The following is a 144,179-nucleotide window of genomic DNA, read 5'->3' as shown; positions in this document are numbered from 1 at the left end:
ATTAATCTTTACACAGAAAATCACACCTTTATAAGTAACTTCGGAAGAAAAAAAATATGAAAATTTTGTTTAGCCAAGGTTAAAGCAGCTCCATCTGAGGTAAATAAAGTACAAAGATACATCAAATTTGTCAAAGGAGCGAGGTGGTAAATGACAATATTACCATACATTCTTTATAGAGGATTATTATTTCAACAGATGGAGTTGTGTATTTTCCGTAATTCACCATATTTTAACACGTAGTGTAATTTTTCGATAGACATTTCAATAGTGTTTGTCAGTTTGCCGTGCCACATCAAAATCCAACTATAATTATTACCTTGATGAAAAGAAAGTTAATAGTTCTCAGCCAAATTTAAAACGGTGCCATCTAAATTATTTTTTGAACATTATGTCAAAAATGATGACTTTAGTGGAACAATTAATTATCATTTAAAGTTACAGATGGAGTTCATATCAGGATTTTTTCATAAACATAGTTTAGCTTATCTTCCACTAATGTGGTGGCCTTAAAACAAATTACTTTGAGTGAGTAGTATTAAGTAGACCTTAATTATTTTTTCTGATGCAAAATATGTAAACTTAATCCTAGAAGAAATGAGGATCTATCTCTCGCAAGCGCTGCTAAGCGTGAGGAAGGTAATGTAGGATTCTGTAGCTTTAAAAACAAGCCCAGATACAAAGTGCAGATAAGAAATGGGAGCTCTCTCTATACACACGTAAAATGCTTTATGCGTCTGAAAACGTACAAATTACGCGCCGCCAGGTGACCAAGTCAGGTCTGATTTGTTCGTTCATCAGATCTTTGAAAGTGTTTCGGTGGATACTTACTGTCGTCCTGTTTACGTGTGACACAAAATATGGTATATAAACGTCCTCCGCAAGAGCGAAATTTTCCCGGTGTGCGGTAGTGACACACAGTATACAACACTTATGTTTCTTTTGATTTGCTGGCTCCACCAAGAAATGACAAATTGCGAGCGTACATTCTGAAAATCTTGGCAAAACTGCAGGTTTCAAGTACGAACACATGAAGTGGACTCTCATTTTGCCAATTCGTGAACTAATGCAAACATTTCGGTGGAGTTCCGGCTTAGGCCTCCCCCACATTAGGCGTGCGCGATCCTCGGGCGTGTGAGAAGCGCGGGCGCCGCGCGTGCATCGCGAGCGCGTTGCGAGCGCGTTGCGTGAGCGTCGCGTTTTGCTGCCCTGCGGCATTTGCAGCGCGCTCGCGGCGCGCACGTGCCGCTCTCCTTGACGTTTAACTGCTAAGGCGTTTAGCGGGCGGCAGGGATAGCAGGCGAAGGGGTAAGAACGCAACTCGAGCGCCGCGTGCTCGCCGCGAGCGCGTCGCTTGCACTCTTCACACATGCCGCAGGGCAGCAAAACGCGACGTTCACGCAGCGCGCTCGCGACGCCCGCGCTACTCACACGCCCGAGGATCGCGCACGCCTAATGTGGGGTCAACCTTACCATGAGTAAGTGAAACTATCCTACCCTATGCGCCTGCTGATGATGATGACTCATTTTATCATCCATCCAGCTATTCCCCAACTATGTTGGTGTTGGCTTCCAGTCACCGAATCTGTTTGAGTACCAATATTTTGCTTGGAGCGACTACCTATCTACAATCCAGTCAACTACACAAGACGATATCCATATTATGGTAAGACTGACAGACTTTCTGGCTTCTATTAGTCGCAGCAGCTGCAGAAAATGTACAAATGACAGCTTTGTCAGACTGAAAGCATGTAGACATAGATTATAGCTGTTTCCTGTGAAAATTACTTACGCACCATACGTAATAATTTTCCAAATTGGCTGAACAACGTCACAAACTTTACTTCTTTTGTTTAGATAAATGGTCACATCCACAACACAACCTTGATCAATGAATCTATGCGACTGCTAAGTGCTAATCCTAATTATACTGTCACGTGAAAGAATGCACCTACGGGATAAGTAGTATTTTGACGATTCTATATTGCCCACGCAGACGAAGTTGCGGGCAACAGCTAGTATTTTAATAAAATGAAACTTACTACCTTATTTCTCACGAACAAATAAAGTTACCAAATTGAAATTTATACCAAATATATCTAGGTCTATTGTCCCTTTAAGCAATGAAAAAATCAAACTTCTAAGTTAACGCGATCAAAAGATACAGCAGTTTTACCGACACCTTAGACGAATTTCCGTCACACGCTAGGGAATCAAAACCTACAAGGTACTTCCCGTGAACTCAGAATCTTGAAATTCGGCACGAAGCAACGTTATATAGTACAGATAAAGGAAAAATTACGAAAATGATAGAAGTTACATAAAATATTAAAATAATATTATTTTTGCTTACATGACATAAAATATTTTTTTAATAATTATAAACTTACTACCTACCCTTTTTCACATGAACGCGTAGAGATATTAAAGTTTTGATAAAAAGTGAAATTCATATCAAACACTTCTTAAATATAATGGCCTCTAAACTGTGAAAAATTTTAAATCATTCAAAGGTCATTGGGCACCTTAGTATGGAAACCATACCCACGGCGGATACGAACGAAATATAGCACAGTATAATGATAAAGGCTCTGATTTACTATGGCATTAGTCGCATCAATGTGAACCATGGGAATCTAGAGAAAATCAGGTGTAAACATCAAATATTTTCCTCATTTCAATGGCGAATTTAAACGACCACGTTTGACGGATTTGAGAAATCATTTCTTTGTAGTGAAAGAGTATACTCGCTGTTTATTTCCATTGTCATCAGGTCAGGATCTGATGATGGAAATCCTGAGAAATCGAGGGCAACTATCAGAAATTGTAGGCATGCGTAGGATTTAAACTTGATTCTCAGATGTATGTCTGGTGATACTATCAAACAGTGAAGGTTTTGAGCTTACCTGATGATGGAGACGTGAGAAAGTCGAGAGAACTCCTTAACGGTATGTTTTTAGTTACGTCGTGTTTATATTATTCGTATTGACGAGAACTTTTCACAAAAGTTAAAAATAAAAACTTTTTACAAAAAAAAAAAAAACAACTTCTAAAAACAACAAGAAAACTGTTTATATGCATCGGTCTAGATCTCGGTGGTTAAATAAATATAGATGCATCCTCTAAACACCGACTTCTAGACCGATGCACCTAACATCTTTTTAATTTCTTTCTTGCTTTTGTTTTCTTGTTGCTTTTTTATATGTTTGAAGTTGGATTTGTTTGTAAAATGCTACAAAATAAAGCCGACTTTATAAAACAAAGAAAGGGACAGAATACTTTTGTCAAGGCTCTAGAAACGGAAAGCCAGCAGCCCCGAATCCTACTTTCTAGAGGTCGTTGTTACAATTCGACAGCTACAAGTCGTCAGGCGGTTTCGAAAAAAACCTGAAACTGGGGCTCGTTAGGTGATTAATCCCTCAAAAATAAAAGATCCCATTCCTGCAATGGCTGCTTTAACCCAAGTTAGTAGTGAATTCTCGTCACCTAAAATAAAATAAGCTCCAACACAAGGTTACGTTATAAATTGTAAACGAGTTCCCATAACTATATCTGATCTTTGCGATCGATCCCACAATGGCAGTCAAACCTATCTATGTGGAAAGTCTTCGCCAATACGAATAAAATAAACCCAAACACGTGGTAGTTGCAACATACCGTTCAGGAGTTCCCTCGACTCTCTGTAGTCTCCATAATCAAATCAGCTCCAAACCTCCACTGTTTACCAGTACCCTCAAAAATACACTCACATGTCTGGTTATGACTCGATGCGTGCCTATTGCATATTCAAGAGTTGCCTCGATTTCTCAGGGTTTCCAGATCCTCATCAGATTCTGGTCATCCGAATTGGCATCTTCCTTCTTTATGAAAATCCTTTAACAATAAAAACTAGCATTGCAACCTGTACAATCCTCTGAAACTGCTTGTCTTTTATATTTTTCAAACGATCCTGGACATTCGTCTCCATGGAATTTTAATAAAATATTATATTCAAAGAAACGTCATACCATTCTCCACGATTTAAAACTACTTTGATTCATGTCCGCCACTTTTTACAAAGCGGGTCAGATATGCCCAATGACCTTTAAGACATAATTAGTTATTTTCAATCAAATTTCTGAACGATGACTATAAAATGTTGTATATAAATAACTTTAATAAAATAACTTTTACAAGGTACTGGCCTACTATTTTAGTTATATTATAAAATAAAAAATATTAACTATTTTGACTCACGAAATTACCATAACTAAGATTGTTCTAAACTTAACGGTTGGCGCGAAACTCACTTTTTATCTATACAGGATTTGTACGGAACCCTCGCTGCGCGAGTCCGACTCGCACTTGGCCGGTTTATTTGTCAAAATGTTGTTAAAAGTCGATACTTACCTACTAGATTTTCCCTCTACATACTCGTTATATTATTTAATGCCCCATAAATATATAACTGTTTTGTATAAAATATCTTAGTAGTTCCTCATAATTATAATGCAGTAACCACGAAGCCGATAATTTTATTTATGCTTACAAATAATAATTATCTTGTTCCACAACCAGGCATTTATTCAAGGTTAAATATCTATTGAGTTCCGAGGTCCCCCGGATATTAACTATTAATTATTTTATTTGACCGTATATGTATATATATGATAAAACAAGTATGTAATTATATTTACGAAATTATTTCTAGTTTAAGAGGCACAATATATTTGAATCTATAAATATCTATAGTAGATCCTCCAGATATTTTTTCCCAGGCCGAAGTCAACACGCTGAAGCCCTTTTGAGGCAATTGTAATGAAATGGTGACACAAATAGGTATTATTGTTATGAGATAAGTAGTTTGTAAAGGAGACCAATTATGAACGTTTAAGACGGGTTCCCCTCTTGGAAAGATAATGCCCGATTGTCTTAACCAACTTGGAGTTAGGCTTTATTGAGTCTACAGATGTTGTTATGATAAAATTTTGAACTTGTTTGCCTTTCTGTTTGTTAGTACAGCTTATTACCAATATCAAGAACTGCTAGTTTGGAAGAAGTCTTTTTAAAACACAATACTTAAGATATTCCCTCGAGCTCTGAGCGCCTGCCGGTTGGTTTGAGCCATGTTCCCGAATTGTTTAAAATATAATTAAAATATATTTTCAATTAAATTTAATTTAATTATATACATATAGATAAGAATATTTAAAACATAATTCTAATAATTCAATTGCTTTCGTGAAAAACACGAGTACCTAACGGTGAATATTTTCCAAAACCCATAGCAAATATACCTAAACTTATCAATTACAGTTAAACATACAGATTGGTAACTGAATTATCGGATTTGTGTTATGAATAGCACCCCATTCATTCCCATGGGTGTCGTAAAGTCGCTAAAGCGTAAACAAGGAGGTTGAGAATAATTTTGACTTTATTCTCGAGAGCGTATTTTAATGAAAGCCAGCTTATATTTTTGTGTTTGTATTCGTTGATTACCTTATTTCGGATATTATTGTAGTTCAAGGAAGTTGTCATTAAAAATGTTTATGCCAGCGGTTACACCCGCTTCTCGAGGGAACTACTTTCAGAACGGGTTAAAAGGCAGCCTATATGTTATTTTGACATATAAGCTATATTATTTGATTTGTGTTACGAATGCACCCCATGAATTCCCATGGGTGTCGTAAAGTCGGCTAAAGCATAAATAAGGAGGAGGTACTTGTGACTGACGCGCCCGGTCTGTTGAAACCTTGTTTGTGATTTTGACTTTATTCTCGAGAGGTTTTAATAATAGGTATTTTTTTTATTCGCGGATTTGATTGCCTTATTTTCGCTTTTATTTCTTCAAGGTGTTATTTATAGCAGTAGTTACACACGTTTCCTAAGGAAGCTACTTCCCACTTCCACGTAAAAAGTATATCATAAATATGTTATTCTGATTATAAAACATATTACCGCCAAGTCTCATCAAAACTCATTCAGTAGTTTTAACGACGGAATTTTGTTTGCATTTTTTAATTATCGCCTACAATTTACCGACATGATTTATAAAAAGAAAATGGTAACAAAATACCTTTTTTACAAATACCACGAAAACATTTAACACACCAACATTTAGAATTTTCATTTAAGTTGCAACGCGCACAGTGGTTTCTTTTAGTAACTGACAGGACAAAAATAAAATGGTATCAAGAAAAGTTGAGCTTAAAGCTTTTTATAGCGTCGCCTGTGAGCTCTGAGTTTAAACAGATTATAAAATAAACTGAAGAAGAAGGTCCAGTTTGTACAATATTTTGAAGTAATGTAACATGCCCCTAGCGTATTACAAACTATAGTGAAATCCACATGGAAAGAAGTGAAGAAAAATAACTAAACCAAAAAGTCTCATATTGTTAAAATTTGATTTATTTATATGGTTGTAATGTATTAGTTTTCTGTACATTTTTACACAATGTACAATGTTAGTGACACGCTACGGATATGACCAACAATCGGGTTGCGGATATGAAGTTTTGTTCAGAGAAAGATATTTTTAGAACACTTTGTTCTAAACTTGGTTTTTAAAATGCATTTCTTTGCTATCTTTGCTGCGTTTGTTCAACTATTATCTATTTATAATTAAGGCTTTTATTTATTATCTATTTAAAATTAATCCTTCTCCGTGTGAGAGGAGGCCAGTGCCCAGCAGTGGGACAATAAAAAGGATGTAACGTATTTAAAGCTCAAGTTCCAAGTTCGTACATGACCTACCAGTTTCAATTTAATGAGCCTTATATTTTCAACCAAGCTCTATGAGTCCTAATGAAAGATCTCAACAATAACAAATGAAGTCAGAATAAAAACTAGAGCACAAAGCAAGCTGTTGCTACCTCTTTATTCAGACCGTAAACAAAACAGCCACTTAAACGCTCACGGCTACCATTAGGCCAGAGTGCACTGACTACATAAACGTCAGTTTTTCTCTGCCAAACCCTTTGCTGAACTATCTTAGGGTCGGCTTCCAATCTAACCAAATTCAGCTTAGTACCAGGGTTTTATAAGGAGCGACTGCGTATCTGACCTCCTCAAACCCATTACCCAATACCCTAGGTAAAACTGGTTGTCAAACTTTCTGGATTCTGACTACCCGTAAGGACTGCATAAGATTATCAAATGACAATGTTAACAGTGGTTTTAAGTAAACGTACGTTTAAATATTGGGTGTACTTGGGCCTTAAAATATCAGAATTCACAATTGCACTTTTAAAAGCTAATTTACGAGCACAAAGGCAGTTGGTTCGACACCTGGCTAAGAAACTTGATAGCTCTGTTTTGTCGTACATAAGTGCGATAGCGCTTTTATTTAAATGTATCCTATAGTTGCATGTGAACAATGAACTGTGAAAAATACACGAAACGTATTTTGTGATGCATTTTAACCTTCAAAACTTTATATGGGGTACAAAATGACATAATTATTTCATCTCGTTAGATTAATAGCCCTAAAACCTCAGTTATCTCAGACGTACTTATTTCTAGAAAAACTACCGCGACTGAGTTTTTCTCAATTTTTTTAATCAAGGAAACTCATTTTATTTATTACTGACTTGTATTTGGTAGTTTACCTATCAGCACGATCTACAGTGAAACTACTTCAAGTTGGTTCTTAAAAAATTAACATTTAGGCAAATTTGACCTTACTTACCTATACCTTATATTTTTACATGATTCTTTCTGAAATAAAAACCCTAGGTACCACGATGAGAACAGTAATAGAGTAATTCCGTCAAAGTGCGAGAGCTTAAAAAGATAAATGTGATAGCTATTACCATCCCAAAAAGATGTTACCTTTTTAAATGAAATACCTACTTGTTGACATTTCTGTAGAGAGGAATATATTATATATGATATGGTTCTCTTTATATTTGTTTATCAAAGATAAATATTTGATATCTAGACTTTGAGATAATTTTTATTTAGCAACGAAATTTATATGTTCTTATTTGCTTAAATATAATATTAAAAAAATATATTTATTTGGGATTAGAGATCAAATAATACTATGTGGAAGCAAATAATTCATAGAAGTAATTTCTCAGAAAATATGACCTAATTAAGCAAAACCTTAGTTTGCTCGACCTAATTGGCTAGTATTCCAAGTTAAATGGAAGACTAAACTGTTTTAAAATTAAGTTAGTAAACTAAGCAAGTTTGCAGCACTAACATTTGGCTTGAGTTCTCAGCTGTACCTATGTAAGCTGCAAGGAACAAACTAGCTCGAACGAACGACTCATTTGTTTAAGAATAATTTGAAATAAGAAAGATTGTAAACACACAGATTTTATTTTACTTGTTTAACAACGGATTCACAAGATCGGTTTTTGTCGCGCGTAGCAAAAACGAGCGCGTACGAAAGACATTCTGAGCGGCAAAAATCCATCGCTCGATTTTCAAAAGTCATTTTTCGCACCGATAGTTGTCAATTGTTTTTGCCGTGCGTATGCGCGCTCCGCCCGTACGAACCGAGCGATGTCGCTGTTAGGATGAAGCATATTAATGCAGTCGATCATTAATTTACTTATATAATTAAACCTATTACCATTACGAGTTTAGCACAGTAAACCTTGCTTATTACAACATAGTTTCAGACACCTTGTACAGATCTCGCCAAAGCGTATAACGAACAGCATTTCGAATTAAAACGTGACTGACCACAACTCCGATGCGGTTACAATGCGGCTGTCGTCTGTTCAATTAAGCCTTTAATTAAACCTATCAGTATAAAATATGATTTCCGACACTTCCTGTGTAATAAACAACAATTTCAGCGAACCTTCAGGCTTGTTTAACAAGGCTTCTCGACAATCGATAAGCCTTGTCACTGTATGTATAGCGTTATTTATTATTTATTTAATGGTTTGATTTCATCCGCTGGTGGTAAAAAGGTCACCATCATTCTTACATTTATTTGTAGCTCTCTTGCCCATTTTCACCAACAAATACCTAAATTAAGGGATCCCCTAAGAGCATTTACGGAACACTTAATAAGAATTTCGTTTTCACCAAAGTTTAGGTATCCCTTATCCATAGTTATTTATGTCAAAATTGGGAGAGCCCTTATTCTAAGTGGCACTTAGTTTATGAGATTATTGGTGAAAATGGGCATCTGTCTCTAAGTGAATACTCATTCGAATTTCAAATCACTTTATTGTAAGAATTAAATGTGAACGGTGACAGATACGACTTAATTTTTAAAAAATGTTTAACTAGTCAAAAGATTTTAGAAAGGGGCTCCTGTATACTATGTATACCTGGAATCGTACCCACACCCTCATACTTGGGAGGTTGGTTCTTCACCCACTAGGCCACCACGACACTTACCAGTCGTGGTCAACTAATTAAAGACACTGTTGGAATCTTAAATTACCGCCGTATTTCATCTGTATTTCTTTTTTCTGATTGCTGTTGGAACTTTATTTTCTATTTTAAAATATTTAAGAGGGCATTTTGAAATATTAAAACTAATGACTATATTCATTAATCCCCCGCACTTATTTTTTTTTCGCTTTCTCCGAATCTCGGGCGGTATGATCCATAACGAGGCCTGGCCATCTAATTAAAGACACTCCATTTGCTCAGAGAAAGTAATGCAAATTATTAATATTATTGATGTTACTTTTCTATAACAACATTCCCTACACTATAACTAAGCATACTAATGAGTACTAATATTTGGTTTATTTCCTTTTACCTCAATGACAGCATGACATTCCTGAACGTGCAAGCGGTCAGTTTTGTTTTAAGCTAAGCGTCCACTTGTCGGTATCGTACGCAACGGACGTATCGCACGCAACGGATCGTAGTATTATTTATATAGAAACTCAAACAAGTGCGTCCACCTGTCCGCATCGTACGCATCGCACATCTTGTTTGAGTTTCTATATAAATAATACTACGATCCGTTGCGTGCGTTGCGTCCGTTGCGTACGATACCGACAAGTGGACGCTTAGCTTTAAGTCGCTACGGGAATTTTCTTCCATGCTTCATAAAAATCTGCGTAAAATTGATCAATGTGTCATGTATGACTTATTGCCATTGTGTTTTCTGGCCGATTACCAGTTTTTTTTTTCTATTGAATTCGCAATGGGCCAAACCAAAACCGTCATAAGTTGCTCGATCAAAGAGTCCTTTTTACTACTCTTACAGTCTTACGCTAAAGACCGGTAAATTATGTTTAGCATTTAACAACATGCTTATTTTTAAAATATTATAGTACTTGAATTCGTTAATTTTTAATTAAATATTTCTAAAGGATCACCACACTAAGTAGTGAAGAGAAGCCCCACACTATTACTTTTTCGCCTCCTACATATGTTTGAGAACTTTTTTGGTGTACTTTGGTTCCATCTCATGTTTTGGAGGCGACTAATATCGATGCATTATTTTAGAATTATTCGTATTCCTTCGTTTAATGAGAAAAAAAATACATTTTTGAACACTTATTCACTGCACCTTTCGCATTTGATAGAAATAGCGACCTACACGTATGGACACGCGGTACTTTGTTCACTATTTGCCTATAGCACCGCCTTAAAGTCTGTTTGCGGACAAGTTTTCCTTGGGGTCGGTTTTCAGTTGTTCTCAAACCTTGCCTTTTTTAGTGCCATTGATAAGGAATCTTTAATAATAAATTTATTACCATGTCCTTACTACAGATCAAGTGGTATGAATAAATCCGCATGTCAAAACTTAATTTAAAAAAAGCCTAAAACATTTGACTTACCAGAATTTTTGTTCTAGTCTTATTGATTGGACTAAAATAAAAAATTGTAATGAAAGAAACCTCAATTATTACCTAATTCGACATACTTTATAAAAAAGTATGGCAAAAATTTCTCTTTCGTTTTTTTTTCTTAACTGGGCTTTAACTGTCTTTAATTAGCTGACCAGCCAAGTATCTGCTACAAAAATAAGTGTTCATTTTCTCCTAGAGCGTTATATCTAAAGTATTAGAGCCCTGCCTCACTAAGACGCCATGGCGACGTCGCCAGCGGTGCAGGCCTGGCTACTTTTGGCATCCAAAGGTCGCCAATTCGAGTAGCCATGGCGTCTCGGCAGTCAATTGTTTTCGTCGTCGCTGAAGAAATCGCACGCTGACTGGCAACCACACTGGCGACTGAGTGAGGGAGGTGCACGTTACCGTGTACATTTGAGTGGCAACCGTGGCAACGTCGCCAAGCTGCCACAGTAGCCAGAAGCCACGTAGGGAAATGTAGCTGCTGGCCACGCTTCCAATTTGGCGACGTTGCCAAACCGTCGCCAAGTGAGTTAGGTTCCATACATTTCAATACAACTGCTTGGATACGTAGCCGGCGACGTCGCCATTGGCGTCCTAATGAGGCAGGGCTCTTAAAGAAAGTAAATATTTTTTGTCCTTAATTTGAAGAACACAATGTAGTGTTTGTTTTAATTATAATTACATTACACTTTATACCGTGCTTAAGCTCATGTCAGTACCATAACTATTTATTTCACTTCGAGTTGGGGGGTGTCTTTAATTATGTGACCACGACTATGTACCTACTAGGTAAACTAAGTATTCTATATTCTATAAATAGCATATTTTCTACTCTAAATTTAGCTCTATGTAAAATTCATATTGTATTATATTAATACTCGCGATGTAAAATTACATGAAAGTTTAAGTAATAATTCTATGAAACAGTAAGCTCCTTGTCGGTAGAATTTAATGCTAGACTATTTTCGTTCGCATGAATACCTAGTTCTAAATTAGACTTTTAAGATTAACGGCCAGTTTCTTCATCAAAAGTTAAAGTTAAAGTAATGTCTAAAGTAAAAGTTACGGTCAAATTCGTTTTTTCAAGGCTAAAGTGACAGCAAAACGAATAGAAAAATTGAATTTAACCGTTACTTTTACTTTAGACATTACTTTAGCCATAACTTTAACTTTAACTTTTGATGAAGAAACTGGCCGTAAGCCTTCCGTGAACACCACTATTCATTTTATTAATTTCGTACTATTTTTGACTCGCTTCTATGAAATACTTGATGTTTCAGACAAGATCAAAGACTATCCAATGCTATCATCGACGAGGATAAGTCTTCATTTATCAATGACTGAGCTTATTCTATATTGTGTTTACGTACTTAAAATAGCAAAGAGCTGCGACCTAGAAAAACAAATTAATATGTCTAAACATTCGATACAGTCAATACCTGTTTGGAACTTTCCTACACTACCAATTCCAAAAGTTAAATACTGAAACGAAAATCTCATCTCAGTTGTACGTGTAAATGAACTTTCGATAACCTGTCAACGCTATTCTCGGCTCACAAAGACCCTAATCGCTAACTACAACACGATACTGTAATGCCCAAACATTCAAATAAAATCGTGTCGCCGTAACGATAATACTTTTATCCCGTCAACCCCAATTCTGGAGTGTTACACACGGGACCAAGAAAATAGACCCGCGGCTCGTTGTGTTGTAGGTATAGACCGCTTACTTTCTATAAAGAAAGGCGAAATTCTGTACCGCGAAATAGAAATATTGACATTCCTGAGGAGATGTCTGCGACACTTGTTTTCACAACTGTTTTAGAAGATTTTTAGTTCAGTTTTCTAAAACGCGTACCTAAATAAAGTTGTCAATTTATTCAAACACAGAGTCCATTGTTCGTCGTTCAAATAGTTTCGATTATTTTGCACAAACTAGAAACTGGGTATAAAAATAGAAAAATAGGGCATGTAGATTGAAAGTCCTTTCAGAAAATCAAAAGAAAATTATTAGACTTCAAACAATCGTGACGTATTTCTGAATCCAACAAAGTATTTTCGACATCAATACAGTCGCCATTGAAATGAGGTCGCGATAACACAATTTCGTTTTATGAACTTCGCCAACGGCTCCTGTTTGTTTATTTATCGCTTTATTTCTCCTTCTCTACGAAATACTTGATAAGTTTTAATTATATCAGAGACGTCAAAATTATTTGTGATTGAGGAACAAACATAAGATTAATTGCATTTTGTTTTGTTCCTTTTTTGCTGTCATGATGTGTACCTATCAAATTATTACGGGCTTCTTTCGTTTACATTTCATAATTGCCTATTGAATTAGGCTAATCTTTGTTGTAGATACAAATTTAAAATGAAAATCAATAAATTACGAAGGTAATGATATCGACTTAAATCAGTTTTCAAACATCTTTCCAGGTGTTCTAGTCTCTCATGTTTTAACAACTAATGTTTGCACTGAAATTATGTGAATATTTTACCTGTACCGCGCTTCAGAATTTTACTATGCGCTGAAACGCTAAATAAGTACGGACTTTCAGTATTACCAAGTCACAATATTCTGGACTTTACGAGCTACTTAAAGCTTTCTTATAACTGAAAACTTAAGTTAAAAGGAACATGAATTAAGTTACTTTACTGGGCAACAAGTAATTTTGTAGTAGATTGTTTTAAAGTTTTCCTTTGAGGAAAATGCTGATCTTAGCATGCCACAAACTCGTAATAGGGAGGAGTGCTAGACTTAGTAGTAGACTTGCTTTATTACGAACTAGAATATAACCGTTGACAAAACTTCTTGCACCTTAAAAAGTACTTAAATTAGCGGAATCACATTTGCATTTTTGCATGTACCATGCGAGAAGCCGAAAATAGATCTCAGTGGCGTGCACTTGGAGAGGCCTATGTCCAGCAGTGGACTGCGATAGGCTGATGATGATGATGATGATGATGATGTAAACCAAAATACATAAAAATAGTATTTTAAGTATTTACCTTAGGTACCTAGCCTAGCTATCTGATATGTATATTCTATGTCATAATACCTTGGTATTTTTGTTGTAAATGGTTTAAGCATTACCAAAGAAATACAAAAGGAAGGAAAGGAAGGAAAAATAGAAAAAATATGTACAGTGTAAAAAATAACAATAGGACAACATTCGTATAATGCATGTCAGTTACAAATCTACAGAATATACCAACAAATTAGATTACAATTTTCTACTTCTACTAATACCTACTCAAAGAAAATTGTGTCCTATTGAAAAGAAATAGGATTATAACCATAAGTAGGTATTGTCTATAAGCGGCTTCTAAGTATTTTTAAAACTACCCGTGCTTCGTCTTAAGGGTGAAAGGGTACAAGGGTTAACGGGTTCCCATGAATATTTTCGCGACACCTTTAAGGGTTATATAAACAAAAGTAAGAATTTGCATAATCTTTAATGTAGGTTAAGGAAATGTATTCGTATGGTGGGTTTAAGATTGAATTATGGTGATTGTAAAACCAAGATTCTACGTTGAAAAAGGAGGTTTTAATGTTTATTTTTTCATCTTTTACTTGATAGCTTAATGCCACACGTTTGTAGCGAATTAATAATTTGTCCATCTTTTTTTAACTTTAACTATTGTGTTACGATTACATTTTATTTATAACTGGTATTTATTTTTATTTTTTGTTCATACTCTTTTTTACCAACTGTAATTATCAATACAACCGACTATTCACTCACTACCAAACAACATCATCTACATCATCAACTATCGACTCAAAAACATTTTAAAAATAAAATTCATCAAAACAATAAATAACGCAAATTAAATACCACCAAAAACGTAACAACAATTTCATTTCAACAACTTGTCACCAAAAAGCACAAAATGTCTATTGAATATTGAATCCAAATAAATTGGGAAAATCTACACAATATTATACTCGTAGAAATCTTCTGTACCCTTCCCCTTTTGACTTGTGCCTGTAATAAAATTTATTTATATTCAGGTCGCGTAACATACAAATAATATCGTATGTTTTATTTACTCGCCCGGATTCAGCTGACGAACCCTTTTTCTGTTACGAGTCACGATATCCGAATATATGTACTTCGAAGTTCGATATACTTGAGTGAAAATGTTCAGATTAAATCGGGAAACTATCGTGAAAAGTCTCAATTTCTAGGTAGTTTAACTTAATAATTTGTGAAGTGGGGGAAACTGAGAAGTTTTCACTAGTAACAATTCGCTTTTTGGAATACAGCTCTTCAGTAAAAAGGCTTCCCGAATCGGTGTACCAAAAATATATGTTAACACATAATGCATATTAACATTAGGTATTAAATCAATCTACAAACAGCAATAAATATTTAAAAATAAATAAAAATCCAAATTGTAGGTATGAACATAATATATACAAATATTATAAAGCTAGTTGAAGAGTTCGTTTCTTTGAAAGTCCGAATGTCAGAATCTACCGGTCGAATAAAAAAAATATATTGGAGTGAGACAGCCCCCTTCTTGAAAAGGCGTATAACCAACTTTGTACAAGATATTATAGTTGATAAGAAAACTTGATTAATAATAAATAAATAATGCAGCAAGGTCAAAACCACTGGCGGAAGCTAGTATTCTAATGTAACATAAGAACAGAGTAAATAAAACTAAAGCTATCACGGTATCAACTTCACCATAACACTAATCAACCAAAGTTTTCCCGTTTACGAATCTGTTTGTTTATTTACTTCCAGCTTATTACACTAACCACATAACACTCGTACCTACATATGATGATGATGATGTCCTCCTAGCCGATTATCGGCTACGGCGGCTGTTCTCATGTAAGGAGATTAGCCAACTGCGCAGGACATATTATAGTGCACAAGCATTTGCGCACACACAGGTGCACTCACTATTCCTTCACTCTCATAGCCCGATGGGACGGCAATCCGACACGACCGGAGGAGAGATCAGGCGCAGGACCGACATTTACGTGTTCTCCGATGCACGGGTGTATCAATCACCAACTTCCAGTCTCCGGGCTGCTTTGTGAAAGTCTTCTAAAACCCACAAAGCGATTTCGGCCCGACTCGGGAATCGAACCCGAGACCTCGTACTCAGCAGCCGCACTTGCGACAACTAGACCAACGAGGCAGTTAATATATAACCTACATATAGTGTAGTTACTACCGTTAGTTCACCTCATCTATGTTTATTCGTCACTAGCCGTATTCACGCGGATTCACACGAGCCCCGTGGGCCCCTACCAAGATAAAATATAGCCTATGTTACTCAGAAAGAGTGTAACTTCTAAAAGTTGAAAATTTGTTAAAAAAAATGCGGCACCTTCTATGCTGCCTACTAAAATATAAGTCTGATTGGCATCGATTCGCCAAGAAAAACAAGTGAAAAAATTCGGTTCAATAGTTTCGGAGGCTTTAGCGTATCTACAAACAAACGAAAAATGTATCCCCTTTTTTATATTAGTACAGATAAACACCACATCACATCATGTGTCGACAAACTGCCAACAAGCCAAGGGCTGTATATAAGTTACATGGAATAACTGAACCTATGAACGGAGAGTTATAGTACATTAACTGCTAGTTACTTGTGTGTAGACCATTAAAGATGTTACTGTGGTATGAATAAGTCAAGGTACTGTAACTGTTATTTGATAAGCGTAGTTTCAAAGTTTGATAGAGCGTTTTCTGTAGGGCAACCAACTTACAGTCAGTTTTAGAACTTAATTTGATAGTAATTAAAGGCTGTTGGTTTTTGCTGAGATTTTTAGATACAGATTTGTTTTGGAGTGTTAACAAATACTAAGCTATCTTTTATGAAAGCGCTCTAGTTAGAAATAATATTTCATATGTTAATGGATTCATAATAGTGTTTTAATGACACACTTTTCGATTACAATTTGATCACAATCAAAACAAAATACAATAGAGGTGAAACAAATAGATCTTAACTTTGCATTACCGACGCCATATACGACACACGGCTTTTCTAATTCATACTCTAAGGTAAAAACCATTAAAGAGGTCCATTGAATAGCTCGCGGAAATGGTTTCTTTCATTTTACGACATTAGTTGCTGGGTAAATGACCAACATATTTCGTGTTAGGCGGATTACTTACGTTACATTAATGTGGTTGAAAAAAATATTATACCTACTGTTGTTTTCAAATGTAAACAGAAGCTGCTTAAACTTGCTCTAATAGTATCTTAATTCATAGAAAGTTGTTTTGGGGACGAAGTAACTAATAACTGTACCTATGGCCAGGTTATCAAAGCATCGTACCTAGGGTTAAAATTCTTCATACATTTTTTGATAAACATTTTAATGAGACTGCGAAAACTTGTTCAAACATCATTTTAAATAGGCATCAATGTTGCTTTAAGAACATTGGAAGGCCACAATATTAGCAGTTTCAGGAAGGAAGCATTAATTTTAAGGCTTTAAGAAATTACGTACAAAAATATTGAGATTGTATTTAGCGCCCACATACACCAATTGCATAATCATGTGAGTCCTGGCAAGAAAAGTGAATTCTAATTCGACAGCTGCGGGGTATTGTATGCCCAAAATAATGTTGCGTATTAGTTAGAACTGTAGTATGTAAATAGTATCACCCTAAACTACTTGTATTGAATTGCAAACATATGCCTTAACAACGGTACCAAACTCTCGAATCAATTTACATTGCAATTAAGAATGCTCCTGTTAATGTATTCTACCACGATTTAGTATAATTGCCTAAATGTTACACTGAGAAACTATTAACTAATACTACAGCAATTAAGATACCAACGTTCCTGTAATTACTGAACGAATTCGTAATGGCTGTCTTGTGAATTAAGTTTATAATTATGTATAAAGTTATAGTTTAGGGTCAGGGGCTAGGTACCTGTGGTTATAAAACTTTTAGATAGTTAATACTTTAATAAATTCAGATCCATAATTAAAATTATCACTGATCCTATATCTCTGTCTGTTTTTCACACTTTCGCTAAGAAAGGTATAGGAAATAATAAATTGAGCCTTGGCATGGACACATGCTAGACAAAACATAATTTTAAAGACAATGGACAGTTTATTTTACCACAGTATAAAGGTTTTACCACAGTGTTAAATTGCAGAAGTTATAAGTTAGATATTTTTGTAAGTCAAAAAGTTAACATCTAAAGAAGTTAAATATAAAGAGGAAAAATAAAAAAAGTAAAAAAATCTAGTTTAGTAAAAATCCAAAGTATCAGCTTATTTCTTAATTCTTATTTTCTTTGGAGTACAATTTATCAAAAGGAAAAATACAAGCAACACCAGTGCGCTAACTCATTATCTAATGGCTTTTGTCGTACTGTCTGACGTTAGCACTATTAAAAAAAAACTTGTTACTTACAGATTGCAAAAAAAACGAGGCTAAGGAAAAGAGAATATTCGCTGTTATTTCTGACTTTTTTTAACCAACTTCCCAAAAAGGTGGAGGATCTTTTTTTAATGTATTTATGTAAAAGCCAGTGGCGAAATAAACATATCATCATCCACTAGACACCGACTTCTAGGTAGATGCACCTAAGTAATAATAATGTTTTTAGTGTTTTTGGGGGTCAGTGTTTTTTTTTTTTTTTTGTAAAAAGTTTTATTTTTATTTTAAAGAGTTTCTTTTATAGAATTGAGTCGTTTTTAGTTTATTTTTTTGTAATTTGAAAACGTTGACAGGACTGGCAATTATTTAGTCCAGATTGACAGCCAGTTACTTCATCAAAAGTTAAAGCCAAAGTAATGTCTAAAGTAAAAGTAACGGTCAAATTCAATTTTTCTATTAGCTTTGCTGTCACTTTAGCCTTGAAAAAACGTATTTGACCGTTACTTTTACTTTAGACATTACTTTAACTTTAACTTTTGATGAAGAAACTGGCCGTTAGACGTCATGATTTACAGATCATGTATTCCGATAAACAGAATTAATTATGGGTTATAATCGGCTGATTATAGTTTAGTTTGATTGGTTCCACAAATCAAGCGTATTAGATTATGTACGAAATTAGAATAATTGTAGGTATGGTGAATCAATAAAATAAATTATTAAAATTATACATTTATTAAACCTGCATTATGACATTATGACATGCAACTATACTGAAAATAAACTTAATACTAACAACCATGCCAATAAAAAAAATTGCTCAACTGACAGTTCTTCTTAAAGTGAAAGTACGTAGCATCAATCTAATTCAGCTAAATTCTTACAAAAATACTTTTACCCTCAAAATACACCTACACAGATTCCAGTTCTTCATTCCATCTTTGATGTTCTAGTGTAGGTATATTTACACCGGTACTCAAATCCCACTTGCAGCCTCTAAATTGCTATAAAAGAAGAATTCATAAAACAGTAAGGTTGATGACAAGAGCCAAATGAAAGTGGTATAAACGTATAAACAAACCTAGGGAGGCGTTATAGCGAGTTCGTGACAAGACTGCTCCGTGGCTTCTATACCATTACACGAATGACCAAAATGTTTGCACTAAAATAAAAATAGAAATGAAAATGTATGTGACATGAAATGCAGTTATGTGCCGTTGACTTTTCTTTTGTGAGTTTTTGTAAATAAACTTATCAACGTGCCTATTTTGGTACCTACATTTTGTTTTTTGATTGAAATTCTATCGTCATCCTCCTGCCTTTATCATTAGCATGTTTTCTTCTTCTATGAATATAGGACGGCCTATTTGCTGTCATCTCACAAGAAAAATTTTTGTTTGAAATTCTATACGATAAATATATTTTTGGTCAAAAATAATAATTCAGTTCTTAATGTTGTTCACATATTTACTATTAGTCGGCCTGTTTGGTCTAGATAGACTATTACTAAAAGCCTAGTGTCCAAACAAAACTTGATCTGTAACAACCAACAAACATTGAAAAATAAGCTCCTAGGTCAAACATGTTGTCAAACGCTTAAGAAGAGTAAAGAACGTGTACCTAAAATTGGACCTACAAAGATCTAATGTAGTCATTATTGTTCGTTAATTTAACAACATATTGATTCCGCATGAACTTCTCCGCACATCGTAAAACGTATTCTTCTTCTTCTTCTTTCGTGTCGATGACGTGTCTTATAGTGAGACTACAGTTTGTCAGCCCAATGCCGCCACAGCGAGAGCACGGCTGGATGCGCTGTAAAACGTGTTATATTATTAGTATAGATAAGGATAGACGCTTTACTATTATACGTCTATCTACTAGTACAAATTACCTATACATATAACTCTCACCTAGGTATTGAATTTATCTCCAGGAAAGATTTTCTATAAAAATGTGGGTGGAAGAAAACTGTAGATACGATATGCGTGGGTATCAATAGTTTTTGTAATCTATGAAGCTTCTCAGTGATATTCATTTACAATAATGAGATACAGCAAATTAGTTAGAGTAGCCTTTAGCACGTCGTCTTTGAACTCATAAAGAACTGATACCGGTCAAGTGCGAATCGTGCTTGTGTGTATTGATGTTTCGGTATAACACCTTTTTCTCTCTATCTATTTTGATACTGTACAATTACTAGCTGTTTTGGATTAAATGATGTATTTCTTGATGATTCCGTATAATTTTTCCTTGAACGAAACGCATTAATTCCTTCATGAGACGTGAAATGAAAGTATTTGGCAGAGATACCGCGGCCCTGGTACATAAAAGGCCTATGACGGAACACGACGGTTTTTAGTCAGTAAGAGTCTGACACTCCCTCACCGCTGCTAACCCACAGCGGGGTCATTTGATGATTCTTGACGTCGTTAAAAATAAAGGTGTGTTTTTTTTGTATTTTTATTCCCTTTTTCTTGTGCTTTTATGTGATTTTCATTATTTCATTCCCTAACTAACAAGTTAAATTCTTGTATGAAGAAATCACACATACATAGGTTCAAAATAATATATCAGATTGTGGAGTCGATACATAATACTATCAGCGACGTAAGCGTTTCTGCTTTTCTTGACGTACGGATCCCTAATAACACACATCACTACTCCCACACCTTAAGGTGGAAATTAATTACATTGACACGTGGAAGAGACACGAGTGGGAAATGTTATACGTCAACATAATTAAGAGGCTTCAGTGCCAATAGGAAAAGATTAAACTAAACACACGTTAGTGTAATTTTCTGTATACAAATTTATGGAATAAGATAGAGCGTGGGAGTCTTAATCTGTTCTTTTAATACTTCCAACGCTCATCCCATAAGGATTTATAAGCAACACCGTGCACCATCGCGGACCGTGGTTCCGGTAAAATAGTTTTCATAGCGGTTATACGCGTAAACAAGCGTGTCATCCGCCTAACCACACGGAGCACCTTTATTTCTTACCTCGCTGGTGCAGGGTGCCGTGGATGAATCACGTTGTTATTTCTAACTTACTAGTGCCTGTGCATAAAAAATATTGCGTAATAAATATCTCTTTTGCAACTATTTTAAACTTTGACAGAATTAATATAGCTGCATTATAATACAAAATTCCTCAAACTAAACTTGATTGTCTTTGCTCAAGAGGGCTCAAAGTTTCCGGATATTATATTCCCTACCATTAAATATTAAACGTCTTTAGTTCAAAAGCGTCTTATGGACCTCTAATGGAAAAGTCAAACTGTGTCGAGGACTTGGCGAGTACTCCCACAAAAGATCTTTGATACGGTGTATATTTCTATTAGTTTCAATAATAATTAAACCTAAACTATTCAGACATAGAACCTTTCTAAATATTTACTAATATTATAAAAGCAAAACTAAATAATGCCTGTCCGGCTTTCACGTCAAAACTTTTAAACCAATATGCATAGAGTACAAAGAGCAGAGCGTACTCTGAGGAGCTGACCTGAGGAAAGATAAAGGCAATTTTTTATCCTGATGCAAAAAGTAGATGCCTTGAAACGTGGGTAGAACAGAGTGGAATAGCTGGTCCCAAATAAATAAATATCCAAATAAATATATAAATACATGTTCATTAAAATAGTTCACAGATCACTGGTCTAGAAAGTTTGAATCAAACACGGGAATCAGAACTCAATTTTCGGTTCACCTAGAAAAGCGATCATACAATCAACTTTGTTTCACCTCACTGAGTCTAAATAGACCCAAATTATTCTAACTGAGACTGATATTGTCTAGACACTGAATTCAGGTAACACTTTCGACATAACAGTACTTTCCTTCGGTTTCACCCGTGTACCTATCTACTTTAGACATTTTGCAAACCTGGGAACTTTATAAAAGGGTGATGAAGGGCTCTTTATCAAGTCTCTAGCCTATAAGCCTCATCACCATCATCATCATCTCAGCCATAGGACGTCCACTGCTGAACAAGACCCCCCTCCCCTTTCGATCTCCACAGATACCTGTTGGAGGCGACCTGCATCCAGCGTCTACCGGCGACTTTTATAAGGTCGTCTGTCCACCTTGTTGGTGCCTATAAGCCTAAATTACATTAATAATTTTGAGTTGACTGATTCGAGTTGTTTTGCTAGGGTCCTAATGATTTTATTTCGAAAAGTTAATGAAAGTGGCCCCATCCCAAGTAGCACAAAACTGTTGCTTAAGAGCTTTAGAGCCAATCCGATTATTACTAAAGGTGCCAAGCTTAAGCGCCAGAGCGTGCTCTACAGACCTTATGCAGCAGCTTTGCAGCCAAAGGGGCACAACTTTTTGCAGTCTATAGTTCCATTAGAACTTCATAGTAGAGGCATAAAAGCGATACAGGAGCGGCAACTAATAATTAACACCATACTAAAGCTCTTATGGCGATGATTGAATGAATGACAAATTTAGCTGAATGACGAAAACTTCACTGATCGTTCATCTTGTCTCTCATTTATAAAATATATTTGTTGTTCCTGAGTCAGACATTACTGAATACAAATAAATATTAAGTGAAGGTAAGTGTTTTTGAGCTATATTTTGTATTATATGGTAAGTAGCTACAAACGCAAATCAGTTTATCGTGAATATAGTTGAAATTGTTGAAGTATTTTTAACGCGCCTCAATAATTACCTCAGAATATCGTAAAATATATAAATTATTATTATATAAATATTTTTGTATCGCATACCTACACGATATTGAAATTACATACTGGACTACATTCGTTTTTAGTAAGTTGCTTGTATATATTTAGATAAATATATATTTAGATAAATTTTACTACAAATGCGATAAAAACCTATTAATTTCTCGATTACTAATAAATAATTATCTTGTAAACATGGCGTCCATTGAAAGCAGCTTTAAGTTGCAACTTCAACCTTAAAAACTCCTCTCTGCGCGTCATAGCGCTAAGTTTCACTCTTCTGAAGGTCCAAGTAATATCTGTACCACTATTGCAGTTCAAGTCTGCACTGTGATACTGCAGATATCAAACCACACTATTAATGGCTACTTGTTTAGAGATCCGTAGAAGTCGTTGGAAACTCTATAATACGATGATATATTATTCTAACCTCCCCACTCAGAGACATTTAATGATTACTTAAGTCACTCCTTAGTGGCGGAATGTCATACAAATCCTTCACTAAGGAATGGCTTAAGTAACCATTAAATGACTCTGAGTGGGAGGTTAATTGTTTAACAATTAATTACTATGTGTTACCTTGTTTTCAGAGTACCGTTCAAAATAATTCAAACTTATAATGCACAACAAAATAAACAAGAACTTTGCATCTGTCCATCTAAATGGGAAAAACGGAGTGTTTCACTATACTTGAGAGTAAATAAATGGAGCTACTGATTTTTTTTATATTCTTGAATAAATACATATTTTCTGTTATAAGTTTTTTTTTTTTTACTTCAAAACAAACATTATTTTTCCTCTGTAACTGATTCGTTATCAGTAATTGAGAAAACAAAATCTACGGGACCCTTGCTTGTGTTTGTAAATAAAATAACAGAATGTATCCAAATGAGCAGGCAATGTCTATTAACCTCCTGCTTCTATTGTGGAGCCTTAATGTGGCTATAAGTAGAACAGAGGTTCAAATTCCTACTTAAGCCTGCACAAAAGAACAAATCACTTCTGCAATGGAACCTTTAGTGGCAGAAAAGTGGTAAATATATCTTTTATACAGTTCCGTTAAAAAGTCTACAATTAGAGTCTTTATGCAGTTCTAACGCATACATCAGCGGCAATAGAAACTTTTTAGCAACTTTAACCTTAAACATAATTGTTTGAACTCTCTTTTAAAGATGTAGGCTGCAAATGGGTTGTAGAATGATCTCTTGTAAAACCTAGAGTGACATTTGGTTCAGATTCTGCTGCCTTAAGTGATATTTACAGCTATGAGCAGCTACGGAAGCAATAGTAGAACTTAAAGTTACTTTCGGAACCCCTAAAGCACTACTGTACAGCTCATCCTCCGAGCCTTTTTCCCAAACTATGTTGGGGTCGGCTTCCAGTCTAACCGGATTCAGCTGAGTACCAGTGCTTTACAAGAAGCGACTGCCTATCTGACCTCCTCAACCCAGTTACCCGGGCAACCCAATACCCCTAGGTTAGACTGGTGTCAGACTTACTGGCTTCTGACTACCCGTAACGACTGCCAAGGATGTTCAATGACAGCCGGGACCTACAGTTTAACGTGCCATCCGAAACACAGTCATTGGTGTCTAAGATATACTTAGAAAGTACATACAAACTTAGAAAAGTTGCATTGGTACTTGCCTGACCTGGAATCGAACCCGCACCCTCATACTCGAGAGGTTGGTTCTTTGCCCACTAGGCCACCACGACTCCCACTACTGTACAGCTAACAGTTGCAAAATAGGCTGCTATTTCCACCAGTGTGCTAGTTGGGATTTGACTCTAGCATCGAATTTCAACTCAATCTATATTAAGTATTTTTTTCGTGAAGCCAAAACAAACAATGTCACTTTCGTTAATATTAGTTAACATGAAAATTCCTGAGCCATCTTTGTTTGACGACGCGTTCCGTGATTTCACACTGACCGACTTCCAACTGCCAAGATTCCAGAACTTTCCTTGTGTTTGACCGACATTTTGTTCATGAGGTCATTACACAGTGGTTGGTCAGACTTATGGGGTCGGGGACTGCTTCTTACACCGTTTATGGGGACAGTGTAACATATATCTCGGTAGACAAAGTTTTTTAGTGAAGATTGAAAAAATCTGTGATGTTTGATATTTTGTCTTAACTATAGAATTGAAATATTATGCAAACGATTAGTTGTATTTATTAGCTGTAAATGATGTTTTTGCACACAAAGTACAATGGCGGACTTAACGCCTTAGGCGTTCTTTCCAGTCTATCTTTGAATGTATTCTAGAGTCTGGTTTTAAATATTGGTTCAACTAAACTACGGTTACTGTTAAAGTATTGATCACCTCCTACTGATCTATGTAATCTATATTTATAGCCCATGTTTTCTGATCTCATGTAAAGTCAACAAAGTTTTATGGAAAAAACATCCCACTGTGTGACCGTATCTAAATTACTACGGCGTAGCGTGACGTAGCGTGGTGTAGTAAAATGTGCTACACGTGTCGGCCATGGGTTTTATATTTTTTCTATGACATGGTTTTAAATAAATGGACAAAATCTATTATAAGGGAATTAGATTCCCATGATTTTTTATAACTTAATACGTTTATCTACGTCCATTTATATAAAATGTAAGTGTTATCAATACATTTTTCATTCAATTTTATTTATACAATAATATGTAAAACCTTTATATTCAGTCTAATATTTTAAGCTCTATCTGAATTTTAGAACCTACAGATAAAAAAGGTATCACAAAAGGGTAGCTGAAATATTTATTGGATATAATTATGAATTCAGTTCTTGTTGTAATTTGCTACAAAAACATGGATAAAATTACTTTTAAAACCCCTCGTATGAAACGTCTGTAACAACATAAGTACCGTGTCACCAAAAACCAAAAGAAATATGAATACGCGTATAATGTTAACCAAAATGGCACATAAAGAGCGTAAACATACAACGCACGTTTCACCTTCAATTTTATCACAGTGTATTTTCAGAAAGGCCGCCGAGCTTCCGTAACGAAATTTTGTAACAGTTAAAATTTAAATTTACATTATTATAACAAGTTAAATTGCCTTGTTGTACGACAATGGGGGATATTACATACTATAAACACTTGGAGCATTTAACGTACCGGAACAGCCATGACCACACATCTCTACGTGAAAAAGTCTACCAATTACGCGTGGGGGCGAGGCAATGCAATAAATAGTGATAGCTAACTGATGCATTTTCAATCACATCCTTATGCACGCACACGACAAAATTTATAAACACAGACATAAACTTGACCCACACAAGGCAGACGAGTTTGAGCAACGCTCTCGTAGCATATCAGCAACGCACACATACATACTCTTCTCGGTAGCGAATTAAGCACGGTGATACCGTATCCAATTAGTTCAATGCTCTAAGAACAAACATAATGGGTATCAAGTATCAAGGCTCTGGTTTCATGTTGGGGTATCGTATTGTTCAGCAAATATTGTACCGTGTTTCATATAACGTAATTGCTCTAGACTTAACTTAATTACTACGTGTAATCAAGATTTGTGTCACAACGCCTTTGTAGCATGTAAAAATATGTGTAACAGGTAAAATTATTTTTACATGAAGAAAAATATATTTTTTTCCCATATGGCCTGTATGTTGCCTTGTAAAGATTTGATAAACCTTTTCATTCTATATCACAGAACTGACTGATTTTTGATAGGCATGGATAACTTTGAAGAAACGTAGCCTGATTGTAACAAAAGTCATTGGTAACAAAGTCATGTAATGGTTCAGTAAAGTCAGGGCGTCCTATATTTTTTTTGAAAAAACTGCCAGAATAGGTGGCACGTTACTAGGGCATTTATATACTCCCTCTGTCTAAGCTAGATATGATTATATTTAATAACTTCCCTGTCCCATGAGTCATATGTGATACATACTGATTGTTTAACTATTGCGTCTTCATCGTGGACACTGAAGTGGTTAAAGTTGGTCCACGAAAATAGTGCAATGAAAGGCGATCGAACTCGTAACTTTGACGGCCGCACCAATGCCTCAAACATTGGGCCCAACCCCTTAGACGTCACTATTAACTTATATCAACGATCACTAATTAATCCTTAATATTGTATTAAGAAACAAAAGAACCTATCTTCTTAATTATAATCGCCAAGGATGAGGAAAAGGCTGCGCAAAACCCATTTAGATAACCAACCGCTCAATATAAATATCGTCGTAAAATCTTCCTCTATTAATATTATTTTGGCAGGTGAGTGACCGTGGTCCATATTATTTTAATTTATATACTACTACCGGTGTATTGAGGGAGGCTATAATTATTGTTGTATCCGAGTGCGTAGAGAAGTTCCCTAGCGATGCAATAAATCCGTTGAAGGAAGCATGTCTTCTTATAAAAAGTCACTAAGCAAAAACTCCGGATTCAAAAAAAATAAAGTAAGACCTTTATCCTATCTACAATTATCTAAGTCTATATAATTCACTATACGTACAGGCGAAATTACAGGCAGAAATAAGTACTCCTGAAATTGTCGCTACATAGCCCAAAAATAAAAACGCAACATTTTAAAACATGGCTCATAATAAAAAGCCAGTATCTAAACCTAAATTTCATTTTTTTAACCCTAAATTTCTACGGTTAAAATACCACCGTGTTTTTTTACCCGAGTTAAGCCGTACAAGTGTTATTGTTCCACATTTTGTGGCGAGACAGTTATTTCAATAAATTTTCTGTAAAATATCCTTTAAGTTACTTGTTTTAGGAAAATAAAAGGCTTTTAGGAGTTTTTTTAGTAATGAGGGCTCTTAATATGGTGAAGGAATTGATACTAAAGACGACTTTTTATTGGGTCTAATGAAAAATTGAAAAAAATATGACAAAACATGTTTTGTCAAAAAAATATGACAAAAAATGTTTTGTCATATTTTTTTCAATTTTTATAAATATTATTTTTTGAGTATAGACAATAATTTTTTATTTGCTTATACAGCTTTTATTATGCATATATTTGATTTTAATCTTAATAGGCGAATTAACTGCCATAAGACACGGGTGAAAACGGCCTGAATCAAGCATTATTAAAAGCCCTATCTGTACACTCCCGGTAAGTAATGACCCAGACTTGAGATGCATCTAGTTTGCCTGATAAACGGTAATACGGCTCTGACATTTACTTAGAGGCTTTAAAAGATTAATTCGAGACGCGGTAGCTCGCAGGAAAAGTCAAAACATTCCTTTTATAAAAAGTAGTTGGCCTACTTTTAAATAGAAAATGTCTTAAAGGTTTCATACTCCATTCATACCATCAGACTATTCAATAAATAAATCTAAAGGAGACTGCTATGATTTTTGAATTTATTTTTGTCTGTAAAGATAAATACTAACATTACAAAATCGAGAAATACTCTCACATTCACTGTTACAGCCTTTTTATATCGTCCCACTGCTGGGCACAGGCCTCCTCTCACATGGAGAAGGACTCTCACATTATAATTGAGAATAATATTGACCCATATTATCAAGAGTACTTTTAATTAAGAAAGCTTTTCTTTATTATGTAGACACATTGTTTACGTAACCTCAATAAATTTTCAACACTAAAAACACCCGCAATTTTCGATCAGCTTTCTCATTAACCCAAATATTTCGCTACAGTAGCCCAATGTTTTCTTATTTCGAAAAAAAAATACAAAAAAGGATTCAAACGAGGGTAGAAAAAAATGGAACAAGAGTTACTACCATGTTTTCGCAGTGGCAACATCAACTTTTTTAATAACGTGCCATTATGCGAGTTTGGTATCACTTTCGATTCCATATCAGACCTCTCTGGTAGACACTTTTATAACTTTGGCCAGGATTTTTTTAGGACGAAATTACTCAGCCGATTTTAGTTTTTCTGGAGCCTATTTTTACCTACCTAAGCGGATTAGGCATTAAAATAACATTAGAAAATAGATTGAGGATAAAATTGGACCAACTTTTAAATTCTTACTGATGAATTAATAAGAACGGTTTTAGAATATTTCTAACACAAAATCAGCACATTTTTCCAGGTGTTCCTAACAAATATTAAAAACTATTTTAGGTAAGATCACGTCCACGAATATAATACTCGAAGGTTTTATATGATTAAACTATTCATTTTGGTTTACGATCAGGGTAAAGTTTCATTGTTGCTGACAATTGACTTTGTTTTTCTGTTCCTAACTGAATTAAAAGATCCTACCTTTTCCTTTAAAAGTAATACAATGTAAACTCAATTTCCTGAAAAAACAGGAGTCTAGCTTTCAGGATATTACTCAAATACGTGACCAAAAACTAAATTAAACTTGTACCAGCCGTAATAAAATGTTTTCAAAGTTCCTTAACTTTAAGGTCAAAGATGATAACATAAATACTCTCTGAGAAATACTCAAGTTATTCAAAGAACATGATAATTACTCCACACTGAGGAAATCAAGTGCTGAAGAAACCTTTCTAGTTTTTGAGCTGGTAGGGCTAGGGCCATAGATAATAATAGGTATATTTGTGTTACAATTGACTATTTCGTTGTTCTTCATATTACTATTATAGTAAGTAGTTAAGCAGCAGAGCAGAAACTGTTTTTGGGTCTCCGGGATGAATGTCCCGGTGCTCAAAAGTTAGTTTCGAATCGCGCTTCATATTAGGTTCGTCCTGTAGATATCTTACTTAATTTTATTTCAAAGTACCCGTCACCGTAATCCTCTTTTTCTATCTATAAAAAATTTCTTTGCCAAGTTTCAAATCAGCTATAGTAGAGTTTACAAACATCAATGGCTCCTCAGTAAGTTTCCTATGGCGATCGCGACCCCGTAATGGCGACACAATAGATGTCGTGACTAATACAACAACGAGACACATAAATTGTTACAGAGTCATTATTAAAATGAAATATGAAAGATAATTACTGCATCAAAGTAACGTCGAGCGGAAAAGTGTTAAGTTAATTAAAGTTTGCTCGGGTGTTGTGTGGAGTCATTAAAAATGTGTCTGTTTAGCGCCACTTGGTAGATATGAAACATTGTAAGCCGCACTTTCATATACTTGCGAGGTCATAAAGTAACATACTTATATGATAATATAAGTTAATGACAGTATAAAATGTAATAATTTGGAAATAAAACTTATTCTATTCTATTCTAAACTGTGTGGAGAGCAGACTTAGAGAGGCGGAATGCATGTGCATGGCGGTGTAGGTGGAATACTAGAGCATCACGTCTTTTGTCATCAAATAAGTATAAGTGGTACACCCGCTTAAAAAAATCTAAGCAAACATTTTTGAGAGTAATAATATAAGTTGTCGTTTCGGTGTTTCAACAGGATTATAAATAGTTATAGTTAGTCAAGTCTGCATATTATTTTGTTACCAATCTTACTTCTTTCTTAAAAGTAATACATACAAACTCTAGTATATACCTATTTCTTGTTCGATCTAAAAACAGTAGGTAACTTTAACAGTTGCTATCGTGATACAGAGCAGTTTGTTTTCTAGACAAGACCGAGTCGGCATTAGGTACTTGCGAAGCCTTGTTAAATTAGCTTTTCCGCGCAGAAACTTATTGCGTACAAAAGTTATTTGTGATTTCAGTTTTTATTAAACGATGTTTTGTTAAATTAAAGCATATAATCGGAGATGGGAAATTAAAAGCGACAAAATCTGCCAGCGGTACCACCTGCATCCCAGGAGACCCACTGGGTTTGAACTGGTCAGATAGCGTTAGACTTAGCATTATCCAATTAGACTGGAAGCCAACCACAGCATAATTGGCAAAACGATATGCAGATGATAATAGATAGGATAAGTAAATGGTGAATTTCACAACTTAATGTATAAAATATGGGTCACATCAGACTCCCATCTTTTAGTTAAAATTATATATCAAACTATATTACTAAAAATTAATACCTTAATTATAGTTCGGCCATTCAGAGAATGCGTTCCTGACACGTCGCGATTGAACTGACGACGTAACTTTGCAATGGCGTTGCAGTTACGATAAAAATATTTTTGCTGGTTGTTTACCGTTTTAACAATTGAGGAGCATTAAAACAACATTATTATATCAATAATCAATGAATGTTATTACGTCGTCAGTTCAATCGCGACGTGTCAGGAACGCATTCTCTGAATGGCCGAACTATAACTGGTCTTATTTTAAATAATTTGGAGATCAGTTCTTGTATTTCAAAACGTTACAAACTATATAAGTATCCAAAGGAATAACCAGAGTAACTGACAGTACCAATTAAAAGTTCTAACATTCTGATAAACTTTAATTAATGTGTTGTCACTTTCACTTCAGTTATTAAAGGTCACTATAGTTATCTCTTTCACTCTTATGGTACTTTGGTAAGGTAGAAAGAGATGCTAAAAGTGTAAGGGTAATAAATATGTCCGAGAGCATTAGGTTTGTTTATGTCCTATTAATATCAGTTTGGTAATTACTAGGATTTAAAAGGTATTATTTTACATAGACCACGAAATAATATCGTTGTAACTTTGTATTTAAAATATAACGTATCTGGTAGCTACCTAGACTCTAGACTGTCGATGAGCTGTCTTATATTAAAAAATAAAACATCATGGCAACTTTAAAAAATATATTTCTTTTACACGTTAGCGTGACAATCTTTTGTATATTTTTCACAAAAATTAATTACAATCCTTATGGTTTTAATACGAGCTTAAAATTGAATCCCGAAATAACCTTTATCCTAATTAAGCGTACCTTCATTATAATTTAGGAAAACAAAATGACACATGCAAATAGGATTATCCAATAAATTAACAACAGATAGGGCCGGTCACGCAGGTTTCATTGTTTATTTAGGTTAAAATAACAACAATTATTTAGATAGAAAATACATTTATATTTCATCACTCTAGTATCCACGAACGAACTATGTAGGCAAAATGTTAATATGGTTTATATTTCTTATCCCAAAAACAGCTCCAACGAATTCTGTTTTTTTTTTCACGTCATGTGGTATGGGATTTTCTAGGTGTACCTATAATGTATGTAATATAGTAGACAATTCAAGTGTGTATAATTATGGTAGTCGATAATACGTGTCTGATGGGAAGCCTTGTTAAAACGACATTACCTAAGTTAACATAGACCATTATTTTAATACACAAGAACAGATTACACTCGCAGTTATTTTTAGAAGGCCACATGTGAAAAGTGATGAAATATAAACTTTATAGACACTGAAAATGAGGAAGCATAAAGCGGTAGATACGCCGCATTTCTCTTGCCTGCACATTAATCTCAAATTTCCATACCAAGACGAATATCCCATAACATACTTTATGACCATTTTACGACAATTAAGCTCCATAACAGACTAGAATAACACTTATGTATGAGTACTTATAAACGCAAAATTGCATTTTCATCATCACCTGTCTTTTCTAGGAATTTAGGTAAACTTCTAGTGAAAGAATCCTGGTATACTGCAAACCTTTTAGTCGGGCTCATAAAACTGCCTAATAAACGAATACTTAGTACGTGAACACTACAAAGCTCAGGCTGTCATTGAACATCGTTCACAGTTGTTACAGGGAGTCAGAAGCCAATAAGTCTGACGCCAGTCTAACCAAGGGGTACTGAGTTGCCCAGGTAACTGGGTTGAGGAGGTCAGATAGGCAGTCGCTCCTTATAAACCACTGGTACTCGGCCCCAACATTGTTGGAAAAAGGCTTGTGAGATGATGGCGACAAAGATCAGGTATCCAGCCAGTATCAGACCGAGTAAACAGTTTGATTATATTCACGATTAGGTACCTTCGAAATAAATTGTCAGCAACCCATCAGACCAACCATTGGTTGACGGTTTATTCGGCAGTATTAGGGGGTTCTTACTGAATGCAGCTAAACCCCAGAGTTGTATGTGGAGCGAGCGACTGCATATCTGATCTCCTCAATTCATTTAAGTACTATGTAAGATACCCCTTGGTATATCTAGTTCAGAACTTTCTAGCTCCTGAAAACCCGTAACAGTGCTATAAGCTTATAAATCACAGCAGCACCAAAGTTGCATTTCTTAATTAAAATTTCTACAAAATTAAAACCTATGACGTCGTTAAGAATTAAGTAATAAAGTGGAGTGAAACCGTAGAGTTACGAAGACTGCCAGATGTTGCATAGTTATTATATTTTGATTAATTGTTTCCTTAACAAACGCTTTGAGTTTCATACCGCTTACTAATAGGGATGGTGTAAGTTTGGAATATGTTTCATAGCCCTCATTTGTTTATGACTATTTTTGGTTAAGTTGTTTGTTGAAATGACGAGCTTATCAGTAATCTTAAGTATAACATTAATATGATTTAATGATGTCGTTAATTTGATTTAAAAATACTTTTTTGGAATAATAATATTGATATTGGTAGTTGGACCGCTTGAGCAGGAATTTTCACAATAATATCATGTATCTACAATAAAAGCTGAGTTAATTTTTTGATAATGATGTTTATATCAAGGACAATTTAATATTTTTCTAAACCCTAAAGCAATAGACACGAAGCTTTCTCAGTACCTAACACATATGTATTTATTGACAGTGTCATACATTATCAGCAGGAACGACCTACAAACAATCCATCAACGGCCATAACTTTCATGTTATCTGAAAATTGATGGCTTCAAGTTATAGGCTTACTTTCTTTCCTTTCTTTCTTTCTTTCCTCAAAGAAACTTTTTCATTAACGAGATAAATGCTCGAGGATTACTTTTGTGGTAAACAGTTTGTTTGCAAAAGTACATCGAATCGGTTTGTTTTACACGACTTTTTGTTTGTGTAAAATGTTACGTCAGAATTTTGATGTTGCGTTCATGATAGGTTGTCGAAATAAAAACCAGGACCTATAAACAATAGTATACTGATGTAGGTACTTTTATTATATACAAAATATAGAAAACCACTCTAACTACCAACTAATAAAGCCGTTTTTGCGCCTAACTGGGCCTATTCCTATTTTAATTGGTTCAGCTATTTTAAATTGAAAACGATTATGTTCGTATGAATTTAAAATGATTTGTTGTGGTACCTAAATTAATATTAAGTTTCAATAAAAATCAAACTGTAAAATATCTATGCATTATTAAAAAAACTTAATAATAAACTAAAAATCTGTTTCCAAAAAAGTTTCTACGAACTGAATTAAAGTACCGATCATTAGTAAGTCCCCTTGTTGAAAGGTCCACAAATGTTTTTGCTGACACAAACCGTGGGACACGGGGACGACAAGTTATCATTCCTTGTAACATTATCCTTTTTTTGCTAACCAAGGGAACATTTAATTGCTACACGACCTTCAATTGTTAAAGATTGTGAGCAAATATTGAATCTATACCTATATGATATTAAATTTATGTTTATGTCTATTTCTTGAGGGAAGTACTTCCCAAAGCTGGATAAAAAGTAAGTAGCCTATGTATTATGTTATTCTCAAGTGTTAGCTACATTACTGTCCAAGTTTCATCAAAATTCGTTAAGCTGTTTGCGCGTGAAGACAAGTGACAAACACACTAACAAACTTTCGCCTTTGTAATATTAGAGTGAATGTGTTGTGACGAGTCTGATTTTCAGCTATTTGGGTAATTTAATTTAGGTGCATTTCTAAATATTTTGTTAACAGTGTATTAAAAATAACTGGGCTATTACAAAAAAAAAAATGAATTCTAACAAATTAATTCGATTGAATGTGGATATTTTTACTATTACATTTTTCAGTTTATGCGTTGGAATTTTGATTTACACATAAAAATATTTTAGAGTGCTCTATTAAAAATAACTCACGAACTATAAAATCTAAAATAACACATAAAAAATGACGTAACAGTAACAGCCCTATTCACTCAAATGACTGTCAACATAACCCTTTTCCTTCATAACAAAACACCATAAAATAAAAAAAACGATCCCCTGAACGACCACGGGAGTATAAATCTCAATACACAAACATACCCTGGAACAACAAACTGTTAAATTATCCGCTGATGGCAACATCTAATGATTTTTTAGTACCACCAAAATAAATTAAGGATCAGTGAGATCACCCATCCACTATTAAAGGGTTAACTACATTTTTTGTTGCAATGAGGGTTTTCTAAAATGGCGTCCACCAGGTGGCAGCACCGAGTCGTCAGGTCCAGGTAACTGTCAAAGTGCTTATCTTTACTATGAATAGTGAACGATTTTAGTGTTCTTTTTTATTTTATAATTAAAGCACTGCATTATTGTTTTACTATTGAGGTTGAGTAAATAAAAAAAACTAAATCATATTGTGTTAACAAATTTTTCAACAAGCTTTTCCTTAGTACCAGTGACTTTTGCACTCTCTCTCTTAGCTCAATTTTTAGTTCGGAAACCTTATTCTGACCGTAGTCCATAATAAAATCAATAACACTTCCAATATAACAGAATTTCAATAAACAATAAGTTCGGACCCTACAATTCCATACTATTTGACAGCTGTTTGGACCTGACGCATACGAACCGCCGCCTGGCGGCAGAAAAAGTATCGAAAACCCTCATTTCTAAATAAATATAGTTATCGGCACGAATCTTGAGCTCTGATCTACATCTGCGCAGAAGTGATTTATTAGCAAAGAACCAATCCCGAGTGACGGCTATGACGCGATGCACTGCGGGCCAATCACCGCTTTAGCCCACCCCCGCGCCTCACTTCATACCACAAAAGGGACCCAACAAATTACTTCTACGCAGGTGAAGGTCACAGCTCAAGATTCGTGCCGATAACTATACCTACCTAAGTTATTTTTGTTAATTTTGGCAATAATAACTGTCATTGTTTAATTTTCAGAACATGCCTGTGGCATAAAAACTCTTTCGAGTTTTATGTATATTATTATGTTCTGCTGTTATCAGAACATAAGTACTTTTATTTGTAACTTATTTATTACTGTCTACATTACACGTAATTTTAAATAGGGATTCACAAGTATTATTAGCTTTATCTTTATTGTCAAGTTAATATTAAAATGTAATGGTATTCATTAAACCCGTGTTTAAATCCCGGAAATTATATTAAAGAGGAATAAGTAACATATAAATGTTAATATATGTACAATGGCTCGGGTTCGAATAATTAATTTATCAATTCGCAAAATAATTTTGATAAAGCAACGATACGTACTAAACACTAACACAAATATTAATTCTGTGTATGTAGATAATTCTATAACAAAAAACATACACAATGGGCCACTGGGTCATGTTTTCGGATATAAGCCGAACCTTTTTGGAACCACATTGTGATCGGATTGTATGATTTCAAATAATGCTAATGCTGACACACTGTGCAGTGATTTGTGGTCGGAAACAGTTGCAGTTTATACTGGCCGTTTTTAGAACAACTGACCGTGTTTGAACTTCGAACGTGGAACGGAATTTGAATGATGGGCATTGTGACGTCACAGCGCCCTTTTTTTAGAGGTTATTAAATTGGAGCCTGCCAGATATTTTTATTAAAACATTTTAAGGTCTACGCTTGCCGGTTTTATGTATGCAATAAGTTTTGTATAAGCCAAGTGTTAACCTAGTGTATGAAGAAGGATGATTCAATTTGGCACATCAATCTCGCAAATGGCTTTCACGTTAGGTCCGTGTTCTAAGGCAATGGGCACAAGTGCCAATGTTCTTTCTCTTTAAAATTATACTTAGTTACCTACTTCTTTACTACTAGGGAGAACCAAATGTCCCTTTATATCCATTATAATGACTTCTTGTTCAAATAATTGTTAGTGGTGGTACGTTTAAAATGAATGCCATAATATATTCCTACGTTTATGAAATCGCAAATCTTAATAGTAATAAAACCAGCCAATAAAACTGTTTCACGTTGAATTTAATCCTCACACATTCAATTTGTTTTTATTTTGTTTTTGTGCGAAATTGAAACTTTTTTTCTTTATTCTTTCTATTAGTGCTGTATCAGATTTACGGCCTTGGATTGATGGGCCAATTGTTATTCTTACTTACGTCAACATTCTATCTAGATGAAAACAAACAAATAAATATGCAAACAGAATTATTAGCACAAAGTGCCTGTGGGAAGCTAAATGTTACAATAAATGTCTAGATATTTTTGTCTATAGATCCTAATTTATTTACAGGATAAAGGTCAAAGATCAAAGAAAGCAAACCAGTTTCTACCTACGCAATCAATAAATTACAATATTGAATATCAATAAGCTACACATGGGTTTTCCTTTATCCTTTTAAAATTAGAATAAAAGGTCAATACAGAGAATTAGAAAAAAAAAACAAATTCGTATTTCGAACCAATCATATCGTTTCGAATTTCAAATTGAAAAATTGATACAATTCCTGGGATGCTCAAAAAAGTTTTTAATGTAACCAATATCAAATTAAGGTCTGGTTGGAAACACTAGAAATACGGGAATTGTGTGGCAGAATGTCCTTTGTGCTCATTTCCTTTTCATATCTGGGTACTTTTGGCTGGCAGCCAAGCTGAGGGTAACGGATACCGCCAGTTATTGTGTCAACTTCGATATCTGCTTTCTTGCTTTTTCTCGTGTATGCTACTTACCCGATAAGCCATGTTTAGATGGGAATATTGGCAATGCTGCAGTTTTGATGATGTTTTTGCTTGCTAAGAAAATGTGACAGCTTTAAGTTGAAATGGTGTTTTTAAGGCTGGCATGTTTTAGAATTCGAGAACTTGTTTTGTGCTTTTGCCGAGAATTATATTTTTTATACAGCTACGTTCTTACGTGTCAATCAACATCTCGATAGTCATTGAAATATATTCAATATATCGATGTCGATAGTCTCTTGAAATACTCATGACATCTGTGTGATGGATGATAATTTATTTTTATTTTATAGAATTACTTATCTATCTAAGCATGAGTAAAAGACTATTCAATCTAACAGTAATAGTAAAAGAAAGTACATTACCTTTTTACAATACTTACTCTTGCGTATTTATTTACCTACGCCTGATCGCCGAGACAGGAATAATCGTCGATTCATATCGAATAACACCCCTAACAGCTTAGCTCTTTGTTATATCTGTCGACAAGTCCGCTCAGCACTGGATATCTTCCGCCCGATATGATAATATTTACTTTACGTCATAAGATACTGTTTCTTATTTATTCCTTAGAACATTAAGGATATCAATTTCTCTGAAATTCAACTTGGTTCGGTCGGTCCGTGGATGAGTGACCAATTTGTCATGACAAGTTCGGTTTTTGAACATCTTTGTTAGTTCTTACGAGTAGTCAGATGTGACGAGGAGTCTTACCAGGTGGTATCGGATTCCTCAGGGTTGAGGGGGTCAGACAAGCAGACGCTTTTTCATTCATGACTTTTCTTCAGAATTTTCATTGATCGCTTATGCTCAAAATCAGAAGCTCGTGTTTATAAGTATATTTTTATTTTCGTCTTGATATGTATTACCTACTTCTGTGCAAATAAATATAAAGTTTCGTAACTCCATTTAATACTTCATTCTGTTTTTAATTCTAGTAGGATTAACTAGTCTTTAGTTTAAGTGAAATATTACTGAAATAAATACTCTTTGAATTAAAATATAATTTAGCTGTCACCTTAAGTAATTCCTGGGCTCAAGATGGAGAATAGCCTTACTCAAATATAATTCAAACACAGACACTAATTGTGATGAAAATATTATACCTATTATTCAATATAATCTCGTACTAGCACTTACTGAAATTAAGAACTCCCTCGAAATGGGTATTTTCTTGTAGAAATGGATTACAACACATTGTTATGAGATGAGCAATAAATACACATTTTATGTTTAAAACATTTATTATTTTCTGATTTCAATGTTGACACAAGTACTAATCCCGGCTTTACCTCAGTAAAGCTTTAGTAACATATTCATTAGCAACATTAAATTATAAACATAAATATATATTTGGTTATGACAGGTATAGAGATAGATTATTCAATTGATGTAAATAACTAAAATATAACATTCATAAACGCAGCACTGAACCTAACTAATTAAGTATTGGTCGGAAAGTTTTTTGCAGATGACAGTAGGTAAATAGAGATTTTACAAAATTACAATTATTTTTTTTACAAATTTGATAATTCCTAACATACTTTATGCATCTTACTTATTAGAAATTGAGACGCTTAAGGCACAGCAAAATTACATCTAACTAGAATATACAACTATTATAGACACTCTTGGTAACAATCTTTATTCTATTTCGCAAATTGTGATATGTACAAAAATATTTCCATCTTTATAATCTAGCATTATTATTAGAAAATTCAAATTAAAACATTCTGAGTATACATTGTATACAATTACATCATTAAATGCATTGGTGTGTGATGAAAGTAATAAATAATACAGAAATAATAAACGAACACAGCTAAATACAACTAAACATCCCGAACATAAAGCAGATAACACAAATCGATACACTGAACAGAAATACGTCTTTTGAACTCCACTGAATTATTGGCACAATTTCACTAACTTTAGTCTCAGTGTCAATAAGTATCGGTTCCACTTCTAGAACCGATATTCCTCAAATCAGGCATGCGAGTTGTCTCTTCGCTGCCTCTCCAGCTGTTTCCTATGATTGTGGCGTTTCCTCGCTATTATTGCTATTAATATCACAACGACTGCCAGGGCCACAGCTATGCCTATCCACCAGTACGTGTTATACGACGCCTCTTTCGTAGTAACCTCCTTTTGGTCCCCAGCTGCGACAGGATTCTTTATTTCCAAAACTCCTACAGTAGACGTTTCTACACTAAACTTAGAATTCGATTCTTCACCTGTATTGATTATGTTATTTATAATGTCTTCGTGAGTTTCAATAGCCGTATCTACTTCTTTGGGTGTTTCTTGATTCTCGGCGGATGATGGGATTTCATTTTCTTCGGGCACTGGTTCAACGGCATCTACATAATCATCAGAACTACCGCTATCCGTTGATGGTTCTAGTTGGTTATCTAAGTATTCGTCCAAGAATTTGTAGTAGTCTGTTAGTCCCGTATATTCTAGGCCGTACTCCCGCTTGGCTAGCAGATCGCTGACCATTTCAGGCCAGACGGTTCCGTAGCCTTGGATCATAGCGTCTCTGTAAAGAACAATACAAATTGAACCAATCTCAACAAAGACTTAATATTTCGAGTATTTAAGATATACTTTCATAGAATAGGATATACTTACATTAACCGATCATTATTTTCAGCTATATGGTTAACCAAATCCGAATCATCCGACACGAGTTCTTCAGCAAAAGACTGATAGATCTGGTACTTTAGTACTAAGCCCATGAATTTACTGTAACAAAAAAAAAATAAGTTAAACGTGCTTTATTTTTCTCAGAAACAGTCATTCTTCTTTACTTCTACTTCAATATTTACTCACCCAATATAAGGTTTATTAAACATCATGTACGGGTCCCCAAGGAAATCACTGTCACCCGTTTCAATGTTGGAGAAGTTTTTACGAAAATCACTCCAGCTGCTTGGAATTTTCGAATAAGGTATCGCTCCAGTTAAAACTTTTATTCTCCATTCGTCAGCTGCCAGATAGAAGTTTAATCTGTAAAAGAGGAATATTTAATTAAAATATTTTAAACCTAAACACCATATTAATCAAGGAAGTATAATTTTAAAATAAGCCTTACTTTGGTAAATCCCTCAGAGCCATAATCAACTGCAAGACCAGACGATGATAATTGGGATTGTAGTTGAAAGTTTCTAACGGGAACAATCCAGCCTTACTGAGCGCATGTGGGTTCACGGAAAGTAGCGACACAAAACCAGGAATAGCTTCATACACAGCTGGAACAAATAACGCGATGAGTTGCGAACTTCTCAAAGATATTACTTCAGAACAAGTGAGGAATCTTACCAGAGTAACGGGAAGCCTCTCTTAGAATATAAGTGTTGTTGCTATGTAAATTAATGGTTTGCTTGTAGACAATCTTCATGACTGCTTCGTGAGCTTCTATAAAGTTGGCTATGCTGACGTCTTTACAAGTTATCGCTCTGACTTTGTTAGGTTTACACCAATTCACTAAGGTTGGCGGACAAGTACTATTGAACACAGATTCAGTCCAAATATCTGGGTTGGCGTCTCCTAAGTTTAGAGCTTTGATGAGTTTTGCAGCTTGTTTGAAAGCTTCTACTCCGCCTAAGTTCTGTGAAATAATAATTACATTATAGATTTATTTATTCACGTAGAAAGAATGATTCAATATCGTTTGAAATTATAAATAGACTAGCTGTTGCCCGCAACTTCGTCTGCGTGGGCAATATAGAATCGTCAAAATACTACTTATCCCGTAGGTGCATTCTTTCACGTGACAGTATAATTAGGATTAGCACTTCGCAGTCGCAAAGATTCATTGATCAAGGTTGTGTTGTGGATGTGACCATTTATCTAAACAAAAGAAGTAAAGTTTGTGACGTTGTTCAGCCAATTTGGAAAATTATTACGTATGGTGCGTAAGTAATTTTCACAGGAAACAGCTATAATCTATGTCTACATGCTTTGAGTCTGATAAAGCTGTCATTTGTACATTTTCTGCAGCTGCTGCGACTAATCAGAAGCCAGAAAGTCTGTCAGTCTTACCATAATATGGATATCGTCTTGTGTAGTTGACTGGATTGTAGATAGGTAGTCGCTCCAAGCAAAATATTGGTACTAAAACAGATTCGGTGACTGGAAGCCAACACCAACATAGTTGGGGAATAGCTGGATGGATGATAAAATGAGTCATCATCATCAGCAGGCGCATAGGGTAGGATAGTTTCACTTACTCATGGTAAGGCTGACCACACATTAGGCGTGCGCGATCCTCGGGCGTGTGAGTAGTGCGGGCGTCGCGAGCACGCTGCGTGAACGTCGCGTTTTGCTGCCCTGCGGCATTTGTGAAGAGTGCAAGCGACGCGCTCGCGGCGAGCACGCGGCGCTCGAGTTGCGTTCTTACCCCTTCGCCTGCTATCCCCGCCGCCCGCTAAACGCCTTAGCAGTTAAACGTCAAGGAGAGCGGCGCGTGCGCGCCGCGAGCGCGCTGCAAATGCCGCAGGGCAACAAAACGCGACGCTCACGCAACGCGCTCGCGACGCACGCGCGGCGCCCGCGCTACTCACACGCCCGAGGATCGCGCACGCCTAATGTGGGGGAGGCCTAAGCCAGGACTCCACCGAAATGTTTGCATTAGTTCACGAATAGGCAAAATGTACGTATCTGTGAGAGTCCACTTCATGTGTTCGTACTTGAAACCTGTAGTTTTGCCAAGATTTTCAGAATGCACGCTCGCAATTTGTCATTTCTTGGTGGAGCCAGCAAATCAAAAGAAACATAAGTGTTGTATACTGTGCGTCACTACCGCACACTGGGAAAATTTCGCTCTTGCGGAGGACGTTTATATACCATATTTTGTGTCACACGTAAACAGGACGACAGTAAGTATCCACCGAAACACTTTCAAAGATCTGATGAACGAACAAATCAGACCTGACTTGGTCACCTGGGACCAATCAGAGCTCTATGAAGCGATAATACGCTTTGGCTCCTACTGTTATTGTGGTTTCTGAAAATTTATTCACCTCATTCAACGATGAATGTAATTCTGATCAATTCTGATGGTACTATTAAGAACACTTGCTTAGCGCAGAAGCTGACGTTGGCAGGTCAACTCTTTTGACTTCTCGAATAGGATACCATTGGTTTTTGTGCAATGCACACCTGCAATGCATTCTGGATTAGGATAGGATATAGGTGGATAGGATTTGCAACAGAGAACAATTCTGTCTTTGTGATTAAATGATATCAAACGTAGTTTTATATAAAAGGTGTTTTTTTAGACTTGGCTCGGGTCTTACTGAGACTGTTCGTAATCGTGAACAGTGTATTTGCGATCAGAAGTTGAAAGTAAGCATGTCTCTGGTATGCGGCGCGTAATTTGTACGTTTTCAGACGCATAAAGCATTTTACGTGTGTATGGTATTAAATAGAGTATGAGGGCGCGGGTTCGATCCCAGGTCAGGCAAGTACCAATGCAACTTTTCTAAGTTTGTAAGTACTATCTAAGTATATCTTAGACACCAATGACTGAGTTTCGGATGGCACGTTAAACTGTAGGTCCCGGCTGTCATTGAACATCCTTGACAGTCGTTACGGGTAGTCAGAAGCCAGTAAATCTGACACCAGTCTAACTAAGGGGTATCGGGTTGCCCGGGTAACTGGGTTGAGGAGGTCAGATAGGCAGTCGCTTCTTGTAAAGCACTGGTACTCAGCTGAATCCGGTTAGACTGGAAGCCGACCCCAACATAGTTGGGAAAAGGCTCGGAGGATGATGATGGTATTAAATAGAGAGAGCTCCCATTTCTTATCTGCACTTTGTATCTGGGCTTGTTTTTAAAGCTACAGAATCCTACATTACCTTCCTCACGCTTAGCAGCGCTTGCGAGAGATAGATCCTCATTTCTTCTAGGATTAAGTTTACATATTTTGCATCAGAAAAAATAATTAAGGTCTACTTAATACTACTCACTCAAAGTACTTTGTTTTAAGGCCACCACATTAGTGGAAGATAAGCTAAACTATGTTTATGAAAAAATCCTGATATGAACTCCATCTGTAACTTTAAATGATAATTAATTGTTCCACTAAAGTCATCATTTTTGACATAATGTTCAAAAAATTATTTAGATGGCACCGTTTTAAATTTGGCCGAGAACTATTAATTTTCCTTTCATCAAGGTAATAATTATAGTTGGATTTTGATGTGGCACGGCAAACTGACAAACACTATTGAAATGTCTATCGAAAAATTACACTACGTGTTAAAATATGGTGAATTACGGAAAATACACAACTCCATCTGTTGAAATAATAATCCTCTATAAAGAATGTATGGTAATATTGTCATTTACCACCTCGTTCCTTTGACAAATTGATGATGTATTTTATTTACCACAGATGGAGCTACTTTAACCTTGGCTAAACAAAATTTTCATTTTTTTTTTTCTTCCGATGTTACTTATAAAGGTGTGATTTTCGGTGTAAAGATTAATAATAGGCCGATCAACTAATATAAGTACAATATTCAAATGTACAGTTATGACAAATAGATTGCGTGTCGTAATATTTTACATCTTGAATTCACAAAATTAATCATATCTTTTGATAGAGTGAATCGATTTCGATGAAACAAAAACTAAGTAATACCCCAAGTTACGTAGAATTTTTGTATATAAGCATTGTCTGCATTTAATTCGTAGATTTTACGTGAATCCCGAACAAACAAACAGATAAACAGACAAACAGACAAACAGACAAACAGACAAAAATGACAAAAATGATGGAAATGGGTTCTGTTAGTTATCCTTTAACATGCTGGCTATTTTTTTTGTCAATTTCTTCAATGTACAAAAATTACTTTTCTACAGATTTATTATATGTATATAGAAGAGATAGTTCCTTAGATCCATAAAGAAAAGTTTTCTACTTAGACACGACAATTTAGGACCAAAATTATAAAATAATATTAATTTTACCTTCAACTGAAGATTTGCGTGGACTTTCTGGTAAATACCAGCGTGTTTTGGCAGTAAACTTTCTATTAGATTGGACCAATCATCTCCGGTCAGCGATCCTGCAAAATAGTGTGCCATTAATGTATGAAACTTTAATCAACGTTATTTGCATTAACCCAAAGGCCTTGATTGGTTCTGCTTTATAAAAGCTGAAATTGTTTTTAAATATAAAAAAATAATTAAAGGATTTTTTGAGGCAGTATTTTAACTACATGATCTTTGACGTGTTTAAACATTACCTATCAAAGAACGCAACTTGTCTGGATTTCTATACCGTCCCAAATATTTAAATAATTTTAGTATCTGAATAATAAAAACACAGCATAAAAAGGAGTGATCTTCTCATTCAAATAATTTCTCTCGCTACAAAAAAAAATAATTTGCTTAATCATTCCTTTTATGAATTTAGTTTTATATCTTTGCTACCCCTTTTTTTCAATTAATTCCCTCCAGTCTTTAGTGGCCAGTTTATAGGCTACGAGGGAATAAAACAAATGAAATTGCCTAGGCTTAAGTTACTGTTTTCCGCAGTCAAACTATTTATACTGTTTACCGACTGCAACAACTTTCCCCGTTTTAATTTTAACTTCCACACAACTTTTACCGTGGTGCATTCAGCATACGTGTTTTGTTTAAAAAGGCTTTTTCAAACTTTGAAATTGTGAGGAAATGTGGTATGGAGACTATCATTTTTAACCAACTGCCAATAAGGGTTTTTTTTAGTGCTATATTTAGAAACGAAAAATTGACAACATCAACAACTTTGGATGACATTTTTGCACGCTCAAAAATAAAAACAAAATTATTTTGGTTAAAATTTTCAGTTCCTGGTAACTTAAGTATTGAGTGGGGTACTTACTTAGTAAATGTACTGGCAGGGGCTTGCCGACGGCGTCAGACCCCTTGAGCCTAAGTGCAATGTATTTGTGGAGTTTCGAGTAAAGAGGTTTCACATTTTCCCACAATTCCCGCGCCTTTAGTATGGCACCTTCGTACTCGCCGAGCGCATCCCAATATTCTTCTACTGAGTTGTAATCTGTGAAAAAATTATATTAGTAATTAAAATCTTTTATTGTGAATTAATCAATAAATATTCAATTTTTTTTAATGAAATATCTCTATAGTTTCCGTCTAAAATTGAGATTGTTTTTGAAACTGCAAATTATAAAATCTTTTCCGCCGACTTCCAAAATATTTTTGATACCACAAGTTTTCAATTTCAAGTTATTATCACATATTTATTCATCAGACCCAAGTACCCCTTAAGTTCAGGCTTTAAACTTTCCCGACAAATTGCCATTTTCTCCAACTTCATGGCATAACTTCGGAATTGTGCCCTTATTGACAAATCCGTAACCAGTTTCGACTGGATATTCTGAAGCTGGTTATTAAATCTAAGTTACTCAAATATTAATTATTGAACCTAGATCTATATTAATCCAATTTAATATTTATTATAATAAGCAAACGTAATTTTCTTTAAGAGTTACTGAAAGGAATTTACTTTCAACCTTTAATATCTTTGTTTATGATATTTTACAGACACTTCGAATTATAGTCCTACTTTCATATTTTCTTGAGATATTATTCAAACCTTAATACCTATCTCTAAGCACTTTCGTCTTGATAAATATATTTCAAAGTTTGTATCGAAGACGAGCCTTCTTAGAATATAATTTCAAAACTTCTTAAGATTAAGTGTAATATTTAGATTCAACGTTATTTCCATAAATTAATTACTGCTAAAGGCTCATCATGAACCTGTATTTTGTGCATTTTCAAAGCGTTCTCTTAATTTAAAAAATCAATCATCTTTTTCATTAATTTCTTCATTTATAATTTTGTTATTGCACTTTCACCTAGAAAGTGTCCTTCAGACTCAAGTCAGTCCTTCTCTGCCTAATGGCATATCACAAGTGACATTCTTTCCAGCCAGGTATCATAATAACCACATTTAAAAAAATATTCTTCCCATAGAGTTGCAAAGATGAGAAAAGCAAACAGGTTGGTAGCAACTCAACAAACTGTATTGTTCCTTTTTCAAAAGCTCTTTTATCCGGTTGAAAGCGGAATTATGGAGACACTAAATGTATCCCATGGCGTTTGTTATGGCATACGAGTTAATGCGTGTTGACTAATTTATTTCTTGTTTGTTAATATATGGTGTCGTGTTTAACACCATGGTGGGGTTTGTTTTGTTTTCTAAACAGCTTGCTTTAGAGCTACGTTTGAGTATTTTATGATTTATCAATGATATTTTTGGATATAGAATTTTTAATAGAAATTAATTAATTAATACCAGATACATAGAAACTATAATTCATTGTTTTGTAAATATATATATCTTCATATTAATCATTTTAATAATATATGTAGATCTAATTAAAGTAATATATCAATTACAAACCGTAATAGCTATCTTCTAATAAATCACTATATATCTGTTAATTGTATTATTGTCTGATATATTAATGTTATGATTTATTGGACCGTCAAATTAATTTATTGCATCGTAGGCTGCTGATAATAAAATTTTGAGAATGATTATTTTCACAGGTGAGGTCGTAGTAAGTTAAAAGTATGGAGAAGAGATTCTGTAAATGATGTATAGACGCAGTAAAACTGGTATGAATGGAGATATAAAAGTGCCTTTATATCCCTTATTGGCAAAAAGAAAACTTGACGAAAGTAAATGACATGTATATAAAAGGAAAGGAAGGTGTGCAAAGGAAGTACATTCAACTGAAACTTTCACTTCACAAACTTTTGAAAATAGAACAAGTGCGAAAAAACTTGACGTCACACTATATTTTTATTCTATTGTTGAAAACTCCGAAACAAAACACTGTTTAACTTTGTGTGGAACTTAAACCTCTCATCATGTCTTCACACAGTTTAAGAGCAAAAACTTGTCTTTGTCCCCTAGAGTACAAATAATACTAGCCTTTTTATAACAAAGGTTGCAAGAATTTGTTTCACTGTAATGAAATTACGAGCACTGTATAAACTACAGTTTAGTGTGGCTTTTGTTTAAGAAGCGCTGAGCTTTAAAAAACGTCGGAAAAGTGGCTGAGAAGCACTTTTTGTTGCATCGGTTTTTAGAATAGTTCGTGCCACTTTAAATATATTTATTTAAATGAATATTTTATTTTAGAACTGAAATTACACGAAAGATAGACAAAGAACAACGAGATACAACCTAAAAAGTGCTGAAATAATCAAATGTGATCCTGTGGCAATCGTTACGTATTACGGTTATCAGACTAACCAATCTGATGAAAGGGTATCAGGTTGCCCAGACTAGTCAATAGTCGTGACAGGCAGATAGGCTGTTGCTAGATATATACATAATTATAATCTATACTAATATTATAATTGTGAAAGTTTGTGAAAATGTATGGATTTATGTTATTCTTTCACGCAAAAAGGGCTGGTTCAATTAGTTTGAAATTTGGTATGTAGATACTTGTTTTCCCACACACCACGCCGGCAAAACCGCGGGCGGAAGCTAGTAATCTATGTATACTAATATTATAATGAGGTATACTTTGTTTGTTTGTAATGGATAAACTCAAAGACCACTGGACCGATTCAAAAAAATCTTTCACTTTGAGAAATCTACATTATCTGCGAGTAACATAGGCTATATTTTATCCGGGTACGGGCACTAGTTCCCACGGGACGTTAGTGAAACCGCGGAAAATCAGCTTGTAGCGAATACTGTTACAGCCTTTTTTTATCGTCCCACTGCTGGACACAGGCCTCCTCTCACACGGAGAAGGATTGAGTGTTATAGCGAATATTGAGAAAAAATACTTACTGTTCTGTTTTGATGCATTCCGCAACAAAGGAAGAATGTGCTCTAAGTAATCGTTGAGGTCCGGCAAGTTATGCTCCCAGGACTTTTTCATACGAAGCAGTGTTTCCTCGTCTTGCTGCCGAGCGAAGTTGTAGTGGAATTCTGTGAAAGGTAATTAAATTAAATAAAAAGGTCTTTTGTGTTTAGCTTTGGTATCATTGTGGTTGTTCTTTGATCACAAATACTTAGATATTTAAAAAATAATAGATTAATTTTACAAACTTTAAAAAGAAGTAAACGGGGTTTTGAAAAGCTCCATATTGTTGACTGATGATAAATAAATTACGGCATTCATAAAGAGTATAATTTTGCATTTTTTTTTTCCTACACCTATATTATTGCGACCAGTATCCAAAGTACTATTTTATTAAATCACAAAACGCGATGCATTTCATATCCTGCGTCCATTGACATTCAGCATTTCTAAAATATGGCAAACCATTAAAATCGCTTCGAGTTATGCTTGTCGTAAAATCTCTTATTTCCGATGCAGTGACTCGACAGCGTTTAGGTGGCTTTTGGATTGTGATCTAGCTTTAGCAAAGCAAAACGCAAGTACTGGGTAAGCTTTTGTTACTAAATGGTTTGACGTGAGTTGCTCTAATAGTTACGTATTTTATTATGCGAGAGTGAGAATATGGAAATAATGAACGTAGCTTTTTTGGTTATCTACATATTATAAAACTAAAGACCCTGCAAGTTTGTTTGTTTAAACGAGCTTATCTCAGGTACTACTAGACCAAAAAAAAACAATTTTTTTTTGTTACATAGCTCATTTGTTGAGGGATGTTCTGTGTTTCGGATGGCACGTTAAACTGTAGGTCCCGGCTGTCATTGAACATCCTTGGCAGTCGTTACGGGTAGTCAGAAGCCAGTAAGTCTGACACCAGTCTAACCTAGGGGTATTGGGTTGCCCGGGTAACTGGGTTGAGGTCAGATAGGCAGTCGCTTCTTGTAAAGCACTGGTACTCAGCTGAATCCGGTTAGACTGGAAGCCGACCCCAACATAGTTTGGGAAAAAGGCTCGGAGGAGGAGGAGCCCATTTGTTGAGGAAGGATTCGCTTGGGGTTTTTTTTATACGGGAGTGCCAAATATCCCCCACGCGATAGAATGGTTGTAACGCTGGTGAAAGGTAGTTCCCTAATGCAATTATTTTAAGACCTACTTAGCTAACTTGATTACGAACTAATTCTTTCTTTAACGTCTCACCGCAAAATCTTCACGGATTTTTTCCCTAAAAACATGATCCCTCTCGAAAGATGAGAAATTAACTTTTTACAAACATTCGTCTCTTGTGCCCTGTTATTAAAAGTTCCTTCTTACTTTATGAAATTCATAATGACTTTGAAATTTTATTTCGTAAAGACAGTGGTCGTGTTGTGTGCGTATTTGTCTTTCCACTTCCCTTCTAAGGGACTTGTAAAGCACTTAATTCGTTTTTAAATTGGGTGCCGCAGTTGTTTTACAAAATAAATTATTTTCGTGTCTCCAGTTCAAATGGCAATTGACATAATTTTGTTAAAGAATATTACACAATCTTTTTCAAAATATTTTTTTTTTATATTTTCTGTATAAGAATTGGTTCCATGACTACTTTCCTATACTTTTTAGCCGATAGCTCGACGTAAAGAACGGTATGGCGGGTCAGTCCATGAATTTTGAAATATTTTTGTTAGTTTGACTGCAACTATTTCACTATTTAAACCGAACAGACTAACAGAGACCCAAATATTATTCAGAGTTAAAACTGCCCTAAGCCAAAATGAAGGTATTAATATAGATTAGTCTTACCTTTCAGCGAACAATTGGTGGCGGCTCCACAATCATAGTTGGTTGCAAATCTAATTTTGTTCTGAGCGTTATCACCGAACGTGACCAGCTGAAAAACGAACATACAATGTAGCAGACAATCAAAATACTTTTAAAGATATATAGGAAATATTTTTGCCTAAAATGCGGTACTATCACATGACGCATACAAATATTACGGGTGCGGTCATAGTATAAGAATGAAAAAAAAAAAATATGGCCCGAATACAGTTTTACGACTAGATAATGTTTTCCCAGTGTTTGCACTACTAAGCTGTTCTCATAAATGATACGTCACATTTCTATGTTAAACTAGCCTCCTTCTTCCTCAGCAATAATACTTTACGTGCCTGCTTATTTTTGCTACATTTCCAGCATAAAAAAAAATGCACAAAATTGTTTACACTTAAGAAAAATGGAGCGCCGACATAAAAAGCTCTCGCTACGGTAAAGCCACGTCTCAAACGGGTGGTTACAATCATATTTCACCGATAAAACTCCACAACGGACGTCATAAATAATAGCAAAGATTTATATCCAATTACTTCCCACTATCTATCGTAATAAAAATAACTAAATGAATTTATTATCTCTCAGGTGTATATTGTATGTTCAGTTCTCGTTCTCGGAACCTTTATTGTTAGCCAGCTTTTGTTGGTACCGAGTCATTTTGCTGGATTTTTAGCGTACTTTTGTACTGAAAAATACTCTCGCTTGCTCGGTATGAATATGAATAGAAATAGAATACTTATAACTGTATGAAAATTGTACGAATAAATGGATATTGTTATACGGATGAATAGAATTTCATTGGGAAATTCTTCATATTAAAAACACTATACACACATTGTTATCTATTTTTATTTCCTTCGTATTATGAACACATAGTTATCTTTTTAAACTTTTACGTTGAAGAATTCAGTAATAACCACATCAAAATGTTACTTTATAGTAAAGGATTTCTGCATAGAAGTTTCCTCTATGTGAATGGTATTTCTACCTGCATTACAATATACTAATTTCCTATATTTTCGTTACAAAAAACGTTACGTTACAGCCTTTTTATCGTTCCACTGCTGGGCACAGGCCTCCTGTCACACGGAGGCGAGATTGAGCATCAATCACCACGCTTACTCAATGCGGGTTGGTGATTTCAGACGTCAAAAAAAAAACAAAGTAAAATTATAATTCATTCTAATCTTACCCTTATCCACTGCTCAGTATCAAGCAGTGTATCTCCAGGCTGCAACAGCAACTTCACCTTGCGCCTGAGTACGTTGTCATCGGCCGATAGCGCATGCGCCGTGAGCGCGCTTTTGATGTCAGTCGTTTGTTGGACAACGAACATGCCGTACGTCTTGTCGCGCTCCAGCTGAAGAAAATATATTTATGTTAAAAAAAATGGTGAAAGGTTCCATTTTAGATTCGTAGTATGGGTCTTAGTCTAGACATTTTTTTAATTTAACATTTAATCAATTCACTAAAAAGTAGGTAAAAAGTGTAGACATACTGTTGATGTTATATACGCGAAAAGTTGTACATTCATAAATCTTTAATATTTATAAGAGTTATTTCTGTTACACTTTGTGTAAGAGATATTTGTACATGAAATGCATCGCGTAAGCTGCTTTGGCTAATTACGTCATACACGTATGCAAATAATATTTAAATGTTGTTATGCCATGCCAAACACTAACTGTAGTTGAATACCGAGTTAATCAGTTAATTAAACTAGAGCAGCCATATGCATTTCTGCTATTCAATAAAGTATTTAATTTCAGCAAATTATTTATTTAATAAACCATAATTATTGCGATTACATTTGAAAATAATTATTTGTTTAATGGACGCATATTTTGGGTGACGATTTCGGCATGTCTTGTTTTACATTTACTTGCTTTAAAATCGATTTAATATTTACTGACACAGATTTATCGAATCAAAAACATCTGTACTTTTTTTAATATAATGTAATCATCAAATGAAATCGCCCGCTTTTTGGGTACAGCGTGAGAGTGTCTGACTTTTACTGACTAAAACCCACCATGTTCCTTCTGGAGCCTCATTTTAGCTGACAACATATTTTTTATAAAAAAAAAACCTGTTTCTACGTACCTTAGACGCCAATCCTTTACTATTTCCAGTGAGTTCATTCCACGCAGCATTCGCTCTCTGTTCACAATGGTCTACATAGTCTAACTCCACCAGGTCTACTAGAGAGACCAGCCATCTTCTGTCGTCAGCGCTGGAAGAAGTACCGCATTGTAGGGGACACAGGAGTGCATAGAAGTAGACGAAGAGAAGAGTTAGGAGCCGCATTGTTGATCTGTGAACAAAAATAAGATTGAATAAAAAAAAACCGACCAAGTGCGAGTCGGACTCGCGCACGAAGGGTCCCGTACCATTATTTATAAAAAAAATATTTATTTAATTCTAGTTTTCAGTATTTTTTGTTATAGCGGCAACAAAAATACATCACCTGTGAAATTTTCAGCTCTCTAACTATCACGGTTCATGAGGTACAGCAAGGTGACAGACGGACCGACGGACGGACGGACCGACGAACGGACGGACGGACGGACGGACGGACAGAGGAGCGAAAACAATAAGGTCCCGTTTTACTGTTTGGGTACGGAACCCTAAAAACGAATTCGACCTTGAGTGGGTCTAATACAAATGGGTGGCCTCTCAAGTGCCCATACGCTGTTAAGAACTGACGAGTAACTGAAAGGGGATACTTGCAAAGATTACATAAGTCATGGAATAAATGCAAATGTATTTGTTAAGTCAAACCCGTTAGGCTGTGAGCCGACATTGAAAGATTTTGCATTAAGGTGCCCCAGGAAAACCCCCTAATATTTTTTACCCATTCACCCGAACATGGGATGTTGTGAATAGATTTAACAAGGTACATTTTCACAAAAAAAAACTATTGAAATTACGTAACGTTTCCACAAAAAGTCGGATCTAAAACAAAACTTTTATAAGTACTTTTTGGAGCACACTTTATGCAAGACAACGGAAAGCACTCATAGTTCTCACCAGCCTTGACGTGAAGCTCAAAAGTTTGTTCTAATGAAATGTTGACGTGAAAGGTTTTATTCAAAAGTATACTTTAAAAACAATCTCTTAAAGCAACTATTTCTTTACTTTCTATTTTGATATCTCATATGTCTCCTTTGATAAGACCTTATTGCCAGCCCATTAGAAAGAGATTTGATGTGGGACCCACTAATCTATATTGGATTCACGCGGATTCAGTGAAATCCCTTCTCATTCAAGTAATCTTCCTTGTATTACAGTACAGACCATCAAATAAATGGTGACCCAAGTAGAAAAATAGCTAGTTTTTGTAACAAGATCTTTTTTGTGGATGTTAGTTTATAGTTGCCATAAAACATAAAGTTTAGAGGTTTACTCTACTCTTTGGTTTTAGGTTGTGTGACATAAATAAAACAACGCATTTCATGATTACTACTCACTATAGGCTGTAACATGATTGTTACTTTTGATGTCCTTTTTCAGTGGTACATAGCTTCACAGTGTCATGCATACAAAAATAATGTAAATGTTTATACAATTTTGGCAAGTCTATACAAATTACTCCATGATTCACTCCATGATTTTATTGTGACATGAAAATTTGATGTTTTATAGAATTCTACAAGTAGGTATGTGAGGATAGTTATTTCAAGTCGTACCTCGGCTCAATAGTACGAACCAATCGCGTATAACGCGGTGTCCTGCGTGAGCGACGAACGCGACGCGACGCGACGCAACACGACGCGACGTAATGCGACGCGATGCTATACGCGACAAATGTCCTACGTGATTTTGGTAATTACTTCTCAAATCATGGAGAAGTACAGTACAATTTTGCTTGAAAGTTCATATTTAAAGTACAGACAGCAACATTCTTTCAAGTTCTTTGTACTAATAAACGATTTCTATAATGTTTATGTTTTTTGTTCCACAACAATCTTTATTCACGCACTGCGGCGATCAACGCTTCTGAATAGTTCGTGGTGTCGCATCTGGTCGCCCTCAAAACAAGTGCGCGTTACGTCGCGTCTCGCCGCAGACTGTCACATAGGCCGCATGTAGGGTATGCCGTTGAGTTGAGCGCGTTCGTCGCGTTCGCAGCGTCGCGTCGCGTCGCGTTCGTCGCTCACGCAGGACACCGCGTAAGCATTTGAGCGCTTGAGCACGTTGGACTACTATTACAAAGATCGCGCGTTAGCACGAAATTTCTTCGGTGAAAACGTTCGACCTATTATGGGTAAAATTTCTACAAATACGTGAACTAAAATATCGGGATTTTACCCAGTCAAGCCTTATAAAAAAAAAAAAAAACTGGGAATTCATTTCAAGTTCCAAAAGTGGTGATAACAAGAAAATCACAGAAAACCACAAAGGCTATCAGTGATTCAAGCCATTATTACAAAACCCGAATTTCGTTTATACAACCAGCTCAGTATCAATTATCTCAGCAATAAGGGAACACCCCAAAAACGAGCATTAATGAGGGTACCACAAAATTAAAGTTTTTTTAACATTCAACCGTTAGAACTGGAGCCATTCATCCTTTATTCGTCTGAAAGGGTCACGATGATAAAAAGAAAATTAAAGACCAGGCATTCATAAAGCGATTGTTGCTTTCATTCAACTTCTTTCACAGGAGATATTAAAACTACATCAAGTGAGAGGAGGAAATGCAAAAGATTTTTTATGCAAATTACATCCTGAATTATTGCTGCAAATCCCCAAGAGAATGCGAGCTTTAGAGGTTCTGAAATTAAATCATTTGTTTCACATGAAACGAAGACAAAAAGCGATTTAACGGCTTCGCAAACAAGACGAGCTTTGTGAACTTTTACAATTTGGATTTTTAGCAAGTATGAAATTCCCGGATTTGTAACAAACGAAAATACGATGATTTAACTTTAATTTAAAGGTTTTAGCCACATCGGAAATTAATGCCTGATTTTTCGTTAATTTTAGAGCTTAAGCGATAAAAGTAATACAGACAAATTCAGTTATCTGACTTCATTCGGTTTTACGTCGTCCGCTTAGTTTAGGAAAACACCAACAGTGTCTTTTTCATTAACCCAAACGCCGCTTAACTTTCTTTGACAAACATGCCGGATATAATAACTCAATTTCGCTGGCTCGTTCCGGTTGGATACCGGTGTCAAGTTGTGTGACCTATTTGGACGAAATTTGCGTATTATACGCCACGTCAAGTTCCAACGAAAGGCAGCTCAATTGAGCGCAACCGGAGTGCGGAAACTGGTCGTCCTATCAATGCGACTGTTCATGTGCGTCACAATCCACCGTAATGAATGCAAGCATTTTTAAACTACGACTTTAAAACAAAGCCTTAAAACTCAATATCGTTTGACGAAAGTTAGATATTGTTTTTTGTTCCAGGTCTTACTTGACCGCATTTCAGATAATAGGCAGGCGGAAATAGTTACATGGTTTCAGAAAACGTGCTCAATAAGGTTTAACGTCACAGGAGCATTGGAGCAGAATAAGAAAGGACTATAACAAAAAGAAATACCGGAGACAGGACATTATTTGGTATTGTTTCAATTGTATTACAGTCTGAGAGACTGATATTGTCACGTATTTAAAGTTAGTGGCGAAAAATAAGATACTTTAAAGTTTTGAACAACCGCAATCTCTGACGATGGGACATTAGCTAGACTCCTAGAGAATACTGATATGACTTCGAAACTTTGGCTTGAAAATGCGCTAACAGCTGATGCAGATGACTTGGCATTATCTTTTAATGAAAAGTACTGTTTTGGTTTACTTAGTCGCGATGGATTAATAGAGTTAAAAGTTTTGGCATCTGTTTCGTGTGACTTGAGAGCTTTATAATGTACGTTTTGTTTTGAGTTCAGAAGGTTTCTAGCAGAACTCTTTAATAAATTATGAATTTTTAAAAAGCCTTAATAAACCAACAAATTATACCACACAGCATTTTCTGATATACTTTAAACTCCATAAATATTAGTCCACCCATGATTATTCGCTCTTATATTAAACTCTTCAACACAAATCGCAAAACCCCAAAGGAACATTATTTTTTAAGGGGCATTATTAAAATCCTCTATTCATTTAATATGAAGTATCTCCCCCTAATCCCTTGCTGCATAATTTGCATACTTCAACGAACTCCCTATTAATTTTTCAAAGGGTTCTTAGAAGACTGGTAAGATTCTTTCGTAACCGATCCTTAGTTTCAGAGTATTCCAATCACGTATGATCTTCAATTACTTTCTTCATGGTCGGTTAAACACGGCTTTGTTGTGGCTTATTAGGGAAAGAGGAAACAGTCATTAGTGTACGACTAAACTCCGTATTTAAGAGGATAAAGTTAGATATTTTTTGCGATTGAAAATCGTGCGCTCAAGTGTGAAGTGTGATTGAAAATTGGAAAATAAATTGGTTTGTTTCTAACTAGTGGCACTCAATATTTAGAGCGAATATTTTGTACCGATGCTTTTGAAGTTTTATTAAGCTGAGCGGATTTGGATTAGTTTTGTGTATTGAAATGACAGTAGTTTTTTGACAAGTTAGCGCTGTACAGATACACCTATTTCCACCGATGTATTAATATACTAGCTTCGCCCGCGTGGTGTGTTGATAAAAAGTAGCCTATGTGTTAATCCAGGGTATCACCTATCTACATACCAAATTTCAATCAAATCGGTCCAGCCGTTTTTGCGTGATTGAATAACAAACATACATCCATACATTCTCACAAACTTTCACATTTATAATATAAGTAGGATTTAGTAGTTACTTGTAGCTTGCTTTATATACATAATGTTACACTAATTTCCCTTGTCCAATTACCATTAATAACATAAAAATATTCATATAAAATTCCCTTGAGACTTTTCCACAATTACTTGGACTGAACAAATGTAAAGAGATTACAAGACTTACAATTTGCATATACTGTGTTCTCAGCTTTCCACACATTTTACAGTCCCTTAAGCTGTTGTCTGGAACACGTCTAGAAAGTACGGGTGCAGTGAACCCGCAATGAACCCTTTATAAGCTTTTTCATTACATTTAATGCATGTCTTTAGAGATATGTCCATTTTCTTTTTTTGTGTAGGTAAATGTGCATTTATTATTTTGTTGTGTTGTCAGTTTACTGTTAAATAGTAAGGATGTTGGAGTGTTTATCAAGAAAATGCATAAGTGTGATTTTTCATTATTTTACTCTTATGGTGAGGTAATTGGAAAAAAGGTGCATAAGAAGGTTTTTGAATGAATTGCAATAATTTAATAAAGCAGAAAAGCCTACGAATTTATATTTAATTACCTATGCTTACAGCACCACAAAATATTTTTTAGTCCAACGAGCCTAAAATTTAAACATCACGACACAAATTCCTACTAACAAACAAAAAGCCTTCATAATTCGTGGCTGACAAAACAGGTAGTAAATGAGAGAATCGTTTATGTAAGTACATGGATTCAGAATGGAAACCATTACAAGCATTACACACATTCCGCGCGGATGGGTTAACTAGGACATTGTTAATGCACCGCGCATGGCTTGTTAGCGGCTGCGAATTTTTGGAAAAAAAAAATTAAGTATGTAATGTGGGGTTTTGAAATTGTTCCGATAGTTTTCTTTGTGGTGTATCAAGGCGTTTATAATCTTAATTAAGTAAAAAAATCTCTTTATTATCACAGGGCTTAAAACATACAAAAAAAAAGAGTTGCGAAAAATTTATAATAAAACGCATCGTGGTGGCTTAGTGGTTAAAGCTTTTGGTATTGATGTTATACCATGTCTCTTTATAAGAACATATTTTCTTAGCGTCATCAGCTTGCATTGTTGTTGTTACATTTCTTAAATGTGAGACTTTACCTACCCTTAACTGTCTTGTTAGTCTTATCACCACTCAAAATATTGTGCAAAAAATATAGTGCAACAAACTACTTAGGCACTACTAACGTGATAAAAATAACAAGATTAATATCCTCGAGGCAGTCCACCGAAGCGGAGCAATTTAGCTTCTAAAATATTTCCATGTAAAAGTTTGCAAACTATTATGTACTACATTCTATACAAAAATAGCCCTCGGCCGGCCTTACGATTATCAGTCTTGCTCACGTAAGTATAGATTTCGTAATTAACTTACCAGTCTTTATTAATTAAGTGTGTCTGGGAATATGGATTGTGAAGTTGGTTGTCCCGTAATTGGCTAGTGGGTAAGCCTGTTGCCTGTTATATATTTTTCTATACATGTAATGTGTACAGGCTGTTGGAAACCCTAAATACACCCTAAATATAAATAAATGAACTAAAAAAGTAGAAACCCTCTGTAAGTCACATATGGTAATTTCTTAAAACTCTTTACAACTTACATAAGTTATTTTCGTAAATTTTTACAAGTGTAGCAATTCGAGATACCCTAATGCTATTGACCTTATCGTCATGTTCCTATTATGCAGGTACAAGGACATATTGGATAATTCAATTGGGCAATCACAGACACCTGATAACTATAAAATTACAATACCAATATCCACCAGATTGGTATGTGAGCAAACTCAATAGGTGCATGCAAATTAATGGTACTATCGGCCTCTGAACCTTTACTTACGCAATTATATTCGGAATGGGTTATCCTACCAATTTTATAAATGTGAAAATTTTAGATTTTGGATGATTATTTTCATCGACATAATTCAATCCAAGTAGCAGCTACCTGGGCTGCGGGATAGTTCGAAAGTTATCGCGGCCCTGATACATAAGGGGCTCAAGAAGGAACATGGTGGGTTGTAAGTCAGTAAGAGTCTGACTCTCCCTCAAGCTGCACCTACAACAGGAGGGGTCATTTGATCATTTCCCATAAAAAAAACAGTATCAAAATACCAATATCCCTAATCCCGAAAAACTCATGTTAACAAAAAACAATTGAAAAACTATGAAATCCTCCTCCACTAGCTTTGTCACAACAAAGCTTACAGCAGACAAAATTTTGTTACGAAATTGGAACTACAAACTCAATACAAAATTGACTACGATAAACGATCCTTAGCGTGCACTAAATTACTGCCTTTGAGAGCGATGTATTGAACGTTCATACTACTATATATTGTTTATATATAAACGGCTGGTTTAGTGTTAACTTTGAGTAATAATGGCCTGTCGATCGGCGCTGTAAATTTAATTTTGAAGGATATTCGGCTTAGAGGGAGCAGTTATTGTTGTTTTCTCGAACTATGCTGTTTAAGGGCTTCAATATTAGATATGTGCAATATTTGAGAATTTAGTTACAGGTTTTCTCAAACCGTTGATCAAATCAGGAGAAAACCACTTGATTAAATAAGTTTCAAAGTCCTTCAACGAATTCTATAGTAAATAAAACTACAAAAAATATATTGGTAGCTATCAAAGGACCGCTACATCAGACATCTATTTAAATAACAGTTACTTTACTATTAACATCAGCAGCACATTTACAGCCATGAGGCTTCCTTCCCTAATCGAAATTGAAATTATATGTCATTTCTAAAGCAAACACCAAATAAGGCATTATCTTCACAAACACAACCGTCGACATTGTAATTATAACACATATCGGATTACATAAAAGGTTGCATATTACCGTTTGTTTCTCAGCTAAAAGCCATATGTGTTTAGCCTCGTGGAAGCAGTAAAAGCCATCAGGGACATTACGAACAAAGACACACAGTTATTATTTTTATTTTTCCTCAAGTGTGTCGAGAACTACTGAACATTGGTACCCAAGTAACATTACTAAAAGTGTTTCGTTCCTTTAAATAGGTACACTTATTTCGAGAGACATTTGATGCCAAATGCCAAACGTAGTAAAATCTAAGTACTAGACTAGATAGTAAATGATCTAATTTCACAAACGATTATTATCAGCATTATTATTAAGCAATGGTATGTAGTCCAGGCCAAATATTGAACTGACCTCAACTAAGAAAATTCGGGAGATAGTATGGAAGTGTAGGTGCGTAGACACATGTCATATGCAATGAGATATGCATTTACCGTTTAGCTAGGAAGAGTCGCGGGTAAACATAACTGTTTCATACACCTACATAGTGTATGCTTTCGCAGGCACCGGTATGCAAGGAAAATTAGACACCCCTTAATAACAGATTGATTGGGCAAGTGTACATACAACGGTCATTTGTTTTATTGATTTGAGCATACGTATGTGATATGGGTATAAACATATGATGTCATTTACAAAAATCAAAATTCAAAACCTTTAGTCCCAGATGTAGACTTCAAAGCCACAATATACAGTACCTGTTAAGTCGTCCAAATTGAAATTTACTTCGCACTTGCCGTGCCGTGTCAGTGGGACCGCCCATGCGTTTGTCGAGCTAACCCGCAACCGCTCGTTCTAAATGTACATTCGGGACCACAGACGTATTTTGAGTGCGCCAAAACGCAGACACGATGCCCTCGTATTGTTAGATCAAAGTGGCTAATGTTAAAGGCTGGTAGCTTGACTGCTGTTTGATATAAGTTTGTGTGAGTAATTAAGCTAATGAGATAGTGTGTGATAAGCTGAGTTTAGTATACATCTCGCTATAATCAATGGCACTCTCAACTAGATTTTGAGCACAACTTCGGTCATTGACTGGAAGCGATACGATCCTACTTTTTTTGCGTTAAATCTCAATGAAAAAATTATAAGATATTTTTAGGAATGAGTCTTAAATTCATTAGTTTTGAAGCCTGTTATTTATCTTTCTACAAAAATAATCGCCAATTTAGAAGAAGGTTGTTCTATAAATAAAAGTTTTAAGTGTTGCCTAATAAAAATATCTAACACTAAAATCCGTCCAAGTTTTCTTAGACTAACGCAACAAATTCCATTTCAAAAACCAATAATTTTCGCTAACGCGGCCACAAATTTGTATGAGAAAATGCATATATTGATAAGTCGCTCGCAATCCTTCGCAGTAGGTTACTGTCATGAAATATGCATACCGTTGCTCGCTCGATCTGAACCTATTTCCATTTGCGATTGCATATAATGTGTATGCTAGACACTGGTACTAAATATGAAATACTATCCATAACTTTTAGTTTGTGGAACTCTTTGGTACTTAACTAGCTAAAAATTTAAAGCTTTGAAAGTGTTTTATGGCCTTTTTTGCTGGCTTTCCGGGCGGTATAAGTGGCCGTTGGTGTAGCGTTGATAGTGTATAAATTATTTGTATACTGTATACACAATTTGTTTTAGGGGGTTCTCTAAAGGTCATTAATGTCAAATGTGAAATAAAATGAGGTTTTGTTCTAGAATAAACATCTTTTTGGTAGAATTTATGAGTATCGTGGCCAAAGTTTGATTTATCCGTCTAAGACAGTTCTTCGAAATGAATAACCACATACAGTTTGGCACAAATTACATAACTTAAACATCCGAATGCAACTTTGCATATCACGGAATACCGCAGTTTTTTGAATGCAAATTTTCTAAAAACATTCCCAAAATCCCACACAAATTCGGCAACGACTTCAGTTGTCCTTAAAATTTGCATTTACCTAGTAAATTACTGCGGGTTGAACTTTCAAGTCACACTTTATTTTTGGCTCTAGGAAAGCATTTTCTCCACAACGTTTTCCTCTACTTTTTATTCGAAGAAACAAATTGCGCAACTACGTAAATAGAACGCCTTTTTGGGTTTGAACCTCCTACGTATAACTTCTTAAATTAGAATTGTTTTACCATTTGTATCGAATGACAGTGTTGGAAAAAAACATCTTAACTTAAAATATTGAAAACGGCTACTTAGCTAGAGAAAAATATTTTCCTCGTACCTATCTATATATTTTGATACTCAAAACAACTGTCAACCGAACTCGATTAAAAGCGGGCTTATTGAAATTTAAAGAAGACTTGATTTAATGTTTTATACAGCAACACTTTTTATTTATTGATATCACTCAATCACTAAATTTCAAGCAAACCACTTAAATCTTCATGCTCAGACAAATTAACCTAATTCATACGAAAACCTAGCGATCCGTCTAAATTTCAGCCTAAAAGTCCTTTCGATTCAAAGCGTACCTACATCAATAATTTTGATACGTTCCGCGCCTCACGAATTCTGGCTATTTGTCACTTCACTGTACTGAGAGCTTTTGAAATGCTGTCAACGTTCGAAGAGATTTAGTGAGTGTATTGATTTATTAGGTATTACTACATTGAAAATCGAACTTATTGGTGTTAGTTTTCAAATGCATTTCACGTTTCGAAAGATATAACAAACATTACTGCTTAAAAATTAATGAACATCGAACCGTTCAGGCAAAGCTATTTACTAATTTCATTATGAGAGCTCTAATTAAATATATTTATGAACTAACGAAAGTAAATACAAAGGAGGATGACATAAAGACATCATAATAAACAAAATAAGCATTCATAATCCGCTTACTAAGTCGGATAAATTACGACTCTGCTTTCCTGGTTCACAATAATAAATAATAGTGGAGAGGAATTAACCGTTGACGACACCAGAGTATTACACTAAGCTGAAATGGAGTAAACAGATATCAAAGAAGAAGAACAAAAAGTTCTACAAGATAAAGAAGAAACAGCATTGGTTGCAAACACTATCACACTAAAAAACTTTACTGATGACACAGCAAATGTAATCCCTCGAATCGCATTCATAAAAAGTCCAATACGTTGTCCAGTAGACCAAGTCAACAAGCCCAGAAAAGCCAAAGTAATCGTATCTCGATAAATACGTGTAAACGAATAAACTTGCACAAACAAGCGTCAGAATTCGTAAAGAAGTAAGTTTCAAAGTTTCGACGGCGCGAACGTAAATTCGAACCAAGTTATCGGTCGGCAGTCATTCCCGTTAATGAGTTAGGAAGTTACCTGTGGTGTCAGAGTTACAAAGTTAACTGTACACATTGATGATCTTATCTTGGTTTACAAGTCTATTAGTAACTGTGAGTTGGATTCAAAGGAAACTATGTATTACTTCATAATTGTGTTTGGTTTAGTCGAAACTCGTTTGAGATGGTTCCGATGTTACTGTCTTGTCATAGTGCGCAATTGTATGAACTTTACTAATTATAGCATACAGTTTCTATGTGACAGCTCTGTCATGATATGTCATAAAGAACACATTTATCTTATTGACTATCACATGTATTCTGGACCAATTAGTCCTTGACCGATTCTGACTAATGGATTTCAAGTAAGCCTCTAAAGCTCAGTCAAAATAAGACAAATTACTTACAAATAAGTTTTCCAAGAACAAGCAATATGATTCTAAAATTCAAAAATGATTCTCATAACTGGATAAAACTTTTGGACATGGAGTCAGTCAGCCAAGTAAATTGACACTTGAGAATAAAATCCATCTGACTATTCCTAAACTACTTACCGAACGTCTGGAAAGAATGAAATTGTCTTCAGCGAAAGATTGATTGCTTCTGTCATCAGTTCTTTTATAAATCGAAGTGTGAATACTTCGATCTAAAATTTTGCTTAGGTATAAAGTTTAATTAAAGCGTCCTAACCAGTCAGAGACCTTTAACGAGACACTCGGGATGTCTGAACTTCTTAGAAACTTAGTAAAGAACACTGCGTCTGTGTAATTAATTTAGCGAGGTGACACTGTTGTTTTCTAACACGAAATAAAGTTTGGTACGATATATAAAGGTTGGTTTAATCCTCATGTAGAAGAAATGGACGAGAAAAACAGAGTTCATGTTTAAAACAAACAATGTATGTAATGAGTCGCAATTGTACACCCGGTGCAATTATGAGACTGTAGTTTCACCTTTTCAAGCTTTTGTTGAGAAGAAATTACATATATTGCATTGCTTTGGTACTTGCATTTAATATGGTAATGATTATGGAGAAAAGAAAGAACGGTTTTGACTACTAATACGTTTCTTTTACTGTCTGTCTACAATTTCAATAAACCCAGACCAAAAATTATAAAAGCTTATTATTCATGAGCTGACCTTTTTGTACAAAACTTCTCTTTATTTTTTTTTAGACACTGAATTTCAATTTTTTTTTTTTGTAATTATAGTAGAATATCTTTTCGTAATGTCAATTAAGAATTTTATTTTAAATCGATTTAAATTTTATGAAGTAAATTGAATCCTGCAAGCGTTGGCTAGCAAAGCAAACATAAAGCCTGCAATAATCTAGAACTTGCAAGACTTCATGATCAAGTTACACCAACGCACGGCTACATATTTCAATCCTTTTTCTGTATTAAATTTATGTAGACGTAAGATCGGGTTTTTATTAAGGCAAGTAATACCTACATACATAGATATTATTTTAACTTTTATTTACTTTCTGATCTTGTCAAGTCAAAAATTTAAATTCATAAATCTTCCCTATTAATTGCCACAAGGATATTTTTTACAGGAAAAAGGATTCCAATTGTGAACATTAAAATTTTGTAAAATAAAGAACTTTATTCGCTCTCAGACTAGCAGTTAACCTAGGTGCTCTTGAATGAAAACGCTGCAACGAACTCGAGGGTACCTAGAAAAAGCGTTTTGCAACTATCGGATAAAACCGCCTTTAGCAAATATGAGGTTTTTCTACGAGCCAGAGGAAAAAAATACAAGTTTATTGTTCGATTCTGATTCAAATCTAACACCATTTTCATTTCCCTTTTTTTGGATGTCACATCTTGATAGATAATATAAAAGTCTGGGCAGTGTGAACTAAACTGCCTAATCGTATGAACACATTTTCCCAGAGACCCGAAAATATTTTCTTCTCCGATAGGATCTTTGTACTATGTTATTTCAGGCACACTCTTAAATTTTGCCTACAAATGTATAGACAAAAATAAGTTCCACTAAAATAAATTGCTCTATTTACAATTTTTGAATGCCAAAGATTCTTTTCGCTTTATTTGACCTTGGGGCTTAGAGCAATTTAGTCTGATACTTATTGCTTTCATTAAAGTCTATTTTACAATGTCTATTGGGCTCCAAAGGATGTACTTTATGGCTGAGTATAATAAATAGTTTATTTGCTGCTATCATTGGCCGTAAGGTTGACTAGTCTAGCAAGAATAAAAACACTTTTGTGTAAATTATGAGCACAACAAAGTATTATTTTGTGTAGTAGACAAGATCTAGTAAAGTTTGGTTTTAGTATATTTTATACGGATAAATAACCATAAAAATAATAAACTAGCTCGCCAAAACAGAGGACGTCTAATCAATTTAATAAGACAGGCAATTTTTTCCCATACATTTTGTTTCCTGTTTCCAAAGGCTATCCATCAATGAGACATATCGTACGTGATAGATAAGCTTACAACCAGAGGCTTAAAAAATTCTCCTACCGCAGACTTCCAAAGTGCGAAGAAATTATGTAATCTATATACATTCGTTTAAATAAACTCCCTACTAATATTATAAATGCGAAAGTAACTCTGTCTGCCAGTCTTTCTGTCTGTATTTCTTTTCTCCTTTCTAGATTTTTAGATTTGTGTGAAATTTGGTACAGACATAGTTTGGAACTTGAGAAAGGACATAGGATAATTTTTATTACAAAAAAATATAATTTATTCCGGACATATAGCACCATCTACTTATCGGTCAAACCAAAAATCTGCCGGAAGTCACTATTCCACGCGAACGAAGTCGCGGGCAAAAGCAAGTTGGTTATAATACTCTTTTTAAAATAAAATGGGGGACAATATAAACTAAAAACCTAGCTAAAATTATACTCTCATAATACAGTTGTGAAAGAAAACCTCTTTCCAGTCACTGACCCGAATCAGATTTGAGATCCTGCCAAGTTGAGATTCTTGGCATTTTGGAGCGTAAGCAAACGTATGAATGGGATAGTAATCAAATGATGAGATCACTATTTGTAGCATTATTATGTTTGATTTCGAAGAGCAGCCAATGCTCGCGCGCGTTTACACATAAAATAGGGTACTGCAGCCATCAAAGGGCGCATAGAAGAGCTGATCATCCTAGTTCTTCTCTCAATGATAACTGAAAGCAGTCACCATAGCCGAAATCGGCAGGGAAGTATATATATATATGTTTGATTTAAAATGAGAATGTTTTTGAACTGCTATTTCAATAGGATGTGTAGGAATTTGTAACAGTGCCACAATCTTACTTTATATTATAAATGTGAAAGTTTTTTGAGGATGTACGTATGTTTGTTACTCTTACATGGAAAATATACTAGTCGGATTTTGATGAAACTTGGTATTATCTATAGCTTATGTATTTTAATAATATATGGGCTACTTTTTATCCATATGCGGAAAGTAAACCCTTGATAAACGGGTGAAAGCGCGGGAAACTATGTGAAATATATGTGTGCTATAAAAGTAAAATGGTCTTAATGACCTTCTAATTTCCAGTATAAGTCTTAATTATTTGTAATCAAATTACATCCAATTTTATGGATTAATGAAGTGAGTAGAAATATTACCTGGTTGATGATACCACCATTTTCCTCTATCATCAACTTTCAAACTTAGAACTCTTCCTTATTTACAAAACGCGCATTCTTTCAAAAGAAAGTTCACGATGAAACTTTTTCCTTTGTTCGTTATACGGAAAGAAATTTTTCACGTTTTGTTTTTGTTGTTAACCAGTTTATTTTTTATATTTATTACTGCACAAAAAAATATATACGTATTACAATTTATATAAAATCTCGCAATGGACAAAACAATACTAAACAAAAGCGTTAACTTAAATAATTTTCAATGCCTTTAAAAATATTTTTTAATTTTAAAAAGTCCTTTTTTAAACGGTTTTGTTTCATCGCCAAGGGCCACATAACTTCTCCGAAAAAAACTCTAAAAAACAAACCTCGTACACTCGGCAACCACACAATAGTTCATAACAACTAATTTCGGTACTTGTCCGTTTTTCTAGAATCGTTCAATCATAACCCGCTATTGTGAAGAAAGTGCTTTTCATACAAAATCATAATTCATAACTACAATACGAGCATTTTCTGATGAAATATGCGAACAAAACTAATTCGTTTTTATTGACTCAAATTACCTTTTTTTTTGAAAACCCAGTGTATTGTTGTTCTAGCTTCTTTTGTTCGCGAAAATTAGAATTATGAAGCTTATAAAATATGAAATAGATGCTATTATAAATCAGTCAATTTCTCATCGTTTGAAAGCTAATAACGAATTTGATTGACAAGTAATAAGATCTTCTATTACAACAAAAACAAAGAGTAATACTATAGAATAAACCAAATTGGAAACTCAAAGTAATTTCCGCAAGTTATTTAAAATTGAAGCTAATTTTAAGAACAAAATTATTTTTGCTGAACGGTTGAAACCGAGGTTCATATTAGTGTTTAACCTTTGGTCATGCTCATCAGTCGTTTCGGGTTTCAAAAGCCGTAGCAAAGAGTATCGGGTTGACCTGATTGACACTGGTATTTGGCTAAATTCGGTTAAAATGGAACCGACCCCAACATAGTTTTGAAAAAGGCTACGCAGGTGACAAAATATAATCGAAAGAAGAAGAGTCAGCCTCAGACGCTTCCAAAACAAAGAGATGATATTGTGATACTTTCAATTAAAATTATATATTCAAATATATAAATACAGTGACACAACACAAGGGATAATTACCTTTGTTTCTAAATTAAACATATTTTCTGTTCACACAGTTCCTGTTTTAACTAATTGTGATGGAGACAAAGTTGTTCGGGGGTTTGTTTTGAAAACTCTTCATGAAATTAGAAAGATATGACAAGTAGCTGTTTTCAGAGCTGTCTTATATTTTTGATATGTGCTGAAGTTTGACAATAATGGAGCTAGAATTATATTCACATTTATAAAAGGTCAGGCGGGTTTAAGAAAACTCTGACAATAGGGCTTGTTATATAAATTAAACCTGCAGCTTACTCGATAAGAAGAATAATGCTTTTCAACTGTTAAACACTGACTAGATTAACTAAACAACAAAATAAATATAACAAAAGACATATTTATGTAGGTGCTTGTTGAATTATTTAGACATTGTACCTGAACGGTTCTCTCACACATGATCTCTTTGAATGTTTTACAAAAGTCCCCACTTTGCTGGTACCCTTAAATATAAATGATTCATGAGTAGAAGCCTAGTATGTTGAAATGAGGTTCAATGTAGTAAGAAAACGGTACTTAAAGGCATTTCAAATCCAGTACGATGTTTGACGGGATCCTCAAGATTTTTGGGTAACTTTTTACTACAGGGTTTTTCTTTTCCTTCGAGCCAATTGTGGTCTCTAAAAGGCGTTGATTGAAATTTAATTATTTATTTCTTAATTCTTTTGGGTCAAGTGTTTCGTATAAAACTTTGATGTTGGATTTTTTTGCTGTGGAGGTCAGAAACCTTTTAACAGATTTGGAATAAATTGGTATACTTTTAAGTTGAATATCACGTTTTGTTTGTTTTGATGATAAACAATTGCAAACACAAACTTATTGCGTGTTGTTTTTTTCTGTTTTTATTTTCACTCTGGAGGAGGATCAAGTACCACATTCAGCCATTAAAGGAAAACTTCACAAACAATACTTGCACGTACAAAGACGTATTCATCTTTAGTAATATTTTCTTTCATAAATACTTTAGCTCTGCAAGTAGAACGCCAAGTAATCTTGAAGCACGTTATGTAGATACGTTCTTAGATCTAAATACATACTGTTTGTTCCACATACCGGTTCTAACCTGCAAAGAAGAAAAGTTACGATTAGTTTTATTCAAAACAAACAACAATGGATTAAATAAATTAATGGTCCTTCTAAGTGTACAAGAATAGTCTTAGAAGCACTTGAAACAATTACTTTGCTGTCACAGATAGGCCTGAATCGAGCTCCTTAGAACTGTGATCCACCCTTAATCCTTCTATAGAGAAGACGACTATCTATCATCCAATTAGCAGTGCGAAGCTAATCCGAATAATGAACAACATGTTATTTTAGCCAATCAGCGACCGTCAACTGCTTCTATTGATTCGTAAACCAATTAATCCGGCTCAAATTGTCGAACAGACTTATACACGTTCTGCCATTGGATTAATACATTTTGATAATGCAATTATTTATTGTAATGCGATTTAAAATTGATCATTGGTCGCTAGTTTTAATTGTTGATGCGATCGGGGCTCAGTGGTTTTGGCTTCGTTTGTGTTTTTGATTGATTTTGTTTAGATGTTTGTTTTATGAATAAATGCTTTTTCTAGTTTTAGTTTTGATTGATGCTGGCAGTCTACTAAATATGCATATATTCACTAGACTGCCAGTATCAATCAAAATTGTGCAATCTATCTACCTATTTGTATATGTAATCTAAGCTGTATTATCGCATTCACTTATTAATTGGCCTAATCAAAACTGCTTGGTTGAATATTTATATAACAAAAGACGGTTGCTTTCTATTTATACTTTCATAAGGTGAGCAAGAAAACAATTGAAATCCGTTCCTTAAATCCCTTCCTATCTCATGAAATAACCTCAAAATACACAAGAGCGTAAGCGGGGTGGTTCCGTAACTCACAATCAAAAGGCAGTTGATCTGTCTTCAGAAGTACTCAAGGAAATCCAGGCCAGGATTCCGGTTTTTGATTCCATTGTTATGAAATCCCTCCACTGTGCATGGCTTAGGATCGCGAGCCACTTACTTAGAGTGCAAGCTTTGAGTTCGAATCAAAAGTTAAGCATTCTTTGAAGCGAGAAATATTAATACTTGTACAGAAGGCTTTTCGTTTGTGAAAGCCATTTGAAATTTGAAATGGAGGTAAGCACCTACTTATAATAATGAAATGAGATATTAAAACTTAAAGGTAACTTTGCGATAAACTTTTACCGATGACATGTATTTGAATGGCTTCTACCTCTATAATACAATTTTACATGAAAATTAAGAAACTAATAGAACTATGTTCACATGCTTATAGATTATTCAAGCTTAAATGCGATCATAACAAGTCACAAAAGGGCACTGAAAAATAGGTTTAGTATTTTCACCTAGAAAATAGTTAAGAGCACCTATTTCATATTGTTCTAATTTGATTATTCTTCATTACAGCCCGAAGAGAATTTCACAGGAGCAGTAATTATTTTCCATCGAATCTAAGTGGTCTTATTGGATGAAAGGAATAAATTAAATTTTGAAGAACTGGCCGCTCTCTCGATTTTCATAACGCTTATTGGGGACTTTTCCTTATAAAGTGTTCTATTTATTAAATTAGAAAATAAAAAATATTTAAATTATCCTCAACTTTTATTGACGTTTCTGAAGAAAATATATTCTACTCTTGGAGTCGGTTCAAGCGTCTGGAAATAATTAAGACCCTAACTTCAAAAAGGCGGGTAAAAGCTAAATTATGCCAGTGTCAATAGTGTCAGAGCAAAATATCCAGTGAAGCGTCGAGAAAATATTTTCCGTAAAAATATTTACCCATTCGTGTTGAAGTTACGGGCGAAAAATACTGCTATTAAGTACTCCTCCTTTTAGCTAGGAGATGCTTCAGTACCCTAAATTAGAGATCGGCGTTAAGCCTACTTAAAACAGGTCAGAGCTTAAATTTTAGGTCGAGATGCGACCTAAATAAGGCAACATAGTTTGAGACTGACAAACTGAAAAGGACACTATTAAACGTACTTAGTAACTTATTAAATCTCATACCCTTTTTACGTGGCCACACTAAAAGCTAGACATGAGTTGTCAAAATATTTTACGACGCTCAGGTACAAGTTAGAGGTAGGTACGAATGAGCCACAAAGAAAGTCATGTATAAATTGGAACAGCTTAGTAGTACATATTAAACTTAAAAAAATATACACTATTCATTGAGTAGGTAATTAAAACATAAATCATGTAGCAAGGTAAAATAATCATTGTTCGGATCACTGCACTTCATTAACAGCTATTAATTTTAATGACAAAATAAAATAGAAATACGCAATAAACTCATACATTATAAATCAAATTGAGCATTAACCCAAATACCATAATTAAATCGAAATTCAATTGCAGGAACTAACAACGAAACTATCATATAAAAGCAATATTATAACAATATGATGGTGTTACGTGAATTACGTTCCTATTAGCACTATTATTGGCAGTTTAAACCCGCAATATGGTTTTAGTAACGGCTCTTTGATAGCCCAGACAACCGCCATTATGTTCCTACTAACCCCTCGATTGATTTTCTAAAGTTTCGCTGGAAGCCACAACGCCTTATTATACCCCTTGTTCCTTTTCTTTCGAACTAATAGCAACTCTTTGACTGCTCGCAACAATTTACTAGTTCTATTTTTAAATCGTTCAAAGAGTGAAGGTTTTAATTCTATTGTTGGCTGCCAGTTTGTGGTTTAGTACAAACTTTGAAAAAACAATAATGTTCGAGTGTATTGAACTCGATATCGTTCTTTACGTTGCGATTCAGTAGTTCTGGCAGAGTTCATAAATTTTAATGCGAGCAAATTTTTGAATGAATGTAGCGTCTTTGAACAATACCCAGAAAATCTCCTGAATATCATTTCACAAACAGCTTTCAACATTTACACAGTCGACATCAAACAAAAGAGTACTGAACTTTAGCACATCATACATACATATTTAAACAGAATTCCATACATAGGCACCGGCAAAACTGAAGTGGTTCAAGATCGAAGTACTTTACACAGATTTGCCGGTTTTGTTTTAAACGGAAGCTTTTAAGAATTGCTACAATATTTGATCCTTTGGGAATGTGAATATTTGTACTACGTCAGACGTCTATTTGAATATTTTGTATAGCGGTAATGTTGATTACTTATTCAACAAATTGATGGAAAATACAAAATGTAGTATTATCTTCTATATAACATTCTGGTGACGAGATTATTACCACTAATTAAGTATACCAAAAGAAAAGTGGAAATTCTGCAAATTAGGTATACCAATTAAATTTTAGCTAGTCAAGTGTAAGAATCAACAATGCAAACGGATTAAAGTGACATTATACAAGGACAATTAGTTAGTTCAAGCTGAAACATTTCGTGCAATACATAAACAACCGCCAGATACTGAGGTTTCGAAGCTCTGCTATGTAGATGTATTTCTGAAATTAAAAAGTTATGTACCACATTGAAGATGAAATTAAGGCATCAAATTCATCAACTAAATTGTTTGACCTCTGGTAATGTAATAAGACATTTATTAAAAAATAATACAAGATCAAGAAACTAAGAATAGAATTAAACAATCAAGTCCGCGAAGGTCACATGCTAGGAATTTCCATAGGGCCCCACCCAATTGACCTTTCAATCATAAACACTAAACATTCAATGAACTCAATCATACAAAGTACAGATACAGATCTTATTGTAAATAAAGACGTATCATTTTGCTTGTATCTTGTTATTAAGGGAACGTTATCTGATTGAGATAGATGCACAAAGAATATTAATGAAAATGTTTCTCTTGTGCGTGGATTTTATATAAACGTATCTACGAATATTTGTATTTCTAAATGCCTTTCATGTTGTTGTAACCTTTATAATATTGACACAAAGGATAAACTTTGGAAAGGTTCACCTCATTTTCAGAAGCGATTATTCAAACCTAAAACGAACCGGAATAGATCGTTTACGGTTCACCAATCTATTTCCACCGGGAGTAAAATATTGTTAATAAATTCATACACAACAATAATAAAGTTGCAAAGGTACCGTAAAATATTACGTAGGTAGGTAGATATAGCTTGTGTGTATCTTTCGATCCGTTCCCCAAGGCGGACTCCTATCCGGGGAGATTACTCCGGATTTTTCCCGGTCCGAAACCCAGCAAAGTTGGAAGTTTGCAACCTATCGAGCTACTTTGCTCTGAGTGTGACGGCAAATGTATGTGTTTGGGAAACTTTTTAAAAAGCTCTTTGTGTGAAAATCTATTGGTCGGTGCGTTCCTCTCTTTTGGATTATTTTAACTGCACTTTTGAGTAAAGGAAATGTTCGATTTATCCTTTTTAGCTGCTGTATTGTACGCTCATTTTATTATGTTAATCGACTCGCCAACGCACCACCACACAGGTCGACAGTCTGACAACGACTGACTCCCCACCGCTCGATCCGGTATTTATAACCGAGTGACGTATGCGCACGAGGCGTCATAATAATGACATAACCTATACAATGATGCACATGTACCTGCATACACTACATCTCTCCCTTGTTGTTTTGATTTTAACCTTGTTTCAAAAAGTCCAACAATCAAACTCATAAATATTTTGGTAATTTCTTAAAGATCTATCAAACACCTGCAGCACAACAAAACCACGCTATCAGATCAGTCCACCGATCACACTGCCATCAAACTGATTTACTTTGTTCCGTTTCCATTTCATTTCCCTTTCCATTTAAGGAGACGACAGATATCGGTGATACTGCAGGACACTACATCCCTTCCCTTGTGAAATAAACATAAATAAAAATCCGTCCCTTTGCAGACGGTAACATACCAGCATCTGCTTCAGGCTCAACAAGACAAATTCGTAGCAGTGATATCAGGCCGGCAAGTTTAACTTCAGGTTTTGTAGCCGCTGTTCCGGCCCTGTATTATATCTACACTAGAGATGATCCGTCCATTTGGCAGACATCCCGCCAATCAGTCCATGTGAAATCAAGCAAGTCTGAAATATTGCTGTGCCTTCAGATAATGAGCACTCATCTTGCTTGGTTCGACTTCACTTAAACTGATACAGAATGCATTGTTCCAAGGTAAAAGATCGGCATTAGGGTACCTCATCAATGCTTTTCACTCATTCAAAACCGTACGAGCCGTACGAGGAAAGTAATCACATAAGATCGTCCCAATTGAATGGTGACCTAGATGGACTGTTTCCAATTTGATGATGACCATATACTTTGTCACCCATTTAATGGCGACCACATACTTTGTCTCCAATTTAATGGTGACTCTATACTTTGTCACCCATTTAATGGTGACCACATACTTTGTCTCCAATTTAATGGTGACTCCATACTTTGTCACCCATTTAATGGTGACCACATACTTTGTCTCCAATTTAATGGCGACCACATATTTTGTCACCAATTTAATGGTTTAAATTGTAGTTCTATGTACGAGTTAAGTACTTTGTGTGCCTTGTAAGCAAGAGAATGCTAACTCAACTAATTTTGGTAATATGTAGTTTTTAATTTGAGAGTGGAATATCAAAGCCTATCATTATCTCAGCAATGTAACAAACAATCTGGTCTTCAACCCTATTGATCAGCGCTAGTACTTTGCACGTTTCTGCTAGTACACTCGCTGAAATTCTGATATAGGCTTTAAATACCCTACATCAATGTATGTCCAATATCTAGTTAAGAAACTGTAAGCTTCTTAGCATTCAACACCCAACATATGAATACCTTACTGCATATAATAGTTGGAAGCGACCTGCATCCAGCGTCTTCCGGTGACCTTTATAAGGTCGTCTTTATAAGGTATCTGTGGAGATCAAAGGGGGAGGCCTATGTTCAGCAGTGGACGTCCTATGGCTGAGATGATGATGATGATGATGATGATATAATAGTGCGATAGGAATACTTATATTTCGGTTAGGCATCCAAGAACACTATTATCACCGGACATTGCGTTCTGTAATGTTTGTTTGCTTTTATTAATGTGGTTTTCAAAAATTAAAGTAGTCAAAGAATTATTATGCTTTGATGGTAAGCTTTTTAGTGTCATGGTTACATATTTAACTAATTATATTATTAGATTTTAACTAATTAGAACCATATTATGTAACGAACGCACTTTAACAGGTGTCACTAACTTTGCACTATATATTTTGAAGCTGTGACATTCTGCATCACCATAAAATAGAAGAGTCCCTGACCCTCAACTCATGCTCTTCTTCCTTTCAACAAGGTGACAGCAGCTCACAAACAGTTTTCTAGTCGATGCAATTTTCCTTTTGCAAAACAACCGCTAAACTTTCTAAAACATTTGTCTACACATAGATAAATGTGGGATTCTAATTCTATATCTCAATTTCATGAGCAGCTATGCTGCTCTCATGTCATACTTGACCTCATCAATTTGATGATCAGCTTTGTGCTGCTTCCATTTTTAATATTTTACGCTTTTCCAATTTCATGACCGCGTATAGGTAACGTAATATATATTTTTTTTTTTATGTAAGTATTTTTTTTTATGTAGTTGGCTGCATAAGTATGTTTATAGTTTTCGTTCAAAAGCGCTTACCCTTTATTGCAGCTGACTTTATCTACGTTGTTTTAGTTAGACAACCAGAATATAAAAATATTATTATCTTTTATAGGGACAGCACCCCAGTAAATTTTTAACGATTTGGTGACTAAGGGCAATTTTACTTCCTATACTTTAAGGAACACTTACTCAGATTATATTTTGCAGTAGGACTTAGGAACTTAATAATATTTTAGTTATTATTAACCAAATGTCGACGCAACTGTGTAGTTTAATTAGCACAAAAGAGTAATAAATGTCGATAAATGTAAATAGTGATAAAGTTCTTTACCTCTCATGCGAGTCCAATTGTCTTACGGTAACCTAAGATTGGTGTTCTAAGATCAATTATTATTAACCCTAACGCTATGGACACAAGACATTATTTTGTTAATAGATATCCATCCCATCACCCATATGGATCTTATCTTATGGGATGGGTTGAGGAAATTACACAACTTTATATTACAAGTAGGTGTGCACTTCAAGAATATATTAATGTGATGATTTATTAACTTGAGATCAATAAATGGATTCTATTTCATATATGTTCATATATGGTTACGTTATTCGCTCCTATGGAAGCATATTCTTCCACAACTCTCAATGTACTTATACTGCTTATTGGTACTGCAATACTGTAAAACATAATTTGCAAATAACAATATTATAATGAGGGCCACTTTGTTAAACTATTTGTAAACACCAATGTAAATCAATAAAAAAGAGGCTAAGATACCAATTAAAATTCATTCAAGCCTGAGTCTTGAAGGTTTTAAAAGCACACGCAATCATCAACTTTTGAGAACTTGATTGCAACAATCATCCATGAGCTAATCATCATTAGACAGTTCCCAGAGTAAGTATCTACATTGGAACTCCTTCCAGGTATCATCCTTAAAAGATTTTTTTGTCACAGATGAGAAGGCCCAGTTGGGTAAATGATGATGATGTCCTCCTAGCCGATTATCGGCTACGGCGGCTGTACTCACGTAAGGGGATTAGCCAACTGCGCAGGACATATTATAGTGCACAAGCATTTGCGCAGACACAGGTGCACTCACTGTTCCTTCACTCTCATAACCCGATGGGACGGCAATCCGACACGACCGGAAAGAGATCAGGCGCAGGACCGACATTTACGTGCTTTCCGATGCACGGGTGTATCAATCACCAACTTCCAGGCCCGACCCGGGAATCGAACCCGAGACCTCGTGCTCAGCAGCCGCGCTTGCGACAGCTAGACCAACGAGGCAGTTGGGTAGATAAAGTAGCATTGTCAAATAAATCACAGATTGCTCCAATGCTTAGTTCCATATTCTTTTGATCTAAGAGTTTTATATCAACCTAAAGTACTGAAATTACAATTGTGAGCTAGCATGTTTACCAAAGATTCTATCTATTGAATACCAAAATTTTGATCCACATTTTCCAGCTAGTATTGCTGCTTGTATGCTGTTCTACTGTTCTGTATCTTCTGGAATATCTCTGTTGTATAACAACCTCTTTAATACAGCAAAATAAAGTAAAAGTATTGAAATTATACCTAGGGTGACTGAGCAACTGTTATAATTAACACTATTATGGGTAGGCAACCCACTAGAGGTGTTGATGGACTTGGATGTTGTGCATAGGTGAATACATACCAGTATACCTGGGCGAGTTCTTCAACATACATGGCCAACCTACTACGGTCCCTCAATGCGCTGTTTGTTTAACTAGATACCTAGCACATGTTTGTCATTTGTAGAACCGTTGAGTATATAACCCACCAGTTTGTTCTTGTAATATCCTCTATATTGCAAGCACTTGAATTAAGTTAGTTAAGTACCAGAACAATATAGCAGGTATAAGTTGTTGACTAGACTCTGAGAAGTTAAGTTTGGAAGCTTTTTATGATCCAAATCACCGGGCACAGAAAATATAAAAATTATCAAGATTTACTATTTAGTTGTTGCAGTAGTTGACAACTATCGCCAGATAATTTATGCGTGTACAGTCAATTGAATGACCAGTAGACGTTCACTACCGTTAACTGTCAAGCTGTCAATTTAATGACCAGTAGATATAGACTACTGCCAACTGTCAAGCTGTCAATTTAATGACCAGTAGATATAGACTACTGCCAACTGCCAAGCTGTCAATTTAATGACCAGTAGATATACACTACTGCCAACCATCAAGCTGTCAATTCAATGCCCAGTAGATATAGACTACTGCCAACAATCAGGCTGTCAATTTAATGACCAGTAGATACACACTACTGCCAACCATCAAGCTGTCAATTCAATGACCAGTAGATATAGACTACTGCCAACAATCAGGCTGTCAATTTAATGACCAGTAGATACACACTACTGCCAACTGTCAAGCTGTCAATTTAATGACCAGTAGATATACACTACTGCCAACTGCCAAGCTGTCAATTTAATGACCAGTAGATATACACTACTGCCAACCATCAAGCTGTCAATTCAATGCCCAGTAGATATAGACTACTGCCAACAATCAGGCTGTCAATTTAATGACCAGTAGATACACACTACTGCCAACCATCAAGCTGTCAATTCAATGACCAGTAGATATAGACTACTGCCAACAATCGGGCTGTCAATTTAATGACCAGTAGATACACACTACTGCCAACTGCCAAGCTGTCAATCTAATGACCAGTAGATACACGCTACTGCCAACTGCCAAGCTGTCAATCTAATGACCAGTAGATATACACTACTGCTAACCGTCAAGCTGTCAATTTAATGACCAGCAGATTTTTGGAATAGAATAGGTCTTTATTTGCTTAGAATGCAGGCACTTACAAAATAGGATTGTAAACAACATAATAAGATCCGTGTACATTCCGCCTTGTTGGCCTGCAAGCACAACAATTATTAAACACAATTGATTATAAGGCAAATAGGTTATTGTATTATATCCTCTAGGAAATCCCACCACTGCTAAAGTCGTCTTGACGACAATTCAACAACCAGCAACTTTATATTGCTTCCAATAAATGCCTATTATTGAATAAACTTTGATGCAGGTTTAAGAATGAGTAAACTGATCACCAAGTAATGATTTTGTATTATAAATTACTCATTTGATAAATATTAACACCTGCAATAAATATTGCTACTTCCATTAGAATTGTAACAAGGTAAACTTAAACAAAGAATTACGTAAAAAGGTTAAAATTTGTTTGCAATTCGGGTGATACATACATGAACATAAAAGTTATGTATACTTTGTCATTCTACTCTCTTCCCTTCCTTCTTTCCTTTTGCTCTTTTTAATATGATTGAATATTAACATCGGTCAGAGGTTACTTGTTGTCAAAGCTTATTTAGCATACATTAATTTGGTATAGGCATGAATAGGACAAATTATTTAGTATAACCTTGTATATCAAATATTTTTCTGGATCACAGAACTAATAGGTAGTTCAAAATTATAAAAATTAGATAATAGGTAACTGTTGGTCCAAACACTCACGGTTTTATCCTCGTCGCCAATGTATTGTACGCTCATTTTATTATGTTAATCGACTCGCCAACGCACCACCACACAGGTCGACAGTCTGACAACGACTGACTCCCCACCGCTCGATCCGGTATTTATAACCGAGTGACGTATGCGCACGAGGCGTCATAATAATGACATAACCTATACAATGATGCACATGTACCTGCATACACTACAGCTGCTATTTCAGTTTGTGGATTTTAAAGTGATCTGCTAGCAGTTGCCCTGAAGTATTTCAGCCATTTATCTGACGGCACTTTGAATAACGATTTACGCGAACATTCGATATAAAAGAGAACTAGATTTTCAGACTAGCAAATGGTCAGCTGCTAAAGATTCTTCCAATATATCCAGAAACTAACGACTAAAGGATTCACAAGTTGAAAGAACATTTTCCAATGTTTGTCCACGCAAAACTTTAAACTGTTTTCTATTACTGTATCTCTGTTACCTTTCGACTTTCCGACTATGTACTACTTCTAGAAGTTTCTTTTACCCACACAAGATACGATACAGAATTTCTAACTTGGAGAATCCAAAAGTTCTAGTTGTACGAAGTCCGTTTTTGTTTAAACATGTCCTTGATTCAGTGCTTAGTAGCAGTAAGTGTCACCTCTTTTGTTACAAAAAGTAATACGGCTTTTTACAGTAGAAATCACGAATGTCATAAGACAGGGATTTCCTCTAACAAACATTTATGCATTTATTTCATACTTGTATTTATAGCGAATATTGTAGGTACTTATAAATATGTGTGCTCTAAAATGTAAATTAATATCCACATCATACTTTAATTGTAGGTACAGAACAATAGCGTTCTGAATATCGGCATACAATAGAACTTAGGACACAGCAATTTTTATTCTCATAGAGGTGTGAAAAGAGCTAATTTTGCTGAACAAGTATCGAATACGTGATTGTTAATGTTAATTAAGAATTGTTATGTCGGCGATCATTTTCTCCAACGAGTTTTTTAAGTTCTTTTATTTAAATGTGTAATCTGATGGTAGTTTTATTTTTAGTTGCTATAGACACACAGTAAAGAAGAACGACTTTTTAATTTGGCAAAAACTTGAAAAAATCCTTCACCTCTTTTCTTAACGGCGTCCATTATAAAATTTAGAGGAAATAAGATAAAACCAAACAATTTCGAACTCCGTCCGAATGATAGCTGTCGAGAACGAAATTCGATTAACACCTGCGAAATTCTGAACTTTTTCCGACGGTGTGAACTCAATTGAGGTTATCAGCCGACCATGCTTCTCGGGGCTCGAACAAAGTTGCCATGCGATCTGAAACCCCGGGATCTTCCTAGAGTTAATCCAGACCTTTATTAACCATTTCGAAAATAGTTTTGCTATTTTTTATTTTTGCTATTTGGTAATAGTCGATATCTGGTGATACCATTACAACTTGGCTTAAAATAAAAACATTTTTAGGTTTTCAGTTTACAATTCACAGTTTATTAAAACAACCGATGCTATCTTGTCACTACAAATCGAGAGTCCGTTTGGCAATACTTTGTCCCAAAAATTCAGTCGAAAATTTTGGCAAACATTTCCATTCCATTTTACAATACAAGCTATTTAAAACTTTGAGGTTGATTCATGATAAAACAGCACTGGGACTTGCTCGTTTAAATTGTATAGAATTAATAAAGATATAAAGATTACTATTGCTCGCTGTTTCGTCTGCCCTTAGCTGGTAACCTCTACGTCATATTGCTCTTGCCATAGTAGGTATATACATATATCAGCACGTAAAGGACGATCCTGGGCCTGATCTCTCTCCGGTCGTGTGTCAGATTGCCGTCCCATCGGGCTATGATAGTGAAGGAATAGAGAAAGCACCTGTGTCTGCGCAAATGCTTGTGCGCTTTAATATGTCCCGCGCAGCCGGCATATCCCTTTATATGAGAACAGCCGTCGTGGCCGAAATCGGCATTATTAGTTCAGAGTTCCCATAGCGTTATGTGAAATAGCCATAATATACTATTCTTATAGACATGTATGGATTTACTTGTGACTGATTTGTTAAAGTACTGCATTGGCGAAATTGTATGTCATAGGTTGAATCGGGTTGGGTGATGTGAATTGGAAAAACCTTTTATGTATGAAAGGATCCACTTAGATGTGTACTAAGTAATGGTTCTCGCAGAAATGTATGAAGATATTTTCTGGTAAAACTTTCTTTCATATAATAGGAGATTCAGCAAAAGGAAATAAAATGTTGAGACATTTTGTGGTTATTAAGTTGTGAAGAATTTTATAACTTTGTAAGTCTCTACCAGACCTCGAGACTATAGAGTCCCGGATTTTTGGGAGGCGAACGTGGGGCCGAAGCCAACACGCTGAAGCCCTTTTGAGACAACTTTAATGAAATGGTGACACAAAACCGACGATTATCCCTGTATACACTATAGAAATGTACCCAAGGACAATCCCCGGTTCTGTGCTAAACTATTGCTAACTATGGATGAAAACTACTTGGGCTATTGTGATGGGATGCTAGTGGACTAGGAATGGGGAAACTATGGCACCTGCCGATAACAATGTAATAAATACACGTAAAAATGGCAGGTGGAGACTCGCCAACTCACTTACTGGGCCCCCGGGAATCAGTCGCTAAATCGCAACAAGGGGGCAACAGGTACATGAGCGGCTGAAGGGTGAGGATACCTCGGCGGACTTTAAACGCAGATCACGCGCTCCCTGTGGGTCCAGCATCACCGGCCCACTCGCCACTTACCACGAGGCACCTACCCTCCGAGCGGGCTGCTAACCCTACTCTAGCGACTCCACTCTGACCGGCCGATGAAGGCAAGCCAAGAGGCGGGAGACCTATCCCCCGTCATACTTCACTCCGGCAGGCTGGAGATGGGGGACAGTATACTCTCCCTGGAGCACTCGGATATATAGCCCCGCGGGGTCGCTACTCCCCGTCATCCGCCTCAGATGCCCTCCGGGGCAACTTTGTAATATTATTATGATTATATCTAAATAAAGTGTCACAAAAGGTATATTATCTGAAGGTTAAGTTATATAAGTGACAAAGCAATGTGACTGATCCATAATATTTTCCTTCCAAGTATAAAGTAAAAATACGTAGCCATGTCATGTACCTAGGTAAATATCATTATTCAAAATATTGCTCCCACATCGAAACCTAAAGACATCCGAAGAAAAATCCTCAAAAGATTTGGGTTTATCGAAAAACAAATAAAAGAACTTTTACATTGAACGTTCGGCATCGAAACGTATGTTATATGCAGGAAGATAAGCGACGATGGATGATATTGCAAAACTTGGAACACAGCCGTGAAAGGGGCTATGCACACTGCACGTGCATGAAACTTCTATTAGGCTGTGAATACACAATGTATTGTTTCCGACATTGGATTTGCATTACTTTTGCAACACAAGAGAAACATTAAAGTCTTGCCGAAGCACGGTTATGTTAGAACAGAGAAAATATTTTATGTTAAAGAAATTGGTGCTGTATAAGAAATGTCTGAAGTTACAATGTTATTTTTAGAACGAAAGCTGGATAAGATGTTGATAGAAATTAAATTGCGTAGACGGTATTAAATAAAAATATAGGTACTTATATCTGTATTTCAAACGAAAATATAATCGGATAGTTCCGTCGTCAGACGAAATGAAAAAAAAACACAAGAGAAGAACTTAGTTCAGTAAAGCTGAGTTGTTGAAACAATAATAAATAAAATACTTTTTTTATATAAAAAATCCTCCTCATTACGCTTTACGTATACAATCCACATTCACGCGTACAGTACATACGTAAATACAAGCTCTCCCATTACGGTTGTTGATTTCGACACCATTGTAACAATTGACGGAACGCCACAATTCACAGCAGTACTAAAATACACGTGACAATATAATAGACACAGAATTTTCGCCGAATGTTTCAACTGTGATTCTATACGATTAATGCAGTTCATTGGACTGTTCATAAATTAGCTCAACTATAAATCATGGAGTATTTATTATTGCACTTAATATAGTCGATCCATTTAGAATATGAATTAATTCGCTAGTATTTTTTATAATAATTTTCCAAATGCATTTTCTTGACTAATCATCTGCAAAATAAGTCATAATACATAACAAAAATAACGTAGGTTAATTAATATTAGTTTTAGAATGTTCTTCAACCATAATGCCACTAACAAAAAAATAACCTTCTCAGTGAAGAAAAAAAAATCACAAGCGTTCGGAAATTAAAGATACCTCCAGCGGAGCCTGTTTACACTCAAGGGATAGCGTTGAAGATTGGCCCGTTGCCAAGACCACTTGTTTTGATATACAACACGGGCAACGAGGCGTCATGCTGAATTGGAATTACTTTCTGACAGCTCGCCTTTGTTCAGTGGCTGACCGGAGATTGTTGCTATGGGTAGTAAGACGATGTAGTATTCATTTCCTATTGTAGAAATCTTGTGTGACATTGAATGGTCGTGATAGACTTTGTTAAATCATGTATAGTTATTGGTAACTTGAATTTGGAATGCTTTTATAACACTTTAACAAGTTCATAATACAAAAAACGTGAATTATTTAAACAAGAAAAGTATGGATATAAATCCAATTCTATCGAAATAAAATTGCCCCCCATTATACAAAATCGTCCTATCCCACAATAAACTTCGCAATAATACTGTCAATATGTAAGTACATTATGCATTACGCATACAAAATTTTATTCAAATCCGATTACCGATTATGGCAGACAAAAAATGCTTTTGTGTATGCGTACTAAATAATGAACTGAGTGAAACCGCAATTTGCTTCATAGAATGTCAGAGAGGGTGCAAAAAGGTGACCTTTACGAGAGTGCTGAATTCCATTCAAATACAGAGATGGCAAAGAAATGCCTATCTCGAAGACATTAAACCATTCGTGTACGCATTCATTTGAATAAAATAACAAGCAAATGTGTTAATTTCGCAGATATACATATTTATTTAATGCAAATCAACCAAAGATATTACCCATAAACCAAAATTAATGATAAAACGAAACACGAAAGATTTTTAAATGTCACTTTTATGAAAACACATTACGAGCCCCTTAATTTTAATAGCGGTTGATACATTTTCATTGAGATCGCCTTTTGTTTTTTTTGAATTAAAAATGTTATTAATGTGCCTTTAGTTTTCAGATGCAATTATTTTATACGTTAAACTTTTATTAACTTCTAGAGAAATTCATTTAAAAGTGTGTACTTAATTTTTTTAATAAAACTAAAAAACTTTTAATTTTCTTTGTGTATTTTCATTAGATATAAAAATTCAAGTGGCTATAAAAACCTGTGGGCAATTCAAATTAGTTTACTTAACGTGTATCAGACACAATAAAGTTTAGTTCTATTGCAAAAATGTAATGTAAACGAACCTTACTTTGTATTGTTAGATCAAAAACCAATTTAAACACATTGTAAAATTTAGGTGCCCCTGGCTAGTTAATAATGTGACAGTAATTATGAAACTTGATTAACTTTTAATTAAATTAGAGCCAATGACACCAACAGTGGTGTATGTAATCGGTCGGTTAAAAAAACAGCATTTTTTCTAGTAAGTTTTTTTCCAACCTTGTTTTAGGAATCAATCGTTTTAGGATAACAATAGGAACACAAGCCCCGATTATAATTTAAACACCTGTTTTGCTTAATCGGCCGTTTATTTTGTTGGTGAAAATGGGCTTCATTCTACTGAAATAATATAACGATATCATGACATCCTACTTCAGCGTTAGTGCTCAAAGTGAGGAATTGTCAGAACTCAACAACAGCTAACGCCGCTTAACTTACATACGTAATTAAAATCTAGCGAAATGAGCATATACCTAATACCATTGGAATAAACCTATTTATCCTTTACAGGCTTGATAGCATTTTGCCTAAACAATATTCTAGAGCCGTGTAATAGTTCATTACATAGTCAAATTAATATCAGACAGATTGAATTTCTAGAACCTGCAATACAATGAAGTAATCTTCCCTATAATTAAGTACTACATACGCAGGCCACATGACACATCATTAAACAATAATATTGTACCTCAAACGAGAGGTTATATTCGATAGCTATAAAATCGTTTGTAATTATCGTTGGCAATGGAAGCTGTTGAGATAGTTTTATTTAAATGAAGCTTGCAAATATTTCAGCCAATGATTGGTGTAGTGGTCGAATTATTTTTGTGTGATTGTGCTGTCATATCAGAAAGAATTGTGAAAATGTCTATGTACTTATTTGTAAAAACATTTTTTGAAGTGAGAACTAGGTATTAAATTAGCCGCGACATACTCGTTAATTATTTCTTGAGACAACTGATTACTTTGAAAATCGAACGAGAAAATTCCGTAAATGGACAACTTTCATAGGAATATAAAGTCTATAGTAACCGAATACGTCATGCCTTCGTAGGACTCGAGTTAAAAAAATAAAAGATAATTATGGAAAATTACGATCCTTACCACTACGCATGAGTTCATGGTACATTTAATGTAAATAATATGAATGGAATATAGTGTGAAGTTATTGAAGTTAATAATATTTGCGATAACAGCTTGATTTGTTTACGCTTACACGGCGTCTCAGATCTGACAGCTAGCCAGGATAGGGTTATCAATGTATTCGAACTAGCAGCATTGCATCCTTCAATTGTTGGTAAATGAGATAAGATGGCACTGTACCTAGAAAATGAATCGCAAAATTAGGTTCTATTTTGACCTGGTTTGTGGTTTGAAAACAAATGAAGAATGACTTTTGAAATTATTATTAGCCATTAACTAAGAACTGCACTTAAGCCAATTAAGTTAGGATATTTATTCAATGATAAACAATTGAATACAGGGGGTTGCTATTTCATCAAGTAAATATAAATAAACTACTATGCGTGTAGAACATCTAGTAAGTAAATAGAACAAAAAACTTTCAGTAGGGCCTTCAAAAAATGTTGGACGTATTGTTAATTGTTAGGGAACTAAAACACAAACAGAACCCTTGTCCTGAGTTCAAAACACTAGTAACCTAATTCGTAGCACAAAAAGGAGCATGACGCGACACAGTGCAACTCAAGAGGGCAGAAGGTCAACTTAATGCAAGTCACTAGTGTGACTAATAGATCGAGTTTTGACACTTAACACAAGGGGCTCGCCTAGTCTGTGGGCCTGACTTGTATTACTTTACTTTTGTTATGTGCTGTGTCATTTTTAATGGTCAATGTAATCAGATGGTCATCGTTTAGCTCAACTCACTTAATAGGTTAAGATCGAGGTGAGCTTAGAGAGCTCACCAATCAATGAAAGTCTGTCTGCAGTTTATTCTTGATTGATTTATTTGATAACTTATTACAAGCTGATTAATTATTTTAAGAACTGTATTCTATCAAGAGTGATTGCAGCTTATAATGCTGGTCCAAATCAGCAATATTGCACAGATTTGACTGAATAGCGGTTTTAGTGAACGAGCGGTCTATCATTAGTGGTTCTAAATATTTATCTACAATATGTGGACTGCTTCTGGCAGCCATGTGACGGGATGTTTACATTATATGCAAAATAGACTGTAGCTGTTTAATTAATGAATATTTTAGTTGGACAGATATGAAAATTAGATTTATATTCGATCGTGTTAATTTATTTTAATTTTGTATTGATAAACTGACGTTAACGATACTCCTTATTGGCATATTTGTCAGGTGAACCGTTTGAGTAATTGGAGCGTTTAATACTCGACTTATTGAATTTAATTCAATAAGTCGAGTATAATACAATATACTATTCTTACGTAAATGTATATATAAATAAATACATTTACGTAAGACTATAATTGACTACCTTTAATACTTTCAATCCTTTGAATTTTATGACCAACAACTTTTCATTCCTGACCACAACAAAATCAGTAAGTGATTCCACTTCGTAAGACCTCATATCGCTAAAGAAATTTCCGTTCTAGAAGCTTCGAGGTTCGAAAATTTTCCATTTACACAGCATGCATCTCCCCGGCTTCTATTGTCCGGCCTGCGTCTTGCATCTTTTCACAATAAAAATGCGCCTTCAGGTAGCCATTGTTGTTAGACAAGCAAGCAAATTCCGCCATTTTTTATTCCCTTTGCAGACACAATACTGCAGTTTTTTCGCCGCGAGCGAAAACAGGGGATGAAAGACAATTGTTTGCTCGTAATTGCAGTTTTTAAAGTGACTTTTAAGGCTTTATAGTTCAAAATTGGTAATTGCCGGTTTTTGACGACTAAAGCCTAACGTTTAAAGAAGTTAATTAAGTTTTTATTTTTGACCAAATAATACCAGAAGCTGAAACCTTTTATAGGCACCGATTTGTGGGCAAAAATATTCAGCAATTTACGGGTACATCTGAATGGCCAATTAACCAAAATATATGGCTATTCAAACTTAATTACAATGCTAAATAATTTTATGTGTGAAATAATTTTATGCTAAATAGTTTTATGTGTGACCACGCACTTTTAGGATCCATATTAAAACACATGAGTTCATAAAACAGTAATTAAATAAAGTATATAAACATGAATGCTAAAATCCTTAACAACAAAGTACAAAGTGTAAAATAATTAGCATAGCATAATAATAGCGTTTGTTCTAAATGTTCGTTGATAAAGACAATTATAATTCGCCATGATTTTAGGATGAACTGTTATCATGCCTTGAATTATGAAAAAATAAGGCAACATAATGTGCTAAGCGATATTGAAAATAGTTTTCTAATAAGTCAAGCTAACAATGAGAAAGCACCAAAATGAGACATATACTAGTAACTACAACTTCACTTCTAACTGGACTACAAACTTAATTCTGATCACAAGCCCCAAAACGCCTCAACGTTCCCTCTAATATTTAGCGCAGTTCCAGCTAGGAGTTTCGTACCGAAAATGCTTCTATTGTTCAACGGCCAACGATTAGGCCTGGATACTTGATGAGTCAATTGCTTTAGCTGTCCGGCCTGGAATCTGATGGCTGCATGCGGCTTTTGCTGAACGGTTGCCGAATGAACGACCGGCATCCGATAAAGCTACGGCCTTAGAGTAAAGTTGGGTTTAAGTTTTATCGTCTTTCGGATAGTTATTTATCTATAGTAATAAAATAAAGAGGAAACATTTTTTTATTTATTTGGTTGTTTGTATCAAAAAGGCACCAAAACGTCTGACCTCCCCTCAGAGACATTTAATGGTTACTTAAGCCATTCCTTAGTGAAGGATTTGTATGACATTCCGTCACTAAGGAGTGACTTAAGTAATCATTAAATGTCTCTGAGTGCGGCGGTGAATCATTTTTTTTTTTTTTTTTTTTACCTTTGCACGGCTACACTCTTCCCGAGTAACATAGGCCGTTAGTTTCCAAGGCACGGAGGTGAAAACGTGGGAAAACGGCTAGTTTAATTTAAAATTTTCTCTGTAAATAAAAATAGGTGGTGCTTGAATAATTTGTAAAGAACTGAGGTTTTCAGCTCGGTCTTTGTTCGAACATAATGTATTTACATAGCTTTTAGCGTACGTAGTGGTTCTCTATAGTGAAAACGTGTTTTCTGGTTTAGAAAAGCCAAAGCTAGTAAAGCTAATCTTGTTCTTCTATTTTTTCGAAGCTTTGAAAATAAACCTTTTTTTGCTCAATAGTACTTGACGCTAGAAGATTTTCTGTGGCTATGATTACACCTACATATATGTACTTAGGTACGTTTTCAGGAGAAAAGTCAGGTGAAATGAATAGATATGCCTTTTTATACGCAAAGTTGTAACAAAACTTCAATTTGAAGACAAATTGTGCTAACATTCGCAGCTCGTTAGGAAACTCAAAGTAATGCTTTTGAAAAGAAGATACAAATTGTGTAAAAGTTTGTTTTGATTGTTATAGAATTACGTTTCAACGAAATACCTTTACGATATATTTATCAAGAAGTCATTATAAAGTCAAGCAAAGCAACTATTAGAGGGTTTCTCCAAACATACAATTGTATAAAAATATATTTTATATGAGATAACTCACCTATAATAATAAGCATTCAATTTTAAATTCTTTTTGTATTTTTTCATATTTATTTTTGTATCACACAGCTTTCTTGTATTTGGTCGATGAATACATAAAGGATTGTTTGATAGATTTCTCCCTTTTACTTAAAACATAGCACTTTAGCTTTAGATTTTACTTTCCATATAGACGATCGCCAGTTCACTAAGTCTTGTGAACGAAGTGAATGTTTTAGACAAATCATACGCCCACACAGTCATAAATAAAATTTCATTTGACCTGAACGTTAAGAAGAGCTTCGAGGTGAACCGTCTAAGGACAAGAATAGCAGTTATCATAAATGTTCAAAGCAAAAATAAAAATATAACATTATTCACTCAGACTAATATTAGATATCAATTTAGTTATGTCTGCATCAAGATTATATTAAGGCTTGATGTTCAATGATAATGAAAATATGGTTAAACTAACCCTTGCTCAAATAACTAAGAATTAAGATGTTTGTCAACGATTTCGCATTATCTATAAACGTTTAATAAACGTATTGGGTTTCTGTTGATTTTGAGAGATTAATTTTTTATTGTTCTATTTTGGGTGTTTTTTTTTCATTACCATCAAAAGTGATCGTCTGTTGGAAGTTGAAATATGGATTCAGTAATTTAGTATCTAGCTTTCCAGAAAATGGTTATTTTGGTTTTGTGGTAATAGTGGTTTAAAATAATTACCCATGCGTGCCCTCTTACAATGCAATGCTTAATTACCTAATTCTTAAATAAAACTATCTATGTTTTTTTATGAATATAGATACTGGTATTTGGGAGTCCAGAATATGAAGTGTGTATGTGCCTATTATATTGAAATGTGATTCGTATGTATAATATTACCTCCTATTGATAAGGGAGGAAGCGTATGACAAAAAATGTGTGGAATATAAAGTAGGTGTCACTGAAGATTTGATACTGCTTGCGGGATTGTGATATTTCTTATCTATTTTATTTTTAGACCAAATCCTTTGCTATTGTATTTTAAAAATTCATACTGTAAATAAACATATGAACGAAGCATCCAATGTTGGTACCAAAGCAAGGCAATAAACCACGTAGACTAAAATTAAGTTATTCAAAAAATAATATTACGCTCAATTTCATAAAATTACAGTTCAATATAAAGCTGTCTGTATGTCTCAAAAAATTTCAAAGACAGTATAAATTGATTTGATTAACTTTGTAATAAACGAAAGAACTTTGGAAAAAAATATTTTCGAAATGAAAATCGAATTACAAAATTGAGTTCTGCAAGTAAAACAATCACCAATTAAAACTTTGCTTTCAGAAGCCGGTAAAGTAAAATTGATTGAATCAAGCAATCATTCGATATGTTTGCAGTGAAAAAGTAAGATAAAACTTTGTATGGAATGTGGAAAATTACTTTTCTCCTTTTATCTCTTTACTGCTCTGTATGGGTTTGATGAAAGAAAAATATTTTTATATTCCTCCATAATATCTTGAACAACAGTAATTAACCAGTCAAACCAGTAATTTCATCTTTTCGGTCCGAATAGTGACTTCGGATTGGCCGAAGTGTTTTGCTGTTGTTGTTGTTGTGATAAAGCTGTAGGTAGTAAAGAGCCGTTGCTTAATCTTACAAGGAAAACCGATGTATATGTAAGATATATCTTGGAATTAATAACAACTCTAAGGAGATTAGGTAACACAATTTCTTAGTATACACGAGAAGCTATATGATTCTATTATTACGTGGCTTGGTATGTAGGTATTATATACATAGAGGAAATTCCCACTTTCTATACATAAATAATATTAGGGTTTATTTATATAATTCGCAATTATTAATTTTCTATTTTTTTTTTATTCAAGCGTGATTATTAAGGCTCATTCTAATAAATGGATAATGGATAATGATAAATGATGTGCCTGATGATGAATGTCTACATACATTCTAATATTATATCGATATCGTCGCATACAGAACGTTCATATTAAGCTATTTAACTATACAATTCTTGCTGTTTTTCCACGGTTCAAAATATAGCCTATGGAGGATGGGGAAAAAATGTCTCCTCTTTGTTATATTGTGGTACCTAATAAAATGTTAAAGTTAAAGTAATGTAAAATATACGTCTAGAATTCTAGATAATAATATAAGTTTCTACTCACGTACCGGCTCATTGGATAAACTTACGTATCTACATGTTCTACGAGAACTAATAAACGCTGAAGTTGCGTGTTCGTTAGTCCTAATAGTATAAAATTGTGTGCTTTGATATGATAGGGGTCAAGTTCATAGAAAAACGCGACATTCATTACGATAACTTTAAAATAAAACGATATATCTGGTTCTTATATATTATCTGAGGATCCAAGATAAATGCTATTTGCTAATTAAATTAACTATCAAATTAAATAGAACCTTAAAATAATCACAAACTCGTAGAAGCACACAATATTGTTTTGTTTAAAAAAACAAACGTAAAAGGGACGGACTGTATATTCTTATATTTTATATTCCCATAAAAGTTCCTAAAGGTACATATACCTACTCGGAGCTATAAAAATTGTGGAAGCACATTGCTGAAAAGCCAAAGTACTTCGGCCCAAAAATTGACCTTCCGACACGGCCTAATAAAGAATTTATCCTCTTCTACATTTCTACGTAGACTCAACACTTTATGGATGTTTCTCGAACGAATCTGTGCACTATACAGATTGGAGGGCGTTGTACCTTTGTATAAATTGTTGACAAAATCAGCGAAGCGACAATACAAACTGCAAAGGATTGAATGTCTCAATCAATTCTATTTATTTGAAGTGTTCCACGTTATTTGTGTCCGAATTCTAACTTTTCACAAAGACTTTGTTGGTAGAATTCCTGTTCGGTTATCGGAAATGGACGCAATGCAACAGCTTTGAAACATCTCAGAAAAGGTTTAAATTGCAGCTTTGATATTTAATATTGAATCTTATTCTTGCGAACTTTATTGCATGATATTAAGCAAACCGCTTCAGTATTAATATCAGCATCGTTGCTATAAAGTGAGTATTTTTCACAAAATAAGCTTGAGTTTTATCCTTTATTAAAATTCGCGGAAATGTTCCCGTTAAAAGAGAAATATACCACGTACACTTTGTTTGTGAAGCAAATGCTGATCAAGAAAATGGGGTAAATGTCTGATCAAGAAAATGGGGTAAATGTTTGCTCAAGACTTTATTTTATATCTTTATTTAACACACGTTGTAAGACGTAAACGTAATGATCAAAGGAATTCAGGCGAATGTTATTACTATTGGCAAATATTCATTTCCTATCTAAAAGACCTCCAAAAGTTCAGAAGGATAAGTTCATATTAAAATAGGAGCCCACGTCAATATCGCTCAGGTGCATTAAAAACATAGTCTAATCAGATTTGAGTCTTAACTTCTAAAACATAAAGTTCAATATGCTTCCTTCTATGATGCTCCACGCTTTCTTCTCATGAATTGCACCGAAACATTCGGACAAGATTACAACACATTACGCTGTAGTATGACTGCGAGCATTTTGCTAAGATTACTACTGTGACCTTGAACTGACAACCACAAGAAACTCATGACACGTAATCGTGATGTTCTTAGAGGTCTTTCCCTCTTTTAACCGACTTCAAAATATAGAGGAGGTTGTCAATTCGACTGTATTTATTTTAGGGCTATTTTCATTAAGTTACTTTTATATAATAATGATTAGCTCTTTGCTGAGTACACATATGTAGGTATTGTTTAGCCTAAATTTAATCAGATTGTTTGTAACAAAGGACCAATAATTGTGCGGAATAGCTAAAATACAGTCCTCTGCATCAGTTTAGTTTAGTTGATCGTGAGCACACTTTGAAGTCCATACATTATTAACCGGTGTTCAAACTGCCGTTTACCTAAAAGCGGCACTTCGGTAACAATGAAGTTAATCTGGCAATCAATTTGGTAGAATTTGGTGGTAACTGCATATTGCGTTATTATAGCAGGAGATTGCAAAGCCGATTTCAATTCACCGTTAATTTACCTATAATACTTTCTATACATAAATAATTTTAAATATTTTCTATCATTATCTGCCTAGCCTTATCCGAACTATGTTGGGATCGGCTTCTAGTCTTGATGTAGCTGAGTATCAGTGTTTTACAAAGAGCGACTGCCTAATCTGACCTTCTCAACTTAACCTGGGCAAAAGGGCAAATTTTCTACAATGAATATAATATTTTTTCACCCATAAAAGAATCTTGCATTAGGAAATTACTGCCTTTTCATGAAACAGTTGAAATAAGGGACACCTTCATTCAGTCATGGCCAGACTCGTCACTTAAGTAGATTAAGGTCAGAGGGCTTTTAGAGAGTTGCACTCGACTCTATTTGCTTATGCGAGGGTACTTGCTATTATTGTCTAACCTCTAAATAAGCTGCTCAGCCTTGCAAATGCTGGGGCACATACTTACTGTAAGAGGAAAGATTTGGACTGAAACTACCGAACCGAAATTTTCTGAAATTCTTTCACCATTTGAATGTTATTTACCTTTGTTTGACATAAGATATATATTATTTTATCCGCGTATATGTTAGCTAGATTGATAGTAAGGATATAGATTCTACTATCTCATACTTTATGCATACAATATACAATGGTGGATTTAATGCCCTAGGCGTTCTCTTCCAATCTACCGTTGGGTGGTGGTAGAAAGCAAATATACTTAGATGTTATTGACATTGAAAACAACAATAACGGCTCCAAAATACCGTTTTTTTTTTTCTTTTTATTGAAACATAACAGCCAATCTTTAATTGACAACGACGCGGTTCTACGCAACAAACATTTTTTTCGTCTATTCTTTCTAAGTAGAACACGCGTAACATTTTAGTGTTTTGAACGCTTGCCAAATAGGTCAATGACATGGCTGGTAGAAAAAAAAGTTGTGAATATATCGGATTGACTATATATACGCATTTTGTCCGATTCCCCTTTTATTTTCTCGATAGTACATTTGTATGTAATTTTGTATTCTAGCGCGTTGCGGATAAAAGGACTAGCTTTTCGGAAGGACAGTTCGGTGACCTCGTGAATTTTTGATGGAGACTTTTGTCACTATGTGCTGTGTTATATTAGTTTACGTCTGGGTTATTTGCTTGTTTTTATGTTTGTTTGTCGCGGCTACTGGTTGATACAATCGTTTATTGTTCAACCACTTCGCTGTCCACGATGCAGACACAAGAGTTAGACAATCGCTGTGTATCACATATGACTCAAGGGACAGGGAAGTAGTGAAGATATTTTAAAAGGGGTATTATTCGTTCTCTCCTTGTTCTATCAAAGTCGACCCACCTCTAAATGAGGATCATCCAAGCATTCAAAGAAAATACTCCCTCGTTAGCTCATAACCATTCCACCACCTAATTAATTCAATTTATGTGCGTTTTCCATAGAAATAACACTCGATTCTAAGTAATAAGATATTCTAAGAAATAAACTGGTAGTTCCAAGATTAATCCAACTTTGACTCGTTTCATAGAAATCGTGTATGAGAGATATCTCTCATGCTTGAAGTTTCATGGAATATAGTGACTATATTGATACAATATTTGTATGTTACAAAGGGAAATATGACATTAGTTTATACATATACCTAATTAATTCATGCATTCCGCATAATTAATAATGTTACTAATTATTCTTCTCACAGGAATTATGACTACTAGCTGTTCCTGTGTTGTATCCTATGTTCATTCTAGTACCACCAAGAATATGTGTACTAAGTTTTGATACTGATCTGTTAAGTAATTTTGCGAGAAAGCGTAGCAAACAAACGGACTTTAGCATTTATAATATTAGCAAGATTTATCTCTCTTAGTAAGATTGATCTTAACATGACACCTATTTTATAGTGTAATGCTGAAGTACAATAAAAAACAGATTAGCCAAGCTTACATTGCAATGAAATGTACGTGTACCAAACATCGGTTTTACCGAATATTTTACCGTTTTCCACGATGTCATATGTAACGTGTAACCCCGACCGAGGAGGCGGAGGAAAGAGATTATGTCACTGTCATGTGGGGAGCCGGGATTTTATGGAAAAATGCTTAAAAGGAAATATCAGAATTAGAAATGTTTTACAAGCTCTCCTATATTTGTGGAGCGAGTTGAAAGGGTATCTGTTTTATTGTAGAGATTTTTTTATGTTAAATTCTGTACAAATATTATTTAAACAGAATTTTGTAATTATAAGTAGGTAAGCATACTAACAAAATTAAATTATCATTTAAATAAACGTGTTTGTAGAAAATAAATAATACGATAAATACAATAATATGGTTAAAAGTATATTTCGAATTAACCACAGTAGTTAAATAATTCAATTGTTATTTGTTATCAATATATTTTATTGTATGTAAGTATAGATACTCAAAATTACTGAAAAATGACTGAAATGTTAAATTTTAATTTATGGGTAATATACCCTAGCGTAAAATATATATTTCGGATTTCATGATAGTTACATTATGTGTTTTCAGTACATTGTCAAAGGCTGAATCACGTATGTATGATGATACTGTTTTAGAGCATGAAACCCATCAGCCGCTATAAAACGAAATATGAATTTCAGGAAAATATTTTGTAGAACAAAAACCTACATAAATTCGGCCAGCACGCTACCATTAATAAATAAATCTCATCAATAATTTATGAGAAAATATTTCGCAAGACGTAAAACTATAAATAAACAATGCAGGAGAGATCAAGGCCGAAACAAAACGTACGTAACGGATACCATGTATCAAAAATTGGATATCGCATAATTCATGATTGTAGGTATCGCAACGCACCATTTAAATATAGAAGAAAAACCTTACATTTAATTTTCTTAAAAACGAAGGATAAATTGAAGATGGCTCATCACAAAGGAGAATGAAAAACAATTTGAATTTTACTTAAAGCGATATTCTTTAGAATGAGTTTGTATTCTTATTTCTGCTTTCAGAATGGTCGGGTATTCATCATTGTTAGCGGAATTGAGAATTATGGAATGATACTTCAATTACCGAAGTCGTCTTGGTTGGACAATGGCAATAGCCTATTATTAAGTACTTAAACTGTTCGGCCCAATTATATCTCGTGTTCTTTCACAATGCACATAACATTCGATGTTATCGCTATACTCATAATTTTGTGAAATTGTCGTGGAACCGTTGGTATGTCATAGAGAAAATTGTTTCGTTGAAAACTGCCTCTTATTAATACATTCGATGTTATCGCTATACTCGTAATTTTGTGAAATTGTCGTGGAACCGTTGGTATGACAAAGAGAAAATTGTTTCGTTGAAAACTGCCTCTTATTAATTGAAAGTTAATGATATGTTCTCTTCTGCCTGTCAATAGAAGAAATGAGACGATATGGCTTGAAAGAATATCAATAGGTAGTAAGATGAGGTCAGATAGAGAAGTCATGCTGCATCGATTCCAAATTCAAAGAGGGACAAATGAAGGGGACTGATCATTTTCAATTCTTCCATTCTAACAGAAAATTAAACTTTCACTTTACGACATGACAAGCGAGCATCTAAAGGTCATTGACCGATTGATATGAACCGATTGATAATGTTGTTCTCTCAACAAATACCTACAGTTTTTCATCATTACAACACTCCACTGAATATAGCTGAAAAGATTAATTTTACGAAAGATCGCGATTTCATATTTGATTACCCGTGAAAGTTTCCTCGAAGTAATAGTCAACAGTTTAGCTGTATACTTGTAGAAGCTAATGAAGACTTGATAAATGAACCGTGAATAGATTTATCATTGCACTGGAGTTCATAGGAAAGTGCTGAATTCTCTGCTGCCTTCGTTGCATTAAGTAATTTGTTGGAATATTTTGGGATGCACTTTAAAATTGAATCACTAATTACAGTGATTACTAGATATTATTTTGCTCGTGTAGCAAATTGAATACAGGTAGCTTTGTAAGTAATGTTAAAGAAAAAAGTTCTACTTGTGTTAAGAGGAGCCGAATTGAATCTAAAATTAAGCATTGACAATACAACACTAAGTTATAGTATCACAATTAGAAACAATTACTACTGTCTTACTTCATCACTAGGAAAACAATAACCATACTAAACTTAGGTCAAAAGCTAAAAGCTAGGTCCCAAGCGACTTCTATTGGTACTAATTTATGTAGAAACTATTCTCAAACGATACTAAAGTATTGTTATTCAGCGTAGGATTTCACTTTATAATTCAAATCTTAATACTGAGAACCTTAAATAAGTCTCCTTTAGAAAGTTGTATCCTACTAAAATGAAGACGGTTTTGTTCGTCACAAAGGATAATAACCTAGTGTATAAATGGATAAACCTAATTCTCCTATTCCTTGTGGTATGTCCTCTATATTATCAATTGACAACTCCCTTCTTTTCACGAGTTTAAAAGTTTATTCTGTCTTTTGAGCAGATACATTTGGACCTCCAATTAAGTTTTACCATAAAGGATCATAGGACCAAAACTTAAGAACCGTGCAGCAAAATTATGACTTTTTATATCTGTAACTAAACGTAAAAAATACTGTCATATTTTCTCTTTTTCTCTATTTACGCTATGGAAAAAAGTTTATACTTATTATTTCGTACCGAAAGACTAACCTTATGACTGACTACCGACAGAAGCCTAACTTCTGTCACACCGCCTGAATTAATAGACGAGCTGCGAACAAAAATAGATTGATACGTGGCATGCCTTTTAATAGCTTAGCATCCCTTCAAGGCGTACCTTTGTACTGTCATTCCACTTGACTAGGGACATTTTGTACGGTATTTTCCTCTACGTGACCCTAATTTCAAGTAGCTCTTAAGATTTCCTGTTTTTACTTTGATAGACTGATACGGCCAGTGTAACTGAATGCGACAACATCAACGTAGATTGTTAGGTAAATCTTTTATTCTTATGTTTTTGAGTAATTTATTAACTGCGAATTTCTATAACTTATCTATCCGTTGTTTTATGATTGGAGGTTGAATTTTGACATTCGCTTCATATGAATTATGTCACAAGACTATTTGATTTACCACTTTCAAGATTAGAAAAGATTCATAAAGAAAAATTCACTAGAAAAGCGATTGTAACCACAAGTAAAATAAAATATAGGTACCTATTATTATTTATAATTCTTCGGACCCAGTCGTTATCTCAAAGCTATCCTTAAAAATAACCAAAGATATTTTGCCGGAACAGTGTCTATAAAGTAGCGATGGTAAAAGCCAACCGATAAATTGCCCGATAAAAAAATATTGGGAATCATAATAAAGCTATATTTATAAAAGATAAATGGGTAACTACATAAAAGAAGTTCAGAGCAGTTGTTAGTAATAGCTCACTCGAGGCAAATATAACAATATTTATGCTTCATAGGACTGTAAATACTACCAATTATGGGCGAAATATCTTGTTACAATTTTCTGCGAAAACGCGTAAACGAAATATCCATAACAATCCCTGTTATAAAAATGGTAGAATAAAGTTTTCATAGTCAAAATTGGTAGAAAACAAGCACGTTTCAATTTTAAAAAACACAGGTCGTACTAAAGGAGCATTTAAAATCTCGTCGTTTAAAATGGATTTAAAACAAAAGCACAAAAATATGATAGCCTACATTGAAAGCAATGAAAGGATAAAATTTAACAGCCGTTGATACGTGTTCCGCATCAGTGCACTTTAAAACATGAATAAATGACTATTTCATGGTTTTTAATGGGTGGTTTTTGTGTCTTCTGATGAGAGCTTTCAAATAATAGAACACAATTATAAAATGTTTTCATTCAATTTGCTAGTATAGTTTTTTCTGATACGATTATTTTGGACTTTGGTAGCAGCGCATCAATTGACCTATATTTTTTTTAAGTGCAAAGATCTTACATATCGGAGGCGAGATGGTTCAAGAGTTGCTACCCCGACGCTACCGTGGCCCTGGTAAAGGGCTCCAGAAGGTACAAAGGTGGGTTCTAGTCAGTAGAAGTCTGACACTATCGCTGCACCCACAGCCAGAGAAGTTATTTGATGATATCCCACCCACTGCAAAAAAGGATGGGTCTTGCATTATTCTATCCCATAGTACTTATAGCTGCTTTAAAACAAGCCTCAGTGTCCCATTTTCTTTATACATATTGATGTATCAATCAATATGTTAAAATTGCTTCCGTACAAACAGGGGCTGAGCACACAATCACACCAATCGTTTGGTCAGAACAGAATACATAAATAAATTATCACTTAGTATTGTAGCACATGAAAGCAGTTCGTTGTGTGCCTTCTGTTGGGTTAATAAATGTTTCTTTGTTTTTCTCTTAAATACATACAGGGTGTGTCGTTCACAATCACATTAAATCCTATCGCATATACTTTATGATATTCTATCGCGAATTGTAAAAAAAATAACCTAATCCATTCAGCGGTTTAACCACAGGAGTCATTTTTCGTTTCTATAAATTACAACATCATGTGTAAAGCAAAGATAAAGTTAGGAGTATCCAATGTTTTGATCAGCTGACAGCTGTCAGTTTTCAAGGGAGAATTTCAGTTGCTTGTAATGATGCTTGTAATGATATGGTGTTCTAAATTTCGCACATTTTTATTCTATTTACTTTGTTCGAAAATTTAATTTAATTTTTTTATTTTTACGTATTTTTGTTTTTTCTTTATGTTAATCGACATATATTAACCAGTACATTAACGCATTTCATTTAATGTGATTATGAACGACACACCCGATATATCAGACTAGCTTTCGCTAACGATGTCACCCGTACCCCGTAGGAACGTCTTTTCAAACCCGATTAAAAAGCCTTTCGTAGAAATATTTTCAAATTTCAAATCGTACCTAGTTCCTGAGAACAGCGCGTTCAAAAACCAACTCTTCAGCTTTATACTGGAAGTAGAGATACCGAACTATAACATCTTCCATGATTCCTACTTTCACCCTTATCTATATATAGGGACGAGCGTTGTATACGAAATAAAAAATATCAGGAAGATCAAACTTTTAAACATTCCGGAAATGGAATTCGGAGCCTTATTTCCGCTTCAAAAATATACGTCAACAGCCAAGAACACACAATTTTCCATCACTTGATGACATCGAAGTAATTATGTCAAAATTGACAAAATGGTAAGTCTCAATAAAGCTTAAAATAACTAAAAAAAAACTTAATAAATGTATAACATAACATTTTATGAATCTAATAATCATCACTAACCAGATTTATGATTTTATCATAAAAACAAAAATATTTAAACTACCTACTCGAAAAAGCCTAAACTGACGTAAAATAAATGTTACTTGTTTAGCCCAGGTATGAAAAAATATTCTGTCAGAAAAACTGAAAAAACGTTGTTGGGCGTTAAATATTTTTCTACATATTTGTGCTTTATTTATACCTAGGTACAAATACATAACAGATTCAAAGGTGGGTTCTCTTTTTCGCTCTTAAAATAAACAACAATATGAAATTTTTTACCATCATCAAAAATACAATTCTTTACTTAGCTCAATGATATTATATATATAATCTGAGGTAGATACGTTTTACTGACGTCTGCGCGGCGATACAAACACAAGCTGATCAGCTTGAGTGAACTCAGTCCGTCCTGCGTCTGGCCGTGATGCGAACGTATGTTTAAGCGAGAGTTTGGTGTATAAAAATAAAGAAAAATGCCTAGTTGTGTGTTCAGAAAGTGCAACACTTATACTGGGCCTGCTGTAAAATGCAAGAAGGATGTGTCTTTTCATTTGTAAGTACCGTATAATCTATTTAAAACAGAAAATCATAAATTTTATTTTACTCAAAAATCACTGTCGCGCTGTTGCCGCTTTGACATCTACACGAACGAGACAAATAGTGCGTTGCATGTATGAGTGACAGAGAGAACGAGAAAATGGCGCGCGGTGTTGTCAATTCGAACGATGCTAGAGGATGTTGGGGTCATATGGCTACAATATTGTTTTTCACCACCAGTATTTAATAATATTATCCATAGTAGGTAAACACAACAACAACAGCATTTGACTTTCAACATTAATTTATATTTTATTTTAGATTTCCTAAAGACGGATTATCAAAGAAAAATGGGTACAAGTGGTAAGAACACAACGACGAGAAGATGATTGGATGCCAACGACATACTCAACTATTTGTTCTCAACACTTTCTGGAAAGTGACAAGTACGTTAATGTAATGCTAATGTAGCTTTCGAATGGTGAAAGAATTTTTAAAATCGGTCCACTAGTTTTTGAGCCTATTCATAACAAACAAACAAAGTTTTCTTTTCTTTGAGTTGGATTTTTTTTAATAAAAAAATATATCGTTAGTTGGAAATATATTTATTTAAACGTGTAATAAACCTACCCTACCTGTTTTTTTTTTTTAGATCTACTAATATTAAAATTTGTAAATAAACATTTTTATCTAAAAAAAACTGTCTATTTTCTTCATTCTGCTTTCTGTGTACCTATTTTTCCCCAGTTCACACTGGCAGCCGATGCAACGTCATTAGCTGTCGTTAACAATTGACACGTGCACAATATGTTTATCTCTTTTTGACATTGGGGTCCTACATATCTCTTTCATCTTCTGACTTATTCATTGCTAGAAATGAATTGGCTTAGGTTCTTGTAGGTAATTACTAAAATGTCGCCATTTCTTTATTACTTTACAATGAGTATGACGTCTCTATTGGTAAAACCTCATTGACTTAGCTGTACAGACTTACATTTCTTAGAAGTTATTATTAAGCCTTTATTGCCAACATAAATGTGTACAATTCACTATTAAGTTTTTTAGCATGCAACTATATGTATTTACATTGTAAGTATTTATTTCATAATCCTATTACTATTCTTAATTTCTCCTATCTGGTTTGGTGTCAGCGTGTCCTTGTGACACATAGGCCTCCTCCAGCTCTTTCCATTTTACTCTTGTGTAAGTTAATCTATGCCATAGTGTACCTGCATTCTTTCTTATGTCATCAGACCAACGTTTTCTTTGCCTTCCTCGTTTCCTTTTTGTTTGAAATCTAGGATTCCATTCGGTAATGTCTTTTGTCCATTTATTCCTACTCTCTCTCATCATGTGGCCTGCCCATCTCCACTTAAGTTTTTTAGTTTTGACTACAACATCTTCTAGTCTCGTGATTTGTCTTAAATCTATAGCTCTCTTTCTGTCTTTTATGGTGTAGCCCAGCATACTCCTCTCCATAGCTTTCTGGCACGTGGTCAGTTTTTGGTTTTGTTTCTGTGTGTTGGCCCAGGTCTGGCAACCATAAGTGAGGATGGGTAATATGCATGTGTTGTACACTTTCCTTTTCATTGCAGTAGTATATTGTTTACTTTTTAGCACTTCCTTGAGAGACCAGAACCGTTTCCAGGCATTGGCTACCCGCCTTTCTATTTCTGCATCCATATGGTTGTTGAAAGCAATAAGTTGGCCGAGATATATATAGGAATTTACATATTCTATTTCTTCCTGATCTATAAAGATATTTCTTTGTGATCTATTTGTTATTATTTTAGTTTTTGTTTTGTTCATTATTAGGCCCACCTTTTTGCTCTCATTTGCCAAATCTTGGAGCATGTTGTTAAGGCACTCTGCCAAGCGCGGATCCAGCCCTCAAAAAAGGTTGTGGTCACAGCTACTAGAAAATCGGAACTAGAAGCGGCTACTAGAAAAGTAAAAGTCGGAGCATGAACATGCTCATTAAAAATTATGCAAGTCGTTTATGAACTTTTGAATGAAATTATTTCCTTTTTTCTGAGCATCAGGACTTTGGCATTAGGAATGAAAATAAACTTAGGAGGAAGTTGGACCCGATAAAAAAAAAATATTTTCGATCCAAACCTATTTCAATCAAAACTTCTAGTAGCCAGTAAGCCAATATAGGGAGGGTTTGACGCATTTGGTGCACTTCTCAACTACCAGTGGCGGCATAGCATCGGGTGGCATCCCGGGCTGCTACCTATTGAGCACCCCAAAAAAAAAACGACAAAATAAAATTACGAACCAATCTAATAATGCTAAAAAAAACGGTTTTTTTTTAAATATATCTAAACTCATATTATGCTCACTATCAGTTCCGTCTCTAGCTTATGTACCGGGTGCAATCATTACTAAAGCACCCCTATGTATGGAAAGATTGTGAGTAGTTTTGTTTTTTGCGCGAGCGTAGCAAGCCGGAACATTTTTTAGATTTCGTCGTAGTTACCAAGTTATAAAACCAAAAGCGAAGACGTGGTATAAAACCGTATAAATTTGCGCGAGCGTAGCGAGCGCAAAATTTTGGAGTCTTGAGACACGAAATCACAGAAACAAGTAAAAAAAAGCCACTGCTAAGTGAAAAAACCGCGAGCGTATCGAGCGCGAGATTTTTTGAGTTTTGGTACTGTTTTGTACAAAAAAATGTAAAATAGTGACTATTGTAAATAATAATAATTTTATTGTAATAGACAGCTGTGTTGCTGGGAAGTTTGTTTTGTTCTTCACCGCTTCTTGTTAACCAGAAAGTCCTGAAAGAGGGCGTTATGGGGGTGCTATCCTTTTCTACTTTCAATTTTAACTTAAACTAATCTAACGTTTTCGACATTGGACTTAAACCACCGCAAAGTGAAAAAGCCGCGAGCGTAGCGAGCGCGAATTTTTTTGAGTTTTGGGACACAAAAGTACCTCAAAAACTAAAGCTGTAAGAAAAAAAATATGGTGATCTCGAATTAGTAAACAACAGTCATAAAATTAAATGCAACAAAAAAAAGTATTATTTTGTTGCCTAGTGTTATCATCAGCCTATCGATTTAAAAAAACCGTAAAAGTGTGATGTCACAAGTCTAGGTAATAAGGTTGTGGGCATGCCCATCGTGCCCACAACGGTGGATCCGCCCTTGCACTCTGCATTATCTGATATAAGTATAATATCGTCCGCGAATCTCAAATGATTCAAACGTGTTCCATTTATGTTAATCCCTAAGTTATCCCATTCCATCTTCCTGATGACTTCTTCCAACACGGCGGAGAAAAGTTTTGGAGAGAGTGGATCTCCCTGCCTCACTCCTCTGTGTATGGAGAATATTTCTTAGAAGTACAGAACTACAAAAACATACATTACACTCTAAAGAAGTTAATAAAAACCGGTGCATTATAATATCTACAAATGCTACCAAGAAGACGTGGTGAGTGCTCACGTCTGCAGATTTTGCATATTCCATACTTCTTTTGTACGCAACGAAACTTCTCCGCTACTTCAACGGGAAGTGTACATGGAATATCTCAATAAGCCCACACAGCACAAATACTAGGAATACTGGGTTTTATTAAAACCGTGCTCGGAATATTTGTGAAGATTTTCCACAGCGTATTTATGTTTGCAATAAAAATAATGTCGTTTCCTAGCTGATTTCGAATAAAATTCTGGCTAGCTTATTTCCTAAGAGTACCCGCACACTGAAAACTAAAGAGTTGGCTAACAGTTGGTTAAGTATTTTTTTAAAGCGTGAATCTAATCAAAGCTTTAACGTCACATTTGCCATATTTGCGCACTTCCATTCATCTCCATATTGATTTATGAGCCCAAACTAACTATCAGCCGACTAAACGTTTGCAGCGTGTGAGAGCTCTAAAAGTTTTAGGTGTTCGCGTATCTCCTGTGATCTCTTGGATATTGCAGTACTTAGAATTCAGAGAGAAGATATACTGAGCGATAAAATTGCCATAAATGGTCCGTGAATATTGACATATTCAGATTCAGTATTCTTAATTAAATATATAATACTATTACGGTGAATGAATGATAATAAAAAATACTACCGTTGTTTAGATATTTTTTCTTATCTTCAGTTATTCAGTATATTTTTCGAAAAAAGTTTCGAACATAAACAAGCAAATTATTTATAGTATCGGGATTGAAATGTGATATAATCCCGGGTGCCATATTAAATCCGTGCCCTGAATACAGCGAGTGATAATGTGGGCAAAAAAATAATAAGCAAAAATAATTCCGTTCCAAGTTAAAAATACATGTTTTACTTTATCTGAGGGCACGGCAGTGCCCCAGCCAAGACTCGAGCAAAGCGGGCACGGCCGTACCATCTTTTCTCGGAGCGTTTCGCGGCTATTTCAGCCCCCTGTATCTTCCATGTGAACAAAGCTAGGAGTTTAGGTTTTCGATGACCAAGATCAATATTATTGTAAAGTGAACGAAACTATTGATAGAGTCACAAAATATTGATTTATTATTACAAATAAAGTTGAACAGGACTTGGCTTCTATGCGATCTCAAAACTTTTTACGGTGGAGGAATTGCGTAGAGGATTGGCTTTTTTTACATTTAATGTTTTTGGTGGGATTTTATATTTAACACATGTTATTCAATACTTGTTTTAATGAGTAATTAAGTAGGTAAACAATTGGAACATTTCTTTTCAGTTAATATTGAAGTCGAAATGTGTCGAAATGTCGAAATCAAAATGTTTTCCAAAGCGTAATATTAATTACGAATCGGCCTGTTTTTTGGTCACCAATTATTTCGATTTCGTAATTTGTAGAAAAATTCAAAAGTAAAAAATACTTTTTCGAAAACGAACTGCATACTTGAACTATATGAGTATTTACCCTACTTTTAAGTATCTATGTCAATTAATGGTCCTCCGGTACGACAATTTAATAATGCATCAGAATTCTGATAGAACCATTTTCATTTGGTGTCACAAGAAATTAGTAATTTTATGTAAAAAATATAGAGCTACTAAGTTTGTTCAGACAAACTAACAACTTAACAAAGTTTTTCCTTTTTTAATAAGTTTGTGCTAGTAGTAGAGTTCAAAGTGTTAAGTTATAATCTTTATTAATTAGACAAGCGAAACAATATGCACAATGGTGAAGTAGGTTAAAGATTAAAAGCTAAGTAGACTTTATTTAAAATTAAAACATTAGCCTTAAGTTTTCATTTTACCATTAAAGCCTGGTTTGAATAAAAATAAAATAATGAATAAAATATCATCTTATTTAGGTTAACGCTTAAAATATTCATGTCCACCATTTTACGACTTATTAACCAGAATTTTACAGAAACGTATGAAATGAATTCAAAGGGACCTAGATTAACATTTTTATTGTTCAGAAAAGACCTTCGACAGCCCACGATATTTTGGTTTCGTATCGTTTTGCGCAAAAATGTAGGTCGTCACGAACTTTTGCAAGAACATACAATTTTTGGGGCGGTATTGTGGCCTGCAAAACGGCCATATGTGGCCGTATGAATATTTTTGTAGTCCAGTTTGCCTTTTGTTTCAAGGCCTTGTTAAATCTGGTGTTTTATCTTTTGAATACCTTCTCTTAACCAACCGTGCACAAACATTGTGACATATAATTTCTACATAAATCTTTAGTTTGAGCATGAATATGTTTCCTTGTAACAATATCCAAACATCTAGTGGAATCTACTCCGAGTATAGTATTACTGAGTCTATTAAAGCAAAGTCTGCAAGATTGCCCTAAGACTTTCGTATTAATTTCACCCCAACGTGCGGTTGCAACGAAACCATAATCCTTCGGTAGATTGAAAGCACTAATACGGCATCTTAAGGCGTCACGGCCAAGAATTTCATATAACCAAGGAGTGACGATAGTAATGAGATACCCATTTGTCTTTTTAAGGTTTCACCAAAATGTTCAAGTAACGACGTTCTTATGAAACTGGTTTGTGAGGAAGCGGGTGAAAACATCAATTTTGTACTAGGATCTGATTTTTATGCTGACAGACTGTAATGAGAAGATTCTCAAGAATTTCATAAAGGAATAGCAGATGGTATTTTAAAACGTGTTGATAATGTCAGAGAAAATTTTGTGGAGAGGTTTATGAACGCTCTAAATTAGTTCAGTAGATAAGTAGCTAACCTATTTTGGTGGTAAAACGTACTCCAGGTAGGTCCAGTGTCTGGATTTAATGAAAGTCTTGCGTGTTTTATTGCTTTCACCATAGTGTAATTGATAGCTAGAGGAGATCAATGACCTGAGACAGAGACTAGTGTCACTCGGTATTGGCAAACATGGCAAAGGTTGAATGCCTTTCTTCCTTGACATCTATTAAGATTAAGATTATCAACTGCTTTATGGTCTCTTCCTTCTCAGTATTGTTATGTAGATGTAGAGGTATAGACTATCAAAATTCCAAAAGTCGGTAATTACAATAATTACGAGGAAGCAATTAGTTCATGCTTGTTGAAACTTCGTAATTTGTAATTTCAGATCATTTCATAATTTCATGTAGTAATTTATATTTAGGTAGTATACAATTTTGCTCTTCAATACCAAACTATCATGTTCCATAAATCTGTCCACTTTCCGTTTTATATTTACAGCCATTGTTAGTCAATCGTAATAACAGCGTTTTATACCTCAACAGGGCATAAAGTTTATTTTATGACTGGAAGTTAAGTTCGCGGTCCCTATACGCAGTTATGTTATGATGACCCAATAAAGTATTTTATAATTTCAAAAATTGCTAGTAGGGGATTATTTTAATAGACGTTTCCGTTGGTACGTAATGCTCTTCAGATATATAACTTCTAAAAATATAGCAAAATTAATATCTGAAAGTGAATTACGCAGCTTCTTGCGCTTGAGAACATATGAGGTAAAATATTAGCATTAAACCCTTAGATCTGCGGTACGTATAGAAAAAATATTCCTACTAAGCGAAACTTCCGGAAAAAATCACAAATAAAAAAAAACAAGCACAAGTTCAAAATCGTGTAGAATAAAATTCAGTTCGTCAAAAAGTATATCCAGAGAAAACAATTTACATCAATAAACATTCTAACATACAAGCAACCGTTTATAAACGAAATAAGCAAAACGAAACATAAAAGTGAAACGTTTATATTTCTCTAGATAAACCTATAAAGGCCGATCCTATAAAACTGTTCGGAAAATGTATTGGTACATGTGATGAAACGGAATTCGCCTAGATGTATCGATGTTCCTAGGTATTTACATGGCGTTGGTTTTATTTTATACAACGGGTTATTTATTAATGTTTTACATGTGGATATTATATCAAAACTCTTCGTTTCTATATGTATATTGACTCTTGTGTCATGGTATGTGCGTGAGTATACATGATAGTAATGAATATCGTAGACTTCATTTATATTCATCGGTATTACCTTTGCCATTTCAATAGCAGATATAGAGATTCGCAATAAATATAATCAAAATGAAGACTTGAAATGACTGTCTGCGAACTTTAAAAAATCTGCTAAATTCAAAAACACTCCTAAACTTTATCAAAATTAAATAAATAATAGATAGGTACGTTAAATACAAAATCCTACTTTCGACAAAGTTTTCGAAATAAACGAAGTAAGTAAAGACTGCAAAACGTTGTTACCAAAAAGTTTTTTCATCAAAACTTGTCAATTTATCGCCAATTGACACCAGTTGCTGCCAAACACCTGATTTGATAAATAAAATACATTTGCATATTTTAATAGCAACGCTACGAGTTTCTACGTGAAATTTCACAGAAAGTTAAAGTATGAATGTGGAATACATGCTCTGAGAAGACGTATGTAATATTTATTTTGTTGCTTTCTTAAGTAATGCTATTTCGAAATCTGTGGTGGATTATAAATATGCAAACTAATATTATGCAATAAATCTACAAATATAGACACATGCACACTTGTATTTCTATTATAAACTAAAAGCCCTAATTGAAACATTATTTTTAGAAAATCGTAGGCGTTTACATACACATACCATTAATGAATAACCAGCTATTTGAAAGAGCTAAAGAATTTCATATACTTCTTGCCTTCAAGGTATCTGAATTAAGTCATATACACCCACGCCACCCACGTCCAACACATTATAACTTAATATGACTTCGAATTCAACCCATAATGGTTAACATTTACATGAACTTTAGCTGTTCTCGACATAAATCAAAAGCGATCTAATATAAAATGTTACTTTAAACTATAAAAGTACCTGAACTATCCAAGCTATTCTGAAATAACAGGCCACCGAGGCAGTAACTTACCTATACAAATAAATTTATAGCGTCTATATTAGTAACCTAATCACCACATACGCAACCATAAATGGAAGTTATGAACGTTTTTATTAACCCTAAGAATAAACTCTATTTGAATTGGAGCGGGCAAGGAACTCCACTATGTAATGATCCGTTTAGAATGAACCCATAGCTTTTGATTGGAAATCATATCGAAAGGAAGCATTAAAAGATTCGACGATATTCGTACGAAACTCATCGAAAAACATAAAACGGTAAAAGATTAATCATTACACAGACGTTCTAAGATTTCGGTCGAGATTTTGCAAAAAGTCATAAATTTTATAGCTAAGAAGACAAAGGGAACAGTATTCTGCTTCTGTTGATAACGGCTAAATGTTTATAAGTACCTCGTTATTCATAATTATCATTCTCAGTCTTAAATTAGCTCGTTCATTAAATTATTTGAGTCATTGAACAGATTGAAAATATACTTCGACATTGCTCGATATTCAAAATCACTGCATCTTTGTTTCTTGCAGTATCGCAAATGACTGGTTGAATTCTAAATGTTCATTCAAAATACCTTGTAACGGAGTATCTTTGTAGTATCCTTAAAATGCATGTCAAAAATTGAGAATAAAACAAAACTTCAAAAGTAAACTAATTAAGATTACATTGACATTAAACTTTTGAAGTCACGTCTTCTTAATTAACTTTGTTTTCAACCAAAACTGTGCAGAAGTGATTATGGTAATGGAATCCGAATAAAATCTGTAATGAATATAGATGACGAAATGAAGCAAAGAGACCAAAATATGACTTGTTCTTGAAAAGTAAGCAACATAATATAATGAGGTTCATAAAGAGAGCGTTGCAGAAACAATTCTGCTGACGTAAAATAAACAAATATAGGAACGATATCGATAGTAGCTATCACTTAGCGGGCTGTCAAAAACTGTCGCAAGGAAATTCTATGACATAACGATAAATCGTTATCTTACCGAAAATATTCGGTAACTTTGCGATGACACTCGATAGTTTTGGCAGTAGAGACTACCAAAAATCGTTACGATCGGATCGTTAGGACTTATCGACCGAATTTTGTCGTTAAGCGATCGCTATCTTTGTCGAGACTGCAGGCCCTGTTAAGTAAGTCTGTACCACGGATCAAGGCAAGATAGCGGAGATGCCATAAGGAAGGTAGGACAGACGTCTTCTTGATCAAGCAACGTACCGTAGACGTGATCAGTTACTGGAACTAAGGAGACGATCGGGTTACTTGTCAAATCAAAACCATTCTGTCAATTTATTCTTGATTGATTGGTGATAATTAACGGTTACGTAAAAGGCATATAAGGGCGGCGCTAGCAACGTTCCTCGTCGCCCAAACACACGCATTTTGGCGCACTATTTTCTTGGGAGATTTTGCATGACATATCCGCTAATTTCTGATTTTGTTTTCCATGGTCTGTGCATTGTAATGTTAATAAACTTGAACATGACAAAGAGACGCCACATTCTAAAGTACAAACTAATGTTTAAGATGCAACCACTTGGTGTGCTAATTTTATAACAATCTTCACTTTATTTTAGTTAAATGGAAGTTTAGCGTACATTCGTTATAGCTGGAAGAAACGGCGTTAAGTGAGAAGTAAGTTGAAGTCTTTTTATTCGGTTGAGTCAGAAAGTTTGGTTGCAGTAATTTTGTGAAAATACATATTTTAGAATAATTTGAATTAGGTTTATTAAGCAGTTTTCGTAAAGCATAATTTCCCTTAACGCGTTTACTTGAGGATACTACATCTGACGCACCAGTAGACAATGTTTAGAATCAATGGGGTCGTCTACCTTGCGATATATGTACATACACATAAGAGATATAAGTTTAGTCTTTCTAGTAAATTGATAAAATTATCGACGAATAACTTTAACATTAAAAAGAACTGCTCATGCATCAGCTTTTCGCTACAGAAATATTTATACCAATAGAATTTATATGCTAAAGCTATCTTCAAACAAAGTTTGCGTAACTACTAGTAAACTATCTAAACTTCCAATCATACGTGTTGAGTGAATAATATACCAATGTTTATAGATATAGTAGTAGTGAAAATATCAAAATCGCATCATCATCATCATCATCATCAGCCTATCGCAGCCCACTGCTGGACATAGGCCTCTCCAAGTGCAAAATCGCATACTGCACACATACCGCTTGCACTTATATCCTTTCATTAGATACCTACCTAATTACGAAATATGAACACGGATTACAATAATCTGCATTAATCTCAATCATATCAGCGCTTGCTATGCGTCACAATACCGAGTGTCGGCCAGAAATCATTCTGTCACGTATGTTCGCTGTAACATCGACAGACGTACACATTGCGGATTGACTACAGACATACATATATGTCTCTACATAGATAAAGCAAGCTGTCATTTGTTTTGAAAATATGTGTCAGCTTGTTTGCTGTGGAGTCATAAAAGCTTAATAGGCATGAAAAAGATTGGTTTGGGAAGTCATTTTTAACTGCCCATACGGCTCGTCTGAGTTGCAACCGAGATACGCATACATGTCTTAACCCTCCTTTTTTTTTTTTAACGACGTCAAAAATCATCAAATGACCCCTCCCGCTGTGGGTTAGCAGCGGTGAGGGAGTGTCAGACTCTTACTGACTAAAAACCGTCGTGTTCCGTCATAGGCCTTTTATGTACCAGGGCCGCGGTATCTCTTTCGAACAACCCGCAGGTCTTAACCCTCCTTACGAACCACTACATCTATTGGTGAAAATCAGTGCAGTAGTTTCAGAGTTGACACGAACATATTGGTAAAGGTGCCGTGGAGTAATCCTTTTGTTTTTGAGTGAACTTATGTTACCAAATGTTGGATCGCTGACTTACAGCCAGTTTCTTCATCAAAAGTTAAAGCCAAAGTAAAAGTCAAAGTAATGTCTAAAGTAAAAGTAACGGTCAATTTCAATTTTCCTATTAGTTTTGCTGTCACTTTAGCCTTGAAAAAAACAAATGTGACCGTTACTTTTATTTTAGACATTACTTTAACTTTTGATGAAGAAACTGGCCGTTAGTTTAAACATCCGTTAATCTGAAAGACATGTTTGAACTTTTTATACTGTTCTAGTTAAAGTTGATACGAGCATATCGTATGTGGCTACAATATACATCGTGTCTACCTGTGTCTACGTGTTTTCTGGCTACAATATAGGTACATCGTGTCTACATGACTAAAAGCCCACGTTTTCCTGGAACTGCACTGAGCTTCAGAGGTGAAGAGTAATCTACCAGTATTGCATTTTAAATGCTATGGTTTTATCCTCCCTTTACGCAACAGAACTTTTCGATCTATATTTTTTTCGTAAGCTAGCGGGTTCTGAGTCAGTGTTACTCGTGCTGTTTTTTAATCCCGAAAACAAAGGCCTTATCGAAAGATTTTTGGGTGGAAAAAGAAAAATTCACCCACACACAGCTCAAAAACATTATCAAAAATAATCCGTAGTACCTTTATTTCGCACACAACAGTATACAGGAATGAATTTTATCCAGTGCTCAAACTTTGTCAACTTATAGTTAAATAAGTTTTAAAGATACGTATATTTTTATTTTGTAGTGTTTTAGTACAAAAAAGAAAAGTTATTGATATCGAAAGATGTTTATTTTGTAACCGATAGTACGGTCACGGTCGTCATAGTAGGCACGGCGGCCAGCGCGAAACCGGTTTACTGACGGAGCTCCGCTCGGCGCGCGTAAGAATAGTTGGTATCCATATTTTGCTGATTTTAGGGCGGACAAAAGAATGAAAAAAATGTTTTTACTGATGATGCAGATATGTTCTGTTAACGATTCTGGACCACCAGGTTTTTTTTTGCGCACTGCTTAAAATTCATTCCTGTATTTGTTTATAACAACTTATAGTATTTTTAACTAGCACAACATAAATCGACACAAAACATGAGTATTCTCGTCTATTGTCCCAATAAAATCAGTTTATGTACCGCATCTTCTTTCTACCAATCACGTAGTACACTGGTACTATTAGCACCCTTTGACCAGGGTATAGTATCTACTAATTGGGCGGAACGTGTCAAGTTAACAAATATTGCGTTTGGTGCTGCGGGAAGGCGGTTCGCCTACGTGGTTTGCAAGCGATGCGTTGAGCGGCGCGAAAGCTTCGTTGTTCCATTATTTTCTGGTTGGTTCTAGAATTTTCTGTGGTAGATTTTACGAAGCACAAATATGTATGTGAGATAAAATCGACGAATGATAAAAATGATGAAGCGTGGGATATGTTGTGTTGTTTAAGTATTTTGTTTGTAATTATTTATTTGTGTAACTTTCAAGTCTCGTTAAGTAAATCATTTTTAAAAGTTCTCCTAAGTCATGTAAAAAATAAAGCAGGTGCTGAATCTCTCAGCCATTAAGAAGCAGCAGCTATAAAGTTTTTTCAAAAGATGTTTTCGAAGTCAATCATGCTAAGTGCAACACTTTGGAACTGTCATTTTTTGATCACAAACCCTTCATTCGAGACGTAAATCATTATTTTTATGGCAAAATGAAGGCGTATTTTTGTGATTTTTCTTTAATATATTAGCTTTTCTTATATAATGATTATTTACTACAATATTGATATTATGTTTGTCATCTTATCTTATATTTCCATTTGAAAAGATATTAGGGTACTAAAACTACAATAACAAAGTCCCCCTTGGAGTGTAAATCGCGAAAACTAGTGAAGCGGTTGTAATGGTACTTTTATCGCTGAACTTGGATTTTTACGGTTCGTACAAAGTGTGTAAAACTTGACAATATACCTGGTGATGTTTAACAAGAAAGTAAAGTCGGTAGCTAAAATCGTAAATTAAAGTGGGTACTACTTTGTAACGTTCTTTGGTTTTAGTATGTTTTCGTCTTTGCCCTTTGGAGGGATTGTGTTTTTTGCGAATGTCTCAGTTTGAGTAATATATGTTTAAAGATCATGAAGCCTTACGAAATGGTATGTGATGCGGAATAATGAGGATCACGCTGTGAGAAAGATGATGGAAAACGAATTCCTCCTTCAACTATTTACATTCTATTCAACCTATTTTTTGTTCATTGAATTATGAGGAATTGATTGTTCTTTTTTGTCTCCGTGATTTCTCATTTAACATAAGAGGACATTTCTCTTTCAATTCAACTCAAATTTCCAAGACAACAAAACAATCAAATGGACGAATTTCTGGAACTCAGTAAATCAAGAAGCGGTTAGGTTTATCCCAAGTAATGTAAGCATGATATATGTATGTACCTACATAACATTTGCATTGCAAACAATATACCTTGTATTTCAATGGATGTGTGTAAATCGGTTATTGCAGCAATCACTTCGGCAACATTCAAATTAATGTGAAATTACAACGTTCAAATCAATATGTATGGCTGAGGTTCACCCGCATCATACTTATATATGTAGTCTTGCCCAGTAAATGCAGCTGTCTATCACTGAAATATTTTTCAAAATCAATGGTCCTGATTTTAGCCGGTGCGAAGTAACAAACTGTTCAGCGTTATAATATAGGTATAGTAAAAAACGATGCTGCAAAATAATAGTTAATTTGGTTTATACAGCCAATTCCGGAAAAACAAACCCCCAATACTACTTTACAACACATAAAGTAAAGCAGACCATTAAACTTTACGGTCCCAATCAATAAAACCACGAACTAAACAGAAAGGTTCATTTAAATATACTCCGCAACATATCCATTGAAAAGTCCTGAACATCCAATCTATTGATGAGTACCATTTTAATTTAGCCGAAAGCGATACAGAAACAAATAGAACAAATCCTTTTAGACCACTCTGCCAGTAGACAAAGAATGAAACAATTCTACGTTGGAACTGCCATATAATATTGCACTTTAGGGCCATGAGTGAGGGTGTATTTTTGAATGAACGGTGCCACAGAACATTGATGGCCTTACTACAAAAACTTTAACCACTGTTTTACACTTGTCTAAAAAAAATGTGGCTCCAAAATGAACCATATGTCAACGTCATAATTTGTCATTTTTTTAGACAAGGCATAAACTGACGTTTAAAAGTTTTTGTGGTAAGACGGTGAATGTCTAACATTTACCGTTAGCAATTTTATGTAAAGATTTTCGCATCCAGTGGATAATAGACGATTGTTTTGTACGTCAAGAGATAACGGCAGCTTAGAATGTTGTTATGGAAGTGAAATATCTAGCCATTCTGACATTGAACGATATTTTAAAATATACTGTGGGTGGACTTCAAATTTGAAACCATGTAGGTAATGCAACTTTGCAACTTACAGATTATCTATTTCATCTCGATAGCTATATCGATAGACACATATCGATGTCTATTACACATTTATTTGAACAATATGACAGAATTAAAAAGCATTATCGACCTATTTTGGCAGTCGTCTAGCATATGTCGTATTTTTTTTACCGTGAACAATAAACTATCCGTTTTTTAAATATATGTAACCTAAATGAGCAGCGTTGTATTGATTTAAAATCCTCATAATAATTATTATACAAAATTAAAATATGTGCTTATTTATTAAAAGAGCTCGTAGAAGCGTCCTTTAATTTAATAGAACGCCTATTTATTATTACACAGAATTTAACAAGACTTTTGTTGATTTACTTCATTAAAACTAGTAATTAAATGAAAAAGTTAGGGACAACTGGGATTAATATAAAAATATTTGAGTTTGATTAGGTACTTGACCTTTACGAATAGAAAAAAAAATGTTAAATTTCAACCTTTGTCAGAAAATGACCCATAACAAAAGCGGTCAAAATTGAAGAATCAGGTCGAACAATTTAGGTTTCCGAAACCCAAAAGATTTCAAGTAATGGAGGTACACGTGAACATTTTTTTCGCCCATTTTCAACCCACACGCTTATTTACTAAAAGCTTTTATTCTCAACAAATGTTCACTGACTTGGAACACATTAAATGTATTTGACATATGAAATTGTGATCAATTTGCTTTTTATATTTCTCGCCTTTTACAAAAGGATCGTTTCTATTACGTCTCTATTGGAGTATATAATAGTGATTGTTTCTAAATTGTTTCGTATTGTTATAATATTTGAAGTACAGTTTAGCAAATAATTTACCTCACCGAACTTTCTTGTAGTTACTTCATCATCATCAGCCTTTCCACCGTCACAGCTCAAGGCACAGGATTTTTCTACTACATAAAAAAAATCCAGACTTTTTAAATCTAAATGAATTTCCTCAAAATAGATGCCTTCATCTTCCTTCCTTTTCATCTCGAGATGCGAGTGAAGCCACGGGGAACTATTAGTATAATATTTTCTAGTTGTAAAGTCACGTTAAGCTTAACTATACAAACGTTGGTTTGCAAGCTAAAATGGTTTAATACATTTTCATATCGACTTGGGGAGCAATATGTGAACATTGTATACGTTAGCTAATACGGTTAACTGAATATTCATTAAAACTAGTACGATCGTAACAAAATATATAGCGGGTTTCAATTAAGTAAATATTTAAGTGAACTCACCGTCATTTGGTTTAAGAGTGACTTTTAACTGAATAATTATTAGCCACATGAGAAGTTCATGAATTAATAAGAATTCATGGATGCTAAGCTGAATTACCTATACTGATTGTATCCATGTGCTAAGTATATGTTAAGTAGATTTTATGTTAGGTTAGTTTGGTTAAGGTTTTAATTGATTTATTAATTTATGAAAACATGTTATCATATATTAGATAACTAACTCTTAAGAAGAATCATCATAAGCTTGTTGCATTATTTAGTTTAATAAACTTTTATATTAACTTCACTAATCCGTTTGCATTAAAGAATGCTTAAAAATATTATGAAAGTACAATGTCATTATCGATCAACAAAATGAAGTCAAAATAAACAAAACACCAGCCTTAACATTATCAAACACCGAAACGAAATTCGATAGCAAAAACTTGAGCACAAAATTAATGAAGTTCGCCGATGTTCGTTTGAACATAAACATTGGTAAATAGTCGACTTATACCCGCCTTTGCCTATTTACTCGTATTTTCCGTACACTCGTAATCAATCATGTATAATTTAGTTTCTGAAGCTCATCAAGCATTCTCCCCGACACAACCAAAAACCAGGAATCACATCACGAGTTGCAAACATGGTACAAAGCGTACCTGTGTTGTGTACATTTTACGGCTTGCTCCCACATGCTCCGAAAATTCCTTCCCAGCAAGTCCAAAGCGAAAAAACAATTCTCTAAAAATAATAAAATCCTTCCCGCTAGCTCCAAGATTTTAAGAACAAAAACTTAATTTTGATATTTTGCTGACGATACACATTTTTTTTTGGAGCCATGTGGTAGTAATTTGAAGGTATATTTTAATTCATTTATTTTGTTCTACAGCATTTGGACCCAAACGAAAGAAATGTATGAAAACTTTGCTAACAGAAAACAATGGGTTTGGAGTAAATGGGAACAAGCCCATTTTACTAGTGTGTGTGTACATTGTACCAGTGTGTATGTACTTACGCGCACAATCAGCTCGATGTATGCCACTCGCAGTCCTGCGAACAAACGGAGTTCGGATTAGTAATGTGGGAAACGTGCACGATTTTCAAGTCAGCCGTGCATGTTACCCTGTGAGGTCTTTTACGTTTCTTTTATCGACACTTCGGCTTTTGATGTTCGAAAAAAGATGAAGTGACTCAAACATTTTCACGGCAATAGTGAACGTAATTGACAGCGAACATTCTAAAGATACAGGTTCTAAGGAAGACACGGAAATTGTTCAAGCCAAAAATGCGAGTCTAAGAGTAAATAATTTTTATCTCATAAAATATGACCAATTAAATGGTATAAGTTTCCTTTACGAGTGTTTTTACTGCAGTTTTCAACTATCAGCATCCGAAACGATTTTACGATGGATTTTAAACTAGTGAGTCGTAACTAGGAGTAAGCTTTAGATTGGAAAGTCAGAGTTTTCAAGCGTGGTGTTGACAACAGTAGCGCTATTTCAATATGTAAATAGCCACGCGTTGCGCTAAGCAAATTGTTGCTGCTGCTAGTGACGTTATTCTTACAAAACTTAGGTACACCTATTTTTACGATTTAAATATTTTGATTTTATGTCCGAAATATGAGAGCAAATCATGGTTACGAGTATGACGTTAGCTATTTGCATCTTAACGTAAACATTTCAATTTTACAACAAAAGCAGAGTTGTCGTAAAACCCAGCATAATAAAATTGAATTCCTGCACTAAACATCTTAATTCTCGCTAGAAGCACCTTTTCGCCGCTGTAGCAAGTGCTATTAGGCATTCCTACCGCATAAAAATGAAAGATTAAGCTATAAAAATTTTCCGGCTGTTAGAAAGAATCTGGGCGCATGTTTGCGTAAATCTCTACGGCCATCTTGGATCCCACAACGAATTTATGTAATCAGGAAAAAAATACGAGCAACAATAAAAATTCGTCATTCACATGACTTGGCTTTCGACGATGTTCATATTTATTTTGATATTTCGAGTTAAATTGTTTTCTTCAACCTTCAGCTCAGCAATTTCAGTACTCTAATTTGATTTCGCTTTGCTGGGAGAAAATTCTATTTATGGCAAAATAAAATTTGCACACTTTTCCTTGTAAGCCGCGGAATGTTCAGTCAAACTTTCGCATTCGAGAAAGTACTAATTTTTTCAGCTGTCGCCAACTTATTAGCTGAAGTATTTTTGCCAGTTATTGCAAGAGTTACTTGAGTAGGAAAACATTAATTAGAGGAGTGTTATTAACAGAAGTAGTGTAAGTGCCTTATTAACGTTTCCACAAACTAGGCTTAATGCAATTCAAGGTACGATGGTTGATTCATCATTCATTTTAATTAGACGGCGTTAACTGAGCGACCTTCAAGAGGTATTGATTGTGTACTTGCTGAATTATCAAGACTGTTCTCAAGAGAATACGAGCAAGTTACCGAAATAGCGTAAATAATTTCTTATAATAATTATGTCTATTCTATGGGGCATTGACAAAATAAATTAAGTGACAGACACTTCGAATATACGAAGCCAGTTTCGTCGTATACTTTTCTCCAATCCCACTTAAAAATGTTCTTCATATTACATAGAGCAGAGAAGACAAATATTTTTTTTCATTAACTAAACGGTCCTCACCAAAGTATGAGTAATGGCAAATTCATCTTCCATCTCAGGAACAACGTAGATCTCGACAAAGCATCAGAAGACAAATTGTGAAAATCCCCCTTAAATATAACAAGTCGTAATCGTAAAAAGTTCTTAGGTATTAATGGTTATGGCTCGTTTATTTAAGGGTTTTTTTATGAGATTTTTGCTACTGTCGATATTATATCTGTTGAAATAGCTGTAACTAAATAAGAACGTCACTACAATAATAAAAATCTGAAAATAATATTGAGGTTTTCATACTATTATTTTTATGTTTTTACGTGCACTTTTTTATATTTGAGCGAAAAAATTACCAAATTCTCCGAAATTTTTCATGTAACTTTGCACCGACTGCAAATGGTTTTCGTTGAAAAAAAATCACAACATCATATTTTTCTTGTGAAGTTTTTGGATCGCATAGCAGTTTCTGCGTTTCTATTTAAAAACTAAAATATCCGACAGAACGATTAAAAAAATCATAATCGCCAACATTAGGGCATATAAATACAGATAACTAACCAACTAAGGTCAGCTTTAATCAAAGTAATGGTACTTTGGAGATATTTATTAAAACCCTTGATTGGGTCCCTGATACAAGAAGGCTGTCTTAAAATATGGGGCTATTCAAGGGTTTAAATATTTTATTGCTACGTAGAAAAATATTGTGTCAGCGGTTTTTGTTAATTTAGTGCCAGTAAAATTATTTAAGGGCATTCTAACAAGACTCACAGAAGTGTTTTTGATGCCATAAAAATATTTTTGCCACCTCAACATTGTTGTATTTTCGATAGTGTTAAATCTTTAATTGACTGAAATTTTCAGGGCAATACATCATGTATCCTCATAGCCACAAAGCTAAAAAGTAGCCCATAACAGCCTCCAGAGACTCATCTATTTCCCCACATCTCAAATAAAGGTCTCGATTCAACCCTTTAATCGTGAAACCATAAATTCGCAAATAAGCATTCCCCATACTAACTACAAACATCGTAAACACTTAATTAAATTTTAACTTTAAATAGAACAGCATTAAAACTACTTTTGATTAACACCCTATCTACCAACACCTATGAACGAACATATACCTAAGCTGTTCCGAAAAGCGCCACCTGAGCGGTGCAAGTTGAATCTCCTCAAAGACTTATCAGTTACTAGCAGAAGCTATCAGCGAGTTCCGATGGATAGATCCCATGTTTCACACCTACCGTATAATCGGTTCGCCGACTAGTTGAGCGTAAACTTATTATGAAGTTCTGATACCCGTCGGAGTAGTTGCATCCTTGTTATACAAGGTGTTCTATAGATGCTGTGAGGGAATTAACACGGATGAAGTGTTGAGACTTTAAGTATCTACGTCTTGTTGAGTAATATTATGTGAGAAGTACAAGCGTATTTTCTTCTAAAGATTCATCGTTTATAATTTTGCAAAATCTTGTCGACCGAATTTCAAATTCTTATACATATACTTATAACATAAAATTAAGGAATATTTAAATTTGAAGCAATTTTGCGTAAATACACAAAACTTAATTCCATCATTTTCGAAAAACTTAATGAATTATACGGCACGTTCCAATCAGAGTTTCTATCGCTATAAGGGATCTTTAACAAATGACCTTCCCAGGAAATTAAGAAAGATTTATTATCAGTAGCAAGTGATTTAGATACCAATCAAGACTCAATAGTTTGGCCACTGTTTGTGTTCAGGGTACTATAAGCAAACATTGATCCTAGAATCAGGACTGGGAATATTAAACTTAGTAGATTTACGATGAGTTAGTTTAAGATGTTGTAGTACATACTCGTATATTGGGCGTAGTACATGTATTGAAATTTATGGTCTTTATTGAAGGACATGAAGGTCCAATCAAACTAGATTGTGGGTTTCTGTTGTCTTTTGTACAACTATAGCAGGATTTAGGCCCAGAAGAAACAAAGACCGGTTTTAGTCCGTAAAAATTTGACGCTCCGACCCTACCGTGGCATCTGATGATGTCTCATCTAAAATGGTACCAGGTGTATTTCTAGAATTAAACGATACATACGCATGTTTCATACGACCACTAATAAATCTTCAACTCTCAAACGTTTTCAAGAACTTCCTACTCGTGTTGTAATTTATAATTTAATAACTTAAAGGTATAAATAAACGCTTAGGGAGAACGTTAAAACTTTCCTAACGAACATTCTTCCTGTACACTGTTCATTATTTTATAATAAGCCGTTTAATTTAACCCTTATAACAATAAATTGTACATGTATCATAATAGGATCGTTTTTAGCTTTCATGAGCCGTTCATTCGATTATCACAATGAAGATGATTAGATTTACCATTTCGTCACATGAAACATGTAGGTAACACAATTTGGACAAATTCATAACGGCCATGATGATATGACGACAGAAACATCCTGTTAGGCTTTGATACTTTCTGCGATCTCACTATTATAAGCGATGTCCTTCCAGCCGAGATTTTGTTGCAAATACAGTTCTTCACTTTGAATTATCACCTGCCTTTATTTCAAGCAACTATTTTCTATTTAAACGAGACAAACATGTAAAAAAGTTTTTAGTGCAACGCATAGACGGTTTTATGCGACACTTTTAAAACATTAACAAGTTATTTGACTAAGTTTTGTCATTTTTACACACGCTTCGTGTTAGTCTCCAGGGATTGTCTGGCACATAACGACGTTAGCTTAGTCTGGACATGCGTCGTAACTCATTTTTATGTTTGGAGACTCGACTTAAATTATTTCAGAGTTTTTTATTTTATTTTTAATCTTCTAGAGATATTGTTTCAGCATTTTGTCAACGCGTGTAATAAATTATGTTGTGTTGAAAAAATACTAGGTACGTTTTATAATTGGCCCTTTTTGTAAGTGACCCTTTTGCTCCCTTCGCTCCTATTTTCGGGAACAATACGTTTACGAAATACGACCTAAAGGCCCGTGACCCACTTAAGGCAAAGTTAATTCAATGACTGAAGAACTCAATAAGTTTGTATTTGACGAAATCTGATAACTAACTCTAAAATGAGCCGAGAAATTAGTTTCTGAGACCATATAGGGGCCAAGCATCTCTCCTTAGCATATTTATCATTGTCCTTACAATAGAATATTTTTGGAGCGCAGTAACCTCTGTTTGGCAAAATGCCATTATACTAGTAGATGTCGCGGTTTTTCTCGCTTTTCCCATTTATTTGGCAGGTGTTTAATCCTCTTTAGTGAAACAGAAGCGCTGGGATCCGACGAGATTCCGTTTAAAAGGTTTTAATGAAATGAAAAGGAAAATATTGGGGATTGTTTGGGCCCAATGTATGGAATTTATCACGGAAACTATAAGAGCTTATGATGTCTCGGATAAAAGGCATGATTTTTAATCCTTGTACTGCCACTTTATAAAAATTAAAATACATTTTTTTTCTCCAAACAACGCAATATTCACTATGTTAATAAATGATGATTCAAAATATCGTTCCTATGTACCTAATAGAATTTTAGATATATTTATGACCATGACTAACGGAACGCTTCACATATACCGCAAGCATTGAATGTCGATCGAAATAATTTAATAGGCATACTAGAGAACGGTATTCATAATGCAGAATGTAAGACTGGTGTTATGCGTAGAACAATTTCTTATTCAGAAACAATATCAAGCAATGCAATTAGGATATTATGCCATGTCCAGCGATAGGTTTATTAACCAACTATTAACTAAGGACTGATCTACTGAACACATATGGAAGAAGAACATTTTATATCACCGATGGCATTGAACATAATGAAATGAAATATAACACCATAACATCAAGCAATATTTCTGGATAAAAAGCTGTACCAACTGACAGACATTCCGTTTTATTAACTTAATTCACTAATAAATTACGTTCGCGTCGACGTTTTGGGTTTTATGAGGCCGAGCCAAAAATCGAGTAGCTGAATCTACAACGCTTCTACCCCTGTAAATTCTGATACAGAATGATATAATGGCTGATTTAACCCTTGATTTTTCTGAGAAATTAAGCACGGGATTTTGTGGTTAACCTTCAGAATTTCCAGACTATGGCGGCTTATAATCGTCTATGAGGGATCCTTGTAACAGATATCTCATTTTTCATAGTTACGCGACTACAATGGGAACTATTACACCATGAAGCGTAAAACATTCATCAGCATGTGACTGCATGAGTCGAGCAGAGGTCAACAAATAAAATTTGATGTTGGAACTCTGTCTATATGCAAGTCAGATGTTTTGCAAGCCGCGCTCAATGCTAAAGCTTAATAAGATATAGATAAAAAATTCAATAAGATATAATATAATATTTATACTTACATATATGTAGGTACTTATTAAAACACGATACAAATAAATAGAACTCCACGTAAAGTGCTCAAAAAGTGCTCCAAATTCTTAAAGTACCAGGTAATAAATTGCCACCTACGCTCAACGCCTTGATAATCTTTTAGTTCTAGATGCTTACATACATCGACTTCCTCGAGATGTTAATCCAGGCATAGCTTATAAGCTAATAAGCCTAAGATCTATCAATGGAATTCAATCAAGACCTTAAGCACTAGAGACATAAAGTTCAATTTAGTTCACTTTAATTTAACAAGCAAGCTTGCCCATTCCGGGTCAAAAGATCAACGGGTGGAAAAGTTAGAGCTGTTTAAGAAAGGTGTAAAGAAAGACACCGGAATAGTTGTTCAACCTTTATCAAGCTCAGGTCCTCTGTTATTTAGTGCGATAGTACTCGACTACCCTTAGAAGGATTTCTCGTTTATTGTCCGTGACGAAAAATATTGTTCGTTCTTTCGGTAAATTGAATCTTTTACACGAAAACATTGATCGAAGATTGAATTTACGGAACATCCTTTGCTTTGACATTTTTCAAATTGATATCTACTGAATCATCAAGTTCATTAGTTTACTGGTGGTCATAAGTCTGTCAAATGAGATATATTAAATCTACCTTAAGATCATTTTAATTTTATATGAAAATCTTCAGTATTTAACATTTACACACTTATAGTTGGTAACATATTCGCTTTAAATTCGTCTAAACGAACTCGGAAACGTCACAACATAATTACATTTAACTTAGGTCACCCGTCAATTAGTCGGACCCGAAAACGGGGGACCTAGTATTAAACTGTTCCGATTCGTAATTTTAAACTACCGAGTACCCCTACTAATTTGCAAAAGTTTCAAGACTCTGAGAGCTGACAATTTAATTAATAGTCTAGAAGTCTAGACTCTGGAGAATATAGGCGTCTTCAGTTATGTTCAGCACAATAATATATTACTCGTCTGCCTATAACCAATACTTGTTAGAAGATCAGGGTTATAGATAATCTTGATTTATGGGAAAGAGTTTATCTTACAACACCACTATAGCGAAATTGATACTTTTTTGTAGACCCAATTATTGTTTCCTGTCTTCACTTATATGCCAAAAAAGGTATGTATTTCTCTATTTTACTATTCCTCAGAAAGACCGAAACTTACAACTTCCGGTGTAACTGTTAAGTTACACTGGTAGTTTCTTTATAATTAAGTCCAACAAAAAAGTTTTGCGCGTTAAAAGTTGCGTCCTCAAATTGCAGTACTTAGTTGAATCTTTTTTCTGTTACGTTCCATTATTTATAGGTATTAATTCAGAAAATGGTAACCATGTATAATGACTTATACATAGTTACAAATTAATGAATACACTATCTCGCCAAAATATTGGAAATCTTAACCGGCATCCAAAATCGATAGCCAGTAAATCATTTAGCTGACCGTTGACCCCCATTCTCTTGTCTGCCGCGATGGTATCACCAGCATCGGGTGAAATATCTCGTTACGCACATTGCTCCCTCAGGGACCGGCTGCGGCCTTCACTTAATTGCTAACGATCGACCAAACTCATTACTTGGACTTCTACGGCTTCTTATCTTAACACCGCAAATGTGCTTGATAGAAATATTACGAATTTTCCGCGTTAGGACGTACCCAAAAAATCTCTCTACCGAGTTTTAATTTCTGTTTCATCGTATGAGATATTGTTTGCAAATGTAGGGCAGCGCCATTTTATTCAGCGAAATAATTTGGGGTATGTCCCAGTTTTGTTTTCACAATATCTTTCATTTTGACAATTGTATAAAATATAATATTATGTAGGTTAATCTTTATGCTGAACATATTAATCAAACACACAATGAAAAAAATGACAGTGTTGTCGTCATAAACATAACACTTCTACCATCCATCACCTATTCTACGAATAGAAATCAATCGAAAGGCCTCATAAACACAAATAGTATTTCAACATCCAGCCTATATTCATATCGATCAAACCACGCATAACCCACATTCGCAGAAGCACAAACACGGAGGAATTAAGCAAAGCATTTGGCACAACACACAGCGATTACTAATATGAAATGGTAGGATCTGTGGCGCCCTTAAAACGGAGGTCTGAGAAATGCCAGACGCTAGACCAATCAACTTTATCAAACATTTCTTTGAAGTGGGTTGCGTCTGTTGATAATTGTACGCAGTACGTAGTATTACGCATCTGGTGTACGTTAGCTTGACCTTCGTGTTTGATAAAAGATAAGTGCATACAAACTCCATTGTGTGATTTGTTGGGCCACTAGTGGGTGTTCTTTAGATCAGATTTTTTTGATTGATGAAACACGAAAGCAAGATAGACGACTGGGCATGAAGTTCTTTTTTAAAGATCGGATAAACAATTAATACCTTATTGTTTATTTATTATTGTTTTGTTTTTATTCTCACAATGATGGAAAGCTAGGTACCGACATCATGTAGTTGTAGCAGCAATGCGGGTAAAGTTGATAAATAAAACAGCAATGATGGTGTAAAGTAGAAGAGTATAGTATATCGTATATTTTGTAAATACAGAACGAGCTTAAGTCTAAAATAACAGGGGCCGAAGTAGTGTTAACGCTCAAGCGAGAGCGTCGCGCGATTGTCCAATAAGAACGCTCTGATAAGACTCTGTGAGTACCTAAAAGAAACGAGACAGATGCGCGCGCGAGCGAGATAGCACGAACGTAAATATAACGCGTTCGGCGCGAGCGGTCTTCAATCCCATGTTGTGGGTGGTGTAGCGAAGCGTACCTCACAGTACCCCCCCCTTAGCGAAGCGTACGTTTGGCTTGCATACTCTGCCGGTCCTGGTGACGTAGGGTTGCTGTGAAGGTACAGGATCCACGATGCTCGGTGTACTCGTAGGACACGTAGTGTTTGGCGAATCATTTTCGTTGCAGATGTATGCCGGTTTCAGTCTATCCAGCGATACAACTGTCTCTCGATTCGGTAGCTGTATCTTGAAGAATTTTTCGTGTCTCTGTAGCACAGGATACGGTCCATCGTAGGGTGGTGTCAGCGGCGCTCGAACGGTATCGTTCCTCACAAAGACGTGTGTGCACGTACCGAGGTCCTTATGTATGAAGGGACTGGCTGATGTTCTCGCGGTAGTGCACGAAGGTGAGAGTGACGTCATCGTTTGTGTGAGGCAGCGTACGTAATCTTCGTCCGACATGTTAATTGTAGTAGTCGGCGCGAAGAAATCCGATGGCACACGTAGCGTAGAACCGTTGGTCATTAGCGCGGGACTTAGGTTGTTGTCTTCACGCAGCGCTGTTCGGAGGCCAAGTAGTACGGTGGGAAGTTCGTCACTCCAGTTGGTAGTTGCGCCTCTAGCCATTAACGCAGCTTTTAGCGTACGATGCCAGCGCTCTATTTGACCGTTTGACTGCGGATGGTATGCAGTTGTACGTATGCGTGTAATGCCGAGTTTCTTCATTAGCGCGCTGAACAACGACGATTCAAACTGCCTGCCTTGATCGGTTGATATACGTAGTGGGCAGCCGAATCTCGCAATCCAGTTTTCATACAGCGCTTTTGCGACGATCTCAGCTGTTATTTCGCGCACTGGTACAGCTTCTGGCCACTTTGTAAATCTGTCCATGATCGTAACACAATATCGATAATCGTAAGATAGTCGAAGTGGGCCGACTATATCGATATGTATGTGTTCGAAGCGTTGAGATGGCGGGAAACTTCCTAGCGGCGTGACGACGTGACGATGTACTTTTGCTCGCTGACAGCCGACGCAGTTTCTTGTCCACGTTGTTACGTCTTTGTTCATGGATGACCAGAAGAACTTCGATGTCACTTGCTTCCTAGTCGCCTTGATACCAGAGTGGCAGAGATCATGTTGCGCTTTGAATGCAGCAAAACGATGTGCCGGTGGTAAGTATGGGCGAAGCGTGGACGTTGACATCTCGCACGTGATTGGTCGTTGCGTGCCAGGCAAAGTAACTGAGATGAATTTTAAATTCGGCTGCAGCTTCAATTGTTTCAGCTCATCGTCTTGATCTTGATCACGTGATAACTTGTCGTAGTCGATGTTTGACGGGCATTGTATTTCGTCAATACGAGATAAGGCGTCAGCGACTGAGTTTTCTTCTCCCTTTACGTACACGATGTTCTTGACGAATTGACTGATAAAGTGGAGTTGTCGCTCACGTCGCTGAGTGTCGCTGCTACTTTGCGGCCTTGAGAGCGCATAGGACAGCGGTTTGTGATCAGTGTAGACGGTGACGTCACAGCCTTCGATGAGTCTTCGAAAATGTTTCACAGCCGCGTAGATCGCTAGTAGTTCGCGATCATACGTGCTGTATCGTGATTGCGTAGCACTCAATGTTTTGGAAAAGAATGCTAGCGGTTTCCAGGCTACGTTGTCACGTTGTTGTAGCACCGCTCCAATGCCGTGGTCAGAAGCGTCCGTCATGATGCAGAGTGGGGTGCCGGCGATAGGGTGCGATAGTGTTGCACATTCCAGTATGCTTTGGCGGCATTTTTGAAATGCTTGTTCGGCGGCCGGCGTCCACGTGATAGGCGTTTTGTCATTCTTTTTCCCATTGTGCAGATATTTGTTGAGTTCACTTTGCATGTCGGCTTGATTTGGTAAACAATCTCTGTAGAAGTTCAGCATGCCCAGGAAACGACGAAGCTCGATGATAGTTTTCGGTTGAGGATAACTGGATATGACTTTTATCCGTTCTTCGGTTGGTTTCATGCCGTCCGCTGTTACTTCATAGCCGAGAAAATTGATTTTCGCCTGTGCAAATTCACATTTGTTTACGTTGAGTGATACGCCGTATTTGTTCAAGCGGTCAAGAACTCGATGCAGTAATTCCTTGTGTTCTTGTTCGTTATCTGAGTACAACAAGATATCGTCGATGTATGAAAAACATCCCTCGATGCCGCGCAGAACCTCGTGCATGAATCGTTGGAAAGTTTGACTAGCGTTACGTAGGCCAAACGGCATGCAGGTGAATTCAAACAACCCGAAGGGTGTGATGATTGCCGTTTTCTGAGCGTCTTCTTTGTTTATTGGTATTTTGTAGTAGGCCATTTTCATGTCGAGTTTTGAAAAGATCTTCTTATTGTGTAGTTGATAGGTGAAGTCTTGAATGCGCGGAATCGGGTATTTATCTGGTAGCGTGACTGAATTTAGACGTCTGTAGTCGCCGCACACTCGTAGACTGCCATCTTTCTTCTTTACCACATGGAGTGGGCTGGCCCACGGGCTCTTGGAAGGTTGACATATGCCCATTTCCATCATGCGTTCGAATTCGTCCTTAGCCGCTTTGTATTTGTCGGGCGGCAGGGGGCGAGCACGGGCGAAGACAGGTTGTCCCGTAGTCTCGATGTGATGCACGACGTTGTGTTTAGCGGGCGTTTTCAAGGACATAGGTCGCAGTAGATCTGGATATTGCTTGAGTATGTCTTGATATGTCTGCTTGTTGCTAAGTACGTAAACGGCTTGTTGCATCGACGAGATTTCTACGGCGTTTATCGATAGTTGTGTCACCTTGTCGATTAGCTTCTTTTGATGCAAGTCGACGAGGAGTTTGAAGTGGCGAAGGAAGTCAGCTCCGAGTATCGATGTTTTGACATCTGCGACTACAAATGACCAGCGAAATCGTCTTCTGAGGCCTAGGTCGATTTGTAGATCTTTCTCGCCGTAGGTATTGATTGGTGAACTGTTCGCGGCGTATAGTTTGTATGATGTTGGCGAACATTTCTTCTTATGTATTGGGGTGGCGGCTAGGACGGAGATATCCGCACCGGTGTCAACGAGGAAACGGTGATTCGTGTTGCGATCGAAGACACATAGGCGGTTACTTGTCGTAGTTACACCGACGTCCGCCACGGTCGGTGCCTCTTCTAGTTTTCCGACTTCTTTTGATTTCGCCTAGCGCACGGTGACACGCAGCGTCTTGCCTGATCTCCAAATCGGTAGTGGTAGTAACATACTCGATTGGGATCGTGCTGATGCCTTGCAGTGGACTTTGATCTTGAGCGGGAACGCTGATAACGGCGATGGTTTGGTCTTCCACGGCTACGAAGTTCGGAGATCTCGAGTGTCAGATTCTCGAGTTGTTTTGAGAGAACTTGTATCTGCGCGGACATGATTTGCTGGTTTACTGCCGCAGAATCTGGTTGAGATGAAGAGACAGCTGCGATATTTGCCGACTCGGAATATTCCATCATCTTGTCTGCCATTGCCGCGAGCATATCGAGTGATGAATCTGTGTTCACAGACAGCACAACTCGCATTTGCGGCGGAAGGTGGTTCATCCACTCAATCTTGATGCCATCTTCGGTGATCATGTTGCCGCCGAGTTCGCGCATACGTCGTAGCAACTGAGACGGTTTTTGGTTGCCAAGTTCCAATCCGCTGATGAGGTTCTTAAAGTTTTTCACCTCGGACTGCTCGTACACGGAGAGAAGGCGTTGTTTGATGGCCTCGTACTTCTTAGTTTCTGGCGGCTTGATCACGATGTCTGTGACATGTTGAAGGTCGGTCGGTTGTAGTTGGCCCAGGACGTAACGATATTTGTTTTCGTCACTGGTCTTCTGCGGCTCGACGACGGCTTCGAATTGAATGAACCACATGCGAGGATATTCACGCCAGAAGGGAAGGAGACGCGACTGCACGGAGACGACAGCGAGTTCTGTAGGCTCGCTAACTTCTTGCTTGTGTTCCATCATTTTTCTCTCGGGGTCACCAAAATGTAGCAGCAATGCGGGTAAAGTTGATAAATAAAACAGCAATGATGGTGTAAAGTAGAAGAGTATAGTATATCGTATATTTTGTAAATACAGAACGAGCTTAAGTCTAAAATAACAGGGGCCGAAGTAGTGTTAACGCTCAAGCGAGAGCGTCGCGCGATTGTCCAATAAGAACGCTCTGATAAGACTCTGTGAGTACCTAAAAGAAACGAGACAGATGCGCGCGCGAGCGAGATAGCACGAACGTAAATATAACGCGTTCGGCGCGAGCGGTCTTCAATCCCATGTTGTGGGTGGTGTAGCGAAGCGTACCTCACATAGTTACATTGACGTTTTCTATAAACGGAGAATTAAATTGAACAATAATATACTATTTTCCTGCACAACTCCTAATCGATCATAAATAATATAACATCATAATGTTTGTATTCCGTACAAAACAAAGGTTTATAGAAACAAAGGGACCGGACAATAAGATGGAGTGAGACGATTTATGCAATAAATTGTGAAGGATAAGTCGAGGTGGAAGATAAACGAAATATAAATTATTCCTGAGGAAAAATGTTAAGGATAACGTATTCTATTAAGACTTAAGTTAAGAATGTCATTTGTCTGTTCCTGGAAGCTTGAATTTGTTTTAGGACAAAGCAGTTGGGGTATTTTCCACTGTTACATAAGTACGCGATAATACTGAAATATGCTACATTTTCTTAATCCGTACCTTTACCTGAGTGTTCACAGAAAAGTAACTAAACCTTTATGATATATATAATATACACCAGTTTTTCTTCAGGTAGGTTAATTTGGCCACCCGTGAGTAAAACTGCGGAAATACATAAAATTTTTGTATTTTTATTAATTTTTATAATTTTTTGGCTTCTTCACCAGAACTCGAAAATATATTTACAACAATATATTTTATAAGAAATATTTACATTAAATACAAACTAACCAGATAAAAAGAATCAAGTCAAATTCAAAAAGATCAAAGTAACATGTTTCCAATTTGTAAGTATGTTTCAAGTCACAGTACCAGCCCAGCACACGGAAAAACAATTGTAAATTCTACTTCACAAAGGGCCGTCATTAAACTGGAATAAAAGAAGTCAAAACAAAAGAAGTACGGAACCTTTGTACTGGTTCACTACTATCTGGGATGTAAATATGTCTGTCTATACGTTGGTACATCTGCAAATCATTCCGTAATAAAAATGTACATCAATAGAATGCCGCGTTAGGTTGCAATAGGGTTCTGAGAGAAGCGGAAAAAATAAGCGAAATAAAAAAAAAAACTTTATTAGAGATACTTTCTTAAATATAAATGTATCGTCTGAGAAATTGATAGTTCAAATACATCATTAAAGAATTTGTTTTCAATCTAGATACACGGCAGTGTGTCCGCCAAGTTCGAGCAAAAAAAGCGACACACCGGCCGAGGGTTATATTACACGAACCATTTCGGGCCAAATTCGACCCCCCTGTAACTCAAAATCTATTTTATTTACGCATATCAAATTTCTAGTATCTATTGAGACCCCCTCACTTATCTAAAATACAAAATTTCATTAATATACCTATTGTAGGTCTTGAGATATTGACGTCAGAAAATCGCTATTTTTACTATACACTCACTGACTGACTGACTCACTCACTCATCAAAAACCTAGACCACTTCCAATGGTCGTATTGACTTGAAATTTGGCATGGAGGTAGGTCTTTATGTCAAGGTAAAGGGAAAAATCTGAAAATGGCCAAGTGTGAGTCGGTTTCAAAATAATGAAGGTGTTTTATACCCGGTGTACATTTATACTCCTAAGGAACTAAAACGAACTAAATTTATCTATATTTATATAATATATCTTCGAATGGTCGTACCGATCTGAAATTCGTTACAAAGGTTTGTATTTAGTCAAAGTAAAGTAAAAATCTGAAAACGGCCAAGTGTGAATCACTTTCGAAAATAACGAATGTGTAACTTTAATCCACGAACATAATATATGATAACATGTCATGTCAGTCAGTTGGTAAATCTAGTCCATTTAGTTAATCTAGTTCATTTCTTTGTAAGAAACATAGTGCATATAAAAAAATCTGAAAGATAGTATAAATGAGACATTTCTTTAAATAACTTCATCATAAGAAAAAAAAAAATAAACAACCTTAGAAAAATAAATGAAATCCCACCCAAAACAAAAATGTGAAAGACTGCCAAGTTCGATAATATGGGAATGCTTCGCCTATAAAAGAAGTGAGATCTGAATAAGTACCAAGTTTCATACACATACCTCAGTTAAAAATAGTTACTTTTTAATGATGTTACTTGGCAAGTTTTAATAGAAAATTAAATACTTGATTCATTGCGTTTAGTAGGTTTATAACAAGGTGTGTGAAAACTTGCCAAGTAACATCATTAAAAAGTAACTATTTTTAACTGAGGTATGTGTATGAAACTTGGTACTTATTCAGATCTCACTTCCTTTATAGGCGAAGCATTCCCATATCATCGAACTTGGCAGTCTTTCACATTTTTGTTTTGGGTGGGATTACTTTATCTGAGGGGATTATCTTTGCAACTTAGAATCGTACAGCTGCTTGAACAAATTTACCAAAATCGTTTTAATTAACTTATCCAACCGAATCTGCAACCCTCAATTGTTTGAAACTAACCAGCCCTCGTTCCCACACGCTTCAGATGCTGCCTAACTTACATGAAGATCTCATCTTCAAACAATTATTTGCATACGTATAATATTTGCACCGAACAAACCCAATTCAGCTTTAGAATAACACCAAATGAAAACGGAGCTTTAATTAAAATAATTTCAATTTCACATAATGTAGTGCCTAGAATTGTACTAAAATAATTTTGCTCTAGGGTTAAATAGTATTAATAATGCTAGAACGTGTTATTTTAATTTGAAAATTTAATTACATAAAGGATTTAACACGTACCACGCGTTGTAAGAATAATTTATAGTGCAGGTGTGGGCTAATTATGCTAAAAACCTGTAATCACAACTTTGATTTATATTCAACACCTTATTTATTTAATTAATTACTTTTGCACTTCACAAGCGTCATCACGGTCCTTTTAGTCGAACAAAGGACCAAAAATGTCTTACTCGCTCCGCTTACGTCTATAGTAGTACCCCAACACCAAAGCCCAGATTGCCTCGTAATGCCAAGACGCGATATGATCGCCCACTATCGTCTTACTACAGGCATGTTTCTCACTACATCTGTGTATAGCATACCTTTGTTCTTCTAACCTACGTAGTAAATAGCTTTGTAGTAAAACGAAGGTTTAATGTGTTCTAGTTGCCTTCTCTTTCTTTGAATACTGTACTTAAAGAGCTGTTCCTTGATTTATTGGCAGTTAAGGTTATCTAGGTATTTTGTAATTCAAAATAGGAACAACACAAACACACATACAAGAAAAATATTTTTGTGTTTTTGATGTGATTATGCAATCAATTTTTTCAATATTTATTGATGTGACATTTTCACAATTTTCATCATCATCATTTCAGCCATAGGACGTCCACTGCTAAACATAGGCCTCCCCCTTTGATCTCCACAGATACTTGTGGAGATCACAATTTTAGTAATCATTAATTGGACATGTTAGAGACTAGCCTAGGGCCTGGTAATTAAACTTCTTATTGGAGGAATATACATGAAATAAAATCATGTTTCCACTTCACGTTACAAGCAATTTGTTGCTCAAATTAAGGACTAAAAGTAATCCCTTTATTAATACCCAGTGTGTGATCAAAGCCCTCCCACGCTCAATAAGGCAAAGTTTAAGCACTAACTTCAAGCTTAGACCACTTTACCCATTAATCAAAATGTTTTAATCTGAATTCCAGATCTTTATCGGCTCATTAATTCAGCCTTTAGTTGTAATCTAAACATGTAGACTTATCCTGATTGATTAAACACAGAGTAAACCGCTGAATCTACAAACTCAAAAATGGCAGATGATTCCTTTTGGGGTATATGGGTAATTATTATGGGTAACCAAGACTTTTGCATAGTAAATAATACAGGTATGTATATTATACAATTTCCGCACACCCTTATTACCATGAAACTTTTATTTGAATTGACTTGTATTTGAATTATTTCCCATTCGCAAAGGTGCTCCTAAGTCAACAAAGTTTCTTTGCTGTTTTGAACTATGATTCACATATTCTCTTTGAGGTCACAGAAGAAAATACCCAATTTTGTATACAATAGGAGCTATTTTGTAACGCACAAAGATGGTAGTAAAAGTTCTATTAGAATCTATTCAATGCTGATTTTGAAGGGCGCAAAGAGACATTGGTAAAAGATTTTAGCTAGTTTCTGCTTGTTCCTAAAATAGCCTTCATTTGCTGGGTCCTTTTCGCTTTGTTACTTTATTAGTCCCTTAATTAAAATTGTATTGGCTTCGCGCCTACGTCCAATGTCTAGCCAAGAGGGTGAATGGACAAGAAAAATTTGTAAATTTTTAATGGACATTTAGGGTCTGCTTTAATATTATTTTACACTTCATTAACCAGAGTTAAATTGATTTATTTTTAGGTTTCCGTACCAAAGGGTAAAACTGGGCCCTAGTTCTAAGATTTCGTTATCTGTCTCTCACTAGATTGTATCTTGTCGACCCAGATATGTAGTTATATGTATAGTTGAAAAATGATGTAGTTTTGTTGCCGCTATAACAAAAACTACTGAAAGCTAGAATAAAATAGATTTTTCAGGGGCCTTCCCTCTCATACCACATTTTTTTTCTTAGTAACACAGGAAAAAATTCGCTCTATAAAGGCAACAGGACACCTGAAACTTAATACAAAAAATATTAACAAATAATATTAATAGTTTTCCAACGAAATTAAAAAGAAAAGCAAACCCTGTACTAACAGAAACCTTAAGATATCTTTCCTTCTTCAACCTAAATTAGAAAACGGATACAGTATTTTTAGCAATTTTTATCTTAACGCAAACCTACAGATCGGTCCCACACAACGCCTACCCCTAATGAACGCGTCAAGCGGGTTCTATTTCAAGTACACCACTAATACGCCCACTGATGAGAAACGTATCATTATCAGTGGCTTTGCTACTAAATTAACCGCTTCTAGGATAGACATATCAACTCAAATTACTTCAGAAATAACATGATATCAAAATTGGCGAAGTTTTGTGAGGTTTGACGTTTGATATACTACGAAAATTAGCTTCTTTTTTTTCCAGTACACCAATGAAACGGCTAGGGATCAAATACTAGCCTATCTTGTTTTTTCGAGAAATAGAAGTCAATCAATAAGTTACACGTTTTCTCACGAAAGTCTCAGCCTCTGTGTTGCGTATACTAGGACCAATACAGCACAGCGGACACATTTATAAGACTTCTGGTCACAACTCGAAGTAAAATGGCTCAGTGCCAGGATGAACATGTTTTGCGTACTGTGATAAAATATACAGTGGTCATACATTCTGCCGTAAGTTGAAATACGTTGGCGAGTGCTAGTAATGCTAGTATAGTGTTGGTCGAGAAGATTGGGTTCCATACTTGTATAATTTAGTGCAAGATAAAAAGTTTCAGTCCAGAGACCGCACTAGATTTTCTCATGAACGTGTACATTTAAGTATCACTAAGTTAGACCACAACCGCGATCTCATGAACAGTTATTTTAAAAGCTTCTTTGTATTTTGTTCTCAATAAAATGCTGTCAATATGCAGCTAATATATTTGTTCAAAACTAAGCATTAGTCCACTTCTACAGATGCGAAGTTTCTTCCTAAGAATCCTAAAAGGACTTTCAAAGCTGTCGTTTCCGCTCATCAATTCAATTCAGTTCCGTTCCAATACAAGCAGGAATAAACTAGCTTTATTTACAGTACCTATAAAGTGTTTTATAGTCACTATTTATTTGGACAGTACAAATTTATTGTCTGTAATACCATCCCCACTTATCAAACGAGAGTAATTGACGAGTGTTGGTAGCTGACGCGTTATTAGAAAATACCCAGTGGTAATCCGATATTATAATCATGGACTCGATAGCGGTATTACAAGAATTTGCTTTGAATACTGATGTTGAGGAAAATAAGTGATGGGTATTGAAAAATATTAGAATAAAGTGGACATTTAATTTTATATAAATCAACGTCCTAATGCAGTGGATTAGAGGTAAATTTAAAAATTGACTACATTATTGTTCTTCTTAGCGTGGGTTGGACGGTGTTTCTCTCCTAACAGGTGTCAGTTTTCTCAAAATTGCCTGACGGCCGCTGTCATGCAACAGTTATGTAGCCCTTTTAACATTTAAGAAAACATGGATAGAGGTGAATAGCCATTATTATGCAACTATGTAAGTTTAAAAACTAGAATGATGTAGTAAGCATCCCAACGTTTGGTGGTCTTATCGCGATCAGCAATTTTGTCCAGACGACCTTTTACAGCCAAAATTGATTGATGTTTTTTATCGTTGCAAAATATGTGACTTATCTAAATGTAACTTTAATTTTAAACTTAAAGCATATACTTAATTCACGTTAAAGCGCTTATTTAAATATGTACAGTCTGCTTTTATTAATCATAAAATTTTGAACGAGCTATTAAAGCACCTAAAAGTTTTTGAACATGGTGAAATTTCTAGTTATATTATGTTGCCTTTTCTTTGACAGGCGATCGTTATTTGCGAAGTTGGGTATTTGATATTATTTTGATTAAAGCACTATGTGGTGGGCGTTGGTAAACACGAACCCAGTGTTCGTCGAAAACGACAAGTACCTGTTTGTACTGAGGTAGACTGACAAATAGGAGAGGAGTGAGAAATTTCTTTTATGTAACTTTAGGAGAACTTGTATGTATGAATGCAATTCAGGAAACAAAAATATTTATTTTTTCTGTTTATACATATTTTAAAGGACAAGACAGTGAAGAAACAAACACGAATTTATGTTTACTTGACGACATTCGTAGTATCAGAGATACATGCAGACCTGGCTAGCAAGACATGAAGTAAAAGTCACAAAAACATGAAGTAGTTTTCTAAGAAGCGAACAAGCATATTCTTTTATCAATATTTTTGTGTGTTTTTACGAACATAAAAAGCGTAAATAAACAGAAAAATACTGAAAATAAAATTTATGATTCTCAAGGGATTTGCCGTACGCTCATATTGAGTTGATTAACCGATAAAATCGAGTTCATGATTCTATTACTTGCTATCGAAATGGCCCGCGGCGGAGGTCAGGCCACCTTTCGAAATCCGATACCATCTAAATTCATACCACTTATCGAAAGATTGAAAAGCTTTTTTATCCTGTATATTGAATATAATCGAGGTTCTCTGCGAAAATTATTTTCGAGATAAGGTTAGGTTGTTCTAATTACTTTTGAACTGAGCTAGTACGAATGTATTGTTGTACCTTTTTTATTAAACGTATCTTTAGACAGACGACACTTACGACATTTATGATCAGAGGACCAATATGCCAACATAACAATAAAAAAAAACCGGCCAAGTGCGAGTCGGACGCGCGCACAAAGGGTTCTGTACCATTATTTATAAAACGGACAAAAAAATCACGTTTTTTGTATGGGAGCCCCCCAAAATATTAATTTAGTTCTAGTTTTCAGTATTGGTTATTATAGCGGCAACAAGAATACATCATCTGTGAAAATTTCAACACTCTAACTATCGCGGTTCATGATATACAGCCTGGTGACAGACGGACGGACGGACGGACAGAGGAGCGAAAACAATAGGGACATGTTTTACCATTTGGGTACGGAACCCTAAAAAGGAATTCATTCAAAAAGAGAACATTTTACAAAATTATTTAAAGCCAATACTGCAAATAAAACAAAAGACTAACTTCAGCAATCGCAGCCTCAAAGTTACATTCGGGTAACTTGTACAGTTCATTGCTATTTCCTCACAGAAGACGTATAAAGATTGTTCGTACACGTTGGCACCTCTCCATAATCCATAAAGTGAGGATAGATTTTGTAGAATATTATTCATTGTAAAAAAACGTATCATGTCCCCAGTTTTTAATCTCAATTAATAACCCTTAATCATAACAGTTTAGCAGGAAATAAAAAGAAGAAAAGGATCTTCTAACTCACTTATGACATTAATAAAGTATCAAACCCAAAGTCGCAAAACGGATTTAAAAACTTCAAAAGCCGTTAAAATAAAGCGGAGATATCCTTAAAAATATCCGGATCATTAAAATAGGATAAGGATGTCGACACGCGACGTTTCCCTATAAACGCGAAGTCGGCGATTGTGAAAATGTAAGAAATAAAAGTGTCGGAACAGTCCACCGGGTGAATCGCGCTCAATTTATTTGTTGACTCTGCTGTAACGGATCTTTTCAACGATCCTTTTGAAAATGCTCTGTGTTATGAAACAATTGAAATAATGATTTTAAAGAAAAAAGTGTATAACAGGATAAAAGCTCAGAGTCAAAAACAATAAAAGCCAAGTACAGTTGGGAATGTCGGTATCAAGAGTCTACTATGTATATAAAAGCATACGAGCGCAGTGTATTACTTGCACGATAAAAATACTTATCTTATTTGTCTCTAGCAACATTTGAGGTAAAGGACCAAAGACCAAACTCCCTTTAATTAAATTTCGTAATAAACATGAATATTCAGAGACACACGCGGAAACTAGCGAAGTTCTTACACACAAGTTTTCCACCATAGGGACACCACCGCATATTACTTTTTACTGCGAACATTTAGCATTTTACTGGTCCTTCGAGTCCCGTGATTAAGTTAAGTAGCCACGAAGGACCAGATAAGTGTCATTTTATGAATAATTTCATATTTACGTCATACGTATATTTTAAATGATTTTTCATATTTAAGCGCCTATCTCACCGTAATGTTTACGGGCTAGTCCGGTAAATCCGGTATTATGTGGCGTATAAACCAGATTATTTCTGCAATTAACATAATTGTGTCAATTAATTATTTTGAATAGTACGTGGGATGGTCGCACAATGTATTAAAATGGGAACCTGAAAACATTGTGGTGACCTATTTTTAATTAGTCTGTGTATGCTTTTCAAATTGCTGAAATTATATTGGTTTTTGATAACCAACGTTTTAGTGCAGTCAAATCATCTCCCCCATCTTTGCTAACTAACTCACAAAGTGTACACGTTTCACACGGTATATCGCTAAAATTACTCCAACTACGAAGTGCTACAAGACTTTAAAGCTTGCACTACAAAATCTTAACATCACAGACTCGCAGTATAACATTTTAGGACACGTTTATTAGCAAACGCAACAGTTTGCAAGCACTGCTGGTAATCTCCAGGAGTTTCAAACAAGAATAGCTGATGAAGGTGAACCCAAGAACAAACAACTTCCAAGGAAAATAGGATAGATACCCCCAACACTTGTACGAGTACGATGTAGATAAATTACGGTCAGTAAACACGAAACTAGAAGGTACAGCGTAAGCTTTTGAATAATTTTCCTGCCAACCAAGGATATTTGAAGTTTGGTCAAAAGGACCCCGGGACCGCAAATGTTATAACCCTTCCGTTGCTATGTGATAATTTTAAAAGACAACATTGTTACGCTCTTTAAACTTTTGCGGGGTATTTTCGGTGTTCAGTTTAAGTGAAGGATTTATTTCACGCACAGCTGTGCCATACCGTCTGTCCCTTTCTCTCGTATGCGTATAAACCACATGAGAATACGCTCATGATGTTTAAAACATGTTAGTCAGCAAAGCCATTCTTAATTTTAAGGAATATTATGACGCTCAATTTGTATGAGTCATTTTGGTTATTTAAAGGTCCAAAAGACTGCGAACAATTCCTCAGTGATGAATAAATAGTTCCTGTCTATTTTCGGCAACATTATTGACGTTCCTTTATTGACAGTAACTGACTCACCAATCATAAACTATAAACTACAGTCTAACCACGATTGAAAGCTATAAACTTTTAAAAGCGGAACTGCATAATAACTTCATACCTCCGCAGTAGTTTCCATTCGTTCGCACTCAATAATAATAAATCATTCAAGCCATCACCACTGGCCCCGGTTTTGTTTAACTTGTACAGTACTCCCACGTGTGAAGTGAGCGAGTGAATGATTCATACTCGCTGTTCATTCATTAATAGGATTTTGTTATTGCTTCATTTTTGAGCGCTTGTTTTGGGCCGATTTATTTCTGTGATCGTACCATATACTATATACACAGTTCCACTTTGTGTGTTGTTATGTATACTATTTTGGGTGATGTTAGAACCACCGTAAGACCATGCGGTTTGTCAGATTCTTATGGTGTATGGTCTTTTGCAGTAACATCACTAAAGACTAAAATCCACTGTGACTCTTTCGAATAATCACACAATCCTAGCAAAATTTATAGTAAAATTAAGAAATGTAGTTTTAGCAAAAGAGTACAAAATTACAAATAACAATTATTCCCCAAAATTAAACAGAAGGTACAAAAAAACTTTAATCACAATTTAAGCATTGCTCAGAATAATTTAAACCTGTTAACCTCGACCTTTTTGATTGTTCAAAGACTAAGCAATTTTATTTATGCGGACTTCTTACAGCTGAATACCAACGATTGTCATAAAACCCTGTGATCCGCGACTGTTAGGATTATAAGGTCAACAAAAATAAATTAGATTGTATACGAATTATGGAGACTTATTTTTTTCTACTATCGTAAATTTTAACTCATTACATGGATAGGATCGTCTTTTTGGTAGTTTATGACATATATTCAGCTTTTACTGTTTAGTAAGCGATATAATGAAGACTAAACCGATTTAGAAAAGTAGATGTAATCCTTAAGACATTTATTGCCCACTATTTAAGAAATGCTTAAAGTTCCCTTAGAACGCGGGGGAAATCGCGGTATATAGCTAGTAAGACAGAAACCTGAACAATCTAATCATGAAATGGATACTCTTGTAAAAGTATCTAGAAATACTTAAATGAAAAAAATCTTATCTAAGCTTCTGTGGGTGTTTCTAAAAACCTTTTCATGTAAGTACTTTTAAGAAAGGTTTAATTGAAAATATGATAGGTTTTTTTGTAAAAGGTTTCAGAAACGATTACCTTGACACGCCCACCTGCTCTCTTTTGTTTTGCAAAAAAACTATAATTGACTATCCTCAATGGTGACTGGCAATAAATTCGGCATTAATGTAAGAAAACGTCCTAAATTATTTATATAATTTAATAAACCAATAAGGTATGTTCCTTATTTCTCTTAGCTTAATACGCTCACTAGTTTGCTAGAACATTTTTTAAACTTAAGTGCAACAACTTTTGGCGATACGATCAGTCAAAGTCGAAGGAAGAAGTAGTGCTGACCTATTTACCAACTTAGATATATACGTGATACCTAGTCTTCTGGTATTGGAGCGGACTTTTGATGGATAACTTGGAATTTTTATGCCAATTCGTTTACACCGAGCGGTTGAACGTAAGGATATAATTCAACCAATTTTCATGTTCACACGAACTTCTTGATGGAAAGATATGACTTGGTTAATACAGTTTTTTGTGAACCAATAAATATAGAAATGTTTTTAAGGGGAAAATATAAAAGCAATCCAACAATTAGGATCGTTAATAGTGAGAAATAGAATGAGCCAACAGATTAAAAAATACAGAAAGATGTTGCGTCTGAAACAATATTCATACATCAATATAATCTATTACTATAATAGGTATTATCTAAACACAATGGCTAATGAGTAACACTATCATTTAGCTAATTGGCTGGCACAAAACAAAGCAAGTCTTTCAGCCATGCAACAAGTGCAATTAGGAGATGAACAACGACAGGCGTTGTAGATAATATCATATTAAACCATACAGAAGATTTATGAAGGGTGGACTAGGCAGACCTACCTATAACTTGTAACTTTATATAATTTGTGCAAATTGCATCAAAAGGTCTAGTGCTTAAGTAGTTACATCTTAGGGTCAATCCCCACTGAAAGAGCAGCGGCCAGCAGCGGCCGGCAGCGGCCGTAAATGCAAGTGATTGAGCGCGAGCGCGGCGGGCCGCGCGGCGCCGCGCTGGGCCGCGCCGCGCCGCGCTCTTATATTGTCCGTGCTCTTACGGCCGCTGCCGGCCGCAGCTCTTTCAGTGGGAATTGACCCAGGGCTACTTACAAATATCTTCTTAATGTCCCAAAATTGAATCTTCATAAAATGGGAGGACATTTCTACTATCCCTAGTTACACCTATACCTATGATGGACCAACTATAGTTCGGCCATTCAGAGAATGCGTTCCTGACACGTCGCGATTGAACTGACGACGTAATAACATTCATTGATTATTGATATAATAATGTTGTTTTAATGCTCCTCAATTGTTAAAACGGTAAACAACCAGCAAAAATATTTTTATCGTAACTGCAACGCCATTGCAAAGTTACGTCGTCAGTTCAATCGCGACGTGTCAGGAACGCATTCTCTGAATGGCCGAACTATAGTGGTACATATTTGCCTTATAAACATAAAAGGTAAACTATACGTATTTACTTACTCGTAAAGGAACTTGATACTAATAACGATAGTTTATTTGAATTTTGCTATTTCTCTGTATTTTGTTGCCAACAGAAACACGCTAAAAATAACGCAAGAATTATTTTTTAATTTTTTGTCAAACGGTTTCAAAATATTTATCATCTGAAATGTACCCTTCTCATTCTAGGGGTATATCTAATCCATTTTTATGTAAAAGTGTTGGTTGTGTAAAAAGGACAATGCCAGGGTCTGGGCTCATAGTTTGCCCAGCAATGGGAGTAGTTCCAGGGGGTTCCTTAGTGCACTCTGAACACGTAATGCAAATATTTTTGAAATCGCTCCCTGGGGTTCCGAGGAAAACCGGTTCAAATATTCTCCATGAAGAGTCACTTTACAAGGCCTGAGCCATTTGCCCAGTAGTAGGAGTGGTTGGAGTAGGTTCTTTACTTCACTCTTAACACGAAATTAAAATATTTTTGAAATCGGTCCCAGGGGTCCCGAGAAAAACCGGTTCAAATGTTCTCCTTAGATAGACACTTAACAAAGTCTTTGGCATTTGCCCAGTAATGGGAGTGGTCAAAGTAGGTTCTTTACTTCATTCTTAACATGAAATTAAAATATTTTTGAAATCAGTCCCTGGGGTCCGGGTGAAAAACCGGTTCTAATATTCCACATGAACAGTCGCTTTACAAAGCCTATGCCATTTGCCCAGTAGTGGGAGTGATTAAAATAGGTTCTTTATTTCACTCTTAACATGAAATTAAAATATTTTTAAAATCGGTCCCAGGGGTCCCGAGGAAAACCGGTTTAAACGTTCCACTTGAACAGTCTGTTTACAAAGCCTATGCCATTTGCCCAGTAGTGGGAGTGGTTGGAATAGGTTCTTTAATTCACTCTTAACAAGAAATAAAAATATTTTTGAAATCGGTCCCAGGGGTCCCGAGGAAAACCGGTTTAAATGTTCCACTTGAACAGTCTGTTTACAAAGCCTATGCCATTTGCCTAGTAGTGGGAGTGGTTGGAATAGGTTCTTTAATTCACTCTTAACAAGAAATAAAAATATTTTTGAAATCGGTCCCAGGGGTCCCGAGAAATTAATCTGATAAGATTTTTCTGCCAAATAAGTCTTACTCATATGTATATTGTCAATCTCAATGCTCACGATCTCGCTGTCAGGATCCAGTACTGGAAAATGTTGGAATGGGTTATTTTTTTTTACTGTGATTTTCAAATAAATTCTAAAAGCGTTGGATTCTAA

At 35.1% G+C, this 144,179-nt stretch overlaps 2 protein-coding genes across 2 annotated transcripts; both read right to left on the bottom strand.

Moving 5' to 3' along the window:
* Nucleotides 1-38,678: 38,678 nt before the first annotated feature.
* On the bottom strand, nucleotides 38,679-117,678 carry LOC124634336 (angiotensin-converting enzyme-like protein Ace3). The gene is made up of 13 exons (XM_047169879.1): nucleotides 117,630-117,678; nucleotides 68,871-68,880; nucleotides 52,254-52,464; nucleotides 51,343-51,510; nucleotides 50,121-50,208; nucleotides 48,290-48,430; nucleotides 45,329-45,505; nucleotides 44,431-44,528; nucleotides 40,775-41,063; nucleotides 40,548-40,704; nucleotides 40,286-40,462; nucleotides 40,085-40,198; nucleotides 38,679-39,992 (listed from the first exon to the last, which is right to left on the bottom strand). Exons 3-13 carry the CDS (start codon nucleotides 52,455-52,457, stop codon nucleotides 39,440-39,442), a joined length of 2,166 nt encoding a protein of 721 aa, XP_047025835.1. The 5' UTR covers nucleotides 52,458-52,464; nucleotides 68,871-68,880; nucleotides 117,630-117,678; the 3' UTR covers nucleotides 38,679-39,439.
* Nucleotides 117,679-129,541: 11,863 nt separating this feature from the next.
* Nucleotides 129,542-130,702, bottom strand: LOC124634510. Its single transcript, XM_047170109.1, has one exon. The coding sequence runs from the start codon at nucleotides 130,367-130,369 to the stop codon at nucleotides 129,542-129,544; it is 828 nt and encodes a 275-aa protein (XP_047026065.1). The 5' UTR covers nucleotides 130,370-130,702.
* Nucleotides 130,703-144,179: the final 13,477 nt, after the last annotated feature.

This window comes from Helicoverpa zea, chromosome 11, assembly GCF_022581195.2.
Source record: "Helicoverpa zea isolate HzStark_Cry1AcR chromosome 11, ilHelZeax1.1, whole genome shotgun sequence".
Taxonomy (NCBI): domain Eukaryota; kingdom Metazoa; phylum Arthropoda; class Insecta; order Lepidoptera; family Noctuidae; genus Helicoverpa; species Helicoverpa zea.
This window is presented reverse-complemented; position numbering and strand designations above follow the sequence as displayed.

Coding starts and splice junctions, on each gene's coding strand:
- LOC124634336 (XM_047169879.1), bottom strand. CDS start 52,457: ATGCGGCTCCTAACTCTTCTCTTCGTCTACTTCTATGCACTCCTGTGT. Junction 48,431..50,120: donor CACCAATTGTTCGCTGAAAG/GTAAGACTAATC, acceptor TACCTTTCACAG/AATTCCACTACAACTTCGCT. Junction 45,506..48,289: donor GAATGCATCAAAACAGAACA/GTAAGTATTTTT, acceptor ATTTTTTCACAG/ATTACAACTCAGTAGAAGAA.
- LOC124634510 (XM_047170109.1), bottom strand. CDS start 130,369: ATGATGGAACACAAGCAAGAAGTTAGCGAGCCTACAGAACTCGCTGTC.